Below are 129,475 nucleotides of genomic sequence, written 5' to 3'. Positions count from 1 at the left end.
GTTTTTTGTGACAATTGTGATGGAAATACGCAATATATTCCCATAAACTGTGTAGTCAGCCGTTCTCCTTCCCATCTACACCGTGTGAATTGTGAACGCAGGCAGGTCAGTGAGTTACAGGTCGCTCCGTGTCTCCGTCCAGTTTAGACTAGTAACTAATGTAACTATGCTGATATATAGTTTATATAGGATTAAGTTAGCATTAGCAGAGTTGTTTGTTTTGCAGCACTGAGCAGTTATTTTACATAACTTTATCATAAAAAACAATACAAAAGCTTTTCCAGATGACAAATATCTGGACATGCCTAGTAGTTAATGTTAATTATTGTTTTCTAAGAACAGAATGTAAAGTCAACGACATCCCACAATAAAATGATTTTATTTATATCAATCACAACTCATCAATCATGCCCAGATATTTGACTGGTGGTGGTGTCAGTATGGATAAATTAGAATTTTCTGTTATAGGATGTTATCTAAAGTGACAGGGTTCAAGTGGGAGCTGCATCCAAATCAATGGTTAAGGCTGCAGAATCAGCCACCAGCACTTACAATAGAGCACATGTTAATCTGTGAACATGTTAATCACATGTTAATCTGTGAACATAATCTGTGAACATGTTAATCACATGTTAATCACATGTTAATCACATGTTAATCACATGTTAATCTGTGAACATGTTAATCACATGTTAATCCTATTTCTGTAAAATGTTTGTGAAAATTAAATGTAATGTAACTCTACCAAGAAATCTGTACAGATACCAAATACTTTGACAATCAATATATACTTAATACACTTCTGCTAATGCAAGGATTTTGTGTTTGTATTTTTTTACACACCAAGCCATGCCCCTCAACAAGCCCCTCCCCATAACAAAAGCCCCACCCTTCAAAATCTCACTCTAAGCTGGCAGCCCTGGTTTAAAATGAACTTTACAGTATTCACAATAGAGGAATAAATATGATAATGATGAGACAGCAGGAGTTTTTGAATTGTAGGAGATTCATTCATTGCTGTTTGTCTGTGAAAACACAGTGACACAGTGATACTTTCTGTATCTGTAGCTATATATGTAGGTCTGCAAAGCACTCATAAGGGCATCTGCTAAAAGCTTTTTATATATATTACAGAATACTGATATACTATTACATGGTGGTGTTTAAGTGTCAAGTATGAGCTTAAACATTCTATCATTTTGAAATGTGTCTGTGTGGAGTGAAGAAGAAGGGTTGAGGAATTTATTTTTAAACAATTCATGCCTGGTGCAATGATGTGACTGTGATTCAGCAGTACTGTTCTCTTGATCTCTCTTTTTTCGTACTTACTTCTTTTTTATTGCATTTTTGCCAACATATACAGTTTATTTCCTTAGTTACAAAATGAGTTAGGTCTGATCTGTTAAGAGAAGAAACAATCAGTACAGCAACTAAACCCCCACCTACTCTCAGGACTTGGACATTCTCTGACAGAACATTAGGGGACGTTCTGGCAGTGTGTTTTTTGTCATGTGTCTTGTAATACCTGGTTGTAAATAGTTTAATTATTATGTGTATTTATTTTCTCCGTGCTGCAGTTCGCTTTGTGGTGTCCTCGGTGTCCACTCTCATTTACTCACGCACTACGGACAATTTTCCAGAGATGCCAATCAACCTACCATGCATGTCTTTGGATCGGGGTAGGAAACCGGAGTACCCGGAGGAAACCCCCGAGGCACGGGGAGAACATGCAAACTCCACACACACAACGCGGAGACAGGAATTGAACCCCAACCCTGGATGTGTGAGGTCTTGCCTGGGTGGTCTGCACACTGCACAATGGAGATACAGTGTGAAATAAGGACAACTGCACAGAGAATTAGTCCACAGTTCTACAGCATGTCTGGTTACCTCTTCTGTCATTTATTTAAAGCAGTACTATTTCTTTTTAATCTTTTTTAAATCCCTGAATCTTTTAACATTGAAATCGTATACTGGATATAATTTGCAGATTTGATGAATTTATAACAAAGCAATGAAATACTAAACAGGATGAAAACATCGCCATCTAGCGGTAAACATATGCGATTCAATTCAAACAATTATTCCAAAAAAACACATTAAAACAACATATTTTACCATACCTGCACAATGGAGATAGAAAGTGTGAAAAAAGGACAACTGGACAACTGCACGGAGAATTAGTCAGTTCTACATAAAACACAAATAATACAGAAAGTAATCACCTCATAATATAAAATCAAAACAACTCAATAAAAAATAACACATTCAACACAAAACACACTTCAGCTGTTCCCCAACAAGTTCATGGTTAAATATATCCATGATAAAACAGTTATATATACACGTTTACACCTATAATTCTCAGAATGTTCAAAATATTCGACTACCCCACATCATGTCTGGTTACCTCTTCTGTAGGTGGCCCCGGTGCTGTCCCCATTTATGCATCATTTAATATTTTTACCCTCCGTTTCATAGGCTTTGTCAATATGTCTACAACTATGTCTTCTGATGGACAATACTCAATACTTACATCAATATGTTTGGATCTCTGACCATTCACTGGATTCCTAGTCAGTGTTATAGCTCCTTGGTTATCTGTATATATATGGTTTTTGAATATTTCTTGTTAACATTGCCATTTATGACTTTTTCTCTAGCCTCACTTCAGTTTGACAAATATCATCTATAGTAGCTTCCCTTTTGTTTTGTTCCGTCTCAGGCCCTCCCGTGCATCATCATTAATGTCACAATTGGACCTTTTGTTTTTGTATTCTGGAGTCCCTAAGTCGTCATCATCAGTTTGTGACTGTTGTTCAGCTATCTTCTGCTTAATAAATTTCACTAGTCCAGGGTCCAGGTTTTTTTTTATTTTAGTTAGTTTTTAAAAAAAATGTAATTCTAAATTCTAAGATTACGATGCTCTTGTAACATTAAAATAAACCGTGTTTAATTTGTTTGTTGCTCAAAATATGCATCATAACTGCCGACTTGTGAAATCCGACACACAGAAGCAGACGCATTTTTGATTTGCTGCAGCCGGCAAGTTTTGATGTCATGAATACGAAGAGGACTCAATTAGACGTTGAACATTTTATTTGAAGGTAACCTTCAACCCAAAATCTTTTTTTGTTAAGTTTAGTTCAAACTGGTCAAAATATTTTTGTTTGCCTGCAGAAATAAAAGGTAAAAATAAGGTAAAAAACGATATTGTCACAATCAGCGCGCCGCGCGCACCGCCGGAGCTCCAGCACAGAGAAGCGTCTCTGGAGTTCTAACTCTGTTCCGGACTACACTCCCCAGCATCCTTCACTTACACTGATTGCACTGCCACCTGTTCCTCATTTCATCTCTCTACTTAAACTGCTCACGAACTTGACTCCAGTACGAAGTCTCGATTTGTCTGACAATCATTCTGAGTGTTTCCATGGTTTCTGTATTTCTGATCTCGACCCTATTTCCTCTCTATGACTTTCTCCCTGCCTGCTGCCTGTCCCTCGTTTCCGATCTCTGCTTATCCTCTGACACCTGTGTTTGCCGGCTTTGACTTGATCTGTCTGACGTTGTGTATTTGCTGTAATAAACGCTGCAAATGGATCCTCAGCCTTACACCTCCTCATCACAGGAGACTTAGCCACAGGAAGATCCAGCAGCTGTCTTGACTACCGAGCACTAAACGACATCACGGTAAAGTTCCGGTACTCCCTGCCACTCGTCCCCTCAGCCCTGGAACAACTCCGTCGTGCACGGTACTTCATCAAACTAGACCTCCGCTGTGCTTATAATCTCATCCGCATCCGCGAGGGGGACGAGTGGAAGACAGCCTTCTCCACCCAATCAGGCCACTACGAATACTTGGTCATGCTGTTCTGCCTTTCTAACAGTCTGTCGGTTTTCCAGTCCTTCGTCAATGACGTATTTCACGACATGCTCGACCGCTGGGTGATTGTCTATATCGACGACATCCTCATTTATTCTGAGAACCTGAGGGAGCACATTCAACACGTGAGGGCAGTGTTACAGCGACTGATTCAGCATCGCTTGGATGCCAGCAAATGTGAGTTTCATCTGACCTCATCTGCCTTCCTGGGCTACGTCATTTAGGCCGAAGGGGTCGCCATGGATGATTCGAAGGTGCAGGCGGTACTGCAGTGGCCTCAAGCGCTAACTATCAAGGAGCTACAGTGATTTCTAGGATTCGCCAACTTCTACCACCGGTTAATCTGTGGATTCAGCACCATCGCTGCGCCCCTCACCTCCATGACCAAGAAAGCACCGGCCCACCTCACCTGGTCACCGGAAGCACGCACCGCATTCCGACGCTTGAAGGACAGTTTCACCTCAGCTCCGATTCTCCACCATCCTGACCCAAGCCGACCATTTACAGTGGAGGTGGACGCCTCCAATACGGGGATTGGTGCCAGCGTCAAGGACCATCCAATAAAATGTTCCCCTGTGCTTACTTTTCCTGCAAATTGTCCCTTACGACGTGGGAGACCGTGAGCTATTGGCCATAAAGGCGGCGTTCGAAGAGTGGCGGCACTGGTTGGAGGGCTCAGTGGACCATGTTCTTTAATCGCTTCCAATTCACGGTAACCTACAGACCCGGAAGCAAGAACACTAAAGCCGACGCCTTGTCACGCGTACACCGGGAGATGGATCAGAATACGTCCACCGAACACATCATCCCCGAGACTTGTATTCTTGCTTCCATTCAGTGGGATGTCATGGCCGAGATCTCCCAGGCCAATGTTCGAGCCCCACCGCCAACCGAGTGTCCACCCGCCAAGACGTATGTCCCTGAGAACCTGCGCACCCCTCTCCTGGAACTCCTGCATACCAGCTCCACCTCCGGCCACCTCCGGCATCATGGGGACTACCCACCTGGTCCAGAACCGGTTCTGGTGGCCATCACTGGCCGCGGACACGTGCAAGTTCGTCTGAAGCTGCACGATATGCCAGACCTCGAAAGCCTCTTATCAATGCCCCGTGGGCTTATAACAGCCCCTGCCCGTTCCGCAGAGGCCCTGGTCCTGCATTGCGCTGGACTTCATCACTGACCTGCCCTCATAACCATACTGTCATCCTAACCATCACCGACCGATTTTCGAAGACCTGCCGCCTCATTCCCCTAGACAAGCTCCCCATGGCCTTTGAGACAGCGGAAACACTGTGCAATTGCATTTTTCGCTTTTATGGTCTACTGGAGGACATCGTTTCTGACAGGGGCCCCCAGTTCACCTCGCGGGTTTGGAGGTCCTTCTTCACGCGGCTGAATGTCAATATCAGCCTCATCTTGGGGTACCACCCGCAGTCCAATGGGCAGACCGAACAGTTGAACCAGGAAGTCATTCGCTTCCTCCGCTCGTATTGCCAATACAATCAGACTGAATGGAGCAAATACCTGATGTGGCCGGAGTATGGCCAGAACTCCCTGATCAAGCCCGCCACTGGCCTGACTCCCTTCCAATGTGTCCTAGGTTACCAGCCCCCCTTATTTCCATGGTCCGACACGCACAGATATACTGTATGCAGTGTTATCTTCATTTTAGATGTCAAAAGGGTTTTGTGTCTCCCTGTGTTTTTTTTTTCTGTGGTAAACGGGTCCAAATGGCTCTTTGAGTGTTTAAGGTTGCCGACCCCTGGTCTAGTCTGTGTTTAGACATTTTCCTTTTCTGTGGATTATACAGCATGTACTGTATGCCCAGGCTGTTCTTACTATACCCCACAAATATTTCTGTCTCGCATCTACTGTAGGTTCTCACATCTAAGGGAAGAATTGATTAATTTTTAGAATGGGTTTGTTAGCTACTGGTAGTATCTGTTTAATGAAACATGTGGGTAATGGATCCAGTATGCAGGTTCTCTCACTCTCTCACTCATTTTCTACCGCTTATCCGAACTACTCGGGTCACTGGAAGCCTGTGCCTATCTCAGGCGTCATCGGGCATCAAGGCAGGATACACCCTGCACGGAGTGCCAACCCATCGCAGGGCACACACACACACTCATTCACTCACGCAATCACACACACTACGGACAATTTTCCAGAGATGCCAATCAACCTACCATGCATGTCTTTGGACCGGGGGAGGAAATCGGAGTACCCGGAGGAAACCCCCAAGGCACTGGGAGAACATGCAAACTCCACACACAAAAGGCGGAGGCGGGAATCGAACCCCCAACCCTGGAGGTGTGAGGCAAACGGGCTAACCACTAAGCCACCGTGCCCCATTCAATCAAATTGTGTTAAATTAATGGTCTGAATTTTCTGCATGATGTTATCAATTTTTCCCTTAACCTACAACCTGGTATCCACATACGTGGACGTCACTGCATCTAAAATGCAGGGCCGAACCAATGCTCGGGTCTTAGGAGGTTAAAGTAATTCATGAAGTCATCACTCCTACAAATAGATTGTGTGCGCTTTTCCACAGTGAGTCTCTTTAATTACCTTCCTTTTAAGTTTTATTGTTTTATTAGGATCCCCATTAGCGGCCCATTTAATGGCAGCTAATCTTCCTGGGGTCCTCTTTTAAAATTATTCACAACATAAAATCACACAAAACAATAAGCAACACAAATTACAATAAAAAAAATGCAAACATTGCACTTACATTCAGAGAGCATAACATTTAAAAGAACATGACAATTTACAGCTGGCACTAGATCATTTGCAGCAATTCCTGGGTTACTGTCCTCTTAAATTTGTATTTGTTCTGAGTTCTGCGTGATGAGATAGAAAGTCTATTCAAATAGATATTGCTCTGTAAAGTGATGTGCGTTTCAAAAACATTTGTCCTGGGAAGCGGAAGTTTTATCTCACCACCTAGTGCCTGCCTGATGGCGTATAGGTGTCCACTTCCTCCTTCTGTGGGGTCTGATGGCGATATAATCATGGATGACTGGGAGACTATTGGTAAATCTTTCTGCAGTAACAGACGTAAATGTACATTTAAAATGATGACATGGCAAATTGCAATTATCTTGTCCAAGTTTGACCTCCATTATGAGTTGGTCCTATTACATTCTGCTTAACCCTTGCTGCATCTAAGATGGAAACAACTGCTGTTTTTAGAGAATCTTCTAACATCAAAATGAATATTAAAGTCACCAACAATTAATGCTTTGTCTAAAGAAACAACTAGGTTTGAAATGAAATCTGCAAATTCACAGTGGACTTCAGAATACGGTCCAGGAGTTCTGTAAATAATAATTATAGGAATTGACTCAGACTTATTTTTTGAGGCTACTTCAAATTAGTTGAACATATGTCTATAATTCTTGCTTAAAGCCTAGCTTATGTTCATGGACAACTGCATCACCTCCTCCACCTGCCTGTTAGGCGTGGCTGATGTATATTTCTATATCCAGGCTGACAAGCTTCGTTTAATGCGACAAACTCGTTTGGTTTAACCCATATTTCTGTTAAACACTCACTAGTAAGCTGACTAAATGAAATTAGATGTATATAGATTTTTGTTTAGCTCGGGAAATAGACACGGCCACTATAGTCGTGGCCTAATGGTTAGAAAGTCTGACTTGTAACCCGAAGGTTGTGGGTTCGAATCTCGGGCCGGCTACGACTGAGGCCCTTGAGCAAGGCACCAAATCCCCCCAACTGCTCCCCGGGTGCAGCAGCATAATGGATGCCCACTGCTCCGAGTGTGTGTTCACGGTGTGCGTGTGTTCACTGCTGTGTGTGTGCACTTTGGATGGGTTAAATTCAGACAACAAATTCTGAGTATGGGTCACCAAACTTATCTGTATGTCACTTCACTACTACTTGTTCCTGGGTGATGACTCAATGCAGCTAGCAGACGGTTGGATTCGCGTGTTTGTCTGCCACAGATTAACTAGGCTTGTTCTTAAACTATGTGCTATGTTGCAAGAAATGGGAGCAGCACCTTCCTGGAATGGACACTGTCCCCTTCTGACAGGCCAACCTTGCCCTCAGAAGCGCTCAAATGATCTATGAAGCCCACATTGTTTTCAGAGCAGCAACTGGACATCCAGCAATTCAGCGACCATAACCTGCTGTAAGCTACATCTCCATGGTGCAATGGGATATGGCCAGAGCATACTACAGCATCGGACATCGCCTTCTCTAATGTTAATACTCATATTTTCTAAAAGCGAAACACATTTTAAAAGTGCTTAAAGTTATACAAATTTGCTTCAAACTTACATTTCCTGGGGCTTTGAAGGAGTTAAAACTACAGTGTGGCGGTGCAACAATAAGATTCACAGTTGAAGTTGTGGCATCAAATAAATAAAAATATATGATGTTTTCCAGTGTCAAAACCTTAATTTATTATTGATGAACATAATACAAGTTAAGAGTTTCAGATAGATAGATAGATAGATAGATAGATAGATAGATAGATAGATAGATAGATAGATAGATAGATAGATAGATAGATAGATAGATTAAAGGAATTAGGCAAATTTAAAAAGGATTAATATACAGTGCAATGATGCAATCATGCAAATTAGCTCAGAATCTAATCAGGTGATTGGATATTTTTAAAGAATAAAGAAAATCCAACATTTTCACCAAAATAAACCAAAATACACAATTAAAGTAACTGTAATCTCTTAATTTAAATTAGGGATGTCCCGATCCGATCACGTGATCGGAAATCAGGCCCGATCACGTGGTTTCAGACTCGATCGGAATCGGTTGTTTCCTCCGGATCAGGACTCGGATATATATGTAAATATTCTCATTATTTTTAAAAACATCTATAGTAAGAAATAAGAAGAAAAACATAAGAAAAAAAATCTTTCAATAAGAAAAACATACATTTCCTTCTGGATTTCCTTCTGGTATCATGTCTGCCGGGTATTTTAAGTTGAGGTGCTATTTGTTTTTATATTAGACTTTTTTATATTTATTGTTGCACTAAAGTCCAAAAGTAAAGAATTTATGTTATTTATTACCTGATTGTTTAAGCTACCTCACAGAAGTGCTTTGTTTGTTAACAGATGTTGTTGAATGTTAAAATAAGGTGAATTAAATAAAAAATAAGGAGCATCCTGGATCTGTTTATTCGCTCTTCTTTATTCTTTTTTAATGTATTATAGAAGTATCGGATCGGGACCCGGTATCGGCAGATACTCAAAATCAAGTGACTCGGACTCGAGGGCAAAAAAAAAAAACGATCAGGACATCCCTAATTAAAATGTAATCTCTTTTAAAGATAATTTACTGGTTCTACATGTAACAAATATGTCATCACATATTGGTTTTGGTGAAGAAGAAGAAATAATAGAAATAATATCCGAACAAAATAGTAGAGATTCAGTGCCACATGCTTGGAGCATTAATCATGATCCAATAATGTATCCACATACAATAGTGTAAGTGACTGAAGTATAGTCACACAACACATCATCATTAATGATTGTGGCTGCATCTTTATTGGCATTGCTGTAAAAAAAATCACTGTTGTGTAAATCAGACTTTCAGCATATTTAATTTCTTCATAGTTCCACTGCTAGAAAACACTGAAAACAAAGGGAAATAGAATTTATATTTATATACACACGCTCACATTTTCTTATTTCTATCATTTCATGTGCAACTGAACACACACTGAGGAAAAAAATTACCTCTGGTCATTTCCTGATTTTTGGTCACAATGCTGGCCAACAGAAACTGCTGTTGCTGCAAAAATGTTGTCAAATAGTACTTGGTCTTGTTTCAATTTTTTATTTGAGTTAACATTTCATCATGACATAAAGGTAGAGAATATTTGCTGAATAATAATTTATTGTGAACTTGGACAGAGACTTCAGTAAATAAAAACTTCACAGTAAACTTCACAGATCATCACTGTAGTACCCAATGATGAACCTCAACATGTTAAACATTTAACATGTTGTGTGTGTGTGTGTGCATGTGTGTGTGTACCTTGCATACTGCAATTCTTTTGTAAAACCACAGTGAGGATTATGGTTCCAATCAGAAGCAGCAGCAGAATTACAGACACAGTGATAACAGTGAAAGCTGGAAATCCTGGAAGAGAAACATCAGATCAGATTCATCAAGTATTGATAGTTAGACTATGTGCATCTGAGCAGAATCACCTGCTGGAGGAGAAGCTGGAGTAGTCCAGGATTTGTTTTTATCTGTGAGACGAAGAAGTGGGGATGATATTGATGATGATGATGATGATGATGGTGATGATGAAGATGATGATGATGATGATGATGATGATGATGATGATGATGATGATGATGATGATGATGATGAAGGACGTGTTGGCTTTGAGGTTGAAACTGGGATATATGGATTTAATTCAGTTAGATAATGAATGATATTAATTGAGTAAATCTAGTGTATCACTGACAGCAGTACAGATGCAACACAGCTACATAACTACATTATTACACTTTGTATGTGTGGAAATTCAGAAATACTGACTGCTGTTAGCTGACAAAATCAGCAGTTAGAGGTTGATGTGAGCAATTGCTCTGTTGTTTTTAATACATCTAAGTATCAGGAAATGTAGTGAAGCAAAAACACACAAATGCACAGGAAGAACTGATTTGAACCTAATAAAAATCTGCTTATCGCATCTGTTGGTCTAAAAACAGATACATAACTGCTATTTTTTACTGTATTTGAATTTTCTATTCAGAACTGCTAATAATATCACCACAGATTAGTCTTAGTTAAAAACAAAGCATCTGTTATATTAGAAAAGTTAACACAGTGTGTCTACACATCTCTACAAACTCACCAGTGACTGTCAGGTTGATCCGTGTGAAATAAACCTTGTATCCATGATCAGATGTCCAGGCTTTTTCAGCTCCACACCAGTATTCAGAGTCCTGCTTAGTTACATCTCTAATACTTGCAGTGAAGATTTGTTTTTCTCTGTCATCATACAGGGAGAATTTCCCAATATTTAAATATTTTCTATTCTCTTTAACAGAGTCCTTATAAAAACAAGTAAAATCTTGCGTCCTCCTGCAGAGAAACTTGGGGTCATTCCTCAGGGATTGTGGGTATTTACATCTGACAGTTAAATCTCCTCCTACATGGACAGTCTCACTGATGGACTTCTCATAGGACAGATCTGCAAACCAATCAGATCAGTTTACATGTGTATTTGTGTCCTAGCTACAATAAACAACTCATACACAGTTCTACAGTATATTTGCATAGAAATATGATGACATGTTTCTTCTGCTTAAAACACATAATTACATAATTAATGCTCCTTACCTTCTCTTACATTCAGTGTCACTACAGTGTAGACCGCCAGATTATCAGACACAACACCACCACACGCGTATGTTCCTGTGTCCTCTATATTAAGCTCTGTGATAAACACACTGAAGAATCCTGCACTTCTGTTGTCATGAATTGAGAATCTGCCATTATGTGACCAATCACTGTTCAGTTTTGTTTGTTTTTGATTAAAACACCACTGATGTGTTCCGATCTTACAGAATGATTTTGATTTGTCTTTATATTCATCCTCATATCTGCATTTGATGTTAATTCTTCCCCCTGCATATGCAGTCACTTCTCTAGAGACCAAGGACCCTGTTAGGAGCAAGTTCAAAATCAAATCATGGTCAACTCAATTAATCACTAACTACTGTATGTGTATGAAGATCAATTAAGTCATATATACTGTCCTTTTGCTCTAATGATCCGTTACAGGTTATTTGTTATTAGTTTTCAAACAAAGCAGACAAGATTTATAAATATATTTAAAAAAAAAACATTGTGCGAATTTAAAGTAATTTTTTTTTTTTTTAAGTTTACAAGGGAAAAATAGACAAATAATTATTCTTGGGACTGAAAATTCTCTTTAAATTAAAACAAAGTAGAGTTACTTATTTTCCATGTCTCTTAATGACACTAAAAACAGAAAGGTAAACAGTGGTCGGAGACTCACCTTCCTTTACCTTCAGTTCCACCGGTGTGTAAATGTCTATCACTGAAGTTCTATCAACTCCACACTGATACGTCCCAGTGTCCTGTACAGTGAGCTCTCTGATCATCACCCAGAACTCTGATGATTTGGTGTCATCAAACAGTGAGAATCTTCCTGAATTTACCCACTGGTTTTTATCTCCTGTCTTTATTTGGTCAGAACAGACTGCCCATGAACCCTTACAGAAATATTTTTTGTTATATCTGTATGCTGTATCATACTTGCACTTGATAAGGATTCCTCCTCCTGAATATGCTGTCACTTCCTTTGAGGCTCCTCCATCTAACAAAACACCAAAAATCCATCTGAGCAAAGCCTTCCTTCATGTAACACTGCTGCTGATAGCGAGGATTATGTTGAAGTGCATTTCTTTACCTGAGATCAGACAGAGGGTGAAGATGAGGAGAATCTTCATCCTGAGTTCACTCTCACAGATCTCTACTTTGCTTCAAAAATATATTAAAGCTCCGTTCTGTTACACACTGTTACTGTCTCTGTCCTGCTCTATGAATGTGTTGTGTCTTCATCTGTGTCTTACCCATAAAGTGATGCTGCACCCACTTCCCCTTCTATCTTTGTGAGAAAGAGCTGAACAGGAAGTGTGTCTGAAATATTTGTGAACTTCATAAGCACTTTACAAATGCTTTCAAATTTCAAACACAAAAGGAGCTTCTGGTCAGTTACAGTGTGTAATCAATCTAATTTCTGTTGCTGCTTTGGGAAAACACTTCCACTTAATCCCATATCCCTGTTTAATTACCAGCTTGTTAGATGTTTAGATCTCATTTATTCGACCTCTGTTTTTGATCCCTGACTCCCATGTTTTTGCCTGTGTTTGTTTATGTCTGTTTTCTGACCATCCATCCTCTGCTTCTTAATTGGACTTTTGTTTTTGAAAAACTGATGTTTTTCATTGTTTGACACTGCGTTTACTAAAGACTGCTCCATCTGCGCTTCCTCCTCCATGTCTCACTTTTTGACAGAGATCTTAACAACTCAGCTCTGTGGCAGCCACAATGTGTGTATCCATGGATCCAGGATCAACGTTTCAGACTGCATCAGCTCCACACCATATTCAACAAGTCAATAAGCTGTGAGCAGCACTGTGTCTGAATTGTAGACGTTTCTGGTGATACTTTGGAAGAACACCTTCAGATATTAAAATATTTAGAATTTCTGAGATCAGCTTCCTGCACGTAAATCTTTCTACTGTCTGTTTTTGAATGCTGGGTGTAACACTATTTGTATCTCTACAAAACAGTATTGTGTGTGATTTTGAAAAGGGAGTTTGCTAAAGGCTATAAATTGTAATATTATCAAATATTGTTTATTCAGAAGAGTTTGTTATCTCAGTGGTGTATTTTACATATATCCAAGCTGTTCTTAAAACAAATTTCTAGTCCAGACATAAATGACTTTCCCTCATAATGTTATACTGTATCGTCACAAAGGAAAAAGCTTGTCCATGAAGACTAACTGTTTCTCCCTAACTTTATATCAACACCACAATGGAACGTCCCAGTGTCCTGTACTGTCAGCTTTCTGATCAACACCAAGAATGCTGCTGATTAGGTGTCATCAAGCATTGAGAATTTTCCAGAATTTACCCACTGTTTTTAATATTTTGGAGATCTGTCTATAGATCACACACGTCATATTGTCTATTAGAAGCTGTCGGAACTCAGAGCCCGCCTCTGAGTGGACACATCGCAGGGTGAATCGCACTTTTAGACTTTTAGCCGAATATTGAATACTATATAAATTAACTATTTAACTATATTTACTATAAAATTAACTATTTACATTAACTATTAAACAATTTATCTAAATTAAACTTTACTGTTACACTATAATTGATACAAATTAAACAATGAGAAGACTTTCCAAACCTGGATGAGAATGAGCAAACTTCTTTATTGCCGCCAATCAGCCAACAATTCCATTTAGCTCAAGGAAAAATTTTTAAGTCAAAAGTAATCAAACAAAAACCCAAAAGAAACCATGCCACCCAAAAAAAGTTCAAACACAAAAAAGCAAGCAAGCAAGAGCAAGAGCCCCCTCCAAAGGAATCTTTTCAATATATACCCTGGCACCTCTAGGTGCGTCTATACCTTCTTACGTCAATCCACCTGACCTGTCTGGATTTTTTCCCTGACTCTAGAGAATCGCCCCGTTACCCCCCTCATTTCCTCGAAAACAAGTCTGCCTTTTACTGAAAATCAAGTCTGGCCTTTTATTTTTTTCTGTTGTCGTTTTTTTCTGTTGCAGTACTTCTGCCTTATTATTAAAAAACATGCTGCGTTGTCAAAACTGTTGTTAAAAATGTTCTCAACTTCTTGTACTCTTCCCTGTCATGTATCACGATAACCATGACATACACAAAAACCTATGTATGAGATATCCACATATATATACCTATATTAATCACATATAACTCTACATATAAAATGATCAATGATGATACTCTATCACTTATGGTATAGGAGTTCTGATTTAGAATATGATTATGACATGAGTTTATGATCATAGGTTAGGATTATGGGTTTTGATTAAAAATAACCTTCTGGTTCAGAATCAACTGGATCATATATTAGTGGTATTTGACTTATGATTACGTTTTGTTTGATCGGTATAAGTGTACTGCACTATTACTAAGCTAAGCTTTTGCATTTTATAATATTGTTTTGCATATATGTGGAGGTCTGTTTATGCTGACCCCTTAAGTTTGCTAGATCTCAGTCTGTCTTGTTTGTCCAGACTGGGCCCTTTATCTTGTTTTTCTCAGATTCTCAGAGTTCTGAGTTTTATAACTTCAATAAACCCAATAAAACACCTTATCTCTGTTAACACTTGTCTCAAGGTGTCTGACACACACACACATTATATATATATATATATATATATATATATATATATATATATATATATATATATATATATATATATATATATATAATATTATAATCATATAACTCATATAGCTCAATACTATTACAACATCTGGCCTACCCCCATATGTCCTATGACATCAATTGTAATAGTTCATATAATAAGAGCACATATCAAGATTTTTCCCAACAAAGCTCCAAATTGCTCAGCATTTGCTGTCTTTATTTCATTGGACTGAATCTGAGCCTGTGTTAAACTCCTGAGAAACACTGAGGAATTATCATGACAATAGTTTGTTTAAGTTTCCTCAGCCAGTGCTTTTACTGGAATGAGGAAAATAGTCGCTATTTCACTATCAGAGTATGGGGCGAAGACTAAAGTAATCAATCTCAGATTAGCATATTTACTCACTTTGAGGATTGTCAATTGCTACCAAAACATTAAGCATGAAACAACTAACACTCAGTTTCACTTAACACAATTGTTGCATGCTAATGAATATTTTTTACACCATCATCTCTAGAAGAGGCCATGCAGACTAATTTGATGCAGGGTGCGGTGTATGGTTTGAGCATCGACAGGCTGACCCTCCACCCCTTAAACCTCTGCAACAATATTGGCAGCATTCATACGTCTATTTCCCAATCACAATCTCTGGATATAACGCTGACCACGTGCATTCAACTTCTTTGGTTGACCATGGCAAGGCCTGTTCTGAGTGGAAACTGTCCTGTTAAACCGCTGAATGGTTTTGGCCACCATGCTGCAGCTTAGTTTTATGGTCTTAGTTTTAAGCCAGATCTTCAGCAGACTTCTTAGATGAATCCTGAGCAGCACCACCTGGGGTATCAGAGATCTGTGGGTAACTGAGCTGTGGAGTAGAAGTCCTGATCAGGAAGGATTGTGGGTAGTTGAGCAATAGAGTAAATTTTGGAATCATAGGAGCTTGTGAGTAACATTGTGTCTGATTAAACGGTTTGGGAAGGCTCAGAGGGGATTGTGGGTAATTGAGCAGAAGCATAGACTGGGAAAATTGCAGTCAGAAGTTATTATTACTGTTGATGTTCTTAGTTTAAGATTTATTGTTATTGTTTATATTATTTATAAATATATAATAATCTAATATACTACTAACATAAATAATTAATCTATATTCCCTTCAGTGTTCATATTTGGCTTGATTTTATTTTTCCCGTCAAATTTTTTCAGACTTACATTTTTTACAATTGAATTTAAATACAAATGTGTTCCAAACATTTACTGAGAAAATTGTATGTATGTATGTATGTATGTATGTATGTATGTATGTATGTATGTATGTATGTGTATATATATGTATGACTGGCCGAGGCATAAAATAAATCACATGAAACCTGTTAAATATTTGATCATATTTTAGTGTACCTGTCAGGATGGGCCGGAAGGGAGGACTCAAATGCAGGATGCCTTTGTAAATAATAAACGTATTTAATGAGCTTGAAAAAATTAGGCAAGGCAGGCAAAAACATAGAGTGAAAAATAGTCCAATAATCCGGTACACAAGAACACAGCACAATGCAGGGCAGGCAAAACACAGAGTGAAAAACAGTTCAATAACGAGGTACACAGTACACAAGATATTCAATCTTCTTGTGTTTTGTCCACACTAGAAAGGGTTGCCCCACACTCTCCAACCAGTGCCGCCATCCTCCAGGGCTAACTTTACGGCTAAGAGATCCCATTTTCCTATAGGATATTACAGTTCTGCCGGACTGAGGTGCCTTGAGAAGAAAGCACAATTCAAGTCAATTCAAATTTATTTGTATAGCGCTTTTTACAATTGACATAATCTCGAAGCGGCTTTACAGAACATAAACATAGAACAAAGGTTAATATAAAGAATAATAGAATACAAAATTCAAGATTAATATTAGATATATTTAAATTTGTATGTATTTATCCCCAATGAGCAAGTCTGAGGTGACTCGGTTAGCAGTGGCAAGGAAAAACTCCCTAGAATGAAGGAAGAAACCTTGAGAGGAACCAGACTAAAGGGGAACCCATCCTCATATGGGTGACAGTGGAGGGTGTGATTATAAATATACAAGGATGGAGTCTTTGGTAGATTGCTGAGACAGAACAGCCCCCACACCAACATCAGATGCAGCCACCTCCGCAATAAACTGCTGGTCTGGGTCAGGGAGAGTCAGGATGCGAGTTGTCATGAAGAGGCCCTTGAGTCTGGTGAAAGCTTGCATGGCTTCAGGATTCCAGCTGAAGGCTTGGAGTGTGCAGGTTAGCCAGTGTAGGGGTCACTGACAGTGCTTATGAACTATGCTACCAGATTACAATCTGCATGCTACCAGGTGAGAGAATGAAGCACAAGGTGGTGGTGCTGCTGGTGAGGAATTAACATTTTCAGCTTTCACAGACAGATGATTCTCAAGGAGTTGTTGGTGCATGACTCGAACATGGTGTCTGTGTTCCTCCAGGAAGCGGAAAAAGATCAGAATATCATAAAGTAAACAAAGTAAACTTTTTTAAGGTCACACAGGACATCATTAACCAAGTCGTGGAAGACCGCTGGCGCATTGGTCAGGCCAAACGGCTGTGTAGCAAATTATTGGACATTATTGGACATGCCGCCACCATGGTTTTCTTTTTCACATAAAGAAAAACCCTGCCCCCACTAGAGATGAAGAGTGACGGATTATGCCAACCTTGAAAGAATCCTGGATGTACTGCACATGGACTCTCTCTTGGGTTTGGTCAGATGCAAAAGATGGCCAATAGCTCCAGGCAGGAAGTCAATGGCACAGTCATAGGGCTGATGAGGAGGAACAGGGGGAGGCTATGGTCTTGAAGACAACTCCCTGGTCATGGTTGTCCAGAGGCACAGAACTGAGATCCGAGGAAGGTTCCTCAGTCAAGTCGAGGCAGTGAATGTGGCAGTGGGTTCCCAAGTCCATGATGTGGTCCAGTCTGGTTGGGGATTGTGTTTCTGAAGCCAGGGGAATCTGCACCAAAGTCTTTAATAAGCTTAAAGATAATCATGTAAGGCAGGCAAAACCACAGAGTGAAAAACAGTCCAATAATTTGCTACACAGGCAGGCAGGTTAATACAGGGCAGGCAAAAACACAGAATACAGAAACAAACAGAGTCAAACCAGGCAGGGCTGAACAGGAACAAGGCAAGATGAAATTACAGTGCACAGGGCAAACTAAGAAGACCATCCGGCAAGGGACCATGTGAAAAACAGTGTCCTTATATAGTGCCTGATACCTACAATGCTGCCGCCCTGAAAGTGAAAATCCAAGGTGGCCGCAGCGTCTGGAAGAAGCGTAGCAAACCGGGAAGTCTGGAAGAGCGCTGACAGCACCTTGAATCTTGTGCCAAAAAAACGAAAACTGAGACTCCAAGAAGAACTAGCAGGCATACAGACACAGAGATCACAGTGGAAGAAATTCCTCCTTACTTCATAAAATTACATGACCTTTCTAAATTCCCCTGACTTTACAGAATCACTCCCCTATTTCCCAGAAAAACAAGTCTGCCCTGTTGTTTTTCCTGACTTACTTCTGCAACAATATGCTTCGTGGTTAAAAATGTTGTTAAAAATGTGTTCCAGAGATCTTCGTGTCTCTTCACCTCCGTATTTTTGAGTTATTTGCCACTCAATCTTCCATAACACAGATGTCCTGTATATTAATCCTCTTTTACTGTCAGCGTGTTATCTTTATGAGTTATCTTTATGAGTTATGATAAAAGTTCTTGATTATATTGGTTACGTTGTATTGCTGTTTTTGCTAAGCCCTTGCTGTTATAATGTTGCTTTGTATATAAGTGGAGTTCTATGTTAACTCCTTAAGCTTACAAAGAACTGAACATTGTTATGATCTCAGTCTGTCACTTTCCAGACTGGGCTTGCACATACTGTACAAGCCTTAGTTTCTCTATTTCTACTAAAGGTTAGCTTCAGCTTTTCCCTTAGACCCTCAATGTCCGAGTCAGCAGGTCCGTCCAGCTGGTCGCCTGATTCAGCGGTCTCACCCTACTCCCTACATGAGGCCTGTTTCAGCTGAACTCCTGACTTTCACTTCCTCACACATTGTTGATCAGAGAGCTCAGACTGACTAGGCCTGATAGCACTGAGTCTGGTTACTTTTACTAAGTTTATGATTACAATAAACTTCTTTTCTTGTTTACACTTTGACTCAGGTGTGGCCATTTATATGTTAGCCATATATTACCTTAAAACTATTATAACATCTGGGGCCTAAAACATCGCCTACATATGTCTTATGACACCAATTGTAATATTTTGCAAGGCTTAATACTTTACTTTGGTTATAGTATTATAAGGAATAATACTTTAATTATTTTTACTAAGATTTTTCACAACAACGACCTTTGCTCATTTTTTAAAGAGAAAGAATCTGGGAAATGCAATAAACACAAAAAAGTTATGAATCTTTAAGCAAACCAATCAGATTGACACACTATGAGGATGCGTGTGCTTTGTTCGAGTGAGTCACTGTCACCTTTTAGGTGTTTAGGGGCGGGGCTTCACTCACAGACCAGGTTTGAGAAGAAAAACAGGGACCAACCCGTCATTCCAGCATCTATCTATCTATCTATCTATCTATCTATCTATCTATCTATCTATCTATCTATCTATCTATCTATCTCTCTCTCTCTCTCTCTCTCTCTCTCTCTCTCTCTCTCTCTCTCTCTCTCTCTCTCTCTATCATAATGGCTGGACTTGACCCACTATCTCTCAAGGTTCAAGTCAGATGCCATTAGAATCTTCTGTCCCATGGTGCTGGACTGAACGTCTCCTGATAGTCTGTACAGCTGAGTCACTATCTTCAAACCAAGAATGAAAACCAAACTCTTGTTTATTTTTCAAACTCTGGAGTATTTCAACGAGTATTAATTTAATTTATACATGTTAACAATGGTAACGTGTAACATTGTGTGGCAGGAGGAGTGATTTTGATTACGTCATGGTGCAGGTGAAGTGTTAGCTTATTGGTAGCACCACGGAGCTATAAAAACAGGTGCATGCACGTTTACCTGGGATTAGTGATGGGAAGTTCAGTTCTTTTCCGCAAACTGGTTCTTTCGGACAGTTCCTTTTAATGAACCAGTTCAATAATCTAGTTCACCAGTTCTTTATTTTTTACTTTTTCTTTTTTAATACAATCAATTTAACACATTTGAAAAGTTCTTTATAATCATAAATTTAGTTGAATACGTTTCTTACATTTAAGTTTTGCAACTAAAACACCAAGTACGGGCATTGATGTTCAAACGTGGGTGTTTTACGTGTCTTAAAGATATAAAGTTAATAAACTAATCTTCATCAATTTACAAATGCTTACAAAAAAAGCATAATTTTGAAATGTTTCTTTCGCTCCATCAGTTGTATCAAAAACTAATGTAACTGAGTTAAACACTCATACATTAAATCATAACCATTTCCATTTGTTGCTGTATCAGTTCAGTGATTTACGCATGCGCAGTAACAGCTCATCCGTTCTCAGTACTGTATGTCGGACGTGTCCGAAAGAAACAGTTCTCAGTTCAGTGTACTGATGATTCATTGTATCAGTTCAGTTATTCAAGCATGCGCAGTATCAATAGCTCATCAGTTCTCGGACGCATCCGAAAGAAACAGTTCTCAGTTCATTGTACTGATGATTCGCTGTATCAACAGCTCATCGGGTCGTCCGAAAGAAACAGTTCTCAGTTCAGTGTTTCACGCATGCGCAGTATCAGTTACATATAGTCCGGGATATTAGTTTATTTAGAGTCGGAGGGGCTGTCAGTCATGACCAAAAGTGAGTAACTTTAGTAACTTGTGGATCAGCGCTGACTCTGTTTAGAACGAATCAGTCCGATTTGGTGAACTGGTTCATCCAGTTCACTAAAAAGATCCGGTTCAAAAGAACGATTCGTTCACGAACCGGTCATCACTACCTGGAATGCGTCACTCATTAATCTCTTTGATCGATGTTGTGACGGCCCGTAATTATTCCAGTCGGCGTGCCCCGCGTTGGTGTATGACTGCAGTGCTGTTTCCAAACCGGGTTCCAAACCTGTTTTCAAGTCCATCTTTTGTTTATTTTCCTTGTGGTTGTTTAATATTGTTTTGTCTGTTTTTTTTTTTATAATATATTATTTTTGAAGTATTTCACTTGCAATTTTGACTTGATTCTTCTTTAGTTTGCTGTTGTTCTTCAGTTGCATTCGGTTTTGTATTGCTTCTGGGTTTTGAACGGTTAATTTGGATTTTGTGATTTCTTATTTCTTAATTTACTTTCTCTTCAATTGTATTGGATTTAGTTTTAGTCTTTATAATTTGGTTACAAAGTCTATTTTCTGTTTCCTCTTTTACAATTTAATTGTTTTTTGGTGGAAATTGATTTATTGAAGCAACTATTTATTGGTTCTGAAAATTGAGTTAATGATTTACTTTTGTGTTTTTTGAGTTGACTCAGTCTTTAACATGGCTGTATTTTTTTTTTTTTTTTAAATTTCTTTATTTTTTTTATTGACAGGGACAAATGCATAAAACATTGCTTTATAAAATACAAAGTAGATGCCATGCATACAGGTTTATAGCCATGATTAATTTGCAACCACTGTCCCTGGTTAGGCTTGTAAAGTTAAAACAGAAATTACAGAATATTAAATCAAGAATTTATAGCTATTAAAATACATGCAATAAATACATTCCACCCATAAGCTAAAATGGGCTTAAATAAATATAGCAATCACTATAAGACAGAGTCTAGATATATTTAACAATAAGAAACACAAATGTATGCATAGGTTCTGTGCATGCTGACATTTGCAACCTTATGTTTGCATACATTGCATTGTATCCTATACAGTCAATGTTCACAGAGTTGTTTCCGTTTCAGCCACTGCTTTAAATGTGTATTAAAAACCTTGAACCTTGTTAATGTTTTAATTTCTGGTGGTAAATCGTTCCATAAATTTAGGCCTCTTAATAAAATGACGTCTGACCAAATGTTGCTCTACGTTTTGCGACTATACAGTCTCCACTAGTTGTGCCTCTAGTTCTTATTCCGCTCTTTTGTTTCACTACTAATTGAGTATTTCTGGTGCCAGGTTGTTCATACACTTAAAAATTAGTTTTAAAAATGAATAATTTACAAAACTGTCAAAGCTCAGTATATTATCCTTCCTTAGAATGATGCAATGATGCCATCTTATAGGTTTTTGGTCCATTACTTTTAATGCCTGTTTATATAATGACCTAATAGGTGTAATTGTTGTTTGATTGGCCTGACCCCAAACAGTGATGCAATATGATAGATAAGAAAATATCATATAATGCATAAATTGCTGTGCTGCCTTAATGGGTATATATTGTCTTATCAATTGAAAGCAGTCTTGACAGTTCTACACAGCCTCATTACATGATTATCAAACTTAACATGAGAATGTAACCCGTAGTAATTTAAATTCATGTACCTCAACTATCTCCTTCTCATCAATCTTTATTCTAAAATTTTTATTGATCATTCTTTTTATTGAAAAGCACATAGAGACTGTCTTATCATAGTTCAGGGTCAGATGATTGTTTCGGAGCCACTGTGATACACCATTCAATTCTTTTGAAAGCATTTCAGCTGCAATCTGAGGAGTTTTTGCTGAGACATTTATGTCATCTGCATACATTTGGCATTTGGCTTTCTTGCAACTGTATGGAAGATCATTTATATATAAACTAAAAAGCAAATGTATGCCTGAAATTGAGCCTTGTGGAATTCCGATACGACAAGTTTGAAAAGATGACTGGGTGGAATCTATTCTAACACACTGCTGTCTATGTTCAAGATATGATCTAAACCAAGTTATTGCATCATGTGACAAGTTACAATTTTCTAATTTATTTAAAAGAATTTCGTGGTTCACAGTATCAAAGGCTTTTTTCAAGTCCAGAAATACTGCTCCCACTAAATTACCTTCATCTAATGACTGTTTTATTGTTTCAATGAGGTAACAGTTTGCCAGCTCTGTTGAGTACTGTGGTCTAACCCCAAATTGTTTGGTGTACAGAAGATGGTTACTTTCAAGATAATGAACAAGTTGTTTTGCTACTGTTTTTTTCAAGAACCTTTGAGAGTGCAGGTAAAATTTAAATCGGACTATAATTTGAGACCTGATCAGGTGCCCCAGACTTAAAGACTATAGTTATAGTAGCTGTTTTCCATTGCTGAGGAAATTCATTTGCTCTAATAGATAAGTTTACTACATGTGTAACTGGTAGTAAAAGGAGAGAACTATTTTTTTTTATAAAAGCAGTATCCAAGCAAAAGTTGTCCTTGGCCTTAGATTGCCATAACTGTCTAAAAACTTCAGCAATTTCACTCTGGTCTACCTCTTTTATACAAAAAGATCTTGTTTGGTCTCTCAGTATGTGTTTTAATTGGACTGGTTGAAAATTGTTAGCCAAATCCTCAGATGATTGGATAAAGAATCTATTAAATTGATTTGCAATTTTAGTCCTTTCGTTAGTAACGATTCCATTTATATTTAATTCCGCTATTAATTTTTGTTGTTTAGGCACTCGATTAGTTAAAATATTTAGATGTTTCCAAAGTTCTGAACTGTTCCCTCCTAAGTCAGCCATCAATTTCATAAAGTAATCTGTTTGTGCTTTGAGTAACTCCCTAACTACTTTATTTCTTAATCCCTTAAAAACAAGTATATCTGTGTTAGTTTTTGTTAATAATGAATGTTTGAGCGCAAGGTCTCTTTTTTCATCAGCTGGAGAATATCCTTATTCAGCCATGGTAAAGCCCTTCTACGTTTTGGATACTTCAATAACTGAGTATGTTTCTGAATCACATCTGTTAGTGTTTTCATCATTGTAGTACAGCAGGTACAGCAGCATTGTAGTACAGCAAACTCTAAATCATGAGTTTGCCTAACATTATTCCAATTCATGTTCTGTAATTCATCTTCAAGTTGAGTTCTTTTATTCTTGGGAATACCTATAAATTCTAATTTATGCCGAATATTACAAAAGGAATATAGACAATTTTTGGATAGCTTTCTAACAATTAACATCATATTGTGATCAGAAAGACCTGTGATTAAGTTGTACGTTTTACTCACTCGCTCAGCTCTATTTGTGAAGATCAAATCAATGGCCAAATGGTACCGGGCTGCCCAACATTAATTTTTTTCCATTTTATGGAAATGCTGGTGTGTTTTTTCCATTTTATTTACTGTGGTGTATTTCTCTCGAGTTTGTGTGACTTTCCATGGACGAGAGGTTAACCGGGAGCTGAGAGACGTCACCCAAAGCCACACCAATACCGCGCATGCGCAAAATATCATGATGTCGGGCCGGGTTTAGGTGACGTCTGGAGCTGAGCGGCTGCAAGCGGCAGTGGGGTTGTAGCTTTGGTGAAGAGAAGGTGTGTATCGCTCTTCTCTCTGTTCACCGGTACTTTCTCATGTTTAGCAGTGCTTGGTGTACGTGTATATTGTGTTTGCTCATATTTAACTCACAAATTAGCAAAAATGAGTACCGAAACAGACATCGTTAGAAAGTTAGAAACTCTGCCGGTATTCTGGATTAAAGTCATGGTGGAATACCCTGAGATTGTCACCACAGCACTTAAATCCCTATTGCCATTTCCGACATGCTATCTGTGTGAAGTGGGGTTTTCTGTAGTGAATGCAACCAAAACAAAACAACGGAATAAACTGGACATAAGCAACACACTTCGGGTGTCATTGTTTCCTATTACCCCAGATGGAACCGTCTCCTTGCAAAGAAACAAGCTCAGGGTTGTCATTGATTTAGCATTGTAGTGAGTTAAAAAGGCATGTTTAAATACAATTAAATTAAAATTATTATAGCCGCCACCCCTCACCCCAGCGGGCCGTGGTAAAATTATCAAACATTGACCGGTCCGAAGGGAAAAAATGGTTGGGGACCACTGAACTAGATCAGTTTAAAATGATACATCATGTGAGGGGGGATTATATAAAGTAACAATATTAAACTTACTACAGTGATGCCCACACATTCTAAAAGTGTGTCCAAATTAATTTGGACACATTTAAATGTTTCTTTAATATAAATCAACACACCGCCACCCCTGCCAGTTAGTCTATCTTTTCTAAAACAAATATAACCAGGTACATCAATCATATGTGTTGGAGTATTGCTATTTAGCCAGGTTTCACTTAAACATAGATAATCCAAATTAGAATCTATCAGTAAATGTTGAATCTGATCTTCGGGTCCCATATAACCTTTGCATGATTCACAGTCTGAAAGAATCTAAATTGTCTTTGTTTACATACCGCATGACCAGTAGCCCTGGTGGTAACTTCACTGCAGCAGTTACTAGGCCCGAAATCGTGCCCGTAGTCTGGCCCGGTGGTAACTGGACTGCCGCTGCTGAGGCCTAGTTCTGGCCTAGTAGTTGCTGGGCTATTGCTACTACTGCCTCTGCTGAGGCCTGAGCCTATCCTGCTGGTAGCTTTGCTGCCGCTGCTGAGGTCTGAGCCTGGCTACTGTTGCAAAGGCCTGGCCCAATGGAGCTTGGCTACTGCTGAGGCTTAAGCCTGGCTCAGTGGCAGCTGGGACACTGCCACTGAGGCCAAAGGCTGGCCTGATGGTTGTAGATCTTCCGCTGCTGAGGCCTAGGCCTGGCCTGGTAGTTACAGACGCTTCTTACATCCACTGGTTCATGTTCTTATTGGTGAAGAATAAGACAATTAATACACATTTACTGTTCAGTAGCCATCAGTCCCAGAGGAAATGTATCTGTTGGTTCCTTCCTTCCAGTTGAATCATTCCAAACCAACACTGCTTTCTGTAAACAGTGTTTGGGCAAGTCATTGTTTTGGTCTGGGTTAAAATTTACTGATGGGCCAGGATTTAGTTGAATATCCCCACTTAGTAGCAACAAAACCAGTAGAATCTTGTATACATGCCATTTACTTCTCTTTGTATATTGTGTTCTGTCTTTAGTAGCAATTCCAGTATAAGGAGCTTTCTGACAAAAAATAGTATAAGCAATATAATGTCCATATCCCAAAAAATTTTGTCTTGATATATCATTTAAAGGTACAGAATGTGCAGGAGCAACTAATTGATTTCTAGCCGAAAAAAGGCCTTGAGCTGGTGAAACAAGCAGGAACCAATTACAAAGCAGCATTATCCAAATACATCCGTTTTCTCTGTACGTTTTGGTTAGTTCTCGTCTTTGATGCATGCATTTCTTTGAGTTGATGTATGTCATCTTTTTCTTGGCAGGGCTTGAGCACTAGGGGTGAGGGACTGGTTTTTGGTGGTGGTATTTCCTCACAAGTGTGCAGTGACTATCTCAATGTGTGTGTGGGTGCGCACTGAACAATTCCATGCTGGTCCAGGCTTGTTTTTACTGGTTCATGCTGGTATAGTGCTGGTATAATGCTGGTCAGTGCTGGTATAATGCTGGTCAATGCTGGTATAGATGGGTGGCCAGCATAGTCATGGTGTTATGAAGCAAAACGGGGCTGGTGTAGCAGGTTAACCAGTATGATCTTTCTGGAATGAGCTTTATGGGAACAACCTTTATTTTTGCTTGTGTATGTTTCTATGTAACACGATTAAAACACAATATATTGGAATATATTTAATTAAGTGCTCTTTCTTTTGCTCCCTCTTTTGAATAAAGAACTGAAATAACAAAGCTCAAAAAGCTTTGAATAACAAAGAATAAAAACATTTAAAAATTGTTTGTTAGGGATTAAAGTGTCTCGACAAATTAAATATAGTAATACCAACAACTGTTGAATTCCCGGGTTCCATGAGGGAAGCATATAAAGCATATAAAGCATACCGAATGATGGTTTTTGAAAGACACACACACAAATACATACATACATATATATATATATATATATATATATATATATATATATATATATATATATATATATATATATATATATAAAATCCATTTGTCTCAATTAAGAGGTAGTTAAGTTGTTTGTCTGTTTTTTTAGTAAAGCGGTAATTGAAGTGATATTACCCAGCATCAGCGTTTAAACCTTTAAAGCAACTATGTAGGTAAATGTAGTTCCTGCACTTTCCAAAAATAAATCTCGCAATGTTTTCGACTACATTATATACCTTACAGTGTTTATTGGAATTAGTATAAGTGCACGTGTTCCAGATCATCATGTTTTTGCCACCATAATTAGGATTTTGTTTTGGGGTAAATAAAAAAGCTTCTGCTTCTACATGACGTATCTGCTGAACACTGGGAATCAGAAAGTTTGCATGCGTGAGGAACCTGGATGACAGCTGCACGGCAGTTGTTTCAACTAACGAAATTAAGGACTTTAACTATGACATGTTTGAACAAACTCAGGTTTATTGGGTAGCTACTGTATGATGGAAGCAAGACTTCTTCTGCACAAATACTAATGCTTAAAGGTATGTAACTTAAGCAGCAGCTGTTTTATCGTAACTCGTTCACTGCACAATATAAACAAATTAGTGATATATAGTTTTGTTTCCTATTTTGTTTCTATAATTTTTCAGAGAACAAAGAAGACATAGAGCAGGAGTTGTCTAAAGGCAAATGACTCTATGACTATATATATATATATATATATATATATATATATATATATATATATATATATATATATATATATATATATATGGCTTTCTTCATATATATATATATATATATAAAAACTCTGCTGGTGTGATGGTCGGCCATCACACCAGCAACGAGCAGCAAATACTGGACCAGCATACCAGCATCCCAGGCTGGTCGGCCAGCACACTAGCAACCAGCAGCTAATGCTGGACCAGCATACCACCATCTCAGGCTGGTCGGCCAGCACACCAGCAACCCAGGCTGGTTGGCCAGCACACCAGCAACCAGCACCTAATGCTGGACCAGCATACCACCATCTCAAGCTGGTCCCAGCATGCAAAACATACCTTATGCTGGACCAGCAATGCTGGTTTTTTAGAAGGGCACTGGTTAAGGTTAATGACCAAGAGCAAATTAATAAAAAAAAAAAGGGTTCAGGAATATCAGGAATTGTTGAAGTTTTAGTCAGTCGTGGCAGAGCAGACACTTATTCAGGGCACCACTCATTTAAAACACACACACACACACACACACACACACACACACACACACACACACACACACACACACACACACACACACACACACACACACACACAAACACACACATCTAGAGGTCATTTAAAGCCTCCAATCTCCATGGAAATTAAACAGCAACCCAAACTCTGGACTAAATAAGTTGGAGTACTGAGGTAGCATTGCTAATAACCATGATCCAGTCACACAAAAATAATGTGTTAAAATATTTACTGCATTGTGTATGTGGTGTGTTTGTGTGTCTGTGTGTGAGTGTACCTTGCAACTTTTGTCTCTTTTGTAGAGCCACAAAGACAGTTATGGTTCCAATCAGAAGCAGCCGCAGAATTGCAGACACAGTGATAACAGTGGAAGCTGGAAATCCTGGAAGAGAAACAAACAGACAGTCAATTTATCAGATGGGATCAGATTCATCAAGTATTTATAGTTAGACTATGTGCATCTAAGCAAAATCACCTGCTGGAGGAGAAGCTGGAGTAGACAAGGATTTTTTATCAGAGTTTTTATCTGTGAGATGAAGAATTGGGGATGATGATAATGATGATGATGATGATGATGATGATGATGATGATGATGATGATGATGATGATGATGATGATGATGAAGGGCGGTTTTGAGGTTGAAACTGGGACTCATGGATCTAATTCAGTTAGATAATGAATGATATTAAGTGAGTGAATCTAGTGTATGACTGACAGCAGTACAGATGCAACACAATAGACACATTATACACTTTGTATGTGTGGAACTTCAGAAATACTGACTGCTGTTAGCTGACAAAATCAGCAGTTACAGGTTGATGTGAGCAATTGCTCTGTTGCTTTTAATACATCTTACAGGAAATATAGTGAAGAAAAAACTTGCACATGCACGGGAAGAACTGATTTAAGCCTAATAAAAATCTGCTCATCACAGTCTAAAAACAGAAGTTTGAAGGTTAAAAATAATATCAAGTAGGTTTAGTTCATTGTGATAAAAAGCTTGTTTCTAAAAAAATAACTTCTATATTTGTAATATATTTGAATTTTTTCAGAACTTTATTCAGAACTTTTTTTTATTCAGAACTGCTAATAATATCACCACAGATTAGTCTTAGATGGGATGTGTACTGCGTCAGTGCTTCAAAACAAAGCATCTGTTATATCAGAAAAGTTACATAGTGTGTCTACACGTCTCTACAAACTCACCAGTGACTGTCAGGTTGATCTGTGTGAAATAAACCTTGTATCCATGATCAGATGTCCAGGCTTTTTCAGCTCCACACCAGTATTCAGAGTCCTGCTTAGTTACATCTCTAATACTTACAGTGAAGGTTTGTTTTTCTCTGTCATCATACAGGGAGAATTTCCCAAAAGTTTATTTTTTTCTACTATCTTTAACAGAGTTCTTTTAAAAACAAGCAAAATCTTGCGTCCTGCAGAGAAACTTGGGGTCACTCTTGAGGGATTGTGGGAATTTACATCTGACAGGTAAATCTCCTCCTATATGGACATTCTCACTGATGGACTTCTGCAAAAAAAACAGATCAGTTTACATGTGTATTTGTGTCCTAGCTCCTATTAACAACACATACACAGTTCTACAGTATATTTGCATAGAAATATGACCACATGTTTTTTTTCTGCTTAAAAGACATAATTAATGCTCCTCACCTTCTGTTACATTCAGTGTCACTACAGTGTAGACCGCCAGTTTATCAGACACAACAACACCACATTCGTATGTTCCTGTGTCCTATATAATCAGCTCTCTGATAAACACACTGAAGAATCCTGCACTTCTGTTGTCATGAATTGAGAATCTGCCATCATGTGACCATTCACTGTTCGGTTTTGTTTGTTTTTGATTAAAACACCACTGATGTGTTCCGATCTTACAGAATTATTTTGATTTGTCTTTATATTCATCCTCATATCTGCATGTTAATTCTTCCCCCTGCATATGCAGTCACTTCTCTAGAGACCAAGGACCCTGTTGGGAGCAAGTTCTAAATCAAATCATGGTCAACTCAATTAATCACTAACCAAAAATATTTCTGTAAGGGTTCAACACTATACTGTTCTGTACAAATAAAGAAAGGAGATAAAAACCAGTGGGTAAATTCAGGAAGATTCTCACTGTTTGATGACAGCAAATCATCAGAGTTCTGGGTGATGATCAGAGAGCTCACTGTACAGGACACTGGGACGTACCAGTGTGGAGTTGATAAAACTTTAGTGAAAGACATTTACACACCGGTGGAACTGAAGGTAAAGGAAGGTGAGTCTCCCACCACTGCCTTCTGTTTATCTTTTCAAAGATCTAGTGTCATTAAGTGTTGTGGAAAATACAAAGTAAATGTACTTCATTTTCTCTATTTACTTTCTATATATAAAATTGTCATTTAAAGAGAATTCGCAATCCCAAGAATAATTATTTGTCCATTTTTCCTTTGTACAATGCTGATAAACTATTTCTGTCTATTTTAAATTTAAATTCCCGCAATGCTTTTTAAAATATATATATAAATCTTGTCCTCTTTGTTTGAAAACTAATAACATATAACCTGTAATTGACCATCAGAGCAAAAGGACTGCATATATGACTTAATTGATCTTCATACACATACAGTAGTTATCTCTGTATGCTGTAGCATACTTGCACTTGATAAGGATTCCTCCTCCTGAATATCCTGTTACTTCCTTTGAGGCTCCTCCATCTAACAAAACACCAAAAAATCCATCTGAGCAAAACCTTCCTTCATGTAACACTGCTGATGATAGTGAACATTATTTTGAAGTGCATTTCTTTACCTGAGATCAGACAGAAGGTGAAGATGAGAAGGATCTTCATCCTGAGTTCACTCTCACAGATCTCTATACCAACTCTCCTTCAAAAAGATCTTAAAGCTCCTGTTCTGTTACACACGGTTACTCTCTCTTTCTGCTCGGTGAATGTGTCGTGTCTTCATCTGTGTATTAACCATAAAATGATGCTACACCCATTTCCCCTTCTATCTGTGCGAGAAAGAGCTGAACAGGAAGTGTGTCTGAAATATGTGTGAACTGAATTATAGGCATAATGCAAATGCTTTCAAACACAAAAACAAGCCTCTGGTCAGTTACATTTACATTTTTACATTTACAGCATTTGGCAGACAGCCTTATCCAGAGTGATGTACAAAAGTTCTTTTAAGTTTTTAAATACATTAAATCTGGTTCACCAGGTTACAGACATAAGATACGGGGTTTATCATAAGGGATTTGGTAGCTCAGTGGCTCCGATTCAAAACACTGATTCTTTCCTAAAAAGCCAAAAATGGACCAGCTCCCTCTTACCTCAAAGCCCTCATCATTCCTCGCACTGCACCCCGCAACCTCCGATCTACCAGCACTGCTCGACTGGTTCCACCATCTCTCAGGGTAAGAGGCAAGTATACTACAAGACTCTTCTCTGTTCTGGCACGAAGGTGGTGGAATGAACTTCCCCTAGAGGTCCGGACAGCCGAGTCATTGGCTATTTTGAAGCGGCGGTTGAAGACCTTCTTATTCAGGAAACACTTCAACTAGCACTTCTTTCCTTATCTTTTGCATTTAAAAAACAAAACAAAACAAAACAAAAAACCTTTGACACTTTTTCATTGTAACTTTGAACAAATGTTTTAAACTCATGGTATCTTAAGTATGTAACCTAGTGAACCAGCATTAATGTATTCAATGTTAGAGATTTAAGCACTCATGTACGTCGCTCTGGAAGCGTCTGCCAAATGCTGTAAATGTAAATGTAAATGGTTAAGGTGTTCGCCTACTGATCGGAAGGTCCTTGGCTCAAATCCCAGGTTCACCAAGTTGTCCCTGATCAAGGCCCTTAACCATCAATTGCTAAGGGGTATAAACTGAAATAAAAATCACTAAAAAGTCACAAAAAAGTCACTCTGTATAAGAGTGTCTGCTAAATGCTGTAAATGTAATATACCATACCCTAAAACACTGTTCAAAGGTGTATTTTTTACAGTGTGTAAACAATCATATGAAGGTGTTTGAGTGTTTAATATTCTTATAGCATTCTTCATGTGTGCATCTTTCTCTGTGTGAGTTATTTCTCCTCTTAGTTCTACAGTATTTACTTTAATGATGATATATATTAATCTATGTCAGTGTGTTTTGCTTTACTGCAGGAAATCCTATACTGCCCTCTAGAGCTCAAGTAGTGTAACATAGGAGGAAAATTTAAGTTTAAACTAGGGCTGGTAAGCGATTAAAATTTTAATCTACTTAATTACATGATGTGGCGATTAATGAATCTAATATTTAATTGCACATAAATATTAGTTGATTGCACATAAATATTATTTCCCCCAAAATGTCAATTAAAATGTTTGTGTTTGAGGAAGATTAAACCAATATAACAAAAAGCAGTTTTTTTTATTTAACACAAGCCTATCACTTAGGCTGCAATGGCAGTAACATCACAATTCGAAAAGCATCCATTAACCCCTTGTCTTCCACAATATTAACAGGCCTACAGTCCATTGCAATCCATTTAGATATTGCATTTGTTAGTGTTTCTGAGGACGACTTACTTCATTTGTGGCGATTTTCAGTCAGCGTGGTTTGGCATAGCTTGCCTGCAGCATCTGGGGTTGTGCTAACTGCAGAGCTCGCAATATGTTTTGAGTTCAGGTGGAATTTTATGCTAGAACTACTTCGATGGTATGCAAATTCCTTATTGCAGAGAACACAAAGGACTTTGGTTTTATCAGTGGCTCCATTAGAAAGAGTTTTCCGGTTTCCTCCCCCGGTCCAAAGACATGCATAGTAGGTTGATTGGCATCTCTGGAAAATTGTCTGTAGTGTGTGAGTGCATGAGTGAATGAGAGTGTGTGTGTGCGCCCTGCAATGGGTTGGAACCCCGTCCAGGGTGTATCCTGCCTTGATGCCCGATGACGCCTGAGATAGGCACAGGCTCCCCGTGACCCAAGAAGTTCGGATAAGCGGTAGAAAATGAGTGAATGAGTGAGAGAATGCGTGAGTGAATGAGTGCTCTTGCAGTGAACAGTGAAATGAGACAATGTTACTCCAGGACCATGGTGCTACATAAAACAAAGACCGAGCTAAGGTAATTAAGTAATATAATTATTAAATTATTAAGTTATTTAGTCCTAGCAGATGCAGCATGTGGTGTAAATGTAAATGTAACACTAACATGTCACATGACACTGGGAGAGAAAATGGATAATTGGGCCCAATTTGGACATTTTCACTTAGGGGTGTACTCACTTTTGTGACCAGCGGTTTAGACGTTAATGGCGGTGTCTTGAGTTTTTGGGGACAGCAAATTTACACTGTTATACAAGCTGTACACTCACTACTTTATATTGTAGCACAGTCATTTCTTCAGTGTTGTCACATGAAAAGTTATAATGAAATATTATAGAATACTGAATATAAACTGTGATGGTAGAGCATGCACTGCTGTCTTTCAGATGTTAGGCTCAAAGGTTTCACCACACCAGAGAGATGTTAGAGGCTTGCAAATAGAAGAGACAAAGTGCTGCTCCTCGTCACAACAAAGCTTGCAAATTCCTGGCAAAGTGGCAGGGCCCATACACAGTTGTATCATGTTAATCTGTTAAATGGGTGAAACTTCTGCTGCGTTGTCTGCATTTGCTGTTGCCCACAACATGTACAACTGGATTTCTGCAAAGCTGCTTCGTGACTACACCAAAAAATACAGAATCAGAAATATTTTACTGTGTAGCCTCCAGGCAGAAACCTCAGAACTTAACAGTGCCTAATTACTACATTGATCATTTTACAAAGCAACATTATAACAACTGTTGTTTGTCCGATAATTTACACAGAGACAGTCAGTGGTCAACAAGAAGATATTTTATTAACAGAGCTCGTGTCCGACATAGGACGCTTCACATATGAACATGGCACACGTGTGTTCTTGGTACATATGCCCCCAGGGGGTGGGAAGACATTCTTAAAGAGCCCAACACATGTTTAAGGTGCAGCACATTAGAGCATACAAATCACATTGTATTTCTGAACAGATCACAATGATCTACAAACAGTGTAAAATAAAAAACATTTTTAGCAACAGTGTGCTATTATGAAAGAGAACAACACCAAATACTACCAAAGCAGCGTGCTAGGCTTTACAGAATTTGTAATTTCTGGCTATAGAACATGAAAAAGACAGGAAGGCTAATTGGCCATCGGTATCCAAGATTAGAATTAAACCCATACATCGTAAACAAGAGCTCAGAATCTAAGCATAATCACAACCTATGAGCTAGGAACTTTCTTCTTAGTCAAATGGTGACTCTGTATCACCACCATAAATTGGAACAGCTATCTTTACTGGAACTTTCCATTCACATTGCAGTCATGGCGCCACATACAGTATAGTGTGGATGTAGAACAGTAGAGAGGAAAAATAAGAAAAGGTATATAAATATCTGCCGCAATTACAGAGCCCTTAATATTCTGGTCAAAATGTACATGACTGAGTGTGTCATAGTCACACAAGTGCTCTTTCTTATTAAAGATAATCTCTGGAACTGTATCATTGGAGTTGGTGGTGTTAGTGTGGAAACTCACTACTGTGTAATTCAGATCTTCAGCAGATTTCTCAAATGACTCCCGAGAAGCACCGCCTGGGGTATAAGAGAGATCTGTGGGTAACTTAGCTGTGGAGTAGACGTCCTGATCAGGAGGGATTGTGGGTAGTTGTGCAATAGACTAAACTTTGGAATCACAGGTGCTTGTGAGTAACAGTGTATTGGAATAAACGGTTTGGGAAGGCTCAGAGGGGATTGTGGGTAATTGAGCAGAAGCATAGACTGTGAAAATCACAGTCATTTTATTTTTCCTGTCATATTTTTTCAGACCATTTTTACAATTGAATTCAAATACAAATCTGTTCAAAACTCTTACTGAGAAAATCATATATATATATATATATATATATATATATATATATATATATATATATATATATATATATATATATATATATATCCGAGGCATAAGATGAATATATGAAACCTGTTAAATATTTGATTATATTTTAGTGTACCTGTCAGGGTGGTGGACTCAAATACAGGATGCCGATGTAAATAATAAAAGTCTTTAATGAGCTTGACAAAATAATTAGGCAAGGCAGGCAAACGCACAGAGTGAAAAACAGTCCAATAATCCGGTACACAGGCTGGCAGGGTAATACAGGGCAGGCAAAAACACAGACTGAAAAATTGTCCAATAATCTGGTACAGAGGCAGGCACGGTAATACAGGGCAGGCAAAAACACAGAAACCATGTCTCATGACATCCCTCCTGGCTGGTTAGGATGGTCACGATGGAACTGGGTGATGAGGAGACAGGCTTGAACTGGTTTCGGTCTGGAGACACGGAATCTATGGTAAATACGTAGGACTCTGGGGAACTTGAGTCAGACCGCCACTGGATTGAGCATTTTGGAGTTGGGAAAAGGCCCAACAAAGCGTGGGGTAAGTTTCCTGCAGGCCACCTTAAGCGGCAGGTCTCTGATGGATAGCCAGACCCTCTGACTGACACGATACGAGGGTACCAGACAGCGCTTGTTATTGGACCACCAGGCGTAGCTCCTAGAAGCACTGAGTGGGACCACACAAGCTTTTTTCCAGACTTGTCAGCAACACTTGAACAGGGCAAGGGCTGAGGGAACCGAAGCCTCCATTTTCCGATGACTTCGTTTTTCAGTTTGTCGATTAGACTGAGGATGGAACTCAGAGAACAGGCTGATGGTGACCCCAGGAGCTGTCAAAACTCTCTCCAGAAGTTAGAGGTGAACTGAGGACCATGATCGGATACAAAGTTTTGTGGGAGGCCTTGCAAGTGAAAGACATACTTGAGCATGAGCAGGGCTGTGTCCTGCACAGAATCGTCATGGGCTCATTGGGCAAATCGAGACAAACAGGGCAGTTAAACTGATCTTCAAGAAAGAATTTGGGAAATGCAATAAACACAATAAAGTTATGACTCTTTAAGCAAACCAAGCCAATTGACACACTATGAGGATGTGTGTGCTGGGTCGGAGAGAGGCACTGTCACCTTTCAGTAACATGGTACTAATTCCATGCTTTAACTGTCTCTCAACTGTTTATGATGGGAATTCTCAAAAAAATCACTAGACAGTAGCCTACAGCAGAAATAAATTGTGATAGCCTCTCTTAACAGTTCAACCACATTTCTCTAACACATTTCTCTAATAACAGCCATTTTAATAAAATTTTAACAGATGGCCACAGTCAAGTCGTAAGCTTTCATACTCACTGGTTAAGGGAAATGACCAAGAGCATCTTAATAAAAAAAAAAAAGGTAAGAACAAAGTAATAGACACAGTTATATTCCACCAACACATACTTGGTGTAATAATGATAAGAAACTAGACAGATGAAGTAACATGACTAAGTGAATCGTAGTCACACAAGACCTCTGTCTTCTTAAAGATAATCTTTGCAGCTGCATCATTAGAGCTGGTGGATTTGGCATGAAAACTCACTGATGTGTAATTCAGACCTTCATCAGATTCTGCAGCCGAGAGACGTGTAGGTAACTGAGCTGTAGAGTAGCTGTCCTGATCAGAGCGGATTGTGGGCAGTTGAGCAGTAGGGTAAACAGCAGAATCGTAGGGGCTTGTGGGTAACTTTGAATTTGCATAAACCGTGTGATTATCAGAGGGGATTGTGGGTAGTTCAGCTGTAGAGTAAATTGTGGAATTTCCAACATCTGAGGTAGAAAGTCGTCTGCTGTCTTTTTTCTCTTCATATTCACAGATATCACGAGGAACCTGAGAGCAAAGAGGAACAGAAACAAATTTATGGGATTTTTTTCTTCCATAAGATAAGTTTTGGTACTGAACACACACAATGATTTATCAATTACCACTTGGTTTCCTGGGTCTTGGCCAGAAGTAGTAGAGGCTGAATCTGCTGAAAGAAGCAGTAAAGTAGTCAGTAAATTGACAGCATCACTGTCATTGCTCCTCGAGCTGAGCATAAAAAAATCCTGTTTTTGTTCACTGAGGTAAATAGAAACTGAACTCAGATGTACATTGTGTCTTCTAAAATCAGACATTATGAAATAATTTAGTTAGTAAATTATTAGATTCAGGAACGTCAGGAACTGCTGAAGTTTTAGTCAGTCGTGGTGGACACTTATTCAGGGCACCACTCATTCAAAACACACACACACACACACACACACACACACACACACACACACACACACACACACACACACACACACACACACACACACACACACACACTCACACACGTCTAGGGGTCATTTAATGCCTCCAATCTCCATGGAAACTAATTCACACAAACAGCAACCCAAACTCTGGACTAAATAAGTTGGAGTACTGAGGTAGCATTGCTAATAACCATGATCCAGTCACACAAAATTAATTTGTTAAAAAATATTTACTGCATTGTGTATGTGGTGTGTTTGTGTGTCTGTGTGTGAGTGTACCTTGCAACTTTTGTCTTTTTTGTAGAGCCACAAAGACGATTATGGTTCCAATCAGAAGCAGCAGAATTACACAGACAGTGATCACAGTGGAAGCTGGAAATCCTGGAAGAGAAACAAACAGACAGTTAGTTTATCAGATGGGATCAGATTCATCAAGTATTGATAGTTAGACTATGTGCATCTGAGCAGAATCACCTGCTGGAGGAGAAGCTGGAGTAGTCCAGGATTTGTTTTTATCTGTGAGACGAAGAAGTGGGGATGAAGTTGATGATGATGATGATGATGATGATGATGATGATGATGATGATGATGATGATGATGATGAAGATGATGTTGATGATGATGATGTTGATGATGATGAAGATGATGATGTTGATGATGATGATGAAGGGCAGTTTTGAGGTTGTGAGGTTGAAACTGGGATATATGGATCTAATTCAGTTAGATAATGAATGACATTAATTGAGTAAATCTAGTGTAAATCTAGTGACTGACAGCAGTACAGAGGCAACACAACAGACACATTATACACTCTGTATGTGTGGAACTTCAGAAATACTGACTGCTGTTAGCTGACAAAATCAGCAGTTACAGGTTGATGTGAGCAATTGCTCTGTTCTTTTTAATACATCTAAGTAACAGGAAATGTAGTGAAGAAAACACACACACATGCACAGGAAGCACTGATTTGGCCCTAATAAAAATCTGCTCATCACTTCTGTTAGTCTAAAAACAGAAGTCTAAAGGTTAAAGGATAATATCAAGTAGGTCACTTCAGTTCATTGTGGTAAAAAGCTTGTTTCTAAAAAAATAACTGCTATATTTGTAATATATTTGAATTTTCTATTCAGAACTGCTATTAATATCACAAATTAGTCTGAGTTAGGATGCGTGAGTCTGTGTTTCAAAACAAAGCATCTGTTATATCAGAAAAGTTAACACAGTGTGTCTACACGTCTCTACAAACTCACCAGTGACTGTCAGGTTGATCCGCATGAAATAAACCTTGTATCCATGATCAGATGTCCAGGCTTTTTCAGCTCCACACCAGTATTCAGAGTCCTGCTTAGTTACATCTCTAATACTCACATTGAAGATTTGTTTGTCTCTGTCATCATACAGGGAGAATTTCCCAAAAGTAAATTTTTTTTCTACTATCTTTAACAGAGTCCTTATAAAAACAAGCAAAATCTTGTGTCCTCCCCCTGCAGAGAAACTTGGGGTCACTCCTGAGGGATTGTGGGTATTTACATCTGACAGTTAAATCTCCTCCTACATGGACAGTCTTACTGATGGACTTCTCATAGGACAGATCTGCAAACCAATCAGATCAGTTTACATGTGTATTTGTGTCCTAGCTCCTATTAACAACACATACACAGTTCTACAGTATATTTGCATAGAAATATGACCACATGTTTTTTTATCTGCTTAAAACACATAATTAATGCTCCTCACCTTCTGTTACATTCAGTGTCACTACAGTGTAGACCGCCAGATTATCAGACACAACAACACCACATGCGTATGTTCCTGTGTCCTCTATAATCAGCTCTCTGATAAACACACTGAAGAATCCTGCACTTCTGTTGTCATGAATTGAGAATCTGCCATCATGTGACCATTCAATGTTCGGTTTTGTTTGTTTTTGATTAAAACACCACTGATGTGTTCCGATCTTACAGAATGATTTTGATTTGTCTTTATATTCATCCTCATATCTGCATTTGATGTTAATTCTTCCCCCTGCATATGCAGTCACTTCTCTAGAGACCAAGGACCCTGTTAGGAGCAAGTTCAAAATCAAATCATGGTCTACTGTACTACTGTATGTGTATGATGATCAATTAAGTCATATATGCAGTCCTTTTGCTCTGATGATCAATTACAGGTTATATGTTATTAGTTTTCAAACAAAGAGGACAAATTTTAATTATTTTTCGTAAAAAGCATTATGGAATATAAATTTAAAATAGACAGAAATAGTTTATCAGCCTTGTACTAGGGGAAATTGACAAATAACTGACGGAAACTACAGTACACAGGACAAAGGACAAGAGTACACTGACTATGATACACTGACACAGTTAAAAAGACATGACATTAGGGAACAGGTGTGTAGAGACGGGGAGGAGTAAACAAGGGCGGGGAAGACACGTGACAAAGAACATAAACAGAAGCACATGGCCAAAAGTCCGGGCTGAACCGTAACACTAACCTTGCTTTACCTTCAGTTCCACCGGTGTGTATTTGTCTATCGAAGTTTTATCAATTACACACTGATACGTCCCATTGTCCTGTACAGTGAGCTCTCTGATCATCACCCAGAATTCTGATGATCTGGTGTCATCAAACAGTGAGAATCTTCCTGCATTTACCCACTGGTTTTTATCTCCTGTCTTTATTTGGTCAGAACAGCCTGGCATTGAACCCTTACAGAAATATTTTTGTTTATCTTTGTATTCTGTATCATACTTGCACTTGATAAGGATTCCTCCTCTTGAATATCCAGTTACTTCCTTTGAGGCTCCTCCATCTAACAAAACACCAAAAATCCATTTGAACAAAACCTTCCTTCATGTAACACTGCTGATGATAGTGAGGATTATTTTGAAGTGCATTTCTTTACCTGAGATCAGACAGAAGGTGAAAATGAGGAGGATCTTCATCCTGAGTTCACTCTCACAGATCTGCACACAAACTCTTTTTCAGAAAGATATTAACGCTCCTGTTTTGTTACACACCGTTAAAGTCTCTGTCCAGCTCTGTGAATGTGTCGTGTCTTTATCTGTGTCTTACCCATAAAGTGATGCTGCACCCACTTCCCCTTCTATATGTGTGAGAAATAGCTGAACAGGAAGTGTATCTGAAATATGTGTGAACTTCATAGATATAATACAAATGCTTTCAAATTTCAAACACAAAAATAAGCCTCTGGTCAGTAACAGTGTGTAAACAGTCATATGAAGATGTTTTAGTGTGTAAGATTAGCATTCTGTATATGTGCATCTTCCTTTGTGTGAGTTATGTTTCCACTCATCAGTACAATACAGTTCTCTAGTAATAACTTTAATGATAATATTTATTAACCCATGTCATTGTACTGCTGTACTGCCAGAAAGGCTCTACTGCCCCTAGAGCACAGGGAGTGTAACACAGGATGAAAAATACTTTTTAAAATGAACTTTACATTATTCACAATAGAGTAACAAAGATGATAATGATGAGATAGCAGGACTTTTTGAATTGTAGGAGATTCCTTCATTGCTGTTTGTCTGTGAAAACGCAGTGACACAGTAATACTTTCTGTATCTGTAGCTATATATGTAGGTCTGCAAAGCACTCATAAGGGCATCTGCTAAAAGATTTTTATATATAATACAGAATACTGATATAATATTACATGGTGGTGTTTAAGTGTCAGGTTTGAGCTTAGACATTATCATTTTGAAATGTGTCTGTGTGGACTGAAGAAGAAGGGTTGAGGAATTTATTTTTAAACAAATCATGCCTGGTGCAATGATGTGACTGTGATTCAGCAGTACTGTTCTCTTGGTCTCTCTTTTTTCCTACTTACTTCTAATTCTTTTTTTTTTTAAATATTTGCCAACATATACAGTGTATTAGTTACAAAATGCGTTAGGTCTGATATGTTACGAGAAGAAACACAAAACAAACCAATCAGTATGGCAACTAAACCCCCACCTACTGTCAGGACTTCTGCTTGGACAGAACACTAGGGGGCGTTCGGGCAGTGTGTTTTCTGTCACATGTCTTGTAATACTTACCTGGATGTAATTGGATTAATTATTATGTGTATTTATTTCCTCTGCATTGCGGTTCGCTTATCGCCATGTTCAAAAAAGCATTGCTTGGTTTGTCGTAGTTGTCTCGCTACTTTATATGTCATCATATGACATTTTTTTTCATCAACTCTGCACGTCTCAGCATTCTGATATTTTTTGCCTTGTTTTGCCGATTTAGCTGCCATAATTCTACACAATGCCAATATTGTCCAGTGAGTAGTAAAATAGAAATACATTGCGGGGTTCAAGACATACAGTACACTAAAAAGATGTGGGAGCGACAAATGACCCAAACCAGAAGACCTCCATTCTCTTGATCTGTTGATGCAAGCCCTTCTACTCTGTTTTAACAGTCGATGTCTACATTCCTTTGCAAGCCAACGTGCAGGAGACACATACATTTGTTATTGTCCTTGGTGACTTTACCAAAGGTAACCTCACATAGGAACCCCCCAAATACAATATATGATATGCCCGACCAGACAGGAGAATGTGTGTGACTTCCCAGTTGATACTGTGGTCTCCTTCTGCTTCCTGGGATACATCATCACAGAGGACCTCAGGTGAGTGCTGCACATTAACTCTGATTAAAAAGGCTCATCAGAGGATGTACAGTAGGTCCCTCAGTATCAAAAGAAGTTCCACCTACCAAAGACAAAAAATGTGCACTTCTACACCTCTACTATAGGGTCCATACTCACCTCCTATATCAGCATCTGCTGAGAAGATTAACATTATATACCACTTCTTCACAACCTGTACACTTCTATGACCCTGAAATTGGTGTAACATAGTTAAAAAAGGATTAATGTTAAATCCTGCTGAATGGGATAACTGTGTCATCTACTGTCACAATGATGCACCTATATTAAGTGGTAGAAGAAAGGGTTTATGGGTAATCCTCAAAAAAGCAGATCACTTTACAGAGAGTTTCTTGTCTGTGAATGTGTTTGTCGGCAAAAGAATGTTTACCTGGAAAGCACATGAAAGTTAAACTGGATAGATTTGCCCATGGTTCCCACTCTTTTTTTCTATGATATCTTGCTGAATGAAATGTCAATACTCCAAGATGAAGCTAGCTAACTGTAACATGGTGCTGTCTCTCCAGATGGAGTAAACACTGATAACACAAGAGACAACTTATTCTACTCTCTTATCCCATGTCAAAAATTCAGAAGAAACCTTTTGTTACAACAAACATGACAGGCTCCGGGTGATTACCAAAGACCAGACCACTGTGTGACACCACAGAGAGGTCACATGCAGTTAAGATTGAGGCTGTACGCAGCAGCTGGGTGCTGCAATCTATTAAGACTAAAATCTTACACAACACATACCACACAGTTTCTTTCTATCTGCAACTGGCCTCATCAATAATATTAACAATGAAAACACCACTTTGCCGTTTCATATGTGTTACATTTAACACACACATCTCTGAGCATTTTGCACTGGTTCACTTTTTTGTGCATCCTGCACTAATGTACAGTTAATGTTTCTATTTTTAGTAACTCAATTACATTTATACAGAAGTATAGAAATAGAAAAAAAAAGTAATTATATATCTCTAACATCTATCCCTATAACAAGCCAGAGGTGATGTAGCAAGAAATATCTCCATGTGTTTTATAACCTAAGACAGGCTATTCATAAAAAGCTAGACTAAACAAATGTGTTCTTAGACATTTGAGACTGTGTCTGTGTCCCAAACACTAATTGGAAGGTTGTTCCATAACTGTGGGGCTCTGTAAGAAAAAGCTTTACCCCCTGCTGTAGCTATTTGTACCCAAAGTACTACCAAATAGCCTGCACCTTTTGATCGAAGTAGGCGTGACGGTTAATAAAAAAAATCAAAAGATCTCTCAGGTACTGTGGCCTGAGACCACTGAGTGCTTTCTAGTTTAGTAATAGTATTTTATAATCAATGTGAAACATGACTAGGAGCCAATGCAATGAGGATAAGATAGGGGTGATGTTTTCATATCTTCTGGTTCTCATTAGAAATCTAGCTGCTGCATCCTGGACTAACTAGGATTTGGAGCAGTGTCCAAGACAGGAACAAGAATGGGGCATAGTCATAGGAACCAGAAAAATAAATTAAATAAATTTAAAAAACCCAAAAAACCCAAAACCATCAGGTATGCTTGTAGTATTCCGCTGGGTCTGTTGTGGCAGAGTCTTTCTGTCAGGGAACGTGGGGAAAAAAAGTAGACCCAAATGCAGGGATAACAAAATAAAAACAGAGATTTTATTAACAAAACACAAAAAATAAATACAGGAAACAGGAACTGAAACATATAAGCCGAGGACACCGCGAAGCGAACCACAACACGGAGGAAATAAATATGCATAATAATTAAACTAATTACAACCAGATAAGTATTACAAGACACGTGACAGAAAACACACTGCCAGAACGCCCCCTAGTGTTCCAGCAGAGAATGTCCAAGCAGAAATCCTGACAGTAGGTGGGGGTTTAGTTGCTGTACTGATTGGTTTGTTTCATGTTTCTTCTCTTAACAGATCAGACCTAACTCATTTTGTAACTAAGGTAATACACTGTATATGTTGGCAAAAATGCAATAAAAAAGAAGTAAGTACGAAAAAAGAGAGACCAAGAGAACAGTACTGCTGAATCAGTCACATCATTGCACCAGGCATGATTTGTTTAAAAATAAATTCCTCAACCCTTCTTCTTCACTCCACACAGACACATTTCAAAATGATAGAATGTTTAAGCTCAAACCTGACACTTAAACACCACCATGTAATATTATAGCAGTATTCTGTATTATATATAAAAAGCTTTTAGCAGATGCCGTTATGAGTGCTTTGCAGATCTACATATATAGCTACAGATACAGAAAGTATCACTGTGTCACTGTGTTTTCACAGACAAACAGCAATGAAGGAATCTCCTACAATTCAAATCTGTCTGTTAGGAGCAAGTTCTAAATCAAATCATGGTCAACTCAATTAATCACTAACTACTGTATGTGTATGATGATCAATTAAGTCATATATGCAGTCCTTTTGCTCTGATGGTGAATTACAGGTTATATGTTATTAGTTTTCAAACAAAGAGGACAAGATTGAAATATATATTTTTTAAAAAGCATTGTGGGAATTTAAAATGGACAGAAATAGTTTATCATCCTTGTACAAAGGAAAAATGGACAAATTATTATTATTCTTGGGACTGAGAATTCTCTTTAAATGACAATTTTATGGATAGAAAGTAAATATAGAAAACAAAGTACAGTTAATTTGTATTTTCCACATCTCTTAATGACACTAGATCTTTGTGAGGATAAACAGAAGGCAGTGGTGGGAGACTCACCTTCCTTTACCTTCAGTTCTACCGGTGTGTAATTGTCTTTCACTAAAGTTTTATCAACTCCACACTGATACGTCCCAGTGTCCTTTACAGTGAGCTCTCTGAACATCACCCAGAATTCTGATGATTTGGTGCCATCAAACAGTGAGAATCTTCCTGAATTTACCCACTGGTTTTTATCTCCTGTCTTTATTTGTACAGAACAGCCTGGCCATGAACCCTTACAGAAATATTTTTGTTTATCTTTGTATGCTGTATCATACTTGCACTTGATAAGAATTCCTCCTCCTGAATATCCTGTTACTTCCTTTGAGGCTCCTCCATCTAACAAAACACCAAAAACCCATCGGAGCAAAACCTTCCTTCATGTAACACTGCTGATGATAGTGAGGATTATTTTGAAGTGCATTTCTTTACCTGAGATCAGACAGAAGGTGATGAGGAGGATCTTCATCCTGAGTTCACTCTCACAGATCTCTACACCAACTTTGCTTCAAAAAGATATTAAAGCCTGTTCTGTTACACACTGTTACTGTCTCTGTCCAGCTCTGGGAATGTGTTGTCTTTATCTGTGTCTTAAGTGATGCTACACCCATTTCCCATTTCCATTTCCCCTTCTATCTGTGTGAGAAAGAGCTGAACAGGAAGTGTGTCTGAAATATTTGTGAACTTCAAAAGCACTTTACAAATGCTATCAAATTTAAACACAAAAGGAGCTTCTGGTCAGTTACAGTGTGTAATCAATCTAATTTCTGTTGCTGCTTTGGGAAAACACTTCCACTTAATCCCATATCCCTGTTTAATTACCAGTTTTTAGATGTTTAGATCTCATGTTTACAACCTCTGTTTTTGATCCCTGACTCCCATGTTTTTGCCTGTGCTTGTTTATGTCTGTTTTCTGATCATCCAACCTCTGCTTCTTAATTGGATTTTTGTTGATGTTTTTCATGGTTTGACACTGCGTTTACTAAAGACTGCTCCATCTGCGCTTGCATCCTCCTCCATGTCTCACTTTTTGACAGAGATCTTAACAACTCTGCTCTGTGGCAGCCACAATGTATCCATGGATCCGGGATCAACGTTTCAGACTGCATCAGCTCCACACCATATTCAACAGAGTCAATAAGCTGTGAACAGCACTGTGTCTGAATTGTAGACGTTTCTGGTGATACTTTGTGTAGTAGGGCAGTCTAGATACCACCCTTAATTCAATATATTATTCAATAGAGTACTTAATTCAATAGAGTAAACAGGATGATTTTCACATAATTTTGAAGCAAAAACACTAGGATACAAGATCCAGTTCTCAAACGTCCTGTGAACCAATGTTCTGTATGTGTTTTATGGCCTTATTCAAGTGATTTATAATGTTTCATTTTTCACTAACCATGCATAAACATTGTTTTCTCAAAAACACAATCATGTACATACATGCTGCTCACATATTATTGTAGTCCACTTTGTGCTGATTACAGTGATATTAGACTTTAGCCATTTATATCTTCAAAAGCAACTGAAAAAAGCACAAATGTCAGGGTATGACAAAACTTCTCCAGGCCTAAAAATACCCTTATACCCCAGAGGGTTAATATCCTTTGGATGTTTTTGGATTAAACCTATCCTAGTCTCAGTAAACCTATTCAATTAACCTATTCAAGATCTCAGAAACATGACATGCTTTACAGACCCTATAATCATAACCACTGCTTGAGAACGCTCTCTTTTTCACATCTTTACTGTACATTGTATTGAATAATTCGTATTGAAGTGCCAATAAATGCTCTTACCATAGGAGCGAGAATGGGGTGGAAGAGCTTCGTTGTGGCCGTGTTGCTGGAGCACTCTGTAAATGTTCCCACCAGCAGACAGAGCAGTATCGAGATGGCAGCTGGTGGGATGTTCTGAAGAGGAGCAAGACTTTCACCCAGCCATTTTGCAGACACCTGGAAGAACAACAATATCCATCCAGACACCTGGAAGAACAACAATATTTTTTTTCAAACGTCTAATCTGGAAACTTTTCATTTTAATTTAAAGTAATGTGAAATGGTGAAATGTCAGGAAGTGTCTTTAACTTTTATACTTTAACTTTAGCAAATGTTAAGGTTAATAATGCAACAGATGGGCCAAGAGAGCAAACGAGGACACGTGTTAGCCTTCACTATCACTGTTTTCTAGGTGGTGCATAAGGGAGAGTTGGATGGTGGGTAGGAAGGGCGACCAAACTGGGGAGAAATTGGTAGAAAATGGCTTAGTACAGTACGTGAAAAATCGAACGGTAAAATTCGGACGTGAACAGTACGACAAAAGCATTGTCAAATGCATAATGTACCACAGCTTACATACTCAAAAGCATCATGTATCTATTTTTTTTTTTTTTTTACCTCACTGCCAGTTGCCAGGGCATATCCACCTCCCAGAAGCAGCACAATGTTCCACGGCATCTGCTTGTGCACCACATTCCATTCCAGCAGAGCTGGAGGAGATTTGGGTTTCTTCTGTCTCGGCTGCACTGTGTCTCCCCCTGAATAAAATAAAAAAATAAATAAACCTTCCTTACTGTACCTTCAAGATCTCTTTTTACAGTCCATGAAATATACTTGCTAAATATACTTGCTTTGTCATTCCCTTTAAATGCTTAAAATGTTTAGAGACGCAATAGTGGATTTGTAAAGTGTTTAATTTCTTGCTATAACAAATAACCTGGAAAATACTGTATGTGTACCATGTATGGAAATATGTGGTCTAGGAACACTTGGGAGTCCTGTCAGTCTTTTTATAGACACGCCCCTTGACCATGACCCATTTTTGTTCAGAAGTTTAGACGTGAGTTAACACAACTAGATTCTTTTAACGTTATAAAAACGCTCAATTAAGTACAATTTTTTACTCCACGACACTCCTCCTGCATCCTACAGTATGTAAACAGAACAAGAATAAAGCGCTGAATTGATTAATGACTGGTTTGATTAAATAACGAATGATGGTAGATGCATTTTTAGCACTTACAGTATACGAGAGTTCAAAGCTACAATAGTTTATTATTTTTATTTTCACATTTATTTAAATAACCTGAGAAGTATATTAAAGACATGATCATAAATTATGGTTTAAGAGGATAATTAATAATAATAATAATAATAATAATAATAATAATAATAATAATAATAATAATAATAATAATAACGATAATAATACGATCATATTATTATTATTATTATTATTATTATATTATTATTATTAGATCATATTATTATTATTATTATTATTATTATTATTATTATTATTATTATTATTATTATTATTATTATTATTATTATTAATCACCAGAGTTGATCGTGACTAATGCAAATTTCTGACTTGATTTTGCAAACATTGTGTAATGAAACATCACGAACACTTGATGGAGTGCTCTGACTTTTGTCCTAGATTTTCATTTTGAACTACAGAAAATAGGAGTATAGAGATATCTGGGAGTTTTATGTGGTTTAAATCCAGTGCTTTTCATAATAAAGATTCAAAATAGATGTATGAAAGTGTCGATTATAGATATTTCTTGGAAAAAAAATTAATAAACATGTGTTTTTATCAGTTTTGCACTTACGGTCCAAGTTCGTTAAGCGAAGAAGCCCAACCTGGCATGAATCCTGGCTCTCTGCTGAACCACAGCACGACCAACACCACAAAAATAGCAAGCACGGCACCTTCACCAAATTTTATTCTGCCCAGTTTCTTAAATTCCTGCTGATCATAGGCCTCATCATCACCTGCGCTTTCAAACCCACAGCCAAATGTCTTCTTAAAAGTAGAAAAAAAAAAGCGCACAGCTTGCGGGAGGTATGTATCTAGCTGTATGGCTAATGTTGCGGCTAGCGTCTGTGCACTATTTAAGGTGTATTTGTTTATAGCCAGGTTATGGTCCCGATTGGTACGACGTTGCTGTTGGGTACAGGCTGTCCTTCACTCCAGGTTGTGTGTGTGCTCTGGATCACCCGCATATTTGCAGTTCATTGATTACGGATAAAGCTGTGAGTAACTGAACCCGTGTGCTTAGCGGGTTAAAGCCGGGTATGTATATCTAGTCCTTTTGAGCATTATTGGGGTGGTGTCTTTGACGATTGATTTTACTAACTTTTGTTTATTTTAGTGCATCCCCTTGCAAACACATCGTTGCTGTGGACTGCAGGCGAATGCTCCTTAGACCATATTAAGACTGCACTGTTTATTTTGCTGCTATTTTTATGACCGTGACCGTTTGTAACTGATTACTTTCTGGTTTTGTGTTTCACGCTTATGCTAGTGGTTTGGGTGAAGCGTGGTTAGTCCGAGCCGTCATTTAAGCGAGAGGTGCCGTTAACAGTGCCGGATTAGCTTCACCGGCTGTTACATTGCCACCAGCAGCGTGTTCGTTTTGTTTAATTTTTATCTGAGTTTTCTTTGTTGAAAACTCTTTTCAGTTTTTGTCCTTTTGTTAACTTTTTTTTTGTATTTAATGTGCTTTAATTTGACGACTGTTGTCTTCACGTGTATTGTTTGCTTTATTTCTTCTCTTGGTTTTGTTCTTCTCTTTTAACCTCTTGCTGCTCCATATCATGTCTAGGTTTGAGCTTTTTGGCACGAACCTAGTATTTACATCCTTCTGTCTGACCCTTGTGGCCAGTAAATTGTCCATTGTGTTCCCCTTTATGGTGTGAACTTATTCTAACGCGAGTTGTTGGGTTGAATGTGAGTTGAACTAATTGTGTTTTGTTTTATTCTTTTTTGTTTATTTCAGGAGCTGAAGGCCCCAGTGAGGGAAGCTAGCTGTCTTGGCCCTGTGGTGGTGGTGTTTCTCACAGTGTGTTTTTGCCATTGATATCTGCGTTTCCTCACTTAGAGTGGGTATGGTGTGAGTGTTTGTGAGTAGTGTGTCTTAGGATACTCACTTTTCAGTTAGCTGCCCTACCGGTAAGCCTCAGCCAGAAAGTTTCTTGTTTTTCTTTATTTCTTGTCTCTGTTTGATCAACAGTTTTTATTATTTTAACTAGTTATAGTGCAATAAAAGTATTTCGTATTTATATCCACGTCTAGTGCATTCAGTGGTTACGAACCTGTGTGCTATATTTTGGGTATAAATTTCCCCGTTTATAGAAACGGGGTGGCGTAGTCTGCTCTAATTCTTAGTTGTATATTGTGTTAATTCTTGCCCTCCACCTCCCCGCCACACAAACAATAGGTTAACATATGCACTAAGAACCCTAGATGAGGACACATAAAATTGCACCCCCCACTTGTCCTCATACTCCTCCCCACTCCCAAAAACAATAAATAATTTGGAATATATATCTTTATATTCCAAAGAGAAAATGTTATATAAGGACAACTGCACAGAGAATTAGTCCACAGTTCCACAGCATGTCTGGTTACCTCTGCTGTCATTTATTTAAAGCAGTAATCTTTCTTTTTAATCTTTTTTAAGTCACCAATCTTTTTTTTACAATTTAATCATATAGTAGATATAATTTGCAGATTTGACAATTATGAAAAACATTTTCAATGAATTTATAACAAAACAATGAAATACTAAACAGGATGAAAACATCGCCATCTAGCGGTAAACATATGTGATTCAATTCAAACAATTATTCCAAAAAACACATTAAAACAACGTATTTTACCATACCTACATAATGGAGATAGAAGGTGTGAAAAAAGGACAATTGGTCAGTTCTACATAAAACACAAGTAATACAGAAATTGATCACAATTAGGCCTCATAATATAAGATCAAAACAACTCAATACAAAATAACACATTCGACGCAAAACACACGTCAGCTGTTCCCCAACAAGTTCATGGTTAAATATATCCATGATAAAACAGTTATATATACACGTTTAACCCTATAATTCTCAGCATGTTCAAAACATTCAACTTCCCCACAGCATGTCTGGTTGCCTCTTCTGTAGGCGGCCCCGGTGCTGTCCCCATTTATGCATCATTTAATATTTTTACCCTCTGTCTCATAGGCTTTGTCAATATGTCTACAACTATGTCTTCAGATGGACAATACTCAATACTTATGTAGCGTCTGGTACAGGTCATTTTAGATTTCATGTCAAAGGCACTCTAAATTTCAACATCTACTCCTCAATTAACCGATGACCACTCAGTTTTACGATTTTATTGAGGGCTACACTCCACAGTGTCACACACCCACAACTGGCTCCAGAATGACTGGAGCCCACAAAAAGACCAGATAACCCCATGCGGCTTCTCCGATTGAACTCATAGGGCCCTAAACCAGAACACACACACACACACACACACACACACACACACACACACACACACACACACACACACACACACACACACACACACACACACACACAATGAGACATTCCTTTTACTAATAAAACCCGAAGATAAGATACTCTAAGGTTCTCATTCTTATAACCCTTTTGTAATGTGTCCTTCTTTTAAGGCTTGCCTGACTTAAAATTATTTGCTCCTTAATTTCCTGACAAGAGTGTATTTTATTCACGCGTCAGAAAACAACATTGTATTTAACATCTGTTACACTCTGATTACTGATCATGGCATGTTAATGTATACCTGTTCTAATGCTGTATGCCCCTTTAAGGTCTGATGTCAGAATGTATACGAAGCTATCGTTTTCTTTTTACTTCCCTAATGAAAGTGCATCTTGTTTTATGTTTCATTCTGGTTTCTTTGCCTTTATAAGAACACAGTATCGTATTAACATCAGTTACCCTTCGATTACTGATCTGTGTATATAATGTACCGCTGCCTTTATACCGTCATTACCCTTATGTTTAGTATCCAAATGACCACAAAATTATCAGTTACTCGTTTTTTTAAACAACTGTGTATTTTATTTGAGCACGAAAAGCGCCATACCGTCTTAATACACCCTGGATCAAACTTTAAAGTCATCTAAAAGGTTGATAGCTAAACCATGCCCACAGACACCTGAAACAAAGGGAGTTTTCCCTCTAAAAATCCTGACTGAAGTATTGGTCATCTCCCCAAAGATGGGTGGAGTTCGCGACCTTTAAATTGTCAGAAACACCACTAATCCGTGGTCAGACTTTCGGAACAGCTTCAAGACGACTCCATCTTCCTTCAAAGAAGTTCCAGCAAGCTTCACTTCCAAGAACGACAACTGCTCTGATCTTCAGGAGAACTTGGAAGAACGTCTGACCCCACCCTAGCTGACTTTTCAGAGATTTCTCTGTTGCATCCGGACTCTTGTGCAGTAAGCCAATGCAAGTAACCGTTTCCTTTACCAACCAATTTAGATGCGTATTTTTAAGTAGGAATCTTTCATTGAATCTTAAGGTGAATTTAAGTTTCTGTGACGATTTCCCAGTTAGGGTGTGATTAATTTTTGAGTCTAAGCTTGCCATTCCATTCCTTCCTTTCTCTAGTATCTTGTCGGAACTCAGAGCCGGTCTCCAAGTCGACACATCACAGGGTGATCTCTTCTCTTAGGCCTTTAGTTAAATTTCACTGTTAACTCTATAATTACCACAAAAATACTGAGAAAACTCCTCAGACCTGGATGAGAATGAGCAAACTTCTTTATTATGGTCAATCAGCCAACAAATTATAATTTGCCAAATTCAAAGTATCAAATTGCCAAATTAAAAGTAACAAATTGCCAAATCAAAAGTAACAAATTGCCAAATTCAAAGTAACAAATGAAAACCCCCAAAAAGAGCATGTCATGCAAAATCAATCAAGAAAAACAAGAACTCTCGTGACGTCCTTGCAAAAATAAAAACCACCCACCTTAACACGCGGACACGGGCATGCGCCCGCGTGCGCGCGCACGCGCCCCCACACGCACACACACACCTTCACCCCCGAAGAACCAAAAAAAAACCTCAGATATCTTCTCAATATATACCCTGGTGCTCCTAGGAGCCCAGGTGCCATATCACCTTATTTACCGGAATCATCTCCTATGTTTTCTAAATACACTGACCCAATTTCCCCTTATTTCCCATTACCTTTCACCCATATGCCCATTTATGGATTTTCCTCCCCTTATTTTTCATGACCTCAGACTAAACACCTGGGCCTTCTTCAGTCTGCACAACAAGTTTATGAGCACCACATGCCCATATATGGATTTTCCTTCCTTTAGTTCTCAGGGCCTAGGTCTGTGGACCACTGTTTTTTTCATTCTACATAACATGTTATTGCTATGGACCAAGGTCTGAGAACCATGGTATTCTTCATTTTCCATAACAATTTATGAGCTAAGGTCTGGGAACAATGGTATTTTCCCTTCTACATAACAAGTTGTTATTACAAATGTGCTCAGACTGACTAGGCCTAACAGCCCCGAATCTGGTTGCAATAAACATCTTTGGCCTACAACATCACCTACATATGTCTTATGACAGCAATTGTAATATTTTGCAAGGCCTAATACTTTACTTTGGTTAGAGTATTGTAAGGAATAATATTTTAATTATTTCTACTAAGATTTTTTTCCAACAATCTTCTTTCCAGTCTTTTACTCCCTTTCCCCAATTTTAATTTCTTTTGTTTTATTTTATTTTCATTTTCGTTTTCCAGATTTCTTTTGTTTGTTTGTGTAGTTAGTTTTATGTTGTGTTTGTCTCATTCATTAAATGTCATATTTTTGCACCACAAGTGATTGTCTCTGAGTATCGCTCACAAATTAAGGTACCTGCAACATCTGGTCTGAACTACATGCTCTATTAAGTTAATTTAATTTAAATTACGGTATAAAGTAAAAGGGAAGCGAATCTTTCTTGGCCGGGAAGATACCGCCTTCATAGAATTAAAAGGTAACACGGCCTGTTCGCCGGACAAACAGACCAAATAAGTGTAACTTTAATTCCGTTACTGTTAATTTCAATTTAGGTTAAAATATTTAGAAGTCTCTATAACACGTTATAGTTACTTATAAATATTTACCTTGCTTTGCGAGCCAAACTCGCTACACTTACATCAATATATTTGGATCTCTGAACATTCACTGGATTCCTAATCAGTGTTATAGCTCCTTGGTTATCTGTATATATAGTTTTTTAATATTTCTTGTTAACATTGCCATTTATGACTTTTTTCTGTAGCCTCACTTCAGTTTGACAATTATCATCTATAGTAGCTTCCCAGTATATGAGTCTCAGGCCCTCCCGTACATCATCATTAATGTCACAATTGGACCTTTTGTTTTTGTATTCTGGAGTCTCTAAGTTGTCATCATCAGTTTGTGTCTGTTGTTCAGCTAGCTTCTGCTTAATAAATTTCAATAGTCTGTTTTTAGACATTTTCCTTTTCTGTGGATTATACACCAAGTATGTCAGGCTGTTCTTACTATACCCCACAAATATTCCTTTCTCGCATCTACTGTAGGTTCTCACATCTAAGAGAAGAATTTATAAAATTTTAGAATGGGTTTGTTGGCTACTGGTAATATCTGTTTAAAGAAACATGTGGGTAATGGATCCAGTATGTAGGTTGATAATTTTAAAGAAGAAATCAGAGAAATTAACTCAGTCTCTCGAAGGGGAGTAAAACAGTCTAAGTGCTGATCAAGAACAGAAATATTATATACATATGCATTATCAATCAAATTGTTTGGTATTAAATTAATGGTCTGAATTTTCTGCATGATGCTACCAATTTTTCCCTTAAAGTAATTCATGAAGTCATTACTCCTACAAATAGATGTTGTGCGCTTTTCAACAGTATTTATTTGTGTGTGGTTTTTGTACCGGGGTGTTTTTTCTCTTTAATTACTTTCCTTTTAAGTGGAGCTACAATATCTCGGGTGTAGCGAAATACTGACACTAAATAGTCAGTCACCTGATCAAGTTCTGTGGGGTCTGATGGCGATCCAATCATGGATGATAATCCTGGGAGACTATTGGTAAATCTCTCTGCAGTAACAGACGTAAATGTACATTTAAAATGGTGCCATGGCAAATTGCAATTATCTTGTCCGAGTGTGACCTTCATTATGAGTTGGTCCTATTACATTCTGCTTAACCCTTTCTGAATCTAAGATGGAAACAACTGGTATTCTCAGAGGATCTTCTAACTTATCAAAAGGAATATTAAAGTCCCCAACAATTAATGCTTTGTCTAAAGAAACAACTAGGTTTGAAATGAAATCTGCAAATTCACAGTGGAATTCAGAATACGGTCCAGGAGATCTGTAAATAATAATTATAGGAATTGACTCAGACTTATTTTTTGAGGCTACATATGTTATGTTGGTATGAAGAACTTCAAATGAGTTGAACATATGTCTATAATTCTTGCTGAAAGCCTAGCTTATGTTCATGAATAACTGCGTCACCTCCTCCGCTGCCTGTTAGGCATAGCTGATGTATATAACTATAACCAGGTGGACAAGCTTCGTTTAATACGACAAACTCGCTTGGTTTAACCCATGTTTCTGTTAAACACTCACTAGTAAGGTGACTAAACCAAATTTTCTGAGTGTATATAGATTTTTGTTTAGCTCGGGAAACAGACACGGCCACTATATTGTGAATCCTGGGTGATGACTCAATGCAGCTAGCAGACGGTTGGATTCACCTGTTTGTCTGCCACAGATTAACTAGGCTTGTTCTTATACTATGTGCTAAATTGCAAGAAATGAGAGCAGCACCTTCCCGAGTGGGATGGACACTGTCCCCTCCTAACAGGCCAACCTTGCCCTCAGAAGCGCTCAAATGATCTATGAAGCCCACATTGTTTTAGGAGCACCATCTGGACATCCAGCAGTTCATTGACCATAACCTGCTGTAAGGTACATCTCCATGGTGCAATGGAATGGGGCCGAGCATAGTACAGCATCAGACATCGCCTTTGATAATTTAAACACCTTTACAATAGAAACTCACAACAACCATTCAAACACAAGTTACGTTCTCTAATGTTATTCTATATTAACATTATATACACTATATATAATCTCTCATCTCACTCATTTTCAACCGCTTATCCGAACTACTCGGGTCACGGGGAGCCTGTGCCTATCTCAGGCGTCATCAGGCATTGAGGCAGGATACACCCTGGATGGAGTGCCAACCCATCGCAGGGCACACGCACACGCACACACACACACACACAGGAGTACCCGGAGGAAACCCCCAAGGCACGGGGAGAACATGCAAACTCCGCACACACAAGGCGGAGGCAGGAATCGAACCCCGGCCTAGGCGAACGTGCTACCCACTAAGCCACCGTGCCCCCCCTATATATATAATCTCTCTAATGTAACTCATATGTTCTCCTAGCGAAACACATTTTAAAAGTGCTCAAAGTTATACAAATTGCCTTCCATTTCCTGGGGCTTTAAAGGAGTTAAAACTAGTGTGGCAGTGCAACAATAAGATTCACAGTTGAAGTTGTGGCATCAAATAAATAAAAATATATGATGTTTTCCAGTGTCAAATCCTTAATTTATTATTGATGAACATAATACAAGTTATGAGTTTTAGATAGATAGATAGATAGATAGATAGATAGATAGATAGATAGATAGATAGATAGATAGATAGATAGATAGATAGATAGATAAATAGATAGATAGATAGATAGATAGATTAAAGGAATCAGGCAAATTATAAAGGATTAATATACAGTGCAATGATGCAATCATGCAAATTAGCTCAGAATCTAATCAAGTAGAAACTATATGGTTGGATCTTTTTAAAAAATAAAGTAAATCCAACATTTTCACCAAAATAATCCAAAATACAATGTAAATGTAATCTCTTTTAAAGACAATTTACTGGTTCTACATGTAACAGATATGTCATCACATATTGGTTTTGGTGAAGAAGAAGAAGACGAAGAAGAAGAAGAAGAAGAAGAAGAAGAAGAAGAAGAAGAAGAAGAAGAAGAAGAAGAAGAAGAAGAAGAAATAGAAATAATATCTGAGCAAAACTGTAGAGATCTAGTGCCACATGCTTGGAGCATTAATCATGATCCAATAATCTATCCACATACAGCAGTGTTAGTGACTGAAGTATAGTCACACAACACATCATCATTAATGATTGGAGCTGCATCTTTATTGGCATTGTTGTAAAAAATCACTGTTGTGTGAATCAGACTTTCAGCATATTTTATTCTTCATAGTTACACTGTAAGAAAATCCTGAAAACAAAGGGAAATAGAATTTATATTTTTATACACACTCACATTTTCTTATTTCTATCATTTCATGTGCAACTGAACACACACTGATGAAGATAATTACCTCTGGTCATTTCCCGAGTCTTGGTCACAATGCTTGCCAACAGAAACTGCTGCTGCAAAAATGTAGTCAAATATACAATAGTACTTGGTCTTGTTTAAATTTTTACTTTGAGATTTTTTCATGACTTATGCAACTTTATAGATTTGCTATAAAGGTAGAGAATATTTTTTGAATAATAATTTATTGTGAACTTGAACAGACACTTCAGTAAATATTCACAAAGCATCACTGTAGTACCCAATGATGAACCTCAACATGTTCAACATTTAACATGGTGTGTGTGTGTGTGTGTGTGTGTGTGTGTGTGTGTGTGTGTGTGTGTGTGTGTGTGTGTGTGTGTGTGTGTGTGTGTGTGTGTGTGTGTACCTTGCATACTGCAATTCTTTTGTAAAGCCACAGTTAGGATTATGGTTCCAATCAGATGAAGCAGCACAATTACAGACACAGTGATACAAGTGAAAGCTGGAAATCCTAGAAGAGAAACAAACAGACAGTCACATCATCAGATGGGATCAGATTGATAGTATTGATAGTTAGACTATGTGCATCTGAGCAGAATCACCTGCTGGAGGAGAAGCTGGAGTAGTCCAGGATTTGTTTTTTCTGTGAGACAAAGAAGTGGGGATGATGATAATGATGATGATGATGATGATGATGATGATGATGATGATGATGATGATGATGAAGTGTGTGTTCGCTTTAAGGTTGAAACTGGAACATATAGATCTAATTCAGTTAGATAATGAATGACATTAATTGAGTAAATCTAGTGTATGACTGACAGCAGTACGGATACAACACAACTACATTATTACACTGTATGTGTGGAACTTCAGAATACTGACTGTCACAGGAAGTGTAGTGAAGCAAAAACACACATACACACACATGCACAGGAAGAACTGATTTGAGCCTAATAAAAATCTGCTTATCACATCTGTTAGTCTAAAAAACGGAAGTTTGAAGGTATCAAGTAGGTCACTTCAGTTCATTGTGGTAAAAAGCTTGTTTCTAAAAAAAGATAACTGCTATATTTGTACAGTATTTGAATTTTCTATTCAGAACTGCTAATAATATAACCACAGATTAGTCTTAGTTAGGATGTGTGCTGAGACTGTGTTTCAAAACAAAGCATCTGTTATATCAGAAAAGTTAACACAGTGTGTCTACACGTCTCTACAAACTCACCAGTGACTGTCAGGTTGATCCGTGTGCCTGTGCTTGTTTATGTCTGTTTTCTGATCATCCGACCTCTGCTTCTTAATTGGATTTTTGTTGATGTTTTTCATTGTTTGCCCCTGCATTTACTAAAGACTGCTCCATCTGTGCTTGCATCCTCCTCCATGTCTCACTTTTTGACAGAGATCTTAACAATTCTGTGGCAGCCACAATGTATCCATGGATCCGGGATCAACGTTTCAGACTGCATCAGCTCCACACCATATTCAACAGAGTCAATAAGCTGTGAGCAGCGCTGTGTCTGAATTGTAGACGTTTCTGGTGATACTTTGGAAGAACACCTTCAAATATTAAAATGTTTAGAATTTCTGAGATCAGCTTCCTGCACGAAATCTTTTTACTGTCTGTTTTTGAATGCTGGGTGTAACACTATTTGTATCTCTACAAAACTATATTGTGTGTCATTCTGAAAAGGGTGTATTGCTAAAAGCTATAAATTGTAACAAATATTGTTTATTCTGAAGAGTTTTGCTATCTCAGTGGTGTATTTTACATATATCCAAGCTGCATTAAAACCTTTTTAAAAAAATTATATTTAGTCCAGACATACATGACTTTCCCTTATAATGTTATACTGTATTGTCACCAAGGAAAAAGCTTGTCCATGAAGAATAACTGTTTCTCCCTAACTTTATATCCAACACCACAGTGATACATCCCAGTGTCCTGTACTGTCTGAGAAAATGTTCTGAGGAATGCCGTGGAGCCGGAAAATGTGTTGGAGGAGGAGCAACGCCGTTTCTTTGGCCGAAGGAAGTTTGATCAGGGGAACCAAATCAACGAGCTTAGAGAAGCGCTCAACCACAGAGAGGATAGTGTGGAGTAGCCACCAGAAAGAGGGAGACCGGTGATGAAATCAAGCGAAATATGAGACCAAGGTACTGTGCGTCAATTCCAGAAATGTCCAGGGGTGATGTGGGTCGAGGAGGTCGATAGCACAGTCGTAAGGTCTATGAGGTGGCAGGGAAGTGGCATGAGCTCTACTGAAGACTACTGAAGACTTGTCCCAGATCATGTTATTCAGCAGGCACCAGAGAGAGGTCAGATGGCAGGTCCTCCTTGACTAATGACGGGCGGGGTGCCAATGTGGTCAGGCAGTGAGCCTGGCAGTAGATCCACCAACCAAGGACCTGGCCACTGGACCAATCCAGGTGAGGGTTTTGTTTCTGAAGCCAAGGTAATCCAAACATGACAGGGGCCTGAGGTGAGGGGATAACAAGGAAGGAGTTGCTTGGGGGAGGCTAAGCACCAGAGGCTCGCCGCCGGCACCTCCTTCAACGGCGAGTCCTGTTTTTTGCTGGGCATGTGAAGGCAAAGTGTCCTGCATTGAACTTCTCCTGACTGTCTGTACAGCTGTGTCACTATCTTCAAACCAAGAATGAAGACCAAACTCTTGTTTATTTATCAAACCCTTGAGTATTTCAACGAGTATTAATTTAACTTACACATTTTAACAATGGTAACGTGTCACATTGTACTAATTCCATGCTGGAACTGTCTCTCAAATGTTTATGATGGGAATTCTCCAAAAAATCATTATGCAGTGGCCTACAGCAGAAGTAAACTGTGATAGCCTCTTTCAACAGTTCAACCACAAACACATTTCTCTGACAACAGCCATTTTAATAAAATAAAACATCAAGCACATTAACAGACAGCCACAGTCATACAAATGAACGTCTGCTTTCAAAATACACAATGATATAATACAGCTTAATATTTAGTTACTGATTAAAGTACATTTTAAGCTGTGATCGTCTTAAATTAAAAAAAAAAACAATGGTTGTCCAAGGATAGTTATCAAAAATTTTTGTTTGTTAAACTGCCAGAAGAAAGTGTCAATAAAAAAGATAGAAAAGGGATAAGTTTTCGTCCTCACTGGTTAAGGGAAATAACCAAGAGCATCTTAATAAAAAAAAAAAGGGAAGAACAAAGTAATAGACAAAGTTGTATATAGTTCCAGCAACACATACTTGGAGTAATAATGATAAGAAACTAGCCAGATGAAGTAACATGACTAAGTGAATCGTAGTCACACATGACCTCTGTCTTCTTAAAGATAATCTTTGCAGCTGCATCATTAGAGCTGGTGGATTTGGCATGAAAAATCACTGATGTGTAATTCAGACCTTCATCAGATTCTGCAGCCGAGGGACATGTAGGTAACTGAGCTGTAGAGTAGATGTCCTGATCAGAGCGGATTGTGGGCAGTTGAGCAGTAGGGTAAACAGCAGAATCGTAGGGGCTTGTGGGTAACTTTGAGGGTAGTTCAGCTGTAGAGTAAATTGTGGAATTTCCAGCATCTGAGGTAGAAAGTCGTCTGCTGTCTTTTATCTCTTCATATTCACAGATATCACGAGGAACCTGAGAGCAAAGAGGAACAGAAACAAATTTATGGGATTTTTTTTCTTCCAAAAAAAAAAAAAAAAGCTTTGGTACTGAACACACACAATGATGTATCAATTACCACTTGGTTTCCTGGGTCTTGGCCAGAAGTAGTAGAGGCTGAATCTGCTGAAAGAAGCAGTAAAGTAGTCAGTACAGTAAATCGACAGCATCATTGTCATTGCTCCTCCAGCTGAGCATGAAAAAATCCTTTTTTTGACTAATTCACTGAGGTCAATAAAAAACACACACTGCACTCAGCTGTACATTGTGTCTTGTGTCTTCTAAAATCAGACATGACAAAATAATTTGGTTAGCAAATTATTAGATTCAGGAACGTCAGGAATTGTTGAAGTTTTAGTCAGTCGTGGTGGAGCAGGGCACCACTCATTTAAAACACACACACACACACACACACACACACACACACACACACACACACACACACACACACACACACACACACACACACATACACACACACAAACACATACACACACACAAACACACACACACACACACATATATATATATACACATCTAGGGGTCATTTAATGCCTCCAATCTCCATGGAACATAATTCACACAAACAGCAACCCAAACTCTGGACTAAATAAGTTGGAGTACTGAGGTAGCATTGCTAATAACCATGATCCAGTCACACAAAATTAATGTGTTAAAAATATTTACTGCATTGTGTTTGTGTGTCTGTGTGTACTGTACCTTGCAACTTTTTTCTCTTTTGTAGAGCCACAAAGACAGTTATGGTTCCAATCAGAAGCAGCAGAATTACAGACACAGTGATCACAGTGGAAGCTGGAAATCCTGGAAGAGAAACAAACAGACAGTCAGTTTATCAAATAGGATGAGATACATCAAGTATTGATAGTTAGACTATGTGCATCTGAGCAGAATCACCTGCTGGAGAAGAAGCTGAAGTAGTCCAGGATTTGATTTTATCTGTGAGACGAAGAAGTGAGGATGATGATGATGATGTTGATGATGTTAATAATAATAATGATGATGAAGGGCATGTTGGTTTTAAGGTTGAATCTGGGACATATAGATCTAATTCAGTTAGATAATAAATTAAATTAAGTGTAAGCTGACAAAATCAGCAGTTACAGGTTGATGTGAGCAATTGCTCTGTTGCTATTAATACATCTAAGTAACAGGAAGTGTAGTGAAGCAAAAACATACACATGCACAGGAAGAACTGATTTAAGCCTAATAAAAATCTGCTTATCACATCTGTTAGTCTGAAAAAGTGAAGTTTGAAGGTTAACAGATCATATCAAGTTGGTCACTTCAGTTCATTGTAGTAAAAAGCTTATTTCCAAAAAAAAATAACTGCTATATTTGTAATATATTTGAATTTTCTATTCAAAACTGCTAATAATATCAGAAATGAGTTTTAGTTAGGATGTGTACTGAGTCTTTGTTTCAAAACAAAGCATCTGTAATAACAGAAAAGTTAACACAGTGTGTCTACACGACTCTACAAACTCACCAGTGACTGTCAGGTTGATCCGTGTGAAATAAACCTTGTATCCATGATCAGATGTCCAGGCTTTTTCAGATCCACACCAGTATTCAGAGTCCTGCTTATTTACAGATCTAATACTCACATTGAAGATTTGTTTTTCTCTGTCATCATACAGGGCCGTTTTGTCAATAATTAAATATTTTTTATTCTCTTTAACAGAGTCCTTATAAAAACAAGCAAAATCTTGTGTCCCCCCCCCACAGAGAAACTTGGGGTCATTCCTGAGGGATTGTGGGTATTTACATCTGACAGTTAAATCTCCTCCTACATGGACACTCTTACTGATGGACTTTTCATAGGACAGATCTGCAAACCAATCAGATGAAATCAAATTTTATATGAGTATTTGTGTCCTAGCTCCTATTAACAACACATACACATTTCTACAGTGTGTTTGCATAGAAATATGACCACATGTTTCTTCTCCTTAAAACACATAATTAATGCTCCTCACTTTCTGTTACATTCAGTGTCACTACAGTGTAGACCGCCAGTTCATCAGACACAACAATACCACATGCATATGTTCCAGTATTTTGGGAATTTAAATTTAAAATAGACATAAATAGTTCAGCCTTGTACAAGGGGAAAATGGAGAAATAATTATTCTTGGGACTGAGAATTCTCTTTAAATGACAATTGTATGTGTAGAAAGTAAAAATAGAAAACAAAGTTACAGTTACTTTGTATTTTCCACATCTCTTAATGACACTAGATCTTTGTAAATATAAACAGAAGGCAGTGGTGGGAGACTCACCTTCCTTTACCTTCAGTTCCACCATCTTAATATCATTTCCTGAAGTTATATTAACTCCACACTGATACGTCCCATTGTCCTGTACAGTGAGCTCTCTGATCATCACCCAGAACTCTGATGATTTGGTGTCATCATACAGTGAGAATCTTCCTGAATTTACCCACTGGTTTTTATCTCCTGTCTTTATTTGGTCAGTACAGCCTGGCCATGAACCCTTACAGAAATATTTTTGTTTATCTTTGTATTCTGTATCATACTTGCACTTGATAAGGATTCCTCCTCCTGAATATCCTGTTACTTCCTTTGAGGCTCCTCCATCTAACAAAACACCAAAAATCCATCTGAGTCAAACCTTCCTTCATGTAACACTGCTGCTGATAGTGAGGATTATTTTGAAGTGCATTTCTTTACCTGAGATCAGACAGAGGGTGAAGATGAGGAGGATCTTCATCCTGAGTTCACTCGCACAGATCTCTATACCAACTCCACTTCAAAAAGATATTAAAGCTCCTGTTCTGTTACACACTGTTACTGTCTCTGTCCTGCTCTGTGAATGTGTCGTGTCTTCTTCTGTGTCTTACCCCTAAAGTGATGCTGCACCCATTTCCCCTTCTATCTGTGTGAGGACGAGCTAAACAGGAAGTGTGTCTGAAATATGTGTGAACTTCATAGACACAATACAAAACAATTTCAAATTTCAAACACAAAAGGAGCTTCTGGTCAGTTACAGTGTGTAATCAATCATATGAAGGTGTTTGAGTGTTTAAGATTAGCATTCTGCATGTGTGCATCTTTCCCGGTGTTAGATATATTCCCTCTTAATTAACCATTATTAACTGTAATAAACATATATATTAATCCATGTCTGTCTGTACTGCTGTAATAAAGGAAAAACTCTACTCCCCTCTAGAGCACAAGGAGTGTAACTGTATTCACAATGGAAAAATAAAAATTTTAATAATTAGAGAGCAGGACTTTGTCTGTATTGTACAAATTTCTGTTACTGCATTGGGAAAACACTTCCACTTGTTAGATGTTTAGACCTCATGTAATCAGCCTCTGTTTTTGATCCCTGACTCCCACGTTTTTGCCTGTGCTTGTTTGTCTGTTTTCTGATCATCCAACCTCGGCTTCTTAATTGGATTTTTGTTGATGTTTTTCATGGTTTGACACTGCGTTTACTAAAGACTGCTCCATCTGTGCTTGCATCCTCCTCCATGTCTCACTTTTCGATAGAGATCTTAACAACTCTGCTCTGTGGCAGCCACAATGTATCCATGGATCCAGGATCAACGTTTCAGACTGCATCAGCTCCACACCATATTCAACAGAGTCAATAAGCTGTGAGCAGCACTGTGTCTGAATTGTAGACGTTTCTGGTGATACTTTGGAAGAACACCTTCAGATATTAAAATATTTAGAATTTCTGAGATCAGCTTCCTGCATGCAAATCTTTCTACTGTCTGTTTTTGATTGCTAGAGTATAACACTATTTGTATCTCTACAAAACTATATTGTGTGTCATTCTGAAAAAGGTGTATGCTAAAGGCTATAAATTACCAAATATTGTTTATTCTGAAGAGTTTTGCTATCTCAGTGGTGTATTTTACATATATCCAAGCTGTTTTAAAAACCTTTTTAAAAAAGAATTTGTGTCTAGTCCAGACATACATGACTTTCCCTCATAATGTAATACTTTGTATTGTCACCAAGGAAAAAGCTTGACCATGGAGAATAACTGTTTCTCCCTAACTTTATATCAACACCACAGTGGTACTGTACGTTAATGCTGTTAATGCTTCCAGATATTTCTTGTTGCGCATAACTCACATGTTCTCAGTGCTTTGTACACGAAGTTAGCTAGATACGGAGACCACCAATTTTTCCGGATGGTGTCTATTATCACTCTTCTGTTACTGTGATCTACCCCATGTGCCTCTTCTATCAGCATTGGTAAGATGGCCAAGGGAGCTATCCACAAACCCTCTCCTCCTCTCCACACTTTTGTTACCGGATCTTTAAATGCACCTCACTTTTCCCACTGCTCTATTTCCTCAGGGCTAGCTGCATTTTACTTTCTTAGGCAGTTGTATAGCTGCTAACAGTTTTGATACGACTGGTCCATGTGTAATGGTTGAGCCATCTGCTTTCTGGAAACCTCAATGTGCCCAAATTGACCATGAGGCCATCCATTTGTAAATTTAATAGATCTCTAATTAGTACTTGGTTAAATATTGATGTGCTTTCACAGTATCCTGGAGGCAATCTCGTGTAAGTATACTGATGTCCACGATAAGTGAATGCAAACAAGTGCTGAGAGTTAGGTTGTAATGGAACACTAAAAAATGCTGAACACAGATCAATTACTGTGTGCCATTTTGTTCCTTCTGGAATATTTGATAACAAAATGTGTGGATCCGGGACCACTGGGGTCACAGTCACCATGGACCAATATCCATTTATCTGAATTTGGCTTTATGATTGGAAAAATTGGAGTGTTGCACTGACTTTTTGTGGGGATTGAAACCCCTGCTTCCACTAGCCCTTTAATAGTTGGCCCTATCCCTTCCTCTGCTTGTTTAGATAATGGATACTGCCTCTGATAGGGTAACGGTGCGTTGGGTCTAACCTGTACTCTTGCTAACCCTGCTGACCTAACTAGTCCTACAGTACATCTATTGCATGTTTAGTCCACAGTTGCTCTGGAACTTTACTTAGTGCTTCTTCTACTTCTTTCTCTGTTAACTCTTCCTCATCTGCCATCTGTGGCATTTGTACCTCTACTTCTACTCTTACTTGTATTTTTGTTTGCTGACTCACTAACATGTTTGTAGCTATTAATTGCTCTGTCCCTTTATAATCTATCCTTAAAAATGTTCTATCTTCTGACATATGTACTCTAGGGTTTTTAGTCATGTTCCACTTCACCACCCTTTCTGCCTCTTTCATCATAGGCCCTAAATCTTTGGATTCAAAACCTTGCCCGATCATCAGAGAGATGTGGGAGACTGCATCGACTTGATACCATCCTTGAACCTTTTCTGGGAGTATGGCATGTGCAGCAACTCCTTGCTGGCCAATTATTATACTGTCCACGCTGATATCATATTGTTTTCCTCCTAGTCGTTCCTCACATAGTGATGCATATTCTTCATCTTTCCCCCCTACATCATATTTCAGGGTACAATGCCATGGTCCTCTAGCTTCACAGCAATCCGGATGTATGTAGTTTAACCATGGCTTCCATTCAGAGTATTCTTGCCATATTTTTGATGTATCTTTGTCTTTGATTTCCATCCAGTATACTTTATCCAGATCTATTATTTCTTCTTCTTGGCTCACTACTAAGTATTGTTTGGCTAACATCTGCGGGAGTGTTATCAATACTCCTGTTGGTCCACAATGTATTTTAGCTCCTACTGTAAATCACAAGATCACATCTCTTCCAAGAAGATTGGCTGGAGTGTCTGGGGAATATAGTAAAGGTGCTTGCACTACTATTCCTTCTACAGTAATCCATTGAGGCTCGGTAAATTGTAGAGTCTGAGTTTTTCCTGAGAAGCCCACTGTCTTTATTGCTCTACGTGTGAGGGGAAGCTTTGAGCCTTCTTTTCCAATGCTTATAAATGTTGCTTGCTTGTCAATCATAAATGGGGCCTGTACTTCATTTCCAATTCCCACCATAATTGTTGGTTCTTGTGCAGGATGCACTGAGGTGGTACACTGCACCAGCTCCCCCTCTGGCTTCTCTAGGCCTCTTCACATTTCCCCTGGAGCTGGGCCCATTGGGCTCCCTCCAGGTGGAACAGGGGCTTGTCCTTGGAATCCTGGGCCCATCCATTGACTGCTGCTCCTGGTCACGATAGTTTTCTCTTAGCCATCGTTCCATGAGGCTTATTGCTTCAAGGTTTATTGGGTCCTCCCATCATGACTCCTTTCCATCACTTCCTTTTTTAGCAGCCATCTGCGGGCTCTTTAGCCTTCCTGCTTGTGTGTCTTTTCGTCTTACACTTTCTTCCTCTGTCCTTCTATCGCGGTCGTCTGGGAGAGGTGAGCTGGGCTCCTCGTGTCTTTTCTTTATGTCTTTTTAACCTGCTGATACCTGTCGTATTAACCCTTTGATTTGCCCGCTTGTGATCTCCAGTTCTACTTCTTGTACTTTAACCATTTAAAGCCCACTGTTGCAGAATTACAAAATCACTTTTAACAATTTTTAAAAAAGGCCTGTGAATGTATTATTTTTCCTCAAAGCCACATTTACATAGTTAATGGATTCTATTGTTCGCTATTAGATAGAAGAAGTGTTTATTTGTCCGGTCACTTTTCCATGAACTCACTCTACCTACAAACTTCGCGTTGAGCTTATCTCTCTCTTTTTTTTTTTTTTCTTGCATGACTGAATTTGTCAAGATTAGAGCAAAAAAAAATACCTCACAATTTTTTCTGTGTTTATTACAATGTCTAGAGCACATACATATTTAGTTCTTTTGGAAACCATTAATAAAATTAGATTTTGAGCTTGTTATGTCCATGCTGTAATTCTACAACTTTGGGCCAGAGTGGTTGCCAACATAACCTGTGCACCTTACACATTACATAAGGACTCTGCACTTCTCACATCATCACAAATTGAAATTTAAACTGTTAGATGATTCTTTGTAACTCTTTTCTAAATGTGCTTTTCTGTTAAATTTGTACTTAGTTTCGATTAGACCATAATTACACACAAGAATAAATTTTATGTGGTATTTGAAACTCCCTGTATCTTTGTAGATTTTGTTTGTTATTTAACGTCTAAACGATCCTGAGATTTTTTATGAGTGTTGCCCAAGTAGCAGTTTATAGCATTAGGAGATACAAAAGCAGGTACAAAAACCTGTGATGTTGTGGGATGCATGTTCCTTTTAGTATGATAAGTAGATAGCATAATAGGCCATCCAGAGAGTATTGTTTTCATTAGCATTTGCATTGAACTGATAATACTTTGCTGGATAATACTTAGATCTGTCTTTCAGTTATTCTTCAGTCTATTCTTTCAGTTTACTGAAATTATGGATACACAAACACACTGTATAGCAAGTGCAATGTTCGCCTGTGCTTCTCAGTAGAAAAGAACTGTCTTAGGGACTATCACTGCAATTAATAACAGACTTCTAATCACACTGAAAGTGACCGAAATAAGTTTTAGTACGAATATAGAAATTCTGCTCCTAGCAGAGCCCAACATTGCAACATTACAACATTTCCCTAAAAACTTACTAAAAAGTGAAAAATTTGAAAAATCTTTATTTTCTACATCAGAGGGCTCCTAAAACAATATATGGGAGGTCAAAAAAAATTGTTTTCAATATTTGGGTTTTACAGGGTTAATTTCTCTTCTCTTCTCCTTTTTCCTTCCTGTTCAAACCAATCCACTATTTCCCATTTCTTCATTGTCTTTCCCATGCTTTCTCTTTTCACTTCTCCCCAGAATTCTATTCTTTCTTTCATCTTCTCACATTTTCCATCATCAAAGGTTCCTCCGTTAGGCCACTGCAACTCTCTTTTTGTTCGTTCTTGCCTTTTTTCAATGTACTTCAATGTGTTATTTCCTTTTCAGCATCTTTGTGTTTATTATTACAAGTGCAGCTGGTGTGATTAGACTTTTTCCTTTCTCCATCATGCACCCTTGTCTCGCCCTTGTGCACTATTTCTTTAAGTGATAAGATTGTTATAACAATCACAAAGTTTTAGTAACTTCAATTGAATATGTATTTATTTATATTTATTATTATTATTATTATTATTATTATTATTATTATTATTATTATTATTATTATTATTATTATTATTTGGTTGTACAGAATTCCTTCCTTAATCTGTTCTGTTCTGGTATGGCTTGAATCTGTTCTATAAGTCAGATATTACAACATCAAATTGTTAACATTAAATTAAAAAAATTAAATCAACATTAAATTGAAAAAAGTTAAAGTGTTGTGGTTGCTCAGCAAATAGTTCTACCAACAGTTCCTCATCTTCATTAAATGGGTCTTTTATAAAATCAGGGCTCTGCAGTTGTGGCCTCCAGATCGCTTTTATGTTCTCATACCACTTATCACATGGAAAGAAACTTTCTAATGCCCACAGTCCATCAGTGCCTGTCTTTCTACACCACTTCTATCCTTATACACTCATCAAAGAAATGTGTTCTTACTCCCTTGGTTTCAATCTCTAAATCTAAATCTGTCTCTTCTTCAATATCTGAACTCAACTGTTCATCACCCTTAAATCTACTATATATCGTGTTATAACTTAAAAATAACCTGACCAGTAGAGGTCAATAGTGGTGTGTGTACTGTATGTGTTGTGATGCACTGATGAGGAAGTAGACAAGTTGTATGTATGTTAGAAGCAGCACGAAGCTGTGAGTGTCTGTGACGTTGTTAATACGAGGAATTAAAGCTTAAAAGCGGAATGACGTTTCTGTTCTTGCATATAAAATACAACACATTAATTATCCTTTCTCATTTTACTCCATCCATACAACCCTTTGTGTGTACAATGTTCTAAATGTGTCGTGCACTGTTGTAATGTAAGGGCGTTTCTTCAACTAGGGGCACTTTTAGCCTTGTGAAGTTGAACAAAAAAACTTGATCAAAGGTTAGGTAACACATTCTCATAAGTTTACATAATTTCTCTAGTTTTAAGGTCTGTTAGAGGACAAACTCAGATTACAAGAGAAACTGTTAATATTTTACATTTTTTCCGACCTGCAATGAACAAATGTCATTTCCACCACATCTCAATATACAGGTGTTATTAAAAAAAATTAGAATAACTTATGCCACTCAAGAATTGTGTATAGCACTATTCGGACGGGACTAGATTAAAAGGGGTCGTTAGAGAAATTTCAGTCTCACAGAGGTACTTTGTGATTTTAATCCCGTCCGAATCTGCCATGTCTGTCTTTTTCTCACACGACCTGTGTAAAAATTCCAGAGCAAATTACCTAGTGTTTTTCAGCAAACTCGGCGCTCCTCTGAGAAATCTAATCCCGTCTGAATGCGAATGTCTGTGATTGCCGAAAATGTTTTTTTTCCAAAACGCGTTTTCTTGTCTGTTTTGGTCAACGTGAACTACCGTATTAACTCTAGCGCACCGGTATTCAGGTTTCTGCTTTCTGCACACCAATAATGGTTGTAAATGTGTTTGTTAACCTGCGAAGAAATAAAAAAAAAAAAATGCAATCAACAAGAAGAGCTAAATCACGTAAATGTTTAAGACTGGCTACTGTAATATCAGTTTTAGGTTAAATTAAATTTACATTTAAGCACTTTAAAATGTAAAAATCCTAACTTGTTAAGTGTTTAAAAATGTTATACACGTTATAATATTAAAAATTCTAAAAAAAAAAAAAAAAAAAAAAAAAAAAAAAATGTAAAAAATGTTTAACATTTTAGTTTTAATAGTTTTAATATTATTATAACGTGTATAACATGTTTAAACACTTAACAAGTTAGGATGTTTACATTTTAAAGTGCTTAAATGTAAATTTACTTAATTTCAAAATACATTTTATCATATTTTATCAAATATGACCATACGCAATCCACGCATCCTGGAGACACAAACGCAGACACTCCTACCTCCGTAATAAACACAGAGATGTTAGTCCCGTCCGAATCCATACATGAAATGACAGACGTCGGCTGAAAAAAATTCTAACTCTAACGACCCCCTGTAAATCTAGTCCTGTCCGAATAAGATCATTTTTGTACAATGTACATTAATTATATATTTGTTAATGAGATAAATTAACTGCCCTAAGCACCAAATGCTGAACTGTACACCTGTCACACTCTGAAATTTAATATTAGTTTGGGTAAGAGTTTATTTGAAAATAAATAATTTGAATATTTATACTAAGTAGAGCACAATATCATAAATTGTGGATAAATATTTCATGTGTGATGAGAACTTTTTTAAAAAAAAAGTAAAAAATGTGTGTAGTGGTGGAAATGAGAGGATGTGGTGGAAATGACAATGAATGTAACGTGAATGTAGATGTGACGTGCAATATCTTCTAGGTTTGGCTTTTATTTTGATGGGGGGATTTCGGGTCCGACGACACGCCCACTGCTACGGAGCTGCGCGTTGACAGGGAGCACACCTGTGCCACCTAATTAGTGCAGCATGTTGGTGGCTTTATAAGAAGCACATTTGAGTTTGGCTTTTAAACTTCTCTTCCGTGTGCATCCTGTGTGGGCAGAAAAGGGCTTTTGGCTATATCTTCCTGTCACTTTCCCCTGGAGCGGCCAAAGAGCGCTAGTTGCTGTTTTCATTTGTTTGTTTAGGTATATATTTCCGAGCCTTTTTTTTTTAAACTTGACTCATTATTGGGTTACAGTCGGCATTGTGCAGACATTGCAGCGAACACTACCTTGAATATTTGGATGATCTGTTAGTAATGCATTGCCGTAAACATTTTTAGCCCAAGTTTATTGAATTAACTGGTTATCTCTGGACTGTTATTTGTATTGTGCTTGTTTTCCTTTTTTTTCTCTTTCCTTTGTTTTTGAGGTGTAGGTTTACCGCATATATATCCACTTACGACGAACTGTGATTAGTGAGGCTTAACAGAGGGAGTGTATTTGTGTCTCTTATTTTTGGTTTATCCCTTTTTACTGGCTTATCAATGTGTTGATTTATTATGCACTGCTTTTGTTGTGTGGTTTGTCCCTCTTGTAAAGGCGGACCTAGTCTAGTTTCTTAATTGTCCGTAACTAATCAGTAAACTGTACATTTATATCTTAATGATTTTTATTTATTAAATTTTTTTTTTTTGTAAAATAAAGTTGTACAATTTTTTTTTTTTGGAAAGTCATGTCTCTGTCTTCAATCCCATTTGAACCAGCAGGGTCCTTCATATTTTTTTAACTTATTCTTGGTTTAACTTATTTTTCTGGGTAACCCAGGTGGCATAGTCAGTTATTTTTATCAAACTAATTAAAGGGATACTCAACCATTTGGAGAATTAAGCTCATTTTCCACCTCCACTCGAGTAAAACAATTGATTTTTACCTTTCTCCCGTTCATGCAGCAGTTCCCTGAGTCTGGCAATACCACGTATAGCTCCAGCCTAGCATAGATCATTGGATCGGATTAGACCATTAGCATCTCGCCCGTAAAGTGACTAATATTTCCGGAATTTGACCGATTTTAAAAGTTGTCTCTTCTCAAGTTAGAACGTGCAATAAAACTAATGGAAAATAAAACGTGCCAATTTTCTAGGCTTGACATGGAACTATACTCTCATTCTGGTGTAATAATCAAGGAACGTTGCAAAAGTACCATGGCTGCAGTGATATCACGCAGCACCTGAAAGTAGTCCCTGTTACATTCTACGGGGACTATTTTCACATCTAGTTATGTTGGCTTTGTAGAAGCCAACATTCTGATTTCCGTTATAAGCTTATTATTATTAGACAATTTTTTTAAAAAAAAAAATGCGGCCTAGGGCTTTCGAGCCACATGCACCAAATTTGGATATTCAGTCTGAAGTTTGTTGCTCCTATTTTTCTAAGCGATCGGAATTCCGGCATTCCCGGTACGGAAGCTCAAAGTGGCCTTTTTTTCCCATAGACTTCCATTATAAATTTTTGAGGTTTATAACTCGGCAAGTTTTCAAGCGATTTACACTGAACTCGGATAGGTTCTTTAGGACCTTATTCCGGACCAAATTTTTATTCCGGAGTTCCGATGGAATTTTCGGTTTTCCCGTAGTCGACAATCGAACATCCCATAGACTTGAATAGGGAATTCCGAAAAGTCCTCTAAGCTCTCAGACACACAATACATCCAACATTAAGAATTGCATGTACTGTTCTATGCAGTATAATAAGTAGAATCCCATAATGACTGCAGTATTGACATGAAATGTACAAAACCCTCAGTAGCCACTTTTTGCCAAAATACCGGGTATTCTGGTGACGTCACTCGACACCACGTGACGTCACGTGTAGCCCCGCCCCCAAAACAAGCGAAATCAAAAATTTGCACAACATGGACATGTGACATATCAAAACACTCAGCACAATGAGGGGAACTGCCCCATGGGTATTCTGCTCCTGTCACGTGACGTCACGTGTAGCCCCGCCCTCAAAACAAGGGAAATCAAAAATTTGAACAACATGGACATGTGACATATCAAAACACTCAGCACATTGAGGGGAACTGACCCACGGGTATTCTGGTCACGTCACTTGACGTCACATGAAAATTAAAAATTTGCACAACATGGACATGTGACATGTCAAAACACTCAGCACAATGAGGGGAACTGCCCCACGGGTACTATGGTGACGTCACGTGAGGTCACGTGACGTCACGTGAAAATTAAAAATTTGCACAACATGGACATGTGACATATCAAAACACTCAGCACAATGAGGGGAACTGCCCCACGGGTATTATGGTCACGTCACGTGAGGTCACATGAGGTCACGTGAAAATTAAAAATTTGCACAACATGGACATGTGACATATGAAAACACTCAGCACAATGACGGGAACTACCTCACGGGTATTCGGATCATGTCACATGCTCATGTCCGCTCACCTCCAAAAGTATTGGCACCCTAGCGGTCCAGTAGCTTTCACAATCTTTCTGTCCACTCGCCTCAAAAATTCGCCAGCCTTTGTGAATACTTGCACCGTCAAAGCCAACATCAAAGTTTGTCGCAACAAACTTTACAAATATAGTTACCATTCCTTCCCTTATGTGCGTCTTCAAATGCTTAATAGGAGAACCCAAAGTGTCACACTTAAATGCACAAGCCTCAAGCAGACATTTCAAGGGTTTGTCAGGTGGTAGAGCTGATGTGCCAGGCAGTATAGGCCCAGCAGCCTGCTGGTCGGACCTACTGTATGCTGCCTATACATGTGAACTTGCAGTCCCATGTGTTTTCTGTACCTCCATGAGCAGTCAGGCACCCCACACTGGTAGTGATAATTGGGGGCATTGCTATGCAGTTTTGTGTGCTGAACATAGTCACACACATTCTCAGATACACGCTCACAGCCTATCAGGACAAGTGGGAACCCTAGTGTTAAAACCCTCCCGTTGTCGAACACGACATGAGACAAACTTACTCCAGTTAGCTCAGTCATGTTGTAACTAGGATATCCGCTGGAAAAATATTTTAGTTAAACAGCAAACGGTTAGCCCTGCTAATCTATGATAACCTTGACTTATCACAGAAATGTGCACACATAAATAGTAACGTTTGTCCCATCATTGGTTTTATAAACTTTACAAACACCAGATTTGTCTAAACGGTGATTTGTCTAAACTCTCGTCATTACTAACATTACTAACTATTAGCAAATGCTGTGAGAGAACTTTCAACAATTCTGGGCACTTGCTAAAAAATGTGAACTGTGTCATGCGATAAACATTTATTTGAAAGTAAATATTATAATTATATTAAAATAACAAGGGTGTAAGTGCTGCAAACATGCATGCTGCTCACCTTCTCCATTCAGCCCGGAATAGAAAAGGGACACAATGGCGCCTTCAGTTCAAAACGAGTGGCAACCTCGCGTTCACCTTTCTCGTGAAGCCAATAAGGAAGTGACTAAAACTGCAATTCATCGACTGGCCACTTGAGGCTGGCTGCAGAAGGGAGTCAGTCCCATAGACTCCCCATGTTAAAATGCCCAACTTTACAGCAGAAAAAACATGTTTACAGCCTGGTTTTTGGTCTATATAGCTGTGAGGGGGTGAGTTTTTAATTTTTTTTATAACTCATACGTTTAAATTATATTAAGCCTTAAAGTTCTGCCTAATTAACGGCGTGGCCACGTCAGTGACAGGTGGATTGCCACTGTTGACAATGCCGTCGCGCTTGGTGGGCGTGGCTTCAGCAACCAGCTCCCGCCTTTTTTTTTTAAATTGACATCAGACAACAGACATCAATTAACAAACTTGACAATAACAATACAGATACAAAAGTATGCTAGGGGGAATTTACAACAAAATATTAAATATAGTACAGATTTTCAAAGTTTTCAGTGCCTTTTGCTTTAGAGACAGTTCTATAGAATCAACATAAAGTTCTATTTCCTTTTTTAAATGATATGAAACAGGGTTTTTTTCCAGCAAATTTACATTCATGAATGTGAAATTTTGCTAACAAAAGGATCAGATTTATGATGTAAATACTATAGTAAAATACTGGTAGTATGGTGGTCTCCTTGATTCTTCAAAACACCAAAAAGCACATTTTTCCAAAATAAAGCAAAATTAACATAAATATTCTTACCAATAAAATAACAAACATTTTCCCAAAAGGGTTTTATAAGTGGGCAGTACCAAAATAAGTGAACCACAGTTTCTAAGCTGTTATTACAAAATGTACAATTTGTGAAATCTCTTTTAAATTTCACAAGAAAATTTGTTGGGTAGATCATAGGAATAAGTTTAAATGAGTTTTTGACCATTTGCGATTATCCGGGAGTGACACGCGGTGACGCGCTGCCAAGATGGCGACGGCCCGCTCATCACACTTTGAGCTTCAAAACCGCTCTTGAGGAGTCTATGGGTGACGTCACGGACACCACGTCCATGTTTCTATAGTATGGTTATGTCATGTGACTTCACAGGGCATATTTCAATACAATATTTCACTGTAATAATACTGTTTAATGCTGTGAAATCCTTATTTTTTTTCACTGTGTTGCTGTGATATTACAGACCTTGTTGTGATATACCGTAACAGCAAGTTTTAGATTGCAAGATTTTACTGTAAAATAAGAGTTAAATGCTGTAAAAATCCAAGGATACTGTAGTTTTTACAGGTATTCGTTGGGATATTACCAGGAAACTTAATTACAACAAGTTACTGTAAAATAATTCTGTTAATTATTGTGAAATGCTGGTAATTTCTAACAGTGTGGGTGTGCGACAAGGAAAAAACAGTGATTTTGGCACCTATAAGGAGGTTGGAAAGTATGAAAAAATCATAATAGAAAGGTAGTAAATTTTTTTAAAGGTGTTTTTATTGATAGTTTGACAAAGATAAAAGAATTTTCAAAAATGATATGTATTTTTTTAAATATGATCAAAGAACATAAAAGTGCCCATAGTCTAAGAATCACCCGTAAATACAAAAATTTCTGTACGTTACTTTACTTAAGTAGGAATTTCACCCATCTATACTTTACTTTTTTTTTTAATTTCCTAGATTAAATGTATATTTTTACTCCGTTATATTTCCACTAAGCAGCTCCCTTATTCGTTACTAAAACCTAAAATCAGAAGAATACTGTAAGGGAGATTACACTGCTCCTAGACTAGATTGCATTACGCACGTCCGCACGCTCTATGGAGAAGCACAGGCGGAAAGAGCACAAAGACAAGCAAAAGCAGTGAAATGTCACTATTCTTGTTACCAGAGTGGTAGCATAAACAAAATATTAATGCAAACAATCCATGCAATACTACATAAACATACTGTAAGATTTATTGATTTATATTGTTATTATTATTATTATTATTAATAATAATGACTGCATTCTTTAGACACACTGTGTCAGGACTCAGCCCGGACTTTTGGCCATGTGCCTTTTTCTTATGTTCTGTTTTCACGTGTCTGCCCCGCCCTTGCCTTTTCCTCCCAGCCTCTGCACACCTGTCCCTCATGTGTCATGATTATTAGTACTATTTAGTTGAGCCGCGTTGCCTTGTGCAGCACGGAATCCTATTGTCTCCATGTCTGGTTTGTCTTTGTCCTGTTTCGTGTTTTGTTTTGTTAATAAATCCCCGTTTATTTTAGCTATCCTGCAGTTGGGTCCGTTTCTTACCTCGCGCACCCTGACACACTGTTTGTAGAGAATGCACACATACATGAACTGATCTGATCTGGCTTTCTATGTAGTCATATAATTATAATAATTATAATCTAATATATAATATAAAACTCCTCTTGCTTGAAATTCACACTGAGGGCTAAAACCCCTAAAGATGAAATCCTAGAACCTGATCTTGTGCCTACTGAAGATCACTGAAATTTTACTTTTTACTTTTACTTCACACATCTACTTCACAGTACATTAAATATCAGAAAATTACTCTTGATACTCAAGTACAGTATATATCAGATACTTTAAGACTTTTACGTGAGTAATATTCTAAAAGGTATAATATTCTACCACAGTCTTTTTCTAATTATCTTTTCCTAGTATGATACTTGTACGTTTACTCAAGTATTGCTTTCTACTACTTTACACAACACTGGTGTTGTGCTTACTTACCTCTTTTCTTCTTCTGGGACTTTCTATTTTCATAAGTCCCATAAAACTTTTAATTACCCAATTCCTAACTCCCTGTCAATTTGTGCAATCAATACACCTATAAATACACGGCTGTAATCACTTCTATTACACACCACCAACAATTCCTCCATTCGGATTATGGAGTTAACAATATCTTGCAAATACAGTACTTTTACTACATCAAACATCAAACTGAATCGTCATTCAGTTCAACATTACACATATGCACATAAACAATTCCATACACATATACTCATGACCGTATACTTATTCTCGTATACTTATTCCCGGGGGCCCCCAGCCCTACCATGCAGCCCTGTCTCACCCGACAGCGGTATCTAACAAATTCTGAGTATGGGTCACCATACTTAGCCGTATGTCATGTCACTTTCACTTTCACTTTAGGACTAACGTTTTCTCCACCTGCCCATGCAACCACAGTCTGTGAGTTTAATAGAACCCACCCACCGCCGGTATACGCAGGAATTTTTATCTCAGGCCTCATCACAACAGGTTATACCAAATATAAATAACAATATAAACCAAGTATAAAATAAAATAACACTTATTCACTCATGAGACTTTTTCACACATATACACACATACACAGTAATAGCAGGAACTGCCAAAACAGGAACCACAAACCCCCCTTATCTACTTATAGGTTTGCTATTTCTCATCCAGCTACTTTTATTTCACCCTTAAAAGTTCTTAATTTCGAGGGCAGTTGTCCGCCTCCCTCACCAGGGCCAGGGGTCCCCTGTCAGGCCACAGATTCACTATACACAGACATTTGAATATAACAGGCATCTGCTCACCTTGCTATTATGGCCGGCCTCTGTAGCCCTTCTGAGAGAATGGTCCCGGTTATGGATGCAGATCACGCTATCCCTTACGAAGCCCCATGTTTGACGCCATTAAATATGTCGGAACTCAGAGCCCGCTTCCAAGTGGACATATCGCAGGGTGAACCACACTTTTAGCCTTTTAGCCGAATATTGAATATTTAAACTAAAATTTACTGATAACACTATAATTGATAGAAATAAAACAATGAGAAGACTTTCCAGACCTGGATGAGAATGAGCAAACTTCTTTATTGCAGCCAATCAGCCAACAATTCCATTGAGCTCAAGGAAAAATTTCTAAGTGAAAAGCAATCAAATGAAAAAAACCCAAGCGAGCATCCACCTGCAACCCAAAAAGTTCGAACACAAAAAAGCAAGCAAGCCCTCTCCAGAGGAAATCTCCTCAATATATATACCCTGCCTTCTATTCATTCAGGTAATTCCTCCGTATTTCGTAATTTACATGACCTTTCTAAATTCCCCTGACTTTACAGAATCACTAAGTGACTTCCCCCTATTTCCCAGAAAAACAAGTCTGCCCTGTTGTTTTTCCCTACTTACTTCTGCAAAAATATGCTTCGTTGTTAAAAATGTTGTTAAAAATGTGTTCCAGAGATCTTCGTGCCTCTTTACCTCCTTATTTTTGAGTTATTTGCCACTCAATCTTCCATAACACAGATATCTTGTGTATTAATCCTCTTTTACAGCTACAATCAGTAAGTTTCCTCATTTCATTTCTTGCTATTCTATACTGTATATGATTTTTACTGATTTTATTATGTTATCTTTATGAGTTATGATAAAAGTTCTTGATTATATTGGTTATCTTGTATTGCTGTTTTTGCTAAGCCCTTGCTGTTATAATGTTGCTTTTTATACTGTATACAGTAAGTGAAACTATGTTGACTCATTAAGCTTACTAAACCTATGAACTGAACATTGTTATGATCTCAGTCTGTCACTTTCCAGACTGGGCTTGCACATGCATATTTTAAGACTTAGTTTCCCTATTTCTACTAAAGGTCAGGTTTAGCTTTTCCCTTAGACCCTCAATCTCAGAGTCATCAGGTCCGTCCAGCTGGTTGCCTGATTCAGCGGTCTCACCCCACTCCCTACAAGAGGCCTGTTTCAGCTGAACTCCTGACTTTCACTTCCTCACACATTGTTGATCAGAGAGCTCAGACTGACTAGGCCTGATAGCACTGAGTCTGGTTACTTTTACTAAGTTTATGATTACAATAAACTTCTTTTCTTGTTTACACTTTGACTCAGGTGTGGCCATTTATATGTTAGTCATATAATTACCTTAAAACTATTATAACATCTGGGGCCTACAACATCGCCTACATATGTCTTATGACACCAATTGTAATATTTTGCAAGGCTTAACACTTTACTTTGGTTATAGTATTGTAAGGAATAATACTTTAATTATTTTTACTAAGATTTTTCACAACAATGACCTTTGCTCATTTTTTAAAGAGAAAGAATCTGGGAAATGCAATAAGCAAAAAAAAGTTATGAATCTTTAAGCAAACCAAGCAGGTTGACACACTATGAGGATGTGTGTGCTGTGTTCGAGTGAGTCACTGTCACCTTTCAGGTGTTTAGGAGTGGGGCTTCACTCACAGAGCATGTTTGAGAACAAAAACAGGGACCAACATAATCTGTCATTCCAGCATCTCTCTTTCTCTCTCTCTCTCTCTCTCTCTCTCTCTCTCTCTCTCATAATGGCTGGACTTGACCCACTATCTCTCAAGGTTAAAGTCACATGCCATCAGAATCTTCTGTCCGTCCTGGATGGAACTTCTCCTGATAGTCTGTACAGGTGAGTCACTATCTTCAAACCAAGAACAAAAACCAAACTCTTGTTTATTCATCAAACTCTTGAGTATTTCTGCGAGTATTAATTTAACTTACACATGTTAACAATGGTAACGTGTAACATTGTGTGGCACGAGGAGTGATTTTGATTACGTCACGGTGCAGGTGAAGCGTTAGCTTATTGGCAGCACCATGGAGCTATAAAAACAGGTGCATGCACGTTTACATGGGATGCGGGTCTTGGCGAATTGCCGCGTCGCTAACACGATTCTGTCACTTCCAGGAACTGGATGCGAGTGCTTGAGACGAGACGGGATTTGTTTGAAGAGCACTTCTGCCTTGACCCTATGAGTTGTGCTGCAATGTCGGTACTGTCACATAAATTGGGCATAGACATTGAAGCAGCTGTGAGAACCTGATTCAAAACAAAAGATTCCGTTGGCTCTCTATAAAACATTAATCTTTTCGATCGGTATTGTGACGGCCCGTAATTATTCCAGTCGGCGTGCCCCGCGTTGGTGAATGACTGCAGTGCTGTTCTGTTTCCAAATCAGTTTCTAGATCGGTTTCCAAACCGGGTTCCAAACCTGTTTTCAAATTAATCTTTTGTTTATTTTCCTTTTGTGGTTGTTTCATATTGTTTTGTCTGTTTTTTTTTTATAATATATTATTTTTGAAGTATTTAATTTGCAATTTTGATTTGATTCTTCTTTAGTTTGCTGTTGTGCTTCAGTTGCATTCAGTTTTGATTGCTTCTGGGGTTTGAACTTTTAATTTGGATTTTGTGATTTCTTATTTAATTTACTTTCTCTTCAATTGTATTGGATTTAGTTTTAGTCTTTATAATTTGGTTACAAAGTCTATTTTCTCTTTCCTCTTTTACACTTTAAGTTGTATTTAGTGGAAATTGATTTATTGAAGCAACTATTTATTGGTTGTGAGAATTTTATTAATTGGTTACTCTTGTGTTTTTTGAGTTGACTCAGTCTCTAACATGGCTGTAGTTGATATGTCATCTTTTTCTTGGCAAGGCTTGAGCACTAGGGGCGAAGGACTGGTTTTTGGTGGTGGTATTTCCTCACAAGTGTGCAGTGACCATCTCATGTGTGTGTGTACACAGTGAAGTGCAGTGATTCACCTATGAGTGTGGTCTGATTATCTGCTTTCCTGTACTGGTAAGCTCTAGTCCCTGTCCCTCAACTTGTTCAAGAAAGAGATCTGTAGCTCGTTTGGCTGAAGAATGCTTCTTTATTTATTTTAATATTGTTTTAATGAAGGTGTCAATAAAGAGAATTTTGTCTTTGACTCTAATTGGTGATGCGAACTTGTGTAGGTGTCCCTTTCTAATTCTTTGGGTGAAATTCCCAAAGTGGCGTAGTCGAAACTGATATCTTTCTTATTTGTATATTAGTAATAATTGTTCTAGCACCTTCATAACACCCCCCCCACACACACACCGCCACAATTGAATTGTACTAATTCCATGCTTGAACTGTCTTTCAACTGTTTATAATGGAAATTCTTCACTAGGCAGTAGCCTAAAGCAGAAGTAAACTGTGATAGCCTCTCTTAACAGTTCAACCACAAACACATTTCTCTAACAACAGCCATTTTAATAAAATAAAACATCAAGCACCACATTATCAGACAGCCACAGTCATACAAATGAATGCCTGCTTTAAAAATACACAATGCTACAATACGGCTTAATAATTAGTTACTGTTTAAAGTACATTTTAAGCTGTGACCATCTTGAATAAAAAAAAAACAATGGTTGTCCAAGGATAGTTATCAAAAATTCTTGTTTGTTAAATAGCCAGAAGAAAGTGTCTATAAAAAGATAAAAAAGGGATAAGCTTTCATCCTCACTGGTTAAGGGAAATGACCAAGAGCAAATTAATAAAAAAAAAAAGGGGAGAACAAAGTAATGGTTCAATGGTTATGGTATATAGTTCAAGCAACACATACTTGGAGTAATAATGATAAGAAACTAACCAGATGAAGTAACATGACTAAGTGAATCGTAGTCACACAAGACCTCTGTTTTCTTAAAGATAATCTTTGCAGTTGCATCATTAGAGCTGATGGATTTGGCATGAAAACTCACTGATGTGTAATTCAGACCTTCATCAGATTCTGCAGCCAAGAGACGTGTAGGTAACTGAGCTATAGAGTAGATGTCCTGATCAGAGCGGATTGAGCAGTTGAGCAGTAGGGTAAACAGCAGAATCGAAGGGGCTTGTGGGTAACTTTGAATTTGCATAAACCGTGTGATGATCAGAGGGGATTGTGTGTGGTTCAGCTGTAGGTAGTTCATATTCACAGACATCAAGAGGAACCTGAGAGCAAAGAGGAACAGAAACAAATGTATGGGATTTTCTTTCTTCCAAAAGATAAGTTTTGGTACTGAACACACACAATGATTTATCAATTACCACTTGGTTGGTAGCATTGCTAATAATCATGACCCAGTCACACAAAATTAATGTGTTAAAAATATTTACGGCATTATGTATGTGGTGTGTTTGTGTGTCTGTGTGTCTGTGTGTGTACTGTACAGTGCAACTTTTGTTTCTTTTGTAGAACCACAAAGATGGTTATGGTTCAAATCAGAAGCTGCAGAATTGCAGACACAGTGATCACAGTGGAAGCTGGAAATCCTGGAAGAGAAACAAACAGACAGTCAGTTTATAAGATGGGATGAGATACATCAAGTATTGATGGTTAGACTATGTGCATCTGAGCAGAATCACCTGCTGGAGAAGAAGCTGAAGTAGTCCAGGATTTGTTTTTATCTGTGAGACGAAGAAGTGGGGATGATGTTGATGTTGATAATAATAATGATGATGATGAAGATGAAGGGCATGTTGGTTTTAAGGTTGAATCTGGGACATATGGATCTAATTCAGTTAGATAATAAGTTAAATTAAGTGTTAGCTAACAAAATCAGCAGTTACAGGTTGATGTGAGCAATTGCTCTGTTGCTATTAATACATCTAAGTCACAGGAAGTGTAGTGAGGAAAAAACACACACATGCACAGGAAGAACTGATTTAAGCCTAATATAAATCTGCTTATCACATCTGTTAGTCTGAAAAAGAGAAGGTTAACTGATAATATCATGTAGGTTACTTCAGTTCATTGTGGTGAAAAGCTTGTTTCTAAAAAAATAACTGCTATATTTGTACTATATTTGAATTTTATATTCAGAACTGCTAATAATATCAGAAATGAGTCTTAGTTAGGCTCAGTGCCTGTGCTTTAAAACAAAGCATCTATTATATCAGAAAAGTTAACACAGTGTGTCTACACGTCTCTACAAACTCACCAGTGACTGTCAGGTTGATCCGTGTGAAATAAACCTTGTATCCATGATCAGATGTCCAGGCTTTTTCAGCTCCACACCAGTATTCAGAGTCCTGCTTAGTTACAGCTCTAATACTCACATTGAAGATTTGTTTTTCTCTGTCATCATACAGGGCCATTTTCTGAATAATTAAATATTTTCTAGTATCTTTAACAGAGTCCTTATAAAAACAAGCAAAATCTTGTGTCCTCCTCTTGCAGAGAAACTTGGGGTCATTTTTGAGGGATTGTGGGTATTTACATATGAAATTTAAATCTCCTCCTACATGGACACTCTTGCTGATGGACTTTTCATAGGACAGATCTGCAAACCAGTCAGATGAAATCAAATTTTATATGAGTATTTGTGTCCTAGCTCCTATTAACAATTCATACAGAGATGTACAGTGTATTTGTATTGAAATATGCAATATGCAGAACATGTTTCTTCTCCTTAAAACACATAATTAATGCTCCTGACCAGTGTTGTAATGTAACGGAGTACAAATACTTCGTTACTGTACTTAAGTAAAAATTTCACGTATCTGTACTTTACTTCGCTATTTAAATTTGTCAACTTTCACAACTTTACTTTTACACATTTCCTAGATAAAATGTATACTTTTACTCCGTTATATTTCCACTAAGCATCTTCGTTACTCATTAATACAAAATAAAATCAGAAGAAATGTGTGCGACTGCAATAAGTGAGGTTTGGCGAATCACTGCTCCTAGATTGTATCACGCACGTCCGCACGCTCTACGGAGAAGCACACGTACGCGCAGCATATTTATCTATAACGGCGGCAACCAAAAGCAACCAAAAGCAGTGAAATGTCACTATTCTTATTACCAGAGTTGATAGCACAAACAAAATTTTAATGCAATATCAATACTATATAAAAATAACATTTATTTGGTCTTTGTCTTGTGAATATTTTTTATTAATGACTTTCATTGGACACACTGTTTGTAGAGAATGTACACATACATGAACTGATCTGATTCAAGACTGGCCTCATTACATCATGCATACAATTTTGGTGTCCACTTTTGCCATTTAATATCATAACTTTTGGCTTACTATGTAGTCATATAATATATAATATAAAACTCTTCTTGTTTTAAATTCTCACTGAGGGCTAAAACCCCTAAAGATGAAACCCTAGAACTGCCCCTGGTCTTATACCTACCGAAAATCACTGAAATTTTACTTTTTACTTTTACTTCAAATACTTAAGTACATTAAATATCAGAAAATTACTTTTGATACTTAAGTACAGTATATCAGATACTTTAAGGCTTTTACTTGAGTAATATTCTAAAAGGTGACTTTCACTTCTACCAAAGTATTTTTCTAGTACGACACTTGTACTTTTACTCAAGTATTGCTTTCTACTACTTTATACGACACTGCTCCTGACCTATTGTTACATTCAGCTTTACTGCAGTGTAGATCTCCAGATTATCAGACACAACAACACCACACGCGTATGTTCCTGTGTCCTCTATATTAAGCTCTGTGATAAACACACTGAAGAATCCTGCACTTCTGTTGTCATGAATTGAGAATCTGCCATCATGTGACCATTCACTGTTCAGTTTTGTTTGTTTTTGAATAAAACACCACTGATGTGTTCCGATCTTACAGAATGATTTTGATTTGTCTTTATATTCATCCTCATATCTGCATTTGATGTTAATTCTTCCCCCTGCAAATGCAGTCACTTCTCTAGAGACCAAGGACCAAGCAAGTTCTAAATCAAATCATGGTCAACTTAATTAATTACTAACTACTGTATGTGTATGAAGATCAATTAAGTCATATATGCAGTCCTTTTCCTCTGATGGTCAATTACAGGTTATTTCTTATTAGTTTTCAAACAAAGCAGACAAGATTTATATATATAAAATTTAAAATAGACAGAAATAGTTTATCAGCCTTGTACAAGGAAAAAATGGAGAAATAATTATTCTTGGGACTGAGAATTCTCTTTAAATGACACTTTTAAGTATAGAAAGTAAATATAGAAAACAAATTTACAGTTACTTTCTCTTTTCCACAACTCTTAATGACACTAGATCTTTGTAAAGATAAACAGAAGGCAGTGGTGGGAGACTCACCTTCTTTTACCTTCAGTTCCACCGGTGTGTAAATGTCTCTCACTAAAGTTTTATCAACTACACACTGATACGTCCCAGTGTCCTGTACAGTAAGCTCTCTGATCATCACCCAGAACTCTGATGATTTGCTGTCATCAAACAGTGAGAATCTTCCTGAATTTACCCACTGGTTTTTATCTCCTGTCTTTATTTGGTCAGAACAGACTGACATTGAACCCTTACAGAAATTTTTTTGGTTATCTTTGTATGCTGTATCATACTTGCACTTGATAAGGATTCCTCCTCCTGAATATCCAGTTACTTCCTTTGAGGCTCCTCCATCTAACAAAACACAAAAAACCCATCTGTGCAAAACCTTCTTTCATGTAACACTGCTGATGATAGTGAGCAATATTTTGAAGTGCATTTCTTTACCTGACATAAGACAGAGGGTGAAGATGAGGAGGACCTTCATCCTGAGTTCACTCTCACAGATCTCTACTCTGCTTCAAAAAGATATTAAAGATCCTATTCTGTTAGACACCATTAAAGTCTCTGTCCAGGTCTGTGAATGTGTTGTGTCTTTTTCTGTGTCTTACCCATAAAGTGATGCTATACCCATTTCCCATTTCCATTTCCCCTAATATCTGTGTAAGAAAGAGCTGAACAGGAAGTGTGTCTGAAATTTGTGAACTTCATAAGCACTTTACAAATGCTTTCAAATTTCAAACACAAAAGGAGCTTCTGGTCAGTTACAGTGTGTAATCAATCTAATTTCTGTTGCTGCTTTGTGAAAACACTTCCACTTAATCCCATATCCCTGTTTAATTACCAGTTTTTAGATGTCTAGATCTCATTTATTCGACCTCTGTTTTTGATCCCTGACTCCCATGTTTATGCCTGTGCTTGTTTTCCTGTTTCCTTCAGATATTAATGTAGAATTTCTGAGATCAGCTTCCTGCACGTAAATCTTTCTACTGTCTGGTTTTGAATGCTGGTGTAATGAGTCTGTCTGTGTTTTCCTTTGTTTCTGTCAGCTGCCTTGCCCTGTTGTTAATTGTTTGCTCCGCCCACTTCTTGGTTACCATGGACACTAATTGTACTCAGTCTTTCCTCCAGGTGTGTTGTCTTTGTCTCTGATTGTCTCTACTTTGTCATTGGTTCCTTTCACCTATATATTCTCTGTTTGTTCACTTCCCTGGTGCTAGTCGTTTCAATGTTCCCGTTTCCCATCAGCTCTGTGGAAGATGGCGCCTGTGTGTTGGGCCTGCCGTCTGTCACTCTCGTGTTTGTGTGTTTGGTTGTCTGCTTTGTTCTTAAACTGCTACTCGCTTTTTACCTACGACCGCCAAGCACTGCTGGATATCCGAAACTCTGTTGTTAAATCTCTCACCAACCAAAACACCTCTGAGTTGGACTGCTTTTTCAACCATACATACGAGTCCTTTAAACCGCCTTTACCTGAATGTTTTCGCCGGTGGCCCCTCAACATCACCAGGAGAAAGTGAAGAAGGAAACGGGGAAACCGCGGAGGTTACATCGTGAAGCTAAAAGCTCATCTGCGGGCGAACTTTCTTGGGGATCCTTCCTACGAGCCAATGTATGGCAGCTATGCGCTTCGGCGCCTGCTAGATATGTCACACAGGTGGCTTCGCTTTGTCTCACCCTCGCATCCGAGCCCTGAGCATTACCATGCTTGCCGTGCCGGTATCCACCGAATTGGTCGCGGCTCCTGGGGTCGAAGAGTTACACACAACAATCTACGTGAGCTGGAAAGAGTGCCCTCTTCACCTGTTACTTTCTCCTCACCGAAGATGGCATTATTAAATGCCCGTTCGCTGGTGAATAAGACTTTTTTATTAAATGACTTCTACTCTTCCCACAACCTGGACTTTATGTTTATCACGGAATCCTGGATAAAGGTTGGTGATTTAACACCGTTTTCTGACCTGATCCCCGCAGATTGTACATTATATAACATGCCTCGTCTGAGCGGACGCGGAGGGGGCATAGTTACCATCTTAAAGAGCTCTCTATCCGAACGCTGTCGTCTGACTCCGACTATGACATTTACAAGCTTTGAAGTTCAGATACTTCATTTAGACTGGAATGGTCCGGTTTGTTTAGGGGTGATCTATCGTCCTCCACATTCGACCACGGACTTTATACAGCATCTCACTGAACTAATCGGCAATATTGCTGTGAGTTATGATCGCTTTTTATTGGTGGGCGATTTTAACATGCATGTTTGCTGTCCGTCTTTGCCCCTTTCACATGACTTTCTGAACTTGCTCGAAACGTTTAACCTATCCCAGTGGATCAGTGACCCCACCCACATCCAGGGACATACGCTTGATCTGGTTCTATCTTATGGACTTGATGTGGCTGATATTGTGCTTTCTGATACTATGATCTCAGATCATAAGCCTATATTATTCTCCCTGTCTCTTCCAGTCATTTCTCACTATTCAAATACGTCTGAATGTTTCACGTTTTTATTCCCCACAGTTTAGCACTAATTTTAACTCGTATTTTGCCAAATGCTGCTCACAGTTGCTCCTGGAGCAGCCATTACCTGACTTGGATGCTGACCAACATCTTGGAGTCTTAAACTCTGCCTGGCTTGACATTACAAATGCAACTGCTCCTCTCAAACCTTGCAAGAAAAAATTAAAATCTGAAGTTTGGCAGAATGCTGAGACTCGTCTCCAAAGACAACTTTGCAGAAAGGCAGAACGTAAATGGAAAAAGGACAGACTGCATGTTTCTCTTCAGATATTTAGAGACTTAATTGAAAGAAACCACTCTAAACCTAAGGTATTGTTTTCTATCATTAAATCTGTGACAAATCCTTCTGTTAAATCTATGCCTGTTGCCTCTGTTTCTGTCTGTGAAGGTTTCTCGAGATTTTTTAGTGACAAAATCACTAAACTAAGGCTAAGTGTTCGGCCCACTATAACCCCTATCTCTTCCCCAATCACGTCAGATGTCTCTGCATTTTTTTAACGCTTTTGAGCTCATCAACCTCCAGCAACTGAAGGAGGTGATTGACAAGCTCAAACCCTCATTTTGTCCCAGTTACATAATTCACCCAAATTTTTTAAAGCAAATCTTTCACTCAATTGGTCCAGGCCTGCTGTCTTTGATGAACAAGTGCCTGCAAACTGGCTCAGTCCCTGCCAACCTTAAGGTTGCAACTGTTACTCCCTTGCTCAAGAAGCCTTCATTGGACCCCTCTATTCAAAAAACTTTCGACCTATCTCTGTCTTGCCTTTCGTGTCAAAAATTCTGGAGAAAATTGTGCTAAATCAACTTCAAAGTTTTCTGAATAACAATTGTATCTATGAGGTTTTTCAATCGGGTTTTAGGTCTGCTCACAGTACTGAATCTGCCCTTTTGAGAGTTTTAAATGACTTATCTTTCCACTGACTCCGGAGATTCTGTGGTTCTTATTCTTTTAAATTTATCAGCTGCTTTTGATACCATAGACCACTCCCTCTTATTATCGAGGCTTGAGACCTGGGTAGGTCTAAAAGCAAATGTTTTGAGCTGGTTTCAGTCATACCTAACTGACAGAAAATTCATAGTGAAACTGGGTAACTTTTCCTCCGCCCCTGCCGCGCTGTCCTATGGCCTTCCACAAGGCTCTATTTTAGCTCCTTCTCTATTTTCGTTATACATGCTACCCCTGGGCTCTATTCTCCGGAAACACGGTGTATCTTTTCATTTCTATGCTGATGACACCCAAATCTACTTACCAATTAGGAAAAACAATCCATCAGCAATCTCTTCGAAAATGTTTAGAAGAGGTTAAATTTTGGCTGGCACAAAATTTCCTGTTTTTAAATGAAGAAAAGACTGAAGTAATAATGTTTAGCCCAAATGAGAACTCTGTCCTCAAGCTTCAATCTAGAGAGTTTATCTGTTTTTAGATCTTCATGGGTGCAGAATCTTGGCATCTTTATTGATCAGAACTTAAAATTTGACAAACACATCTCGTCCATTATCGGGTCTAGCTTTTACCAACTGCGGATTCTCTCCAAAATTAAACACTTTCTTACCCCTAAGACCTTAGAAATGGCTGTTCATGCGTTTAAAACCTCTCGCTTAGATTACTGTAACTCTTTATATTGCGGTATATCTTATATTACGCGTCTCCAGCTCGTTCAAAATGCTGCTGCCAGATTTCTCTCTAGTTGTCGCAAACATGAACACATCACTCCCATTCTCAAATCTCTACACTGGCTTCCAATTTCTCAGAGAATAGATTTTAAGATTTTACTCTTTGTCTATAAGTCTCTCCATAATACCGCTCCTCTCAACCTATCTGAACTTCATCCCTACTTTCCTATTAGAAGTCTCCGTTCATCTGACCAGGCTATGTTGGTTGTACCTCGTGTACGGCTCAAGCGTAGAGGAGAGCGTGGCTTTGCTGTGGCCGGTCCTAAATTACGGAACTCCCTGCCACTAGAGATTAGGACGGCACCCACCATTTCTAGTTTTAAGTCCATGCTAAAGACCCACTTATTTTCTCTAGCCTTTTCATGATTGCCCAGGATTTTATGTCTGTTATATCTTATGGTCTTAAACTGGCTATTTTTTTTTTTTTTAAATAATTCTTATTTTAGTTTCTTGTACTATCTTATTGTGTATTTTTTAAGTGTATCTGAAATATCAAACACACTGTGAAGCACTTTGGTCAGCCGTGTGGCTGTTTGTAAATGTGCTATATAAATAAACTTGAACTTGAACTGTGTTTGGACTTGTTCTTGTTCAGATCTGTCACGGCGGGACAAAGGCGAATGAGGATCCAAATGCAGAAAGAGATTTAATGACAAAAAACAAGAAAACAGGTACAAAGACAGGCAGGCAAAACAAGACCGAACACAGAGCTGACAGGAAACAGGAACTTTGAAACGACTAGCACCAGGGAAGTGAACAAACAGAGAATATATAGGTGACAGGAACCAATGACAAAGTAGAGACAATCAGAGACAAAAACACACCTAGAGGACAGATTGAGTACATTTAGTGTCCATGGTAAACAAGAAGTGGGTGGAGCAAACAATTAATAACAGGGCAAGGCAGCAGACAAACAAAGGAAAACAGACAGACTCATTACATCTGGTGGGTATTCTAGAAAGCTTGGTTAACTTACCATTTGGTAAATCATAACCTCTGGGTTGATTTACCCCAAACAGGCATACCATGAGTATGTCGGTTCCAAAACACCTGAGAAGAGTTAGTTTAATCAACTTCCAACTGGTTACCCAGAGTTTATGCGCGTGCACGGTGCATATATAGACATTTTCAATGGATCGCCGATTTCACGAGTCACCATGGAAACTCAAAACGAAAAAGAGAGCGGCGTATTTCACAGAGGCGGAGTTGGAGGTTTTAATGCATGCTTATGAAAAGTTTAAGCCAATAATATTAAAAAGAAGCAATACAGCTGCATCGGCTAAAGCAAGAGAGTTGGCTTGGCAAAAAATAACGGACAGAGTAAATGCGTGAGTGTATTAAATTACAAATTTAGTATTGGCTCCCGTTTTATTATAATGCAAAATAATGAAGTATGACTTATACATCCTTTTGGATATGTTATATCACTATGAAAGCATTTTCTTTTCCTGCCATTTATTTCTTTAGTTTAAAATAATAATGTATATTTTTATTTAATAAGGTGTAATCCTTCTGGAGCCAGAAGAACTTTAAGCCAAGTCAAAATAAAACACAAACATTCTGCAAAAAGGTAATATTTGATTACACAATTACTGAACTATTATTATATCAGGATTTAGTATATTCATTCTGTCATGTAGCTAATAGAAAGAAGACAGAAGCCCGTCTAACTGGCGGGGGCCCACCACCACCTCCCCTCACCCCATCTGATCAGTGGTTGCTGGCATTCCAGGGGGCAGTTCCTTGCACAAACCATGCACCACAAGTGATGGTGAAAAAATGGTGAAATGTAAGTTTACCTCTATGATTTGTTTTCATTTTTTGTCCTAATAAATGACTTTTAATGATCTCTGTCACTTAAAGGCTTTTTGAACAAGATTCATTTTTATGTAGGCTTATTTTATTTAACTGCATATGATGTATAGGCTACTGTGATCTTAGTCTGACATGTTACTCTTTTCATGTATTATTTTCTTTGATAATATTGAGAATTTAATGGGTTGTGTGTTCTTATAGATACTGATGGACGATTGTATAATTGAACCCTCCAGAAAGAACGCAGTCTGTCACAGTTGTAAGTGATTTGTTGTCCGGTACCTTTAGTTACTTTTAGGTTTATTTTTTTTTTTGACAGATAATGTATACTTGAATATTTCTCCTGGACGATGAAGAGACCACATCTGCGGTGACAGAAGTGGACAATGCTAGTAAATCCACTGAGGTATGATGCAAACCGTTTATAATGTATGGCCCCTTTTGGCATTAGAGTAACAAACTGTCATTGTCCTTTCACAGTACATACCTAGGGATTTGCCCACAGATGAGGGTCCTTGAACCTCAGCACACAATCTAAGCAGGGTAAGAGTTTGTGTCCAGGTGTCCATATTTGAATTTTATTGTCTGACCAAACAATCTCATTCATTAAATTTTTTCCACCTTCCTAGTTGCCAGCAAAGGAGCTGTATAAGGTCCATCTTCAAAGACAAATAAGAAAAAGTGACATGTGACATGGAGATGGACCTTATACAGCTTCAAATGGAAGAGAAAAGGCTCCTCATTAAAAAAGCAGCACTTGAAATTGAATTACTGAACCATCACCTTAAGGTGAGAACTTTAATCTGTTGCATGTTGAAAGTGGTGTGTGTGTGTGTGTGTGTGTGTGTGTGTGTGTGTGTGTGTGTGTGTGTGTGTGTGTGTAAAGAAATATAAAAAAAGCATTTTATTGAATTTTACTTTTATTGTTTTTCAGGAAATAAAGAAATAACCTGCCTGGCAGACCAGTGCAAAAAATTAATAAAAGTAATTGACAGATCCTGTCTCAAAGTCTTCTGTCTCTGCTGGCCTCTAAAATCTGTAGGTGTTCCTCTGGGCCATCTTCCTCAATACAAGGAGGGTGGCTCTCTATTCTTATAGTGGCAATATTGTGAAGCACAACACAATCCACTAAAATGTCTCATGCCCTCTCTGGACTAACCCGGAGCCCACGCAGACACTGAAAGCGAGATTTGAGGATCCCTATAGTCATCTCCACTTTGGCCCGTGTTCGGTTGAGAGCCAGGTTAAACCGTGTCTGTGGTCCAGGCTCAGGTTCAGGGTAAGGTGTCATTAAATAGGGCAGACAAGGGTATCCTCTGTCCCCCAGCAAGTAACCATTGTACTGTCCTGTAATGATTGAAGTGTACAACACAAATTGAATGTAAAAAGGAAAAAAAAAACAATTGTATAAAGCAAAACATACCCTGCTGAAATGTCTGGCATAATGATGACTCGTGGAAAATTCTGGCATCATTCACAGATCCTGGCCATTTTGCCTCGACATTGGTAATGATATGGGTTGCCTCACATATTACCTAGTTAGTGGAAAAAGTAATGACTTTAATGATTTTAAGAAGGGAAAAAATTAAGTTGTTACCTGCACATTGATACTATGAATAGATTTCCTATTAACATAGTCTCCCTCAGTTATTGGTGGAGATTTAATAGGAATGTGTGTGCCATCAATGCACCCAATTACATTTGGAAACCATGAAACAAAGTTATGGAAGTATGAAGGGTGTGTGCACATAATGAATACATGTATAGATATAAATAATATGACTAAATATTAAATATGTGTCATAGATTTTACTACAAAGGACAAACCTGCCACTCTGTGGAATTCGTCTTTAATAACAAACAGAGGTTTATGGCCAGGGAACTGCACAAACGTGGGTAAGAACTGTTTAAGTGCCAGACATACTGTATGAACGGCTCTACACACAGTTGCCTTTCCCACATGCTCTGAATCGCCCACACTGTACAAAAAATGGCCAGACGCAAAAAACCTAAGTGCTAAGCGCAGAACCGCAGTTTGTCATATTTGCGATATGCGGTTTTAAAAGACGTGTTAAATAAACTAGCGAATCTTTTGAAACGATAACGCTCTTTCAAATATTCATTAGGGTATACAAACACATCAATACGCGGTCTTATAACCCTCTCCCGACGAAAAAACCATGCTCACCAACCTTCTGCAACGAAGTTACACTGAAACATAACCTGCTCCCGAGCAGGTTATCTTCAGAGAGTCAGTTGCTATGGTTACATACATACCCAGAAAGTTACCTCCGTTTTTGGAGCCGAAAGTTGAGGTTGTCCACGAACTTACCCTTAAACATACACAGGTATGTCACATAACCTGCTTTCTGGAATACCCCCCTCTAAAAAACTATATTGTGTGTCATTCTGAAAAGGGTGACCCATGCTAAAGGCTATAAATTTTAATATTACCAAATATTGTTTATTCTGAAGAGTTTTGCTATCTCAGTGGTGTATTTTACATATATCCAAGCTGTTCTTAAAACCTTTTTAAAAAAAGAATTTCTAATCCAGACATACATGACTTGATACATGACCCTCATAATGTTATACTGTATTTTCACCAAGGAAAAAGCTTGACCATGAAGACTAACTGTTTCTCCCTAACTTTATATCAACACCACAGTGGTATGTCCCAGTGTCCTGTACTATCAGCTCTCTGATCATTACCAAGAATGCTGCTGATTAGCTGTTTTTAATATTTTGGAGATCTGTCTACAGATCACACACATCATATTGTCTATTAGAAGCTCCAAATTGCTCAGTATTTGCTGTCTTTATTTCACTGGACTGAATCTGAGCCTGTGTTAAACTCCTGAGAAACACTGAGGAATTATCATGACAATAGTTTGTTTAAGTTTCCTCAGCCAGTGCTTTTATTGGAATGAGGAAAATAGTCGCTATCAGAGTATGGGGCGAAGACTAAAGTAATCAATCTCAGATTAGCATATTTACTCACTTTGAGGATTGCCAATTGCTACCAAAACATTAAATATGAAACAACTAACACTCAGTTTCACTTAACACAATCGTAGCATGCTAATGAATATTTTTTACACCAGAAATCAGCAGTTCTTCTTCTGACAATACCATGAAATCTGTGTTTTGACATTATATCATGAAACGGAATTAGCATCTTTATCTTACCATACCATACCAGGAAATGTTGTTCTTTTTAACTGGCAACAGTGTATGATAATGTTATTTTTTAACCTATTACACCTACTATCTAGATAAGTCTATAGGTATGGACAATATGGACAATTTTGTGGACGCAGGGGTTTCAAGCTTCAGCTGTGAATGGAGAGAAAGTGGGTGAAACCAGCAGGTAATATGATGATTCTCAGCTGTGTTATTTGTGTGTGTTTATGTGAGAGCAATGCAGCTGCCAGACACACACACACACACACCTGATGGTAACAAAGCTTTGTGTGGATCTGTTTTTGTTTAGTTGTTATCATTTGTTGACTTATTGAAAGTGAGCTGAAAAGTGTGGACTGATTAACACAAGCTCAGCTAAAATTTCAACTGAGTCATCCCCAACATCTTCACAAACCAGGCTGTACAGTGGTACTGAAACACTGCATGGGCACGGGGAAGATTCAGATAACGTCATGGAATGAATGACAAAAACACCATGTACACTTATACACACAAGACCTAATTACTGTTTGGCTTTATAATCTACAGTTACAGAAGTGTAACAATTTGTAATTTCACTATCTGGTGTCACCCAGAAAAAGACAAGGCTGCTTTCTAGTTCCTTTCAAAGTTTCTTCCTAATTTTGTGTATTTTTTCATTGACATTGTTTTCTCAGACTTACATACAGTATCTCACAGAAGTAAATACACCCCTCATATTTTTGTAAATATTTTATAATAATTTTTCATGTGACAACACTGAAGCTACAATGTAAAGTAGTGAGTTAAATTTGCTGTTCCCTCAAAATAACTCAAGCTACACACCGCCATTAATGTCTAAACCGCTGGCCACAAAAGTGAGTACACCCCTAAGTGAAATTGTCCAAATTGTGCCCAATTAGCCATTTTCTCTCTCCAGTGTCAAGTGTCTACTTAGAGTTACAAGGTCTGAATGGGCAGCAGGTGTGGCCAAAACAAATTGAGCCCAAAGTGTCAATATTTTGTGTGACCACCATTATTATTATAGATCACCAGACAATCACAGGTTGTGACTGGAGTCCTCTTCCACTCCTCCATGATGACATCACGGAGCTGGTGGATGTTAGAGACCTTGTGCTCCTCCACCATCTGTTTGAAGATGACCCACAGATAGGTCTGGAGACATGCTATCTATCACCTTTACCCTCTGCTTCTTTAGCAAGGCATTGGACATTTTGGCGGTGTGTTTGGAGTCATTATCATGTTGGAATACTGCCTGCGGCCGAGTCTCCAAAGGTGACCCTGCTTCAGTATGTCACAGTACATGTTGGCATTCATGGTTCGCTCAATAAACTGTCGTCCCCAGAGGCAGCAGCACTCATGCAGACCCAGACGATGACACTCCCACCACCATGACTGACTGACTGTAGGGAAGACACACTTGTCTTAGTACTCCTCACCTGATTGCTGCCACTCACATTTGATACCATCTGAACCCTCACTCACTCATTTTCTACTGCTTTTATCCGAACAACCTCGGGTCACGGGGAGCCTGTGCCCATCTCAGGCGTCATCGGGCATCAAGGCAGGACACACCCTGGACGGAGTGGCAACCCATCGCAGGGCACACACACTCTCATTCACTCACGCATTCACACACTACAGACAATTTTTCCAGAGATACCATGCATGTCTTTGGACTTGGGGAGGAAACCGGAGTACCCGGAGGAAACCCCCGAGGCACGGGGAGAACATGCAAACTCTGCACACACAAGGCGGAGGCGGGAATCGAACCCCGACCCTGGAGGTGTGAGGCGAACGTGCTACCCACTAAGCCACCGTGCCCCCCCATCTGAACCAAATTAGTTTATTTTGGTCTCATGAGATCACAGGACACGGCAATCCACGTCCTTCATCTACTTGTCTTCAGCAAACTGTTTGCGGGCTGTCTTGTGCATCATCTCTAGAAGAGGCCATGCAGACTAATTTGATGCAGTGTCCGGTGTATGGTTTGAGCATTGACAGGCTGACCCTCCACCCCTTCAACCTCTGCAACAATATTGGCAGCATTCATACAGTATGTCTATTTCCCAATCACAACCTCTGGATATAACGCTGACCACGTGCATTCAACTTGTTTGGTCGACCATGGCCAATTCTGAGTGGAACTGTCCTGTTAAACCGATGTATGGTCTTGGCCACCATGCTGCAGCTCAGGGTGCTTTCACACCTGCCTTGTTTAGTTCGGTTGAATCGTACCAGAGTTCGATTGCTCATTTGGTGCGGTTCGTTCGGGCAGGTGAGAATGCAGCAATCGAACTCTGGTGCGCACCAAACACGAACCAAACAAGCGTACCGAGACCTCCTTGAAGAGGTGGTCTCGGTACGCTTTCAAACAAACTCTGGAGCAGTTCGTTTATTGTGAGAACACGATCCGAGATCGAACAGACCTAACTGCAAAAAGTATTGCGCATTTTGGACTAAACCAGCTGCCGTAGTGGGTCGTTGGCAATATTTTCAGAAGATGAGCATGTCACAGTTTCGCGAAAGTAATGCTCGCCGCCTCCTGAAGTGTCTTGCGATGCGTCTTCGAAATTTGCAGTGCATTAAAATTATATTTTCAAGCCGCATCCGTGCTTCATTTTGAAAATTAAGCAATGTAGTAGATTACAACCACGAACATAATTGCAGCGCGCAGTCGTCTCTCCATGGTGTATGCTGTATTTTCCTGCTTTTTCCTCTTTTTGTTTACTTCCGTAGTTTCATTGGAATTTCCCGCACGTTTATTCTGACCAATCGGGAAGCAGTTTAGGAAATACGCTCAAAGACATGTGGCCAGTGAGTGATGTTAATGTTATCCACTGCATTTTGGTTCGTTTCAACTGGTGCGGAACAGAATGATCAGTGTGGTGTGAAAAGGAACCAAAACTGCTGAAAAGCTACAATGTATCATTTTTTGCTTTTAGTCCGGACCAAATGAACCGAACTATAGGTGTGAAGGCACCCTCAGTTTTATGGTCTTATGCCATGAGGTCCCATGTTAAACTTCCTGAAACCAGCATTAGAGAGCGAGAGCAATAATACCAAATTTAACACACCTGCCATTCACACCTGAGACCTTGTGACACTAACGAGTCAAATGACACTGGGAGAGAAAATGGCTAATTGGGCCCAATTTGGACATTTTCATTTAGGGGCGTGTTCACTTGTGGCCAGGTGTTTAGCTATTAGTGGCTGTGCCTTGAGTCATTTTGAGGGGACAGCAAATTTACACTGTTATACAAGCTGAACACTCACTACTTTACATTGTTGCAATGTGTCATTTCTTCAGCGTTTTCACATGAAAAGGTAGAATAAAATACTTAGTGAAAAATGTGAGGGGTGTACTCACTTCTGTGATATACTGTATATACACTGTGATGGTAGAGCATGCACTGCTGCCTTTCAGTTGGGCTCAAAAGTTCCACCACACCAGAGAGATGTTAGAGGCTTGCACATAGAAGCTGCACAATGGGATAAACAGCAGATCTATGACCAGCTTTTGCCAACCAAGGGAATTTTTGCAGGGGAGACAAAGTGCTGCTCCTCGTCCCAAACACCAAATTCCTGGCAATGTGTCAGGGCCCATACGCGTTGTATCACGTTAATCTGTTAAATGGATGGAACCTGTTTTTGCGGTGTCTGCATTTGCTATTGCCCACAACATGTACATCCGGATTTCTGCAAAGCTGCTTTGTGTATACACAAAAAAACAAACAAACATAATCCTTCATAAATAAAAACACAAGAAATTTATTGAAATACAGAATCAGAGATATTTTACTGTGTAGCCTCCAGGCAGAAACCTCAGAACTTAACAGTGCGTAATTACTACATTAATCATTTTACAAAGCAATATTTTAAATGATTCAGTTGCATGTGTTATTCTTTATAAATCATTACAAGTAGATGCAATTACAAAATGATAAAATATAACCACAGCAAAATAACCTACAGTGTGCTTTTACGAAAGAGAACAACAACAAATGCTACCAAAGCAGTGTGCTAGGCTTTACAGAACTTCTACTGTCTTGCTTTAAAGCATGGAAAAGAAAGGAAGGCTAACTGGCCATCAGTAACCAAGATTAGGAATTAAACCCAACTGATATAAAGTATAGTCACAAACTACAGGTATGGGCTTGGAGCCTTCTTTTTAGTCAAATGGTGACTCTGTATCACCACCATAACTTTGCATATCTTTACTGGAACTTTCCATTAACAGTGCAGTCACGGCTCCACATATAGTGTGGATGTAGTATAGAAAATCAAGAAAAGGTATATAAATACAGAGAATATCTGCCCCAATTACAAAGCCCTGAATAATAATCTAGTCAAAATGTATATGACTGAGTGTGTCATAGTCACACAAGTGCTCTTCCTTATTAAAGATAATCTCTGGAATTGTATTATTGGAGTTGGTGGTGTTAGTGTGGAAACTCACTGCTGTGTAATTCAGATCTTCAGCAGATTTCTCAGATGACTCCTGAGCAGCACTGCCTGGGGTATCAGAGAGATCTGTGGGCAACTGAGCTGTGGAGTAGACATCCTGATCAGGAGGGATTGTGGGTAGTTGAGCAATAGAGTAAACTTTGGAATCACAGGGGCTTGTGGGGAACTTTGTGTTGGAATTGACGGTTTGGGAAGGCTTAGAAGGGATCGTGGGTAATTGAGCAGAAGCATAGACTGTGAAAATCGCAGCATCTGATGCAGAAAGTCTTCCAGTATTTTTAGCTTCCTCATACTCACAGACAAAATACACAGAGGAACAAATACAAAATTATTTGAAAGTTTATTTCCATTTTTTTTTAAAGACGGTATGTTTTTGTTTTGATTATACAAACATCCACTGGTGACAATTACCTCTTGGTGTTTCCTGAGCAGTGAACAGAACTTTTGTCTATAGGTGATTTTCCTGATGAAAGAAGTCAGAAGTTATTATTACTGTTGATGTTTTTAATAATAATAATTGATAGTTGATAATAATTAGGTTAATAATTATTTTATATTCCTCTCAGTGTTTGTAGTTGGCTTGATTTTATTTTCCCTGTCATATTTATTTCAGACCTACATTTTTACAATAGAATTTAAATACAGATCTGTTTAATACTCTTACAGATTAAGCTGTGTATATGACTGAACACCCAGACCCTGGAGATGTGAGGCAGGACATGAATAATATGAAACCTGTTAATTTAGATCATATTTTAGTGTACCTTGAATCTTGTACCAAAAAAAAAAAAAAGGAAACTGAGACTCCAAACAGAAGCAGCACTAGCAGGCATACAGACACAGAGATCATAGTGGAAGAAGGAAAATCTGAAAGAGAACCAAACACAATTATATCTAAAATACAGAAGTCAGAAGGTTAACAGATAATATTAGTTACATATGACTTCAATTTCTGAAAGTAAAAACACTGCTCTATTAAAGCACACATTATTGTTCTATTGTTCATTGTTCTATCACTAAATCATTTCTATTTGATTTCTAAACAAGGTTTAACATTGTGCACAAAGCAGGTCTACAGACATACAGTACATAGTTTTAATTCAGTATATGAATTATCCATTTTAAATACAAACTGTTAATAATATCCTAGACTAGTCTTTGGTTAGGATGTGTACTGATTCTTTGCTTTAACACAAATCCTATGTAATGTCAGAGAAGTTAACACAATCTGTCTCCATGTTTACAAAACTCACCATGTTGATTTATCAGGTTAATCAGTGTAACGGTCAGGTTGATCTGTGTGAAATAAACCTTGAATCCATTATCACTTGTCCAGGCTTTTTCAGCTCCGCACCAGTATTCACCAGCGTCCTGCTCAGTTACATCTCTAATACTCACAGTGAAGTTCTGTTTTGCTCTGTCATCATACAGGGACATCTTCCCATTATTTACAGACTGTCTATTTTCTTTAACAGATGTATTATAAGAACAAGCATCTTGCCACCCCGTCTTGCAGAAAAATTTGGGGTCACTACTGAGGAATTCTGGGTAATTACAGGTGACAGTCAAATCTTCTCCTACATTAACAGTCTTATTGATGAACTTCTCATGGGACAGATCTGCAAATCAACCAATCAGATCAGTTTACATGTGTCTATTTATGTTAAACAATTATGCAGTCAGGTTACAGTAAAGTCCATACAAGTACAATCACAACATACTTCTCTTGCTAAAATACATTTCTATTTATTCAATCTACTCACCTTCTGTTACATTCAGTGTCACTACAGTGTAGATCGCCAGTTTATCAGACACAACAACACCACATGCGTATGTTCCAGTGTCCTCTATATTAAGCTCTGTGATAAACACACTGAAGAATCCTGCACTTCTGTTGTCATGAATTGAGAATCTGCCATTATGTGACCAATCACTGTTTGGTTTTGTTTGTTTTTTATTAAAACACCACTGATGTGTTCTGATCTTACAGAATGATTTTGATAGGTTTTTATATTCATCCTCATATCTGCAATTAATATTGATTCCTCCACGTGCATATGCAGTCACTGAGACTAATGATCCTGTATGGAGCAAGTTCAAATCATGATCGGTCAAATAAAACTTCAAAAAATCAATTAAGTAATAACATTAAAAAAATATACTTAAGATAGTTTGCTGCTAATTTTATGACTATGCACATGATTCAATGTTATCTAAATCAGTGGACAAACTCCTATTTAATAGAGGCAAAGGTCAGCTATCAGGCTGATCTGTCTGTAGAACAATCAGAATAAAAATGTAGGGAAAAAAATAAATAAAAATCACGCGCACACACACACTCTTTGCAAATCTCAGCCCTGAATTTACTGGGATTAATTTCAGGAAGTAAAAAGGATTAACAGTCTTACATCTTTCTTAAGTTTAATACGGAGGTGCAGAGAAGCGTTTGGATTTAATTGTAAATTTGAAATAATATTCTAGAATCAATGTTAAAATGGACTGATTGTTTAATCATCCAAAAGGAAAATACAGATTAAATCATGATCTCATTATTTGAAAGTCATAGAAAAAAATGTCAAAATCAAGGTACTTGATTTCTTAAATCAAGATACTAAGAAATATTACTTCAGTACTAACCTTATATACATTTCATTTTTCATAAGGTTAGTACTGAAGTAATATTTCTTAGTATATTGTATCTTCTGCTAATGACACTAGAGTTTTGTAAAGATAAACAGAAGGCAGTGGTGGGAGACTCACCTTGCTCTACCTTCAGTTTCACCGGTGTGTAAATGTCTATCACTGAAGTTATATCAACTCCACACTGGTACGTCCCAGTGTCCTGTACAGTGAGCTTTCTGATCATCACCCAGAACTCTGATGATTTGGTGTCATCAAACAGTGAGAATCTTTCTGAATTTACCCACTGGTTTTTATCTCCTGTCTTTATTTGTACAGAACAGACTGGCCATGAAACCTTACAGAAATATTTTTGGTTATCTTTGTATGCTGTATCATACTTGCACTTGATAAGGATTCCTCCTCCTGAATATCCTGTTACTTCATTTGAGGCTCCTCCATCTAACAAAACACCAAAAAACCTTCCTTCATGTAACACTGCTGATGATAGTGAGGATTATTTTGAAGTGCATTTCTTTACCTGAGATCAGACAGAAGGTGAAGATGAGGAGGATCTTCATCCTGAATTCACTCTTACAGCTCTCCACACCAACTCCACTTCAGAAAGATATTAAGGCTCCTGTTCTGTTACACACTGTTACTGTCTCTGTCCTGCTTTGTGAAGGTCTCGTGTCCTCATTTGCATCTTAAACACAATTTGATGCAGTGATAACTTCCCCTTAGCTTTAACTACAAAGAGCTGTACAGGAAGTGCATGTGCGAACTGCTTAAACAATAGAAATGCTTTCAAATTTCTGGCTGTTACAACCCAGTCTAGGGTTGGGCTCCACAGTGTTAAAGCTCGGGATTCAGTGATTGGATCTCTTTAAAAATACCACAAGAAACCACACAAGGTAGAATTTGTAGGTAAGTGTATTTACAGATATAAAGTATATATACAGTCAACAGTACACAGGCATCTCTTCAAGGTGGGCCCAGGCCAAAATAATAAACAAAAAGGGCTAACAGTGAGATAACTATGCTTACCTGAAAACAAAGAAAAGAAAAATACAGGGGAACTTCCCTAACTCCCTACCAAACACACACGGGGGAAAAAGGAACCCACTCCCAAAGAAAAAGGGCAGCCACACCCCTACTGCCAGTGAAACAGTGACAATCGTACAGTGATATATATATATATATATATATATACAAAAGTGCAACACAGCAACAAGTCCAAAGGGTAAACCAAGCTCAGAGTCAAAAAACAGGCGGAAGTCAATACCAGAACAATCACAAAATAACAATAATCCAACTATCACAACGCCACAACAACAAACCACCACTACTAACAACACTCTCCTCCTTCTTCTTCTGCTTCCTCTTTATATAGACCATTAGTGATGATGTCATCAATATGGGGGGCAGGATCAGGACAGGCTAGGGCAGGTTGCAAACTCTGGCCTGGAATCAACCTGCACACAGACATGTACAAAAAACACAATACAATACCCTATTTTCATGGGTTGTAACACCCCACCCACCTAAGTGTGAACCAAATACTGGTTCACAATCAAAGAAAAAAAACAAACAAACAATCGTAACATCAACCCCGTGATAAGGCATCAGCCAACACATTCTGGCTGCCCTTTTTATGCTCAATCACTAAATTAAAACCTTGCATGATCAGGGACCAGCGCATTAGCCTCTGGTTCGAATTACACATTCGATTTAAGAACGCCAGTGGGTTGTGGTCAGTAAAGACTTGTATCGGCATGGGGCTATCACTAAGATAAACTTCAAAATGTTGAATCGCTAACAACAATGCAAGTGCTTCTTTTTCAATCATACTGTAGTTAAGCTGGTGTTTTAGAAACTTCTTTGAAAAATAACAGACTGGGTGTTCCATCCCAAAATCATCATCTTGCAGAAGCACTGCTCCTGCACCCGTGCCACTCGCATCAACTTCCAACTTAAAAGGTTTTTTCAAGTCTGGAGCAGACAGAACTGGTGAGCTAGTCAGGAGAAGTTTAGCAGACTCGAAGGCAGACTGACATTCTGGAGTCCACTGGAACAACACATTCTTACATAATAAATTAGTCAAGGGTAAAACCACATCAGAGAATTTTTTACAAAAACATCGGTAGTAACCAGCCATACCTAAAAACCGGCGGAGCTCACGCCTAGTCTTAGGAGCTGGGAACATACATATAGCCTGAACTTTGGCACTTAATGGCTTGACCTTCCTTTGTCCTACCTGTTTACCCAAATAGGAGACAACTCCTTTACCAAACTCACATTTATCCAAGTTCAGAACTAAGGACGCGTCTGAGAGTCGAGTAAAAACATTTTCTAAATGGTTAAGATGTTGCTTCCAAGTATCCGAAAAGACAACCACATCATCCAAGTATGCTGCACAGTTCAGAACATCCCCCAAAACTCTATTCATCAGCCTCTGGAAGGTTGCTGGGGCATTACGGAGGCCAAACGCCATAACAGTATACTGGAGGAAATTATCAGGTGTAGCAAAGGCAGAGATCTCAGCAGCACGAGGGGTAAGAGGAACTTGCCAATAACCCTTAAGAAGGTCCAACTTACTGGTGAATCTAGCTGCCCCAACAGAATCAACACAATCCTCCATTCGTGGGAGAGGAAATGAATCAGGCTTTGTCACAGCATTAACTTTTCTGTAATCAGTACAGAAACGAAAGGAGCCATCAGCTTTAGGCACTAACACACAAGGGGAACACCATGGGCTCACACTCAGCGTAGCTAACCCATTTTCCAATAAATAATCAGTTTCCTGCCGCATAATTGCACGCTTAGAAGGGTTCACCCGATATGGGTGTTGTCTAATCGGTTTATGATCACCCACATCAATGTCATGTTCAATGACTGTAGTACACAATGTCACATCAGCAAAGAGTTTAGGAAATTTACCTATTAATCCTTTAATGTCTTCCTGGAATGATAGGCACCCCTCCTAACTTTCCTGGCAGCTGCTGTAAGGCTTCAGAGTTCACTAAACGAAGGGAAGACATACAGTTCCTAACAAGATGTAAATCATCAACTTCAGGGGAGTATTCAGCAGGAGGAATCTGCCCACCTACAGAGAGGGTCATCACCGATGTCACAGCTGGGGCAGGTTTGGACTCCGCTGGCGAAGGCCGCGCATGATACTGTTTTAACAGGTTAATATGACACACGGGTACTACGTCTACGACCAGGCGTACTGAGAACATAGTTAGTGGGACTTAACTTTTGCTTCACTTCATCAGGTCCAGCAAACCGGGTCTGGAGAGAGGATCCAGGCATCGGTAATAGCGCCAGGACTTGGTCACCAACACAAAATGAGCGAGAAACAGCCTTATGGTCATACCGCTCTTTCATAGCCGCTTGTGAAGAGCGCAATGCAGCTCCTGCCATCTCTCTTGCTAACTCTAAATGCTCACGAAGAAGTCGAACATCCTTCACAATTGTTTTACCCAAAGGGGGAGAAGACTTAGCCAACCACTGTTCTTGCAGGGCTTTCAGGGGACCCCTCAAAGAGTGACCAAACACAAGGTCTGACGGGCTAAAACCAAGAGATTCTTGCACCGCATCACGTACAGCAAATAGTACGAAAGGCACCCCCTCATCCCAATCCTTACCAGCTTCTACACAGAATGTGCACAGCATGGTTTTAAGAGTTTGATGAAAACGCTCCAATGCACCTTGCGACTCCGGATGGTAAGCACTGGAAAACTGGTGAGAAGTCTGCAACGTGTCCATTACTTGGGAGAACAGCCATGATGTAAAATTTGTCCCACGATCAGTTTGTATACACTTAGGGAGACCAAATGTGGTGAAAAACTTGATAAGGGCCTTAACCACTGTTTTTGACTTAAGTCAACGCATAGGGGATGCTTCAGGGAAACGGGTGGCAGCACACATTATCGTCAGAAGGTAAGAATTACCAGAACGGGTTTTAGGCAATCGACCAACACAATCCACTATAATCCTTTCAAACGGGTCTGTGCTGACTATGATAGGTTTCGGGGAGCCGGTGGAATAACCTGATTAGGTTTACCCACTAACTGACATGTATGACAAGTCCAGCAATATTGTACAACATCATTCTTTATACCAGGCCAATAGAAATAACGCAAGGTACGTTGATGAGTCTTGTGGATCCCTGCATGTCCAGAACAAGGATGATCATGAGCTAAGTTGAGAACATAATTTCTCAGCAAACTAGGAACCACTACCTGGAATATTTCCAACCAAGGATCATCATTTCCGGGAGGGGACCATTTCCTCATCAAAACTTCCACAAAATACCTGCTCTGATACTGCTGAACATCAGACTGATTATAGACAGACTCAAAACACTGTCCTAATGAAGGGTCGGATTGCTGAGCAGACATTAACTGATCACGAGACATGGGCAAATCTACCTCAGGGCCAGGATAGATATTACTCTCATTTGTCATCTCAATGTTGTCACTAACATTTTTACAAGGTTCCTCCTGAGATAGGAAGGACATTGACAAATCAACTACATCACCAAACTTCTTTTGTTGGGCCCGTGTCAAGACACAAACAGGGAACAGAGAAGAATACTGGTCACTAACTTGAGAAGTATCAGTCACTGGTTCAGAAACTACTTCTGGTAAAATGAAAACGCTATTTCCAGCTATCTCATTACCTAGAATGACTGAAACTCCTACTTTAACCAGCCCAGAGAAATTCTCAGTTTCCAAATATACATGATGTAATGGCACACGAATGACCTCCATACCAATACCTTGAATTAAGACGTCACTACCTGCATACGAGGCTTCAGAAAACGGTAGTGTACTTTCCAACACACATGTCTGTGCCGAACCAGTATCTCTCAGTACTCTTACAGACTGTTTCATATCCTCAGTACTTAATGAGACATAACCTGAACATACAAAAGATCTAAACATTGGCTCAATGAGGCAGTGACTCTCCGAGATGCCTTTTGAAACCGCTACTGCATTAACCTTTTTAACCTGGCTGCTTAGTTTGCTTCCGCTTGAGCACGGGACAGTTGGCAATGATATGACCCATCTCATGACAATAGAAACAAGTACGAGAGCCAGCTGAGGGATTAGCCATGGTTCCAGTTCTACTTGTAGGCTTAAAGGAACGTGCCAATGCATCTTTACGAGATGAGGGTGGACTAAACACAACCTTATGAGTTAATACAAACTCATCTGAAAATATAGCAGCTTTAGACAGGGTTTCAATTTTCTGTTCATTTAAATGCACTACCAACTGTTCTGGCAGACATGACTTAAATTCTTCCAGCAATACCAATTCTTTAAGCTGGTCAAAATCTCTTACCCCACTAGCTGAACACCATTTATCGAGCAGTGTGGTTTTCTCACGTGCAAACTCAACATAGGTCTGGTGAGGAGACTTAACAGTGTTCCTAAAGTTTTGTCTGTAGGCTTCCGGCACACGCTCATATGCACGGAGCACTGTCGCTTTAACTGTGCCATAATTCAAACTCTGATCAAGAGTGAGAGCAGAACATGCATCCTGTGCCTTACCTGACAGTTTACATTGCAGCAACAATGTCCATAAACTTTCTGGCCAGTTCAACGTGGTGGCTATTCTCTCAAAAACTGCAAAGTAGGCATCAACCTCATCTTCACGGAACACAGGCACTAAACCAATATGTCGGCTAACATCAAAGGCAAACGGACTTACGGATGAGGACTCGGCTGTAGCAGGCGGTGGCCTGGAGAATTCGAAGGCAATTGGAGACGGGGAGGTTGGTTTCGAGGAACTGAACGTTCGTGGCAGCGTCACCGGCTTCTGCCGCTGAGCTGCCAGGTCGAGCTTTTTCCCTTCAATATCCAACTCCCGTTCACGGACTCTCAAGAGCTGCGTGTTGTACTCTTGCCTCTTAATCTCCACTTCAAGCTCCTTTAGAGCGAGCTGCCAACCCAGATCTACCACACCAGCTTGAGGCTGTGTCAGACTTACCTCAGCCTCCTCCAGCTCTGTCCTAGCCTCCGCTCTGTTGTGAACCTGGAGGGGTTGGGTGATCTGTACAGTGCTCCCTGTGAGTGCTTCCCGCTCAGGTAGGACCTGTTGAGCCGCAAGTGCCTCATATAGTTCTGCTTTGACTACCTTTTTGCTAGCTGTGCGGAAAACTGGCACATTGAAAAAATCAGCAATGAGGAGCAGATCATCTTTCCTGCACCTATCAAAAGCTTCCAACGAAGGACACAGCATAAACGTGATTAAATCAAATGCCATGATCCACACAGACAATATACCCACACACACACTATACACTGTATATATAGAGATCCCGGACGAGCCCCCAAATCTGTTACAACCCAGTCTAGGGTTGGGCTGCACAGTATTAAAGCTCGGGATTCAGTGATTGGATCTCTTTAAAAATACCACAAGAAACCACACAAGGTAGAATTTGTAGGTAAGTGTATTTACAGATATAAAGTATATATATATACAGCCAACAGTACACAGGCATCTCTTCAAGGTGGGCCCAGGCCAAAATAATAAACAAAAAGGGCTAACAGTGAGATAACTATGCTTACCTGAAAACAAAGAAAAGAAAAATACAGGGGAACTTCCTTAACTCCCTACCAAACACACACGGGGGAAAAAGGAACCCACTCCCAAAGAAAAAGGGCAGCCACACCCCTACTGCCAGTGAAACAGTGACAATTGTACAGTGATATATATATATATATATATATATATATATATATATATATATATACACATACATACAAAAGTGCAACTCAGCAACAAGTCCAAAGGGTAAACCACACTCAGTCAAAAAACAGGCGGAAGTCAGTACCAGAACAATCACAAAATAACAATAATCCAACTATCACAACGCCACAACAACAAACCACCACTACTAACAACACCCTCCTCCTTCTTCTTCTGCTTCCTCTTTATATAGACCATTAGTGATGATGTCATCAATATGGGGGGCAGGATCAGGACAGGCTAGGGCAGGTTGCAAACTCTGGCCTGGAATCAACCTGCACACAGACATGTACAAAAAACACAATACAATACCCTATTTTCACGGGTTGTAACATGGCACAAAAATGAGCTTCTGGTTACAGGTTGTAAACAATCATATGACAGTGTTTGAGTTTAATATTAGCGTTCTGCTTGTGTGCATTTTTTGAGTTGTGAGTTTAATTTTTCCTAATGTGTGCGGCAGGATTAACTTTACTGAGAATATTATTACTCCTTCAGAGACTTACGTTCTTCACTCTTGTAACTGTTAAATTTTCTATATTTAAATGGGACATTATAAGTGTAGCCCTGATATGGTTATTAATGAAGTTACTGTATATGTGAATGTGTCCTTTTAAGAGTTACAGGGAAAGTAAACAAGTTTGTCGATTGTGAAAAAGTTTAATATATTGTGATCTGGTGTTTTTGCCCATCAGGACTGTTCTGTGATTTGTGAACGGTTCCCTTTGCTGAAATGATCAACCGTGTACAGGATGAATCTGAGAAAATTGTTTGCGTTGACCAAAGACATACAGGTTGATAGGTTTTAGTTGGCTTCTTACGAGTGAAGGGGCTATTTGTTGTTTCATAGGCCACAATGTGCCCAAGACACATCTTAGTCCTGAAGCAGGTTTGGATTTGTCTGACTGGTGTGTGTTTGTTTACATGTATATTCTTTTACTGATTAACATAATTTTTTTACCCCTGCTCGGAGTGTGGTCGCCTGGTATGCACTCTGCTGGGGATAGAGCTACATGGACAGCCCGGTGACCCATGTTACTGCTGTCGATGAGGCCGGCTGGAGCTGTTTTTAAAATACTAACTACTGTTGTTCCAGTCAGCTTTATGATTGGGTCTTCTTCAGTTAACTTTTTGAAGACCTCGGCAGTGTTGGGTCTGTGGTAAACTCGAAAATTGTGCTTATAAATTATTTTCTCAGGAGCTCCTGGTTGCTTAATTCCACTCAACATTATTTATATTGTTTATTTTGGGGAATAAAACAAACAACCCAAACAACAATACTAGCATAGTATGTGCTTGTTTAATCGATCAGGCATACTTGCCAGAATATGAGTACAGATATGACACGACATATATAAGTACATTGAGCCGACATTGAGATGATATATATAATTTAGTACATTGTGCCGATATATGACATGAAATATATGAGTAGATTGAGCCGACATATGACATATAAGTACATTGAGCCGACATATGACATTATATATCTGAGTACATTATGCCAAAATATGACATGATATATATAAGTACATTGAGCCGAAATATGACATGATATATACTGTTTAAGTACATTGAGCAGTATCAGTGAGCAGGATCATTAACAGAAGAGTGTGTAGAGAACTGAGTACACTTTGCTACATCTCATCTAATCAAACCCACACCCAAATGTCGCTGGAGATCACCGTCAGCTTTTATAGAATAATTAGAATATTCATTGTTTCATCACTATCATTTGCAAATCATACTGTGTTATATGTAGAAGGAAGATTTCTCTAAAGAAACAGAAAATTTGATCAGAATTAACTACAATATAACTGATTATTTAGAATCTTGTCATATTTCAATAGAAAGAAGTCATGGTTCTACAAAGCAATTTTTTAGATATTTGCTAAATATTATACATTCTATAGTATACTTTAATATGATAGAAGCAGCACATAATTAGGAGTCCAGATATAAAACAGTGTGAAAATGTGGCCATGGTTTAAAATGAAAAACAAACAAGTGCATGTGTGAGAAATGGAAAGGTTAATGAAAATTCCAATGTATTATGCCAATTGCTGCAGTTAATGTTTTGAGGGAGGAAAAGAAGAAGGAGGAGGAGGAAGAGAAAGAAGAAGAAGAAGAAGAAGAAGATCTAATGGATCTAATGGAGCACTAATCTATTCACATATAGCAGTGTAAGATAAAGAAGGTAGGACCAGTGTAAATAAGAAGAAGGAGAAGAAAAAGAAGAAGTGAGAAAAGTGAAGAAGAAGGGGAAGAGGTGGAAGAAGTGGAAGAGAAATAAAGAAATATTCCAGCACTGTATGACTTAGCCCTTATGATGCTAAACTAAACAGATGAACTAATGTGATGGACTGAACTATTTTCACTAGAGACGTCTTCCTTAAACTGTGGAACTGCATCATCAGTGCTGGTGGCATCAGAGTGAAGACTAATTGTTGCATAAGTCAGACCTTCAGCCTCAGTCGAGAGATGTGTGGGTAACTGAACTGTAGAGAAGGTGTCCTGATCCGAGGGGATTGTGGGCAGTTGAGCATTGGAATAAACAGTAGAAGTTTCAGAAAGTTGTCTGGTGTCTTTAATCTCATTAAAAACAACAGGAACCTGAGAGCAAAGAGAACATATTGTGAGAAGAGATATCATAATGTGTACTTGTATTTAAAGAAAATATGTGTTGGAAATGAACACACACGCACACACACGCACACACACACACACACACACACACACACACACACACACACACATACACACACACACACACAAACAAACACACACATTCATAAAGAGAATTACCTCTTGGATGTTTCCTGAGCCTGGTACACAACACATGCCAAGAGAAGCTTAAAAAAAGCACTCAAAGAGTCAGTAGTTATTATTTCTGATGTTTATTTTTGAAATTATGATGAATCTTTGAACTTAATACCTTTGCTAGTGTGAATGGAAAAGTATTTTATAAGTTATGACTAGAAGGGTTACAAAAGTTCCACAGCATGCACCATAGCCTACAAACTTGGTCACCATGGACTACATTCCCCAGAACACACACATACTTCCCTGTGTCCTTGGCAGACTATGTATAATGAAAAATAACAAACAAAATTATAAAAAATGAACGCAGATTCAGGTTAGTATATTATATTCCTCAGGAGAGGGAAAAACTTAAATAGTTACTACAGTAACTGCCCTCCTCTGCTATATTAGAGTATGGTATAGCGTTCTTAAACAAATTCAAGACAAAAATGTGGCAAAGCCCCAGCTGAATTCACGGATCAGACCCACTCGGCCTGTCCTAGTGGGCATGACCTGTCTAATGTCAGGTTTTTGTACCTCGGTTGCCTTCACTGGGGCTTTAAATAAGTTAATTCTAAATTATTAAGCTTTCAAAAAAAAAGTAGCACCAATTTATCAGAATTTCAGAAATACTGGCTTAATAAATACATTTCACAGAGACCAGATGTTACAGTAGATTTACTCTACAGATGACTACAAAGGTGTACTGCTGTTTTATTATATGCTCCAGTTTTCCCAGCAGATTATAAATTGACTTTTTAACACACAATACACAAGATTGAGCCTGAGCAAATCAGGCTGTACTGTATATATACTGTATTCTTATACAGTGGTTTAAATGATGGCCTCAGATTTGTTGCAGTTTTATTTAGCAACACTTTACCCACTAACTTATTCTCTTTCAGGTTCTCTTTTAAATCCGTCGTGTATTTATTAATCTATAGCATGTTGGTTGTTTTGTTCGCTCTTCTGGATTAATCTGGAACAGACTCACCGTGTCACTGATGCTCCTGCTGAATATGTATTTGAATAAATTGATGTTAACAGTGACAATACACACATTCACTTGTTCATTGGGAGCTATTTTAAGCAGCCTTGTTAGCATGTTTGGGAACTTTTGCACAACAGTAATTTGAGTTTAGGATTGAACACCAGAATAATGATGCAGCAACTAGCGTTATAAATTAGTCATACTAAATATATCAAACATTTGTTGTGAACATCATGTGCTGTGTGTGATTGGGTACCTTTAATTATGCGTCTCTTTCGTAGAGTCAGAATGAGGATTATAATTCCAATCAGAAGCAGCAGCAGAATTACAGACACAGTGATCACAGTGAAAGCTGGAAATCCTGGAAGAGAAACAGTCACTTTAACCTACAAGCTGATCAAGGGATTTAATGGATCAGATTCCTCAGGTATGTAGTTAAACTATGCATCTGAGCAGATTCACCAGCTGGAGGAGAAGCTGGAGTAAAGTCAGTAAAGTCAGACTGCGCAAACAGTCATGAAGCCTCTTCTATGAACTCTGATCTATATTCTTTCCATAGATTTTGTTTATTGGATTCAGGTAATGTGATTGTCTGGACCATTTTAGCCACTTTATTTTCTTTCTCTAAAACCAATTGAGAGTTTCCTTGGCTTTGTGTCCGGGATTATTGTCTTGCTAAAATGTCCCTTGTTTCACCCTAGTAGATGGCAGCAGATTTGTTTTTTATCAAGAATATCTCAGTACGTTTGTAAATACATCCTTCCTTTAATTATATGAAGTTTGCCAGCTCTGTACATAATCTTTGTATGGATTACTTGGGTTGTTACTGACATCTTCTGAAAACTTAATGTCAACAGCATCTTTATAAATATATAAAGCTGATGTGTTCAAAATTTATTTTACCCGCCGTATTATTTAGTCTGAAAGAACATAAGTCAGACTTTTATTAGATATTATCAGCTAGACCACATCAGTTCCAGAATTTAACAAGTTTCCTTCTAAAAATAACTTTTTATTTTTAGTTTGTTCTATTCACTAACTGCCAATAATATCACACACTAGTCTTAAAATATCATGAAAATATTTTAAAACTATATTTAAGGACTGTACTGAAATATGTTTTCTTCATATTTTGTATTTTCAGTGCTAATGATACTAGAGGTTTATTTTATAGTTTTATTTTTTGGAAGATAAAAATAAAGACTTTGGCAAGAGACACACCTCCTTTTACCAAATTTCTATCAGTTCCACAAGTTTCATTGTCCTCTAACGTGAGTTCTCTGATCATCACCCTGAGCTGATTTGGTGTCATAAAACAATGAGAATATAACTGAATTTACCAATTTGTTCTTATGTTATTATTTTGTCAACACAGCCTGCCCATGAACCCTTACAGAAATATTTTGGGGTTTGAGTACATTCTGTATCATACTCACTGGTGGTAAGGACTCCTTCTCCTGAAGACATCCTTTCATCTGTTACTGATCCTCCACCTAACAAAAGACCAAAAATCTCCACATTTAAGCAACATTAAATCCATAGGAGCAATCCTTCATGTAATGCTTCTGATCATAGTGAGTTTTATTTTGAAGTGCATTTCTTTACCCGAGATCATACCTGACAATGAACCCTTACAGAAATATTTTGGGGTTTGAGTATATTCTGTATCATACTCACTGGTGGTAAGGACTCCTTCTCCTGAAGACATCCTTTCATCTGTTACTGATCCTCCACCTAACAAAAGACCAAAAATCTCCACATTTAAACAACATTAAATCCATCTCAGGAAAACCTTCCTTCATGTAATGCTCCTGATAGTGAGTTTTATTTTGAAGTGCATTTCTATACCCGAGGTCATATCTGCCCATGAACCCTTACAGAAATATTTTGGGGTTTGAGTATATTCTGTTTCATACTCACTGGTGATAAAGACACCTTCTCCTGAAGACATCCTTTCATCTGTTACTGATCCTCCACCTAACAAAAGACCAAAAATCTCCACATTTAAAAAATGCTTCTGATAATAGTGAGTTTTATTTTGAAGTGAATTTCCTTACCTGAGATCAGACAGAGCACGAAGATGAGGAGGATCTTCATCCTGAGTTCACTCTCACAGATTTCTACACCAACTCCACTTCAGAAAGATACCAAAGTTCTGTAACTCCTGCTCCTGTTCTGTTACACACTGTTATTGTCTCTGTCTCTGTCCTTCTGTGTGAATATGTTGTGTCTTCATTTACATTTTCACAAGACATTATTGCAGTACTAACTTCCCTTTAGCTTTTATTGGAATACGCAGTGCAAAAATGCAATGCAAATGATTTCAGATTTTTTGACACAAAAATAAGTCTCTGGTCACTTACAGTGTGCAGTCAACTGTACATTTACAGCATTTGGCAGACACCCTTATCCAGAGTGACTTACATTTTACTCTCATTTTATACAACTGAGAAATTGAGTTTTGCTCAATATTCTGCTTGATAGACCTGTTACTCAAACTCTCCATGCAGTAGTCTAAAACTGTACCACCTAATCTAAAACACTCCAATCATATGAAGATGTTTCAGTGTTAAATAATAGCCTTCTGCATGTGAGCATCTTCTTCCCAATGTGATTTTATTTTTACTCTCAGCTCTCCAGTATTAACTTTACTGAGGATATTTATTACTCCACATCACTGTGAGATGCTCTATACTGTCATCTTCAGCACAAGGAATGTAACACAGAAAGATAAATACAGTTTAATCTGAAAAATCAGCATTAACTATGGAGGAATAACAATGTTAATGATGAGAGAGCAGGACTTTGTGCTTCCTGCCTGCTCACCACCTTCCCTGCTGTCTGTTTGTGAACACTGAGGGTTTAACACAATGATACTGTATATTGTGTCTCACACAATAGTGTGATAGTAATAGCAATAGAATAGTAGTGTACTAGTACACAATAGTGTATGTACTTATGTATGCAGGTATGCAAATAACTTCTGTATCTCATTGTAGATAAGGGTATCTGCGAATCGCTGTAAATCTATAAAATAAAATGTTGATATAATATTACACTGTGGTGTTTTGGTGTCAAGTTTAAACTTCAATATTCTGTTATTTTGCCACTTTCACCACAGTTATGATACTGTACTTAATTCTGTACCTTATTTGTTTGTTTGTTTGTTTGTTTGTTTGTTTGTTTGTTTATGTAAAAGAGGACAATGTACAATAATGTAAATGTACCTGAGTTAGCTCAAAAGTGCTAATTTTCATCGGCAGTCCTCCTGCCAAATGTGAAAAGGGCAACCTTAAAAATAATCAAAATTATAAAAATCACAAAACAAAATTACATACAACACATTATAGTTAGCAAACACAATTCATGTAAAATAATTACAAATATATAAAAATACACACAGCAAGAATTAGTGCCCACAGGTTTGGCTCTCTACAAGCCATTTATTTGCATTCTTTTTGAATGAAAAGAATGACAAAGACTTTCTGATGGTTTCCGGTACTGTGTTCCGTTGCTGACCTGCCCTTACCGAGAAAACAGCCTGACCAAAAGACCAAATTTTTTTTTTTTTTTGTGTTGACACCAGGAGCTCAGTCACCAGAAAAGAGTTCATGAACATCAGGGTTTCAGTCCCTACAGATTTATTTCACACCATCATCCACAAGTCTGTGAATGTACTGGACATCCTGGTGAAAGGTGCCCTCGACTGTGCACATGCAGTGAAATGCTGGAGGAGGGGAAATGTATCAGTGCGGTCTTTATAAATATATATATACACACACTGCAGCTGGGAATATCACTCTTCAGTATGCCTTGACTGTGTAAAATGATGGACAAGCAATATCATCTTTTGTCGTGTGCTTAAATTCCTCCATGAATTCGGCGTCCTAAGCCTGTGTAGAAACCTGCCAAATCTACTGACTAGTTTGTGTTCATGGTACATGGTGGTGTGTGCCAATAAGTCCATTAAAGGGACCATATAGGTTTAAGTACCATATACCATATAAGGTTTAAGTACCATATAATTATACGTTTTTAAAAAGTTTGTGATTGGTTATCATGCTGCTAATGCAAAACTTATCCAGGACTAACGGTGATATTTGTGGGAAAGGACGAAAGAAATCTAGCAATGCAATGTGAAAGACACAAATGATCTATATTTAATAAACAAGATGGTAATTCTACAGGACTGAGAATCAATACTGCCATCTAGAGAAAATTTTAGTCAAAGTATTAATTTACAGGCATAATTTTGATATGTAATCGTTTAAATAAAGATGCTATTTTATGTTTTACTATTTTCTCTGCTAGAAACTATGTGCAATTAGAGAGTTTTTTGTTATTTAACATCCTTGTCCTAGAGATGTACCAGCTCTGCGATACTAAAGAGAAGATGCCAACTCCAAGTGGTCTTTGAGGACAACAATCTCCTCTTCAATACAACATTTGTCAGACTGTATATTTATAATCACACCCTCCAGTGTCACCCATATGACGATGAGGTTCCCCCTTGAGTCTGGTTCCTCTCAAGGTTTCTTCCCTTACCATTCAAGGGAGTTTTTCCTCACCACAGTCACCTGAGTCACCTCAATATATCTAATACTAATCTTTATATTATTCTTTATAATAGCCTTTTTTCTATGTTTATGTTCCGTAAAGCTGCTTTGAAAGAATGTCAATTGTATAAAGTGCTATACAAATAAATTTGAATTGAACTTAATTGAATTGAAACCATCTACTAGTCCCTTCGATGTCATTCATCCAAGATTTATAAAAATGATTACTGACTTGGTTGGGCCAGGTTTAGCGTCCTTTTTTAACAAAATGTCTTTTAACTGGCTGTGTCCCGGATGAGTTAACTGTTACACCTCTCTTCAAGAAGCCTTCACTCGATCCGTCTATCTTAAAAAAAAATCCCGCCCTATATCTGTCTTACCTTTTACATCAAAGATTTTAGAAAAAATTGTGTTCAACCAACTTCAGTCATTTCTCACCAATAACAGTTTGTCTGACATTTTTCAATCTTGTTTTAAAACTGCTCATAGCACTGAGTCTGCTCTTCTGAGAGTGCTAAATGATATTTTTTTTAGCTACTGACTCTGGAGATCCTGTGTTTCTAGTTTTACTGGATTTATATGCAACATTTGATATGGTTGACCACTCTACACTTATCGCTAGATAGAGTCATGTGTGGGACTATCAGGCACAGTTCGAAAATGGTTTCAGACATACCTATCAAACAGAAAGTATGTAGTTAAAATGGGTGACTTTTCCTCCACCACTGCCCCGCTGTCTTGTGGTCTTCCTCAAGGTTCAATTCTGGCACCTTCCCTGTTTTCCCTGTATCTGTTACCACTGGGCTTCGCTCTGGGGAAATACGGAGTGTCGTTTCACTTTTACGAGGACGATACCCAAATCTATTTACCTTTTAAGAAAAATAACCCCCATCCATTACATCCCTTTTATTGTGTTTAGATGAAGTTAAAGCTTAGCTAGCCCAAAACTTTCTGTTTTTAAATGAAGATAAAACTGAGGTGATAGTGTTCAGCCCCACAGAACGTGCAAAGGCCACCAACCCTGACTTACTGTAGGATGTCTATCCGTCTTTTTCAGTGATTGGGCCACAGCTTTGGATAATTTGCCAATAATGAGTTAAGATTAGCACCCTCTCTGTCTATCTTTAAGTCCCTTTTAAAAACATATCTCTTTTCCTTGGCATATCTATAGTTTTCCTTTTCATTTTCTCCTTATTGTTTTCTAATTGTTCTATTATTGCTTGTTTTATTGTTTTAATGTGTATTATTGCATTGTTTAATTCTATTTTGCTTTTTATTATTATCTCTTGACTTAGTTTTTTTTTTTTTCTTCCTTTTTCCTGTGTATTTTTACTAACACTCTTTTATTGTACAGCACTTTGGTCAGTCCTATGGCTGTTTTAAATGTGCTATATAAATAAAGTGAACTTGAACTTGAATTTGAACATTTGACATGATATATATGACTAAATTGATCCTACATATGACATATATGAGTACACTTGTCAGGGATCAGCCCAGACTTCTGGCCATGTGTTATTGTTGTTGTCACGTGTCTGCCCCGCCTTTGTCTGCTCCTCCCTGTCTCCACACCTGATCCTAATTGTATCTCATTGTCTTTTGTATAAATGTGAGCCGTGTTGCCGATGGCAGCGCGGAATCATTAGTTACGTGAGTTACATGTACCTTAGTCATTGTTACTGTAAGTGTCTTCATCTGTATTGCTTTAGTTCTCATCATTTACTGTCTTTGTCTTTATCATTTATTAAACCCCATTCATTTGTAGCTATCCTGTGTATGGGTCTGTCTCCTTCCTACCCTAGATGTGACAACACTGAGCCGACATATGACATATATAAGTACATTGAGCTGACACATGACACGATTTATATGAGTACATTGTGCCTACATATGATATATATATGTACACTGAGCCGACATATGACATACAGTATATGAGTACATTGAGCTGGCATATGACATGATATATATGAGTACATTGAGCCAACATATGACATGATATATATGACTAAATTTAGCCTACATATGACATATATAAGTACATGGAGCCGACATATGACATGATATATTTCCCTAAATTGAGGCTACATATGACATATATAAGTACACTGAGCCGACATATGACACGATATATATGAGTACATTGAGCCAACATATGACCGTAGACCTCCGTAGAAGCAGGCTAAGTTAAGCCTACATATGATATATATAAGTGACGTGACATAAGGCTAAGTACGGTGACCCATACTCAGAATTCGTTCTCTGCATTAGGCCACGACTTGCCCCACTGTACACTGAGCCGGCATATGACATAAATAAGTGCATTGAGCCGACATATGACATATATAAGTACATTGAGCCGACACATGACACGATATATACGAGTACATTGAGCCGACATATGACATGATATAAATTAAGAAATTGAGGCTACATATGACATATACTGTATAAGTAAACTGAGCCGACATATGACATATATGAGTACATTGAGCCGACATATGACATGATATATATGAAGAAATTGAGGCTACATATGACATATACTGTATAAGTAAACTGAGCCGACATATGACATATATGAGTACATTGAGCTGACATATGACATACATAAGTACATTGAGCCGACACATGACACGATATATACGAGTACATTGAGCCGACATATGACATGATATATATGACTAAATTGAGCCTAGATATGACATATATAAGTACACTGAGCCGACATATGACATATATAAGTACACTGAGCCGACATATGACATATATAAGTACATTGAGCCGACATGTGACATATATAAGTACACTGAGCCGTAATAACACATATATAAGTACATCAAGCGAACATATGACATATATGACTAAATTGAGCCAACATATGATATATATAAGTACACTGAGCCATCATATGACCTATATAAGTACATTGAGCCGACATATGACATGATATATATGAGTACATTGAGCCGACATATCACATGATATGTATAAGTACATTGAGCAGTATCAGTGAGCAGGATCATTAACAAAAGAGTGTGTAGAGAACTGAGTACACTTTGCTACATCTCATTTGGGGAACATAGCTAATCAAACCCACAACCAAATGTCGCTGGAGATCACCTTCAAATTTTATAGAAGATCTTGAATATTCATTGTTTCATCACTATCATTTGCATATCATACTATTTTATATGTAGAAGAAAGATTTCTCTAAAGAAACAGAAATTCTTATAAGTATAAACTACAATATAACTGATTACTTAGAATCTTATTGTATGTCAATAGAAATAAGTCATGGTTCTAAAACAAAACTTTTTACACATTTACTAAATATTATACATTCTAATGTATACGTTTATATGAGAGAAGCAGCACATAATCAGGAGTCCAGATATAAAACAGTGTGAAAATGTGGCCATGGTTTAAAATGAAAAACAAACAAGTGCATGTGTGAGAAAACAATCAGTGATTGGTCAATGGAAAAGTTAATGAAAATTCCCCTGTATGATGCCAATTGCTGCAGTTAATGTTTTGAGGGAGGAGGAGAAGAAGGAGGAGGAGGAGGAGAAGAAGGAGACGAAAAAGAAGAAGGAGCAGGAGGAGGGGGGGGGGAGAAATTATAAAAAGTAGGAAAAGGAGAAGAAAAGGGAGGTGAAGAAAAAAGGAGGGAAAATGTGGAAGAAGAATGAAGAATTATTTCAGCACTGTATGACTTAGCCTTTATGATGCTAAACTAAACAGATGAATTAATGGGACGGACTGAACTATATTCAGTAGAGACGTCTTCCTTAATAAACTGTGGAACTGCATCATTAGTGCTGGTGGCATTAGAGTGAAAACTAATTGTTGCATAAGTCAGACCTTCAGCCTCAGTCAAGAGATGTGTGGGTAACTGAAATGTAGAGAAGGTGTCCTGATCAGAGGGGATTGTGGGTAGTTGAACAGTGTAATAAATAGTCTCACGGGAACTTATTGTGTGTAGCACCATGTTGTCATTAACAGATGGAGTTGAGGGTAGTTGAGCATTGGAGTAAACAGTAGAAGTTTCAGAAAGTCATCTGGTGTCTGTAATCTCTTCATATTCAAAACCAACAGGAACCTGAGAGCAAAGAGAAAATATTGAGAAGAAAGATAACATAATGTGTACTTGTATTTAAAGAAAATATGTGTTTGAAATGAACACACACACACACACACACACACACACACACACACACACACACACACACACACACACACACACACACACACACACACACATTCATAAAGAGAATTACCTCTAGGATGTTTCCTGAGCCTGGTACACAACACATGCCAAGAGAAGCTTATTTTTGAAATTATGATGAATCTTTGAACTTAATACCTTTGCTAGTGTGAATGGAGAAGTATTTTATAAGTTATGACTAAAAGGGTTACAAAAGTTCCACAGCATGCACCATAGCCTACAAACTTGGTCACCATGGACTACATTCCAGAGAACACACACATACTTCCCTGTGTCCTTGGCAGACTATGTATAATGAAAAATAACTGATACAAAATTATAAAAATGAACGCAGATTCAGGTTAGTATATTATATTCCTCAGGAGAGGAAAAAACTTAAATAGTTACTACAGTAACTGCCCTCCTCTGCTATATTAGAGTATGGTATAGCGTTCTTAAACAAATTCAAGAGAAAAATGTGGCAAAGCCCCAGCTGAATTCACGGATCAGACCCACTCGAACTGTCCTAATGGGCATGACCTGTCTAATGTCAGGTTTTTGTACCTCGGTTGCCTTCACTGGGGCTTTAAATAAATTAATTCTAAATTATTACGTTTTCAAAAAAAAAAGTAGCACCATTTTATCAGAATTTCAGAAATACTGGCTTAATAAATACATTCCACAGAGATCAGATGTTACAGTATTTACTCTACAGATGATTACAAAGGTGTACTGCTGTTTTATTATATGCTCCAGTTTTCCCAGCAGGTTATAAATTTACTTCTTTTTAACACACAATACACAAGATCAGTAAATCAGTCTGTAATGTACATATACTGTATTCTTACACAGTGGTTTAAATGATGGCCTCAGATTTGATCGCAGTTTTATTTAGCAACACTTTACCCACTAACTTATTCTCTTTCAGGTTCTCTTTTAAATCCTGTCATGTATTTATTAATCTATAGCATGTTGGTTGTTTTGTTTGCCCTTCTGGATTAATCTGGAACAGACTCACAGTGTCACTGATTCTCCTGCTGAATATGTATTTGAATAAATTGAGCTTAACAGTGACAATACACACATTCACCTGTTCATTGGGAGCTATTTTAAGCAGCCTTGTTAGCATGTTTGGGAACTTTTGCAAAACAGTAACTTGAGCTTAAGATTGAACACCAGAATAATGATGCAGCAACTTTGCCAGTTTCACCAGCGTTATAAATTAGTCATACTAAACATGTCAAACATTTGTTGTGAACATCATGTGCTGTGTGTGATTGGGTACCTTAATTATGCGTCTCTTTTGTAGAGTCAGAATGAGGATTATAATTCAAATCAGAAGAAGCAGCAGAATTACAGACACAGTGATCACAGTGAAAGCTGGAAATCCTGGAAGAAAAACAAACAGACAGTCACTTTAACCTACAAGCTGATCATTTATAAGGGATCAGATTCATCACAGTGTAGTTAGACTATGTGCATCTGAGCAGACCCACCTGCTGGAGGAGAATCTGGAGTAAAGTCAGATGATAATGATGATGATATTGTTGACAATGAAGATGCTGCTGCTGCTGCTGATGATGATGATAGTGGTGGTGGTGATTGTGATGATGATGATGATGATGCTGATGATAGTGGTGGTGATGATGGTGATGGTGATGATGATGATGATGATGGTGATGGTGGTGATTGTGATGATGAGGGTGGTGATGTTGGTGATGCTGATGATAGTGGTGGTGATGATGATGGTGGTGGTGATTGTGATGATGATGATGAGGGTGGTGATGATGGTGATGGTGGTGATTGTGATGATGATGATAAGGGTGGTGATGATGAATATGATGATGATAAGGGTGGTGATGATGATGATGATGATGATGATGATGATGATGATGATGATAGTGGTGGTGGTGATGATGGTGATGCTGGTGATTGTGATGATGATGAATATGATGATGATGAGGGTGGTGATGATGGTGATGGTGGTGATTGTGATGATGATGAATATGATGATGATGATGATGAGGGTGGTGGTGATGATGTTGATGGTGGTGGTGATTGTGATGATGATGATGATGATGATGATGGTGGTGGTGGTGGTGGTGGTGATTGTGATGATGATGATGATGATGCTGGTGGTGTTGATGGTAGTGCTGGTGATTGTGATGATGATGATGATGATGATGATGATGATGAGGGTGGTGGTGGTGGTGGTGATTGTGATGATGATGATGATGATGCTGGTGGTGTTGATGGTAGTGCTGGTGATTGTGATGATGATGATGATGATGATGATGATGAGGGTGGTGGTGGAGATGATGATGTTGGTGGTGGTGGTGGTGGTGGTGGTGGTGGTGTTGATGATGATGATGATGATGATGATGATGATGATGATAGTGGTGATGGTGGTGATGATGATGATAATGATGATGATGATGGTGGTGGTGATTGTGATGATGATGATGATGATGCTGATGATGCTGGTGGTGATGATGGTGGTGGTGAAGATGATAATGATGATGATGATGATGATGATGATGAGGGTGGTGTTGGTGGAGATGATGATGATGATGATGATGGTGGTGGTGATTGTGATGATGATGATGATGATGATGCTGGTGATGATGGTAGTGCTGGTGATGATGATGATGATGAGGGTGGTGGTGGAGATGATAATGATGATGATGATGGTGATAAGGGTTGAAAACAGCAGATATTTTTTTTATCAAGAATGTCTCAGTACATTTTTAAATACATCCTTCCTTTAATTATATGAAGTTTTCTAGCTCTGTACATAATCTTTGTATGGATTACTTGGGTTGTTACTGACATCTGCTAATATATATATATATATATATATATATATATATATATATATATATATATATATATATATATATATATATATATATATATATATATATACTGAGAAAAAAGCTGCTGTGTTCAAAATGTATTTTACCCGCCGTATTATTTAGTCTGAAAGGACATCAGTCAGACTTTTAGCAGATATTATCAGCTAGACCACATCAGTTCCAAGTTTCCTTCTCAAAATAACTTTTGTTCTATTCACTAACTGCCAATAATATCACACACTAATCTTAAAATATCATGAAAATATTTTAAAACTATACTTAGGGACTGCACTGAAATTTACTTGATATTTTGTATTTTCAGTGCTAATGATACTAGATGTTTTTGTATAGTTTTTTTTTTTTTTTGGAAAATAAAAAGAAAGACTTTGGTGAGAGAGACACCTCCTTTTACCAAATTTCTATCAGTTCCACAAGATTCATTGTCCTCTAAAGTGAAGACATGCTTAAGACATCCCCTGAAGACATGCTTAAATCTGTTACTGATCCTTCACCTAACAAAAGACCAAAAATCTCCACATTTAAGCAACATTAAATCCATCTCAGCAAAACCTTCCTTCATGTAATGCTTCTGATGATAGTGAGTTTTATTTTCAAGTGCAGTTCTTTACCCAAGATCATACCTGCTCATGAACCCTTACAGAAATATTTTGGGGTTTGAGTTTATTCTGTATTATACTCACTGGTGGTAAGGACTCCTTCTCCTGAAGTTATCATTTCATCTGTTGCTGATCCTCCACCTAAGAAAAGACCAAAAATCTCCACATTTAAACAACATTAAATCCATCTGAATTTCTTTACCCAAGATCATACCTGCTCATGAACCCTTACAGAAATATTTTGGGGTTTGAGATTATTCTGTATCATACTCACTGGTGTTAAGGAGTCCTTCTCCTGAAGATATCATTTCATCTGTTACTGATCCTTCAACTAACAAAAGAGAAAAAAATCTCCACATTTAAAAAACATTAAATCCATCTGAGCAAAATTTCCTTCATGTAATGCTTCTGATGATAGTGAGTTTTATTTTGAAGTGCATTTCCTTACCTGAGCTCAGACAGAGCATGACGATGAGGAGGATCTTCATCCTGAGTTCACTCTCACAGATTTCTACACCAACTCCACTTCAGAAAGTTCTGTAACTCCTGCTCCTGTTCTGTTACACACTGCTATTGTCTCTGTCTCGTCCTTCTGAATATGTTGTGTCTTCATTTACATTTTAACAAGACGTTATTGCAGTACTAACTTCCCTTTAGCTTTTATTGGAAAGAGATATTCAGGAAGTGTATTTGTGAAATATTTATGCAAAATGCAATGCAAATGATTTCAGATTTTCGACACAAAAAAAGTCTCTGGTCACTTACAGTGTGCAGTCAACTGTACATTTACAGCATTTGGCATACACCCTTATCCAGAGCGACTTCAATTTTACTCTCATTTTATACAACTGAGAAATTGAGTGTTAAGGGCCTTGTTCGTGTACTCAGCTTGATAGACCCGTAATTCAAGCTCTCCAAGCAACTGTCCAACACCGTAGCACCTACTCTAAAACACCCCAACCATATGAAGATGTTTGAGTGTTTAATATTAGCATTCTGCATGTGAGCATCTTTTTTCCCATGTGATTCTATTTTTACTCTCAGCTCTCCAGTATTAACTTTACTGAGAATATGTATTACTCCACATCAACGTGAGCTGCTCTACTGTCAGCTACAGCACAAGGAATGTAACACAGAAAGATAAATACAGTTTAATCTGAAAAATCAGCATTAACTATGGAGGAATAACAATGTTAATGATGAGAGGACTTTGTGCTTCCTGCCTGCTCACCACCTTCCCTGCTGTCTGTTTGTGAACACTGAGGGTGTAACACAATGATACTGTGTATTGTGTCTCACACAATAGTGTGATAGTAATAGCAATAGAATAGTAGTGTAATAGTACACAATAGTGTCTGTACTTATGTATGCAGGTCTGCAAATAACTTCTGTAACTCATTGTATATAAGGGTATCTGCTAATCTCTGGTAATCTATAAAATAAAATGCTGATATAATATTACACTGAGGTGTTTTGGTGTCAAGTTTGAACTTGAATATTCTGTTATTTTGCCACTTTCACCACAGTTATGATACTGTACTTAATGCCTCAGTGTCTATTCTGACTGCTTTTTCTATCTCATTGGTGTCCAACATTTAAATGAAAGTTGATCTGATATTAAAACCTCAAAAGGGGTTTATTTCGAGGGATCTCAACACTGTCATTGCGTGTTGGTGTGCTTTGTTTTGTCACATTCTATTTCTATTTTTTTTTTGTGTTGACACCAGGAGCTCAGTCACCAGAAAAGAGCTCATGAACATCAGGATTTCAGTCCCTACAGATTTATTTCACACCATCATCCACAAGTCTGTGAATTTACTGGACATCCGGGTGAAAGGTGCCCTCGCCTGTGCATGTGCAGTGAAATGCTTGAGGAGGGGAAAAGTGTCAGTGTGCTCTTCATATATATATATATATATATATATATATATATATATATATATATATATATATATATATATATATATATATACACACACACACACACTGCAGCTGGGAATATTACTCTTCAATACACCTTGACTGTGTGAAACGCTGGACAAACAAAATCATTCTTCATCTTTTGTCGTGTGCTTCAATGAAATCTGTGTCTTAAGCCTGTGTAGAAACCTGCCAAATCTACTGACCAGTTTGTGGTCATGTGACATAGTGGTGTGCGCCAATAAGTCCATTAAAGGGCATCTACGTCATTGAATCCCGAGATTATTTGTAATCAAGAAGCTGTTTGTCTCTAGTGTTGATTGCCTGTCTACTTAATGTTTAACTCTTCCAATGAATGAATGAATGAATGAATGAATGAATGAATGACTGAATGAATGAATGAATGACGACTGTCCACTTGCTGAATACTAACAACAGTAGCACTTTCTGATCAGAATAGGTTCTGTTCAACAGCTTGACACATAAGGTTTAAAATCGCATATAGTGGATTGAGCATGTAAATTAAGTGCTGAAGCACAGACGGTCTTGTACTTTATTTGTGGTGGAAAATGTATTCAGTCTTCAAAGGACCAGTGGCTTTTGACAGTAACTGAGGGCCTTTAGGCCCTGAAACCCCACCCTCCAAATTCCACTGGTTTGGACCAGACTTCCATTTCTCACGTGTTGTAATGTAACGGAGTAAAAATACTTCATTACTGTACTTAAGTAAAAATTTCACGTATCTGTATTTTACTTCGCTATTTAAATTTATGTCAACTTTCACTTTTACTCCACTACATTTCCTACAATGTATACTTTTACTCCGTTATTTTCCATTAAGCATCTTTGTTACTCGTTACTACAAAATAAAATCAGAAGAAATGTGTGTGACTGCAATAAGGGAGGTTTGGCGAATCACTGCTCATAGATAAACTATTATCATATTATTATTATTATCATAAAATAACATTTATTTATTTGGTCTTTGTCTTGTGAATAGTTGTTTATTAATGACTTTCATTGGACACACTGTTTGTAGAGAATGCACACATACATGAACTGATTTGATTCAAGACTGGCCTCATTACATCATGCATAAAATGTTGGTGTCCACTTTTGCCATTTAATAATACCATAACTTTTGGCTTACTATGTAGTCATATAATATATAATATAAAACTCTTCTTGTTTTAAATTCTCACTGAGGGCTAAAACCCCTAAAGATGAAATCCTAGAACCGCCCCTGGTCTTATGCTTACCGAAAATCACTGAAATTTTACTTTTTACTTTTACTTCAAATACTTAAGTACATTAAATATCAGAAAATGACTTTTGATACTTAAGTACAGTATATATATCAGATACTTTAAGACTTTTATTTGAGTAATATTCTAAAAGGTGACTTTCACTTCTACCAAAGTCATTTTCTAGTACTTGTACTTTTACTCAAGTATTGCTTTCTACTACTTTATACAACACTGCACACCCTCATGAATTTATACCATTGCTATAAAAAATAATTCTTACTAGTTGAATAATAAAGGCTTCTGTAAAATGGAGTGTTTAATACACATAAAATTATAAGATTTTAAAAAAGTTTGTGATTGGTTATCATGCTGCTAATGCAAAACTTATCCAGGACTAACGGTGATATTTGTTGGAAAGGAAGAAAGAAATCTATCAATGCAATGTGAAAGACACAAATGATCTAAAACAAGATGGTGTTTCCACACTATCAACATTATTTTTAAGCTGGGTTTTTAATAAAGTAATTCTACAGGGCTATGGATCAATACTGCCATTTAGAGAGAACTTTAGTCAAAGTATTAATTTCCGGATATAATTTTTATATGTAATCATTTAAATACTGTAAAGATGCTATTTGATTGTTTACTATTTTCTCTGTTAGAAACAACACCACGTGCAATTTCGAATTATTTTTTTTATTATTTAACATCCTTGTCCTAGAGATGTACCAGCTCCAGTTAGACGCTGGCTTAGTTGGTAGCACGTTCGCCTCACACCTCCAGGGTCGGGGTTCGATTCCCGCCTCCGCCTTGTGTGTGCGGAGTTTGCATGTTCTCCCCGTGCCTCGGGGGTTTCCTCCGGGTCCTCCGGTTTCCTCCCCCAGTCAAAAGACATGCATGGCAGGTTAATTGGCATCTCTGGAAAAATTGTCCGTAGTGTGTGAGTGAACGAGAGTGTGTGTGTGTGTGTGTGTGTGTGTGTGTGCCCTGCGATGGGTTGGCACTCTGTCCAGGGTGTATCCTGCCTTGATGTCCGATGACGCCTGAGATAGGCACAGGCTCCCTGTGACCCGAGGTAGTTCGGATAAAAGCGGTAGAAAGTGAGAGTGAGAGAGTTCTGTAACTTCCGTAAGGAGTTACATAAACTGCTTTAGATGTTTCCAGAATGTTTCTCTTGTGAATAAGGGAACTGGAGAACCACAGATATGAGCACAGAGAGCTGTATCAGTGAGCATGGTCGTTAAAAAATGAGCATGTAGAGAAACTTCCACATATGAGCATATGTCAGTCATTCGAGCACTGAGAACCGAGATATGTTCAGGGACATGTAGAGAACTCAGCTTTGGAGTAGATGTTCTGATCAGAAGGGATTGTAGTCAATTGTGCAAAAGAATAAACAGCGGAATCAAAGGGTTTTGTGGAGATTGTGGGTAGTTGTGCAGTAACATAAACTGTGAACATTTCAGCGTTTGAGGCAGAAAGTCATCTGGTGATTTTAATCTCCTCATATTCTTGAACATCAAGAGGAACCTGAGAGCAAAGAGGAACAGGAACAAAAATATAAATGTTTACACCTTTTCTTTTTTTAAAAACAGTAAGTTTTGGTAATGAACACACACAAACACACAAAGTTAAAGACAATTACCTCATGGTCATTTCCTGAGTTTTGGACAGAACGCCAGCCAAAACAATTTGTGCCTGCTGAAAAAACCCATACATGAGTAATAACTACTGTTTTTATATTTCATGTTTTATATTTTACATATGACATATATAAGTACATTAAGCCAACATATTGAGCAACAAAGACCGAGCGGAAGTGGAAAAAGGACAATTTACATATTTCCTTACAGCTTTTCAATGACAGTCTTTCAGCTTATCTGCAAGCTGCCAAATCTGCCAAGGCATCTTATTTTTCGGATTTAATGTTACGTAATCACTCCAGACCAAAGGTGGTGT

At 38.2% G+C, this 129,475-nt stretch overlaps 5 protein-coding genes and 4 long non-coding RNA genes across 20 annotated transcripts; 2 read left to right on the top strand and 7 right to left on the bottom strand.

The window, feature by feature from the left end:
• Positions 1 to 8,291: 8,291 nt before the first annotated feature.
• LOC113640764 (polymeric immunoglobulin receptor-like) lies at positions 8,292 to 13,323 on the bottom strand. Of its 3 annotated transcripts, none has more exons than XM_047813195.1 (8): positions 12,336 to 13,312; positions 11,922 to 12,242; positions 11,240 to 11,563; positions 10,752 to 11,090; positions 10,096 to 10,302; positions 9,920 to 10,024; positions 9,619 to 9,673; positions 8,292 to 9,513 (listed from the first exon to the last, which is right to left on the bottom strand). In XM_047813195.1, the coding sequence occupies exons 1-8, from the start codon at positions 12,373 to 12,375 to the stop codon at positions 9,504 to 9,506; spliced, it is 1,401 nt and encodes a 466-aa protein (XP_047669151.1). In that variant the 5' UTR covers positions 12,376 to 13,312; the 3' UTR covers positions 8,292 to 9,503. The 3 variants fall into 3 exon arrangements, with proteins under 3 accessions (XP_047669151.1, XP_026999221.2, XP_047669152.1); XM_027143420.2 differs by having other exon boundaries at positions 10,096 to 10,287; positions 12,336 to 13,274; XM_047813196.1 differs by lacking the exons at positions 8,292 to 9,513; positions 9,619 to 9,673 and having other exon boundaries at positions 9,690 to 10,024; positions 12,336 to 13,323.
• Positions 13,324 to 16,292: 2,969 nt separating this feature from the next.
• LOC113640789 lies at positions 16,293 to 31,055 on the bottom strand. 2 transcript variants are annotated; one of them, XR_007140522.1, is made up of 6 exons: positions 30,815 to 31,055; positions 30,631 to 30,720; positions 29,210 to 29,531; positions 28,479 to 28,662; positions 28,281 to 28,385; positions 16,293 to 16,609 (listed from the first exon to the last, which is right to left on the bottom strand). It is a non-coding gene; the product is annotated as an uncharacterized LOC113640789 (long non-coding RNA). The 2 variants fall into 2 exon arrangements; XR_007140523.1 differs by having other exon boundaries at positions 30,660 to 30,720.
• Positions 31,056 to 35,127: 4,072 nt separating this feature from the next.
• On the bottom strand, positions 35,128 to 38,662 carry LOC125141159 (putative protein TPRXL). The gene is made up of 5 exons (XM_047813233.1): positions 38,500 to 38,662; positions 37,724 to 37,960; positions 37,529 to 37,630; positions 36,938 to 36,984; positions 35,128 to 36,842 (listed from the first exon to the last, which is right to left on the bottom strand). The coding sequence occupies exons 1-5, from the start codon at positions 38,522 to 38,524 to the stop codon at positions 36,438 to 36,440; spliced, it is 816 nt and encodes a 271-aa protein (XP_047669189.1). The 5' UTR covers positions 38,525 to 38,662; the 3' UTR covers positions 35,128 to 36,437.
• A 568-nt stretch (positions 38,663 to 39,230) lies between these two features.
• On the bottom strand, positions 39,231 to 45,864 carry LOC125141165. 2 transcript variants are annotated; one of them, XR_007140520.1, is made up of 3 exons: positions 45,089 to 45,254; positions 44,675 to 44,995; positions 39,231 to 39,310 (listed from the first exon to the last, which is right to left on the bottom strand). It is a non-coding gene; the product is annotated as an uncharacterized LOC125141165 (long non-coding RNA). The 2 variants fall into 2 exon arrangements; XR_007140521.1 differs by having other exon boundaries at positions 44,675 to 45,864.
• Positions 45,865 to 48,132: 2,268 nt separating this feature from the next.
• LOC113640767 lies at positions 48,133 to 50,236 on the top strand. The gene is made up of 3 exons (XR_003440141.2): positions 48,133 to 48,508; positions 48,580 to 48,739; positions 49,446 to 50,236. It is a non-coding gene; the product is annotated as an uncharacterized LOC113640767 (long non-coding RNA).
• Positions 50,237 to 59,774: 9,538 nt separating this feature from the next.
• Positions 59,775 to 86,108, bottom strand: LOC113640788 (polymeric immunoglobulin receptor-like). 5 transcript variants are annotated; one of them, XM_047813192.1, is made up of 8 exons: positions 85,893 to 86,108; positions 85,729 to 85,799; positions 85,315 to 85,635; positions 83,174 to 83,515; positions 82,599 to 82,745; positions 61,281 to 61,382; positions 60,640 to 60,686; positions 59,775 to 60,536 (listed from the first exon to the last, which is right to left on the bottom strand). In XM_047813192.1, the coding sequence occupies exons 1-8, from the start codon at positions 85,913 to 85,915 to the stop codon at positions 60,168 to 60,170; spliced, it is 1,422 nt and encodes a 473-aa protein (XP_047669148.1). In that variant the 5' UTR covers positions 85,916 to 86,108; the 3' UTR covers positions 59,775 to 60,167. The 5 variants fall into 5 exon arrangements, with proteins under 5 accessions (XP_047669148.1, XP_047669146.1, XP_047669150.1 ...); XM_047813190.1 differs by lacking the exons at positions 82,599 to 82,745; positions 83,174 to 83,515 and adding exons at positions 61,476 to 61,625; positions 62,068 to 62,409; XM_047813194.1 differs by lacking the exons at positions 82,599 to 82,745; positions 83,174 to 83,515 and adding exons at positions 61,476 to 61,517; positions 62,068 to 62,409 and having other exon boundaries at positions 85,893 to 86,105.
• A 4,792-nt stretch (positions 86,109 to 90,900) lies between these two features.
• LOC113640766 lies at positions 90,901 to 92,000 on the top strand. Of its 2 annotated transcripts, XR_007140519.1 has the most exons (5): positions 90,901 to 91,045; positions 91,116 to 91,264; positions 91,610 to 91,696; positions 91,771 to 91,833; positions 91,920 to 92,000. It is a non-coding gene; the product is annotated as an uncharacterized LOC113640766 (long non-coding RNA). The 2 variants fall into 2 exon arrangements; XR_003440140.2 differs by having other exon boundaries at positions 90,908 to 91,264; positions 91,920 to 91,999.
• A 6,220-nt stretch (positions 92,001 to 98,220) lies between these two features.
• LOC125141155 (CMRF35-like molecule 8) lies at positions 98,221 to 106,674 on the bottom strand. 3 transcript variants are annotated; one of them, XM_047813187.1, is made up of 9 exons: positions 104,500 to 106,674; positions 102,101 to 103,034; positions 101,701 to 102,021; positions 100,704 to 101,021; positions 100,339 to 100,559; positions 100,194 to 100,236; positions 99,705 to 99,807; positions 99,352 to 99,403; positions 98,221 to 99,232 (listed from the first exon to the last, which is right to left on the bottom strand). In XM_047813187.1, exons 2-9 carry the CDS (start codon positions 102,138 to 102,140, stop codon positions 98,819 to 98,821), a joined length of 1,512 nt encoding a protein of 503 aa, XP_047669143.1. In that variant the 5' UTR covers positions 102,141 to 103,034; positions 104,500 to 106,674; the 3' UTR covers positions 98,221 to 98,818. The 3 variants fall into 3 exon arrangements, with proteins under 3 accessions (XP_047669143.1, XP_047669142.1, XP_047669145.1); XM_047813186.1 differs by having other exon boundaries at positions 100,194 to 100,559; positions 104,500 to 106,671; XM_047813189.1 differs by lacking the exon at positions 100,704 to 101,021 and having other exon boundaries at positions 100,194 to 100,559; positions 104,500 to 106,669.
• A 2,988-nt stretch (positions 106,675 to 109,662) lies between these two features.
• Positions 109,663 to 114,629, bottom strand: LOC125141163. The gene is made up of 7 exons (XM_047813239.1): positions 114,172 to 114,629; positions 114,035 to 114,091; positions 113,792 to 113,848; positions 113,551 to 113,607; positions 112,371 to 112,475; positions 111,127 to 111,173; positions 109,663 to 110,934 (listed from the first exon to the last, which is right to left on the bottom strand). The coding sequence occupies exons 1-7, from the start codon at positions 114,209 to 114,211 to the stop codon at positions 110,659 to 110,661; spliced, it is 639 nt and encodes a 212-aa protein (XP_047669195.1). The 5' UTR covers positions 114,212 to 114,629; the 3' UTR covers positions 109,663 to 110,658.
• Between the last annotated feature and the right edge of the window lie 14,846 nt (positions 114,630 to 129,475).

The sequence above is a fragment of the Tachysurus fulvidraco genome, chromosome 5 (genome assembly GCF_022655615.1).
Source record: "Tachysurus fulvidraco isolate hzauxx_2018 chromosome 5, HZAU_PFXX_2.0, whole genome shotgun sequence".
NCBI classification, from domain to species: Eukaryota; Metazoa; Chordata; class Actinopteri; order Siluriformes; family Bagridae; genus Tachysurus; species Tachysurus fulvidraco.
Note: the sequence above shows the minus strand (reverse complement) of the source record. Positions and strands in the feature narration are given on the sequence as shown.

Excerpts from the sequence above, each read along its gene's own strand:
- LOC113640788 (XM_047813190.1), bottom strand. The coding sequence starts at position 85,915 with ATGGGTATAGCATCACTTTATGG. Across the intron at positions 61,383-61,475 it reads TTCAGCTTCTTCTCCAGCAG|GATTTCCAGCTTCCACTGTG; the intron begins GTGATTCTGCTC and ends TTTCTCTTCCAG. Across the intron at positions 60,537-60,639 it reads AAGACCCAGGAAACCAAGTG|GTTCCTCGTGATATCTGTGA; the intron begins GTAATTGATACA and ends CTTTGCTCTCAG.
- LOC113640764 (XM_047813195.1), bottom strand. The coding sequence starts at position 12,375 with ATGAAGATTCTCCTCATCTTCACCCTCTGTCTGATCTCAG. Across the intron at positions 12,243-12,335 it reads CACCCTCTGTCTGATCTCAG|ATGGAGGAGCCTCAAAGGAA; the intron begins GTAAAGAAATGC and ends GTGTTTTGTTAG. Across the intron at positions 10,025-10,095 it reads TCCAGCTTCTCCTCCAGCAG|GATTTCCAGCTTTCACTGTT; the intron begins GTGATTCTGCTC and ends TTTCTCTTCCAG.
- LOC125141159 (XM_047813233.1), bottom strand. The coding sequence starts at position 38,524 with ATGCGGATCAACCTGACAGTCACTG. Across the intron at positions 37,961-38,499 it reads GATCAACCTGACAGTCACTG|ATCCATATATCCCAGTTTCA; the intron begins GTGAGTTTGTAG and ends TAACTGAATTAG. Across the intron at positions 36,985-37,528 it reads AAAAAGACAAAAGTTGCAAG|CAGATTCAGCCTCTACTACT; the intron begins GTACACTCACAC and ends TGCTTCTTTCAG.
- LOC125141163 (XM_047813239.1), bottom strand. The coding sequence starts at position 114,211 with ATGAAGATCCTCCTCATCTTCGTGCTCTGTCTGATCTCAG. Across the intron at positions 113,608-113,791 it reads AGAAGGAGTCCTTACCACCA|GTGGAGGATCAGTAACAGAT; the intron begins GTGAGTATGATA and ends GTCTTTTGTTAG. Across the intron at positions 110,935-111,126 it reads GCTCAGGAAACATCCAAGAG|GTTCCTGTTGTTTTTAATGA; the intron begins GTAATTCTCTTT and ends CTTTGCTCTCAG.
- LOC125141155 (XM_047813186.1), bottom strand. The coding sequence starts at position 102,140 with ATGAAGATCCTCCTCATCTTCACCTTCTGTCTGATCTCAG. Across the intron at positions 100,560-100,703 it reads GACACTGAATGTAACAGAAG|ATCTGTCCCATGAGAAGTTC; the intron begins GTGAGTAGATTG and ends GTTGATTTGCAG. Across the intron at positions 99,404-99,704 it reads TTTTTGGTACAAGATTCAAG|GAAAATCACCTATAGACAAA; the intron begins GTACACTAAAAT and ends TTCTTTCATCAG.